The sequence below is a fragment of the Nelumbo lutea genome, chromosome 3 (genome assembly GCF_056320005.1).
Source record: "Nelumbo lutea isolate HS-2025 chromosome 3, American lotus-T2T, whole genome shotgun sequence".
NCBI lineage: Eukaryota > Viridiplantae > Streptophyta > Magnoliopsida > Proteales > Nelumbonaceae > Nelumbo > Nelumbo lutea.
In genome coordinates this window covers 20,812,876-20,957,054 of record NC_142686.1, presented here as the reverse complement: position 1 = coordinate 20,957,054, position 144,179 = coordinate 20,812,876, and the positions used below count along the sequence as shown (strand labels likewise).

The window sequence follows — 144,179 nt, the reverse complement described above, 5'->3', positions numbered from 1 at the left end:
AGATATTGTTGCATCATATATAATTGCCACGTCATTCCCACTTTAGCTAGGGTTTTAACTGTTGACTGTCTTCAATTCAATAGTTCACTCCCTATGATTCGTATGAAACATAAATTTCACATTTCCTTAGACAGCCCCTGCATGTTTTTTATCTCACTACTTGAAAGTTGAAACCAAAATGGCCTTCATTAAACACACTAAGCACTTAAGCTTTTCTGTTCAAGTCACGACAATCCGGATTTTTGTTTGCAATGTGGAGTGAGGAAAATTCCAATTTAAGTCGCAATGACTAGTCATGGGGAAAATGTTTCCAATGTTCTAACACATTTCAACATGATCTGTATTCATACATAATATCTCATTCCTCGGAATCTATTACTCACAAGTAGGAGACTGAATCATCCCCCCACAACATCCTACAGCACATCCTTGTTGTGTATTAGGAACATCTCTCGATGATAACATCATTATTCCTGATATTATCATTAGGAGACGTTCCCATAAGGCCAGGGACATTGTGGGGAGCTGATTTGACTCCACAATTAGTTCCTACATACAGTCTTGGTGGCGCCTTTACCCGTAAAATTGAGCGTATGAGCCTAGAAAATTCATGAATTTGATTTTGCGGCAGCTTTTGATATGGTTGAACTTTTAGTATTCCAAACGGCAAACGTGGTCATTGACTCATTACCCTTTGGGAATTGGGAATTTGGGGGGCTCTTCCTTCTCCCAAAACCAAATTACATTACACATAGATATCACATGCCATCATAAAATTTATGGTAGAGTTTATCAATTACCGATTCGCATCTTTTTGTTATGGTAGAGTTTTTGTATCAGAAAATTTAATTTGCCATTTTCGTTTATATTTACGATTTTGTCAGAATTTTCGATTGTTCAAATCAGATGGTTACATAATACCGAAAAAAGAAAAATTATTTCAATCAGCAGACATGCATTAATTTACTCAATCGAAGTAGAATTGTAATTAATTAATTAGGTCCATTTACTTTGTCACCATTCAAAGTTGGTGGCGCCTTTACGTATGCTGATTGAAAGTGTTCACCAATCACCATCACTGATCATGAGGTCTTAATTCTTTGGCAGCAGCTGCGCATATCACATTGATATCGCGCCTCTGTTAAACAATAAGGCAAACAACTAACGTCTAATCGTTGGTGTGTTAAGCTGTTTTGTTCTAGTACCTTAGGGAAAATGTTGATTGATAACGATGCTGCATGGCACTTACACACCTATTCACGGGCCGTGCCGGGTTTTGCATTTAAATTAATAGAAAATGTATTAGGCCTAGGTTTTGAGTCCGAGCCTAGCTCAATCCCAGGTCTGAATTCGAGTCCAATTAAAAATTTGGAAAAGATAAAGATTTTTTTTAATTCAATTAAAAGGTGTCTTATTTCTACTAAAAATCTCAAAACATTAAAAAAAATAATGAAAAGTCTTATTATTATTTGAAAAAAGAGAAGAAAATATTATATATATATATATGTTTTTTATTATATATAATATATTTTTATTAATATAATACATTATTAAGTTGGGCTCGGGTCGGGATTTTTTGGGAAAGCCCAAGCCCAGCCCAAATAAAAGTCAGTCCCAATATTTTAGGCCCGAGCCCAAACTCGCAGACCTGAAATCTTATCCAAGCCTAACTTAGATTGGGTGGGCCGGGCCAGCCCGTCGGGCTACCCGGCCCATGAACAGGTCTAATGGCACCAAATACCAAAAAAAATGAGAGAATGACGGTTCAGCCCAGGGTCAGAATTTTTAGGCTTAAAGTACTGTTAGGGTAGGTGCCAGTTAGGAATTGATGCCGATTCAGTGCAGGCATTGTTGTATAGATTTGGGGTATTTGACATCTTGAATGTTTATAGATCTACAATGAAATTCAAAAATCTGTAATGGGCATGTCCATACTTTTCCGGAAAAACAATTAAAAAATACGTTCTTGTGGATAGAAATTCTCCATGTTTTCGTACTTTTTTTTAATACTCATTCATAGATCTCAAATCTCCTTCCCACATCTCTACCCATAGGACACTACATATATATATTGAAAATATCTTTCTTATCATTTATGGATAGATGTTAATATTCCCAATACAAAATATGAGTACACATCTTATGGATATTAGAGACGTGGGAAGAATATTTTGTAGATAAGAGATCCAAGTGCATTAGGATTAGTTAAATGCAATAGTTGTTTAGTGGGCTATGAAACTAATGTCTTTCTAGGCCAATAATAAAATACATCTAACCCACAACCTTTTAATTTCTCATTGTGGCCCCATATGTTTTTCACTGGCGTTGACCAAAATGGACATTACCATTGATTCCACAACCCATTGAATAATTATTGCATTCAGCTAATACTCGAGGCAATGAAGCCTAGAAAAAATGCCGACTCTCGGGTAGTCTTGGTATGACAAGGAGCACTGTAATTCAAACTCAGTCTTTGATTTATGGGATAGACAACTATCAATTCTTGATTGGAGATTGGCATGGCTCCATATATTAAACTTTTATTGACAATGCTACATAAGTGCCCCATCAGCAAATGCCTCATTAATTGTATTTATGTGTATCAAAGTTTGTAAAAGCAAATTTCGGTTTCTGTGCACCTCTCCCGTTTCAAGAAGGCATTTTGATGATGTGGTGCCCTAATGGCGCCTATGTGTCATAAATGCCCTCATTAAATGTGTTTCTCGATTTTGCAATCACACAAGTACAAAACATTTATAGAATAAACGTAAACCGAACCAAACACCCTCATAATTATACCTCTTAAGTCCTAACACTTAGGCCTATGTTTGGTTTGAAGTAAAATGTAGGGAAAGAAAGGAAAAAGGAAGGGAAAGGTAGAGAAACCTTTACAAACCTTGTATTGGTTTTCCTTCCTTTCCCTACCTTTTCCTTCAAACCAAACATAGTCACAGTACTTTAATAAATTTTTATATGGAAAACTCCAAACCACCCCCTACCCCCTACTATGTGGGGTGTCACTTTACCACCTAAACTATCAAAAGTTGTAAATGGATCAAATTTTGACAAGTTAAACGGCATTAATGGCCTAATTTAAACTGTTTATTTTACATGTGTGGCATATGGTGATTGCCAACCCTAACAAAACAAAATAACCTTGGGTTTCTTTCGAACAAAAACCTCGCACTGCCAAACCTACAGTAGAGTAGAAAATAAAATAGGCCCATGTCTCCTCTTGAAATGTCAAATTAAACACCAACTACGTCTAGAAAGGTAAGTTGGGCTTTTTGAAAATTTAATGCACGTATGATCATTTTCCATCCATTTTCCTAACAGAACTTTTTCAATAAATTTATAAAAAGTTCAAGGGGGTTATCTGCAGCTTTTGATTGTATATAGTAAAGTGACACTCTCCCCATAGCACTAAGGATGGTCATTCTTGGCCCACCCAGCCCAACCCGATCCATAAATATATTACATATTTAATAATATAATATAATTTTATATAGTATTTTTATATTATAAAATGTTATTCTATACATTATATATAATAAATAATATACACTTAATATTATATATACCATATGTGTTATATAAATTTTATTTTATTATAAGTTAAATATTTGATATAAAATATATAAAAAATATAAGGAATAATATACATATTCATCAATTGACACATGAATAAACTCATGTATAAGAGCTCTCCTCTTAAACATGGCCTTCCTTCTTATGACAATACTCACTATTCAACTCGTCCCAAGTAAGGCCTTTATTTCTTAGAAACGAGAATGGAGGCCTTGCCATCCTCTATAAAAAAGATAGACAAGATAAGGCAAGCCTAGAAATATAAATAGCACACATACCCTATTTTTTGTGTCATGGGCTTAAAGTCAAACCAAGCCCAGCCTAGCTTGGGCCCACATGCAAGTATTATAATTTAAAAGTTCCAATGTTTGATGCTATAGGCCCAAAGTCTGGCCTAGGCCCAACAAACCCATGCCTAGTTTATATTTTTAGGCATGGGTTCGAATCAAGGGTCAAGCCAAACCTGGGCATGGGCTATAACTAGACCTATTCACGGGTCGAATGGCCCAACGGGTCGGCCCGGCCCTTGAATGGGCTTGAACATGGTTATAGGCCTGTGGGCTTAAACTCGGGCCAAAAAGCCCAGCCCGCAATAAATTCAAGCTGGGCTCGGGTTTTGTCAAAATAGCCCCAGCCCGACCTGACCTAAAAAACCCTAATCGAATAGCCCCATCTTTTTATTATCTCTTTGCCTTTCCCTCTTCTTTTTCTAGTCGAACCCTTCTTCTCCAACCTCCACACTCCACAGTGAGGCGGCGAACGTTCACCAATTCATTAACTCTGGCAACGATGGTGAGTTTTCTCTCTCTCTCTCTCTCTCTCTCTCTCTCTCTCTCTCTCTCTCTCTCTCTCTCTGCGAAATTTATTAGGTCGGACTTCAGGCTTTTTATCAGGCCCGTAGGTCGGGCCGGGCTCGGACCCCGGCCTAATATATTTTCATTAATAGGGACTAAAAGCCCGGCCCGAACCCAGCCCATGAATAAGTCTAGATATAACCATCATCACCTCTTGATAGCCTCTGGTGCTAAACCTTCTTTTCTACTTGAGCAACTAAGTTGTGATTAAAGGATAAGATCAGTATACGAGTGTGTTACGTCTGTTGCAGATGAGAGTGCAAATTTTGATTCAGTTTTGTTTTAGGCTCAGTTTGGAAGGAATATAAATTTAAATATGTACAGTACAACTACATATAAAATAATATGTACAGGAATGTCTTTTCAAATGAACCTTTAGGTTTTAGGAATCCTTAGTTGTTGTAAAGATAAAATCCCATTTTGCCAAACAGTGAATCAGATCTTTTGGTAGGGACATACTTTCTGTATGGGCCCCACCATGATGTCACTTTGGTAGGGCCACGCAGCAGTAACATGGAAAGGCCTTACACTTCTCATTTTCCTCCTTCCTATGCTATTCGTATATAAATTAGTTGCAAACCTCTCTGCAAGACATATACAAAGCAAAAGAAAAAAAGAAGAAAAACATTTTCTTGGTACTCACTCCAAGGAAGAAGCATGGATATCCAGACTTCGTCTCTCCTCCTGCTTCTTCCTTTCCTTCCACTTCTCATTCCATGCATGTTCATCTACTTCCTTCCAATATTCAGTTACAGATCTGCGGCAAGAACCCATTTTAGCTTGTTATTGGGCTTCTTCCACATCAACTCTTCTAATGGCGATGCCTCCGACGACGTTGGCGGAGATCCCGGCGTGAGGCGCTACTTCACTTTAAATCAGCCTGCCGCAGAGTCTGAGACGAAACAAGCAGAGTGCGCCATATGCTTGTGTAAGATAGAAGAAGGAGAAGAGATCCGAGAGCTGAGATGTGAGCATCTCTTTCACAGAGTTTGCTTGGATAGATGGATTGGATATAGGCACTGCAGTTGTTCCCCTTTGTCGGGGTTCTATAATCCCAGCGAGCAGGATGACAGCCAGGCTTGCCGGAGGGAATGAGGAGGTGGTGGAGGAGATAGTCTTCATGTTCTCTTCCTTCCAACGTTCCGACGCTCGGGAAAGATGGTGGCTAAGGTGAACCAAACTAACCATGATAGGTTGCAGTACTAGAGTACTACTATAGCTACTCCGTCAGGATCAGGATGTCAGAGACCATGCGCGTCGAACCTTCTCTCCACTGAATCGATCGAAACGAATACTTGCAGCTGGTTGCTGCTAAGAGTGAAAAAGTTGTTGGAGATTCATGGGGCTGAGTTGTCATTTTACAATGTCAATAGCTATATTATCTTCTTCACTGTTTCTGCCAGAAAGAAAAAGGTCTTACCTTCTGCTTTTGATCCTGGTGGTGGTTGGATGCAGGAACAGAAGTTTATCAATCCAAGTATATAATATTATTAACTTTAATTATAATTGGTGGTTTGAATGGATTTGGGACAGCAGGAACAGGAACAGGAACCAGTCCCAATCCAATTACTAATTAACGGGGACAAAATCTCATAACTAGAACTGACATAATCAATTCTGTCAGTTTGGATCCGCTGCTGGGTAGACCCGACCCATTGAATGTTGTGTTGCTCCCCGCTGTGGAGTGGGTTGGGGAGTTCGAATCTCCTGCCCACGTTTATCGCAGCCATACATGAGAACATGTCATCTATGCAGAGAGGGAGATCTTCTCAATTCACGGGGTTGTATGTTATGGCCTTGTGGGTAGACGTGGGCAGAATTCTTATAGGTAGGAGATCCTGGACTGAGTACGATTTTAACGTTTGGCATTTTTTCAGGTACGAAGTGGGCCCCTCATATTCAAACCAACATTTTCACGCTTGGCAGCTTGAAAAGATTAGACTAAAGACTTGAAAAAAATATATTTATTTTTTCGTCTGGAAAAAAGGTTCGAGGTTCAAACTTTATCAATATCAGTTAGAATTTAGAAACAAGGTTTTTAAAACCGATCCGGTGATTGAACCGGTCAGGAGTCCGGTTACTGGTTCAAACGGTCTGCACCAAATGTTCGGCCCGTTCTGATAAGAAAATAAAAAATTCAAAAAAAATAAAAAACAGTCAAAACCGTTCAAATGGTTAACTATTCGGTTCAACGGTTTGTTAACCAAAATCCGATTTTTGGAGAAAATGGAACTGGTCACCTGACTGATTTCTGATTTTTTCAATCCGATATCATCCCATCCGGTCCGGTTACTAAGAATTGTATTTACACAATTTTATTTTCCACGTTGAAGTATAATTTGACAAAGGTGCCCATAAATTAGAATCTGAATCCGGTAAGCAGAGCATTGTAAGCACAGTGAATAAACATGCAATAAAATTAATTTTATACGTGTATCAAAAGTTGGCCGGTTTGGATGGCAGCCACCAAATCGATTAGGGTTAATTTTCATGGAAGAGATGCAAGGGAGAAGAGTTAAAAAAAAAAAGACATTGCCTCAGCTTGACCCCGATCACTAGTGATGGTTGTTTGTCGCTGCTAAAGGTGTAAATCGAGTTGTGCCACCCGTGGTCCGCCATAGCCCGGCTTGACTTTGGACTGGCCTGGTATGGCCCAGCATGATGACACACAGGCTGTACCAGGACCAACACGATTATGTGGGCCATGTTGGGCCTGGGGTTTTAGGTCTATGGCCCAGAACAACCCATAATTATATAGTAATATATATTATATAATATATTAATAAAATAAATAATTATTTTCAATTTTATTATACTAATTTATTTAATTATTGTATATATAAGCAATTGTATACATCAAAGTTTATATTAAATTAAAATTAAGTTTTTTTTCAAATTTTTTAAATAAATAACTTTGGCCCGACCTGACCCATGGCCAATCCGTGAATTTTATTTGCAAGCAACACTCGAGCGAGGGGAGGATTCAAAAAAATAGATTTTATTTACAAACTAACGCCGCATGCTTCAAACATTTTAAAGTAAGTGGTGGAGGCGTGGCACGTCCTCGTTTAGCGCGGCCTGGACTGAAGCCGGACTCTCCGATTTGTGTATAAGCATTTCGTTTATGACTAACATGTGTGTTAGGTCTTGAAGCATTCAGATTCGAGTTTTAGGAGTTTTTTTTCATTTGATTTGAAATTAAATTAGGCTTGGTTTTTAATTAGATGTCACACTTTATCAAGAAAATTGGGGAAACAACATCATCATCACGTCTTGATAGCCTCTGATGCTAAACCTTCTTTTCTATTTCATCAACTAAGTTGTGACTTAAGGATAACATCAGTATATATCTGTGTGTACGTCTGTTGCAGATGAGAGTGCAAATTTTGATTCATTTTTTGTTTTAGGCTCAGTTTGGAAGGAATATAAATATAAATATGTACAATTTAAATACATATAAAATAATATAAAATGCATAGTTCTGTGCTCTATATATTTCTATTTATACTGTTTTCAAATGGGACCTTTAGGTTTTAGGAATCATTAGTTGGTGTAAAGATAAAATCTCATATTGCCAAACAAGACTGAGAGTAGCCATTTTGAATATATGCAGTCTACCTCTCTCCAGACCCCGAATGGCTAGGACCAAGTGACCAACATTGGAGAATGTATGACTCCTGTTTTTTCTTTAGCTTTAGTACTATTTAGAAAACTCAACTGGCCCATCCGATCAGACCAGCTTAATTGTGACCCGGGCCCCTATCCAATTCGACCATACCTCCAGAACTGTTTCTGGAAGTCCTAAAAAATCAGGCAAATTTGTCAACCCGACCGGTCCAATCGGAAACCAGTAAACTGGTCCCAGTTTTAGAAAAATCAACCAGTTTTTTAAAATCTTATTTAAAACTTATATCCAAACTTTTGAAGGCCATAAATTTGTGTTCAAATGTTCAATTGGAATGATCTTTTTTATTATTTTGCAAAAAAAAAGCCTTTCAGCCTTCAATCTTAATTTTTAATACAAAATTTGAAATAAGAATTAAAAAAATTAATATTATTACATGTACTCATGGCTTGACCCTAATTAAACATCTGACCCATAAAGCTCTCTCTTTTCTAGGCCGGGTCAATAGTCTGTGCCGAGTCAGGTTCAAACCAAATTTACATTTATACATGATGATAAATATGCATATCGCACTCTTAACAAACACAACAAAATAAAATAAGTACATATATTCATGATCTGTATGAGCAAATACATGAAAATCAAGGTTCTATAAATGTTAATGGCAATGTATCACCTTGGTTTGAAGACCACGTTTTTGTAACTAGCCAAGAGAAAACGTTGCAATTTGGCTATTTACATTAAAATCAAGAACCTTCTTTCTTATAATTATGAAAATCAACAACTTGATTGCAGGCAAACAATCAAAAACATATCTGCTTTCAAACTTCAACATTAAATTATTCATAAGTACTAAGAGTCCGTTTGGTTTGAGGGAATAGGTGTTTGAAATCGGAATTGAAATAATTCATTTCCATTCTGTATGTTTGGTTAAATGGAATGGGAATCCCATTCCCATTCTAGGCCGAATGGGTTCCTCATATGGGGAAATGCCCATTCCCCCACCCCACCCAAGGAATGCCATTCCCATTCCGGTTTATGCTTTTTGATTATCGTGAGTCTTGATGGCTTTGTATTATATTTGAATCATTGAATGTTGACGGCATTTGTAGTTGCAAAGACCTGGTGGTATTGGACCCTGTACAGCCAACAGCTCCTCTCCCCATTTAGAGTTTATACTTACCACATGGTACTTACTACGAAACAAGATGGACCCCACTTATTAGACACTTCTTAATAGAATTTCTCTGTATTTTTTTCTGCAAATGGTGGTTTTGCATTTTTTTTCCTGCAAAATTTCTACATTTTTTTTTTTGCAATTTCTGTAAATTTTGAGTATTTTCATGCATTTTTTCGAGTTTCTATAAAATTATTGTAATTTCTGCATTTTTTGGTATTTTCATGAATTTTCTGCTTTTTTTATTTTTATTAGGGGTAAAATTGGAAATCATGGCTGATTCCGATTCCAGCCTCTTAATGAAACAAACAGCATAAATCAGAATCCAATTCCTATTCCGGCCTGAACCAAACAACCAAGCTAAATAGGCCATTCCAATTCCGATTTTAATTGTGCACCAAATGGGCCCTAAGTATATGACCCACCGTAAACTTTATGCTACTCTAACCACACAATCCCCTTGTATTATTATGTGTGCCACTTTATGACCTAGGGTCTATGCCCTATGATTCTCACAAGTTGGCATAATTCTTTTTTTTTTTTTCAAACACATCAATTGTATCTGATTCCTAATACGAATCCATCTCCAATTCTAAATATATACCTAAGCCTAAACTTAAATGGACACCCAAAAAAAATTCTTAAATTTATCAATCAAAACCTATATTGTGCCCAATTCTAAATATGGACCTTAGCCTAAATCAAATTAACACAAAAATCTTATTTTTACAACCAGAATCTAACATGTGCCTAGCTTTAAAAATGGACATTGGTCTTAACTCAAATTAATGACAAAAACCCAAATTTGTCAATCAAAAACTAACTTCTGCCCAACTCTAAATATGAATCTTACCTTAAATCCAAATTAATGCCAAAAATCAAAATTTTCCAATCAAAATCCAACTCCTACCCAACTCTAAATATGGATCTTACCCTAAACCCAAATTGATGCCAAAAATCAAAATCCAGCTCCTACCTAACTCTAAATATGAATCTTGACTTAAACCAAAATTAATACTAAAAATCAAAATTTTCCAACTACAACCTAATTTTTGTTCAAATGTCTAAATATGAACCTTAGCATAAATCCAATTTTAACATAAACCCAAACCTAACTTAAGCCCTATCATTGCATGGATTTAGTTTCTAGTTAATACACACTGTAATCTTATGGCAGTATTACTATTACCGTTGAAATCACAATGCTTATGTGACGTGATGTGTCATTGTTTCAACTTTTTTTTTTTCTTGAAAGTAGTCAGTATTTCAAGTTGAAACGACATCATATTTTACATAGAAACAATATTCTTGAAATATCGTCAACTAACATGTGGATTTGAAATCACTTGACTGACTTAAGCGGATTGTTATTTAGTCCGAGCAGTCCAACTATCTGGTCTAATACTGTGATCCCAATGGACCACCAATATATGACAGTGGCATGTGTAGGATGATTTGAATAAAATAAATAAATAGAAGAACCGATGAAAGTGGAGAGAAATAAAAATCACATTTCATTGGTGGCGAAAAGGAAAAGGGAAATTTATGGAATTTGATCCCTCATTGTTTTTTGAATCTATTGTTCCATATGTCCACTTATCCCTAGGGTGAGTAAAAAAATTCAAAAACTGAATTGACCAAAAAAATTGACCAAAATGGAATTAAAAATTGATTAATTAAATCGGTTTAGTTCCGTATTTTTAAAAAATCGAAGGTATTGATTTGGCTTCGCTTAACTAATCTAGAAAATTGACAGTTAATTGAATCAACGTATACATATATTTCTATATTTTTATATATTTATGTATATTATATATTTTATATTTTTAATTGAATCAGAAATTAATCGATTCGGTTTCGCTGCAAGTTGCAGCGGTGGTGGCGGGAAGCGGGAAGACATGGAGAGAGAGAGAGAGTCGCCGCTGCTGAGAGTTGCAGTGGCGGTGATACAAGAGAGAGATACAGGGGTAGCGCAAGAGAGAGAGAGAGAGTTGCAAACCCCATCTCCAGCCTCCCTATCTTTTTCTTTTCCTTCTTCCTTCCTCTCTATTATTTTTTATTTTCTCTTTCTTCTTCATCTTCTCAGGTTCACCGGAATACATTGTTCGACATTGTGCACTCACCCCTTCCTCTCGACAGCGGCGGCAAACCAGTAGTAGGTCTCCGTCCGTTCTCTATCTCTTTCCCTCTCTTTCCTCTTCTTCTTCCTCATGGCATTTTCCTCTTATTCTCCTATTTTTCATCACCGCCACTACAAGTGTTGCAGCAGCAGTTCTCTGCTGCAATTTCAGGCAGCGGTAGTTCTCCTCCTCCTCCTCTTCTCCTTCTCTTCCTTATCTTCTCCTCCTCTTTCTTCATTAAAAGTTCGCCCTCTCCTATCTTGCCGCTGCAATTTCAGGCAGCAGCAGTTCTCCGCTCGTCCCTCTCTTCCACTCACTCCCTCTTCCGTTTGCCCATCAGCTCTCTCTCCTTTCTACCTCTCTTTTTGTCCTTGTTTTCGTTCGCCCGTTAGATTCTGCAGTAGAGAGAGAGGCATTCTTCGTCCCTAAGCGAGAGAGGCATTCTTCTTCCCAGAGAAATGATTAGGTTTTTTGGATTTAGGATAATCAAGGGTAGCGCGCATCATTTCTAAAAAATTAGAAGGGTAGATTCACCCTTGCACCAGCTCTGAAACGCATTTCAGCACGTTAAGAATCGGCCCAAGGTCTATTAATTTTATATTGAAAATAAAATTCAGACCATATTTAAGAGCTAAAATCAAACAAGTGGTGAAGTCTGAAAAACAACATTTTCAGATTCAGACCTCTGAAAAGTACAATCAAATGATACGTAAGTGAGTTGTATAAATATCGTTGCTATTTATGGAACCATATCAGCTGCTAAAAAGTCTTATATGAATTTGAATGAATTTATTGATTGATTGATTTATCAGTTTGTTAGGTATTATGTATTTTTTGGACCGTAGCACAATAGCAGGGCTCCCTATCTACAGTAACTTTGTTTTTGTTTTTTTTTTTATTTCAGGCTCAATGTTCAAAATATCGATACAGGTCAATATGCCGTAGGGCATATCAACCTGTATCAGAACCATTTTCTTATGTATTTTTTTTTTTTAATTAGTTCAGAGGAACCGATTTAAGGCTGGTCCATCTTCTGAACCATTTGCCGACCTGAAATATCCCCTTATAGGAGCGTATCAAAAAGACTTCGATACAATACAGATTTGCTGATACGGGCTAATACGTGATGCAATTTTGATCCTTGTTCGGGCTACAATAATATTGTTCGGCTATTCCAACTCCCCATAAAAAACTGAGCACGATTTCTTCATGACCTAGAGTCATAGCTGGTGAGACTTAAAGATTTTTTACTGCATCATGTAGCCGACTTCGGATGATGATTTTTCACTGCATCAGGCCCAAGCCTTAATCTTGAGAAGTATTCAACCTCAACCTAGTGTTTGGCAAGAGAGAGATCCTAACGAATTTTACAAAATTTGTTAAGAATTCTCTCTTATTTCTGTCAAACCAAGCATAGCATCAAGGTTGAAGACAAACCTAATTGATTCCCTGAATGTACTGCTGCTTCAAAAGTAAAACACTTTAATTGGTTGATGCGAGTCTGGGTCTGGCTTACCTACACAAGCTTCCAACATGATTTACAGCTGCACATCGCAAACATGTTTCATACTGTTTATTTGGAGACTGCAATCATGTTTGAATCGGATTTGCTCCTCACAGTCACAAAGCGTGCCTCACTCACCAACCTCACAGTCGCACTTGGATCTGCATATCAGAAACATCTCCATACTTGTAAATTGTCAAGCAAATCTGGACTCATCGTGTTTGAGATGTGCACATTTAGGTTATGTTGGAAGCCGTGTAGGTAGCAGATCCGGCCTCAGCTTAGGCAGCATCTCTGGGGCATTTTGGTAATCAACGTCCGTAGGAAAATTGATCCAAATGCCAAAGGTGCTCTCTAATTCAACCATGGTGCTTCAGTGCTTTTTTGGTTAATTGCCTTTAAATTTTTACCAACCCCGGTATTAAACCATTAATACGAGTATATGACATTATTTTAAAGCATATTAATAATTGGAAGTTACAAAAATATATGGCATTCATCATAGAATGGTAGAAGACCCATAAATGACAAATCTCAGATAAATTATATGCAGGTGCAACTAATAATTTTTAATTAAAGAATTCAATATTTTGCATCTTACTTGTTTTTATTTCTATTAACTACAAAAAAATAAAAATAAGAAGTTCAATTTTATTTTGTATATAAGTTGTTGATGGATTCATGAAAATTAACTTTTGTTTGTAACTTTTAGGTTTTCCTAATTTTTTTCCTGTCATTAAGCACACTAGAATACCATAAATTTACATAAGCACATGCTTCATAAAGAAACGGGTAGTGCACCATCCAGGGAAACAGTATGTATAACACATAAATATTGCAAATTGAATGAGCTGAGATACTGGAGAAATCACAAATATTCGGACAAAATTGATATAGACCCGGGACATCCTAACAGTTGGAACCAAATAACATCAATGTGAAGGATAGAACTAGCGGATGCTATGATACAACATTCGAAGGCCCCTGCAGTGATCACATGTCCATGGAACCAAAGGAGGGTCCAGGCAATAGGAATGTACACATCTACTCTGGCAAAGATGGCAGGTTATTAGCAGATCTTCAGGTTCTCGAAAGCGACATTTGAAACAGACAGACGGTACCAAGGGCTACTCAATCCAAAAAAATATATATAAAAAGTTAGTTATAACAACCAAAGCACAAGTATTAACACAATAACATGTCAAAGAAAAAGGTAAATTTGTAGGATTTGCATTAATGTTATATAACCATAAAGACGGCTTGCGCCTAATCTTAACCATTGCATGATCATCCCTTTAGCATTGTGGAAAAATGGAACATATGGATAGTAATCTAAAACAAGAATTATAAGGAAAACAGAAGGAATAAAGGAGTAATGATGCACATTTAGGAACATCTGACATGGACAATTTTATGCACAAGATCTTCAAGGTATCACCAATATTGCATGGCAATTGGCATGGACGCAAATTGTGCATTGCATACAGGGAATATATATATAATAACAGCAATAAGCCAATAACCCTTCATGAATTACGTGGAGTTGCAGGCTTTATACAAAGTTAAGGTGTAGAAGAAAATACACACTAAAAGGATAATGTATGAAGCGCATATGGACAATTACACATGGTTAACCAAGGTTTTCTAGTATATATTAACTATATGCACAATCTTCTTCCCTTTAGAATGTAGCCACACTGTTAGAATAATTCTAGCCAAAGAATCCAACAAATGGTACCAAAAAATATCTTAAATGAAATCCTGGCAATTCCCCTGGCCGCAGGAGAAGCTCAAGATGAAATAACTAAATATGATAGGAAGAAGATCCAGGAGGTATGTTCTCAGTTAAAATTGTTAAACAAGCAAATAGCTCTATAAACAATAAGGTATGGAAATTTAAATGAAGCCCAAAAATCAAGGTCTTCGCATTGCTACTTCTCAACAATAAACTGCCAACCAAGAATAGACTGGTTAGTTGAGGAATTACAAGGGATTTGGACTGCCCTTTCGTGAAGAGACAGCAAATCACCTCTTAGAAATTGCCCTCGGACAAACAAATTCAGATGACTGTGGATGATGTAACTGATAAGCCAACAAGTGAAGACAATGATCTCTTTACATGGTCAGAGAAGATAATCCATAATAAATAAGAGAAAAGAATCAACTTCTACTGGAAAAAGTGTTAGTACCTATTATAGGCATATGGAAAAGTAGAAACAAAAGAATCTTTAGGAATAGATCAAGAGTTTTGAATCAAATGACAAGTAGAAATCAGGGAAAGAGCAATGGCTTTAGAACAAGATGGGATCGTGAGAGACTCCAAGATATTTATTGGGAACCTTCGGAACGAGATCAGTGCCCCATGGAGAGTCAAAGTTATCACATTACATGCATGAAGACAGTGGGGGCATGGAGATTCAGATCTAATATATTCATACTTGCAGGAAAGGCAATAACGCATTTGATTGGTTAGCCAACTTAGGTCACAATGGAGTATTCAGCTTTGATAGGGAGTTTCCTTGGGATCTCACTGTCTCAGTTATTTATGTAATTTGGATTATTGAAGAAGAAGTACCCTATGGTAGTATGCCATCACTGTCTGAGGAATACTGTGTGGGGCCCAGGTATTTGGTAACTCCCTCTGAACGTTGATGGAACTGTACCCATATTATCATGTGCCATATGGTTAGCACTGCTCTCATTATTGTGCATGAACTGTTTTACAGTAACATTCCCATCCCTTGCTAGCTCCCTGGATAGGGATTGAGAAATTGAATCAGCTTTGCAAAAAGATTAATAAGATCAAAGATGGAAGGGTCTCAAAAGGTTAGTATGATAAAAGGGCATGGTGTTATTTATTTGTTTATTAATTTCAAAAATGCTAAATAGATCCAATAATTAACTTGTTATACGGTTGAATAGGTCTTCACCTGGGCTCCAAAATTTGACATTCCTCGCTCTGGATACAGAAAAACATCAGTTGCTCCTGAAGCATATGGAATAGTCTGGGAGTATATTTTCTGGTCAGAAGAGGCAGCATCATCCACTTTTGTGATACTCACAAATGTAGCCTTGCACAGAGGGCACGTTGAAACTTTTCTTCTTGAAACCTGCATAGATCATCACTTTTATGTAAGCCTGTATGAAGGACCTAGGTCCAAAGCACAATGTAAGTTCTATACAAAATGGCCAATGTAGAAAAGTCATAAACCATTAACTCTCTCATCCTTACCATCAAAAAGTTTAACCAATTGATAGCCCAGGCGCAGAAAAAAACTGAAGTGAACAAGGTAAGCTTTTGATAGTCATTAAATTTGAATGATCCTGAGTTATATAAATGTACTCCAAGCCCAGTCAGTAGTTGAGATGGTCACTCGGCGTCCCTCCAAAAATAGAGACACAGATTAAAGGGGACAGAGAAGAAAGCCTGCTACATGATGTGGAGGGATGCGGAGTGACCATATCAACTACTGCATCCCCCTGTGATGTATATTATGTAATACCAAAAAAATGCACTACAAGAAAATTATGACTGGTAGCCAAAAAATCATGAAAAAATAACCTCTGCAAAGCATTTTCCAAGTCTAAGTTCCAAACCAAATTGTAGAATTTCACAAATTTCTTAAAATCAGTGTTATGGTCATTCCCAGAGAATTGAGTGCATGTGACAAATTTCAAGACTAATAGATCAATATGCTCACTTTAAAGGACCAAATGGCCAACACTACATTGTTTCATCTTTTAGAAAGCCATAGAGTATTTAATATGTGTAGAAACTTCAGGAGTATTTATGGTTTAGAGTAAAGAACAGAATAAGGATCAAGACCATTGCTATTTATTCAAAAGATAAAGCCATCAAGAACACAGGAGTGAATCAGGAAAATTAGCATAGCATGATCAGAATGCATACCATATGATCAGCCCAGCTTTGGATGCATGAATAACAAAACCGGTGTCCACATGGCAATACACCCCTCGTTGAACTAAAATCTGTCCAACATATGACACATGATAGATCTGTTGAAGTAGGTAATTCACCTGTTTCTCCAGATAAAACATCTTCAAATTCCTCATTCAAATTCTTCTCAATATCAGGAAAAACATTTTCTGATGTCCTTTCATGAGTGGGAAGTACAAGCTCTCTCACTCTATCCAAACTATTTGAAACATCCATGTCATTCAACTCTGAAATGTCTTCAAGGTTCTCCAGTTCACCATTCCCATGTTCTCTTTTGTTATTTGCTTCTTGGGCTGCCAATGAGTTCTCATTCCTTGAAGCATTTGAATCATTAGATGCATGATTGATGTTGTAAGAAGTTTCAGTCAAGTAAAATTCCTTTTCAAAATTCAAATCTGCAGTCTTCACAATGCCTCCTGAAGCATTCTTTTTCACAAGTCGTCTGCTTTTTCTAGTGGTTCCAGCTGCACTGGTGCTTTCAACAGCACTGACAACATTTGTTTTATGTCTTTTTGAAAATATAGATGGATGGGGACTAGATTCTTGCTGTTTACAAAACAAATTCAATTACATAAAACATAAGCTCAGAGAAATCTAAATCACCTCCAAGCGTAAATTTATTCAACAAAACAAACTGAGTAAACAATGGTCACAGAGGAGAAAGAAATTATATCCAGAAGGCTAATAAAAATACAAAGAAATGAACAGCTTACTCGCATTCCAACCATGCCAGATAAAAGCGGCTCAAAAGAACAATCTTCAGTACCCAACCTGTACTGCTTTGAAGTCTTTTGACCTTTGCTTTTCTGAGTTACAAGAGAGCTTCCTTTTCTTTCTTCCAACCGAGGTAATAATTTCTGCAACCACGTTTATGTCATATATACCACATTAAAGACTATCTATTTAATGGATGGTTATGCCTCAAAAAGCATCCTTAGTTTAAGTAAAAACCATGGGAAAATTTTCCAGAAAGCAAGAGTTCCAAAATTATACTCAAATAGCATGACTAGAAAAGTTGGTTCTCATAATAAGTGATAAAATCAGTCACACATGAAATATTGAGAAGATTCATTCTTTAACTTTTTTTTCTTCATATATAATAAATAGGATATAACTAGGTCTTAAGAGCTTTTGTTCCAATTGGGAATCATATATCATTTAGGATATCTTTATTTAGAAATTTGTAGTCACTGCTTGATACAATGGAAAAATCTCAGGCTGACAAGCATTAGAAATGGGTTCAAGTCTGAGAATGACCACTTTGTGCAAAAAATACTAGAGATTAGGTCTGTACCTGGTCCCTCCCAAGGCCCTGGGTGGGATCAACATTGGATATTGCCCCCTTTCTTTATTTAGACATTCTTAGATAATAAGCTTATAATTCCAAATAATTAAAAAGTTATGTTGTTATGTTTTATTAGTAATGCAGAGTCTTTTCATGTTTAGTTATGTCACCCTAATAAAATAAGAGAGTGGTCGCCACCAGGCCTACTTTGACTTCTTCCAATTCTGTTCACATGCTTCTTCTTCAATCCTTTTTCTCTTCCTTTCTCTTTTCCTCTCAATCTACATCAGATTTCAACTTAAGACTGTTTTTGCCTCAATACACATCAAAACTCCTTTTTTATTTTTGCAGATCCACTAATTCAAGGATAGATATTAGGGCTGTAATCAGAGCGGATTCATCTCCATCTAAGTCCAATTCGATTAGATATATGAGACATCCGGATTCTATCTGAAATCAAATCGGATCTACAAACTGTATGTTTGAATTCAAATCCATCGGATATCGTGGATTATCAGATTTAATCCAACTCCAGTTGATGGTTGAATCCTGCATTTGTAACCATGTTTCATGCCTCACTCAACAAATCTCAGAACTTGGAACTTGGACTACAATATTATAGATCAGATTACAAAACAGAAAAAGGTTGTTACTTGAATTCGAATCACCTTCTCTACCATGAAATCAATCTTAAAATCTCAATAGCATGAGTGTACAAACAAAAACAGGAAGAAACCTGAAACGTGGATTGTCTAATGTCTACGTAGAGGGAGATCGGGAGGAGAACTTAAAAGTTTCAATATGATTTCAAAGAGTACCTTTGCTAGGGAACAGGGATCTCTTCACTGAGTTCTCTCAGTTTCAGCAACTTTGCACTATGTAGGGGTGAGCATAATTCAGTTAAAACCAAAAAACCAAACTGAAAATTCTGGTTTTGGTTTTTTCAGTTTGGCTTTTCTGGTTTTGGTTAATTTGGTTCAGTTAGTTCAGTTTTTTAATATTTCAGCTTCACTTTCGGTTTTTAGAATTAGAAATTTGGTTAACCAAATTAGCCAAACTTTGTTATATAATATGTAATATAGAATACATATAACATATAATATATAATATAATGAAATTTGATTTCATAATATATATACATATATATTATAATATATAATATACATTACATGTTATAATATATAATATAGTATATATATTATTAAAAATTGATTTTAACCGAAATAACCAAAAACTGAACCAAAAATTTCAGTTTCAGTTACTTCAATTATTCTGTAATTCAGTTTCCATTTTTCAAGTTTGGTTTTAAAATTTTGGTTTATTTGGTTTGGTTTTTAACCAATTAAACTGAATGCTCACCCCTAGCCACTAAGGTCTTGGTATCTTGCTAACAACGGCAACCACAGCAGAGCTTGGGTTTAATGGTGGTGAAGCTTGAATTTCATATAAGTGGCAGAACCTAGGATTACACTGCAGCAACAGACTTGGGTTTCATTGCAATGGCGGAGCTTAGGGTATCATGGCAGCGGCAGAACCTAGGATTTCACCACAGTAGCAGACTTTGGGTTTCATGTCAGCGGCGGAGCTTAGGGCTTCATGGCAGGGCAGCAGCAATAAAGCTTGGGTCTCACGACAGTATAGTTTGGAAGGATTTCACAGCAGTGGGGTTTGGAAGGATCACAGCAGCAACAGATTCACAAAAACAACAGAGTTCATTTTTCGTGGCAAACAACAGGTTGAGGAGAATGGATTGCAGAACCAACTGAGGTTAGCTTTATGAATAGACAAACAATTTTGTTCTACCAAAAGTGGTAGTGGGGACTTACCTAAGTTATAAATAATAACAATATATAAAAGGTAATATCGGCCAGTAAAAATAATAACACATATAAAAGTTATAACAAGATATTTTTTAATGTGTCAGCCGATACATTCAAAATATCAGCCTATGTTGATTCTGTATTGGTCAATACAGACCCAAAACAACCCGATGCGGGTCCATATCAATCTGATACAGATGAAAAGGAACAAAGTTACTTGATTTGTAGTGTCCCATGTAACAGAATGTCACCAGAATGATACGTATCGACCGATACATTGTGGTTTTTTAAACCTTGAGTACAAGTATTCAAATTTCTAATTGTCTTAAAAGTAGTAATTTTGTTTTTAAGTTTTAGCAAAAGTAGAAGGATAGCTTGGTGTGATGGTAATATTCAAGTTAACAAGCATGAGAATATTCAATAGCAAACTTATATTGCAGGCATTTGACAACTGCATATCAGTTAAGGCTACTTTGTGTGAAAAATGCTAAGGTTTAGGTTAGTATACAGTCCATCCCTCCCAAGAGGCCAAGGCCCCATATAGCCAGGATCAACATTGGGTAATGGCCTTTTAAGCATAAGTAGGAAACAATCCATCTGCTTTATCCCTATATTCTACAAGTATGGGTGTGTCCATGTAACAATGAAATGACAAGCTATTTGAATTGAACCTATGCTTTATGCATATTCACATATCTTGTATGTGTCATTCTTAAGAGCTCTGAAATAAAAGCTTTAGTTATATTCTAGATCAAAAATCAAAGCTGGATTATTCTAGTTTCCTTTTGGTTTATTTCGTCATTTTTCTTGAATCTTAAATTCTTAATATTGATTTTTAGGAGCTTCAGCTTCCCTAATCTCTTTCTACTTTTGACTTTGACAGTAATTAATTAATTTGGACTTTTGACCTTTAAAGGTTACTTGCTTGATTTTCTTCCCTACACCTAAACCTTCTTTTAGATCTATTTTTATTGGTAATTTTTTACTACTTTATTAATTTTGATTGTGAATAATACGCAAAAGGATATATGACTTGCACCCCTTATAGAATTAGGCCAACCTCTGCTGCCCTCTCATTGATCTGGTCCTTTTACATTCCTTTCCACCTAACAGTCCAATCCCCCTAGGATGTTCCCTGAATACAATTGTTGCCTTTTTTATCAATAGTACAATTGTTCCCTTTTATTTAAGGGTAACTGAAAACCTTCTAATACTTCATTTTAAAAGAACCAAAGGAACAAAAGGGATAGGACATTCAAAGTCTATGTAATGGAAGTTCTTTTTTTTCTCTCAAGTACTTTTATTATTATAAGTTTTTCTGGTCTGATTCATACTATTTCATTTTGGCTAATGATAAATTTCGTGCACTTCTTGACAAAAAGAAACATTTCTACCATTCACAGCTTTACAGTATTAATACAATCAATACAACGCACAGGGTTGATAGTACAATAAGCCAAGTTCATAGGCAAAACCTGAGAGATAAGAATATTGGAAAGGGAGGTGGATGCATGACTTAACTGGGTACAGAGATCAGCGAGTGGCATAGCTGACTCTCTAGATAGAAGAGGAGTGAACAGGGATCATATGTACCAAGTAACAATATAAAGGGATGTAATGTAAAAATAGGTTGCTATTCTGTAGCTTTAGGAAACCACTCTTCATCTATTTTCTTTTTAAATGAAGTAATAGAAGGTTTTCAGTTACCCATAAATAAAAGGGAACAATTGTATTCGGGGAACATCCTAGGGGGATTGAACTGTTAGGTGGAAAAGAATGTAAAAGGACCAGGTCTATGAGAGGGCAGCAGAGGTTGGCCTAATTCTATAAGGGGTGCAAGTCATAAAAGTACTTGAGAGGGAAAAAAAAAGACTTAATGACTTATAATCATAAAAGTACTTCTGTACTTGAGAGAAAGAAAAATAAGAATTTCCATTGCAAATGCATTTAAAAAATGTTCAGGTTGAGGTTAAAGCCTAAAATCCAGTAGAATCAATAACACAGTCATCACTGAAAATTATGAAAGTCAAGGACTTTTCTATTATCAAACAGTTTACAACCATACAATTTTTAAGTAAGAAAGTCTATTGTCATCAACAATACAACAATAATTTCACTATTATGGAACTACCTGAGTTGACAGATGAGAATTGGTCCAAGCCATTTCCACAAGTTCATCAGTGTCCTCACAAACATTGGTCAGATCCTTGAAAGCTTTACCTCTTTTACTAGTGAATAGAGTCTCCTTACCAGCAAATACCGGTGTTTTCCACATCAAGGGCCCTACTTTCTGCCCACTGTAAATGAAAGCACTACAAATATGAGTAATGCAGAAAAAGGATTCATATTGGTTACAACAAAAAAAGCCTGAGTAGCCTTGATAAGTTTAAAGGACTAGAATGGACAGATCAATGATCTATGCTTTGTTTTAAATCCATGTATAAAGCTTATTAAAAGGCCATCACCCAATGTTGGTCCAGCTAACTGGGATCTTGAGAGGGGTCCGCGTATGAAGCTTATTAAATTGCACACAAAAAAAACAATGTGGAGTAAAGCATAAAAGTTTCCATGGATGAAGTTTTAGCTGAAACAGAACATGCAATTTCTGGTATTGAATTTCATAGGCAATACCATTGGCATCTTATTATGTTTGTGCTATAATATCCAATAGCAACTTTTATTTCAGGCATTTAGTAACCTTGCATCAGTTAAGACCTGCACATGAATCAATCGCCATTACATTACTAACCTAATATCAGTGATGCTGGAAATTTAACACAACCCAACTACCTATGTCCAATGCTCTCAGAAGCAATTAAAGTTAAGACTTTCAAACTCCTTAAAAGATAACAAGAAATAAGTGCCATTCATATAGTTCATTACCACAGGTCCACACCTGATACACCACCTATGCCCTCAAAAATGCCAGTCGGTCCACCCTTTCCAAAAGAACCAAAGGAACAAGAGGGATAGGATATTCCAAAGTCTATGTCATTTATGCTATGACCTTCAACTAGCCATGTTTCAGATTTACAGAAGAGAGTCAGGAGACTAACGATCAGAGACAAAGGATAACCACAAGCATGAGGAGATTCAATCAGGTTATAAATTCCCATAAACTCAAGGACTTGTCTCTTCTCCACCATAGATTCACCTGGTCAAATCTTCAAAGTAACCCTTTTTGTTCCAGATTAGATAGATTTTTATTCTCAATGGACTAGGAGAATCATTGGCGTGGGATCATTAGCCAATAACTTTTTATAAGGAATTGAGAGGTGTGGGTCCTGCCCCATTTAGGTTTGAGAATATATGGTTGAATCATCCAGGATTTACTCAAAAAGTGAAGGTTTGGTGGGAAGGAGAGAGACCTAGAATGAGATGGAAAGGAATTTTTTTCATGGGAAGTTGAAGGCTCTAAAGGCTAGGATTAAAGATTGGAACTTAGAGCATTTTGGGAGATTAGAATAAAGAAAACAAGAGGCTGTGGATCAAATTGAAGAGGTGGATGTCAGAGAGTCTCATAGTCTATTGGAGGAGAGAGAGAGGGTATTAAGGTGGTTGCTTAAGAGACAACTGGAGGACATTTTGTTGAAGGAGGAGATTAGTTGGAGACAAAAATAGAGGGTTCAATGGATTCAAGAGGGGGATAGGAATACAAAGTATTTTCATGCTATGGCCGATGCAAGAAGAAGAAAGAATTTTGTAGAGAGACTGGGCCGAATGGGCCCTAGCCCATTAGTGTGTTTCTTATCAGTTCTTTCTTGGTATGTTTTCTTATTGGGCCTTTAGCTCTTATTTATGTTTTCTAAGTATAGTGCTGATATGGACGCCTACTTAAGGGCAATCTTGTAAATTATGTAACCTAAGTAAGATAATTATTAGATTAGTGGGGGAAAGAGGAGATTATCAAACTCCTCCTTTCTTTCTCCTTTCTCCTCCAACCTTCCTTCTTCTTCTTCTTGTCTTCTTCTTCTTCCTTACTTTCTTTTTAATCTAAATTATTTTGCTAATTTTATTAGTTGAATCACATCTCGGTATCAGAGCAGGTCTCCCTTCTGCTTTTCCCTTTTTTTCCCATACACCTTTTTTTCTAATCGAAAGGTGTATGGAGAGATAAATTGCTGATTATTCAGAGATCTTGTTTTCCTAGTTGGTAGAGGGTTTGGAGAGTCAGAGCTGCTACTGTTTGGACGATTTGGGAGGAGTGGAACTCAAGAATCTTCATGGATAAAGCAACAAGTAAAGAAGCTTTTGAAGCAATTGAAATAAAAGTGGTGCACTGGTTGAAGTCCTTAAAAGACTTCTCTTGTGTTTCAGCAGATGATTTATTGAGGAACTGGAGGGCTGTGGTGGATTCATCTGCTCTTAAGGCTGTCACGGTTCATCAATGGAGCCCAACAGACAGAGGATTTATTAAATTAAATTTTGATGGTAGCAGCATAGGCAATCGAAGACCTTCCAGCATCAGAGGTGCATTTACAGATGAAAAGGGCTAAATTATTGCCCTATATTCTGAGCCGGCTGGGGAAGGAGACTCATTGAGAGCAGAAGTCATGCCTGTAATGGAAGGCATACAAAGGGAAAAAACTCTACGTATCAGTAAACTAAGTGTTGAGGGGGATTCTAAACTGGTGATTAACTAGTTACAGGATGAGGGAATAAAAATGTGGATGTACAATAATAATAGGAAGAAATTCAGGTGGTTAACTAGAGATAATGGAGGTAAGGACAGGGTGGGTTAAGTGGAGTGCAAATGCCTTAGCTGATACATTAGCTAGGCAAGGGGTGGAGAGAGACTCATTGTTTTGGGCACAATTGTAAGGGAATTGGGGCTTTTTGGGGGAGAGACAAGTGGTTTTATCTCTCTTGGACTTTCTGTACTTGCCACATTCTACTAAGATTAATAAAATTTGATGTTATTGATCAAAAAAAAAAAAAAAACTAGCCATGTTCCAGTGAATCTTAAACAGCTCTACAAGGTATGGATCCTCAGTCAAAATTTTGCAAGTAGAATCACAACTCAGCAAAATCTGCTATCAATAGATAGAGTATTGATTCCTTGTAGCATGAGGTGCACATATTTCTCATGCCACACTTTCCAAGAGATACGTGCTTCATCATCAGAATTGTATTGAACACCACTGCCCATATGAAACAGGAAACATCAAATAGGATGTTGGGGGATCAAATCCATCTTCAAGAGTTGGGATTCTCCTCACTCTTTTCTTGAGGGCACCATTGCCTAAATGAAACCCCTTAAGGATTGATTCTTCATTTCATTTAATCAGCAAAATCTTTGTCTTTGAAGCTTTGTCCGTTTCAAAAAAGCTAGCTATCATTCCAATTGTATATGAATTAACTTAAAGCACACAGTTGCAATAAACAATACTACCCAACCACCAATAAACACCTCATATTTATCCAATTCAGTAGTAAGAAGGGTCACAGAATGCTGGATTTGAGGGCATCAAAATATAAAACCCAGAAATACCTCCTTTTGGGATTCAGCGATAAAGTTAGAACCATGGAGTCCACGTGACAAAGTTTACAATATACATAAACAGAGAATATACCATGCTTATTTACCAAAAGCAGGATGATGACTACTATAACTAGTAAAACCGATTCACTTCATATGTCAAATCATATTAAAAAATTTAATAACACTTAGTACCATTGCATGATATAGGGCCGCTCTGGAAGACGTTTCCCTTCCTTCAAACAATCCTCAAACCAACTGTGGCTGACTATTAATGTTCCAAAGCTCCTAGCCATATCATATTTCCTTCCTTCAAATTTCCAACAAACCTAATCACCCACAAGAAAAAAGAAGAAAAATCTGAATCCAGTATCATATAACTTCCACCGTTCGGCAGTAAAACACAAGAAGGAACCCCCCCCCCAAAAAAAAAAAAAATATGAAAACTATTGTGACATCAATTGTCCATGATTTCCAACCATAACTCACCAAATGAGTCGTCGATCTAGTCATTGCCCCTACATAGTTTGCACCAGTTTGGTTAATAAGCTTGATGAGTTTGAACCTCTCCGAACCGTGGTAGCCACTAACCGTAGCAACAACAGATCCCATGCCTCGAATGGTAGAATCTTCACATATGCCAAAAAAAGAAAAAAAAAACTCAAAAAATTATAGCGAAATTTGCATAGAAACCTAACCAGATGAAGCACCTGAACTGATTAAAAGTTCTCAAGATCTCTGATCACCAAGACTATAAGTAAACAGTATCAGAAGTGAACATTATAGAAACGGAAAACCGAAATCTGATGTATCAACCTTCGCTTTTCAACTTTGATTAGAAAGAAATGGTAACCAAAACCCTAGAAAGGTTGGCACGTATGAACAAGGGAGAGAAAAAGGTCGTATGTTTAAACCTTTGGATCGACAATCCAAAATTGATAGAGAAACTCAAACTGAAGAGATGTCGTCTCGAGAGCTTACCTCCATGCAAGTTGCTTCGACGGGTAATTTCACCTTCCAGCGATTCGGCTTCCATGTCTTCGGTTTGCCGGGAAAGTGCAAATTTTGAATTTTTGAGTGTTGAGGGAGGAAGAAGCGTCTCTTGCTTGCTTTGCGAGTTGCGTGTGCGATTTGCGGATCGCAGCAAGTTATATGGAATTGGATAAACTCCACATACACCCCTGTAATTTGGGGAATCTATTATTTTGACTCCTTAGTTTTTGAGTCATTTACTTAAATAACCTAATTTCACATGTTTAACTAAAACAACCTTCTTCTTTTTCTCGTGTAGTACTGTAAACCCCTGTATAGTTTGCAACCGCCTGATAGGGTGTTTGGTTCGGTCGGTGTTTATTCACCAAATTCTGCCACATGGGCACCACTTCAGCAGTTCACCTTTCTTGCTATTCCGTAAACATCAAGAATGGCCAAAGTGAACTTTGGTTTTGTACACACCTACCGATTGAGGAAATTATTTTTTAAAGCTTTCAAAATGGTTAAGCATTTTTTCACTATTTTTGTGCATATCTACAGGATGTTTGGTTCCATTTACATTTATTCAATAAATGTTTTGTATTTGTGTTATTGTAAAATCGAGAAACACATTTAATGAGGGTGTTTATGAGACATAGGCACCATTAGGCACCACATCAGCAAAATGCCAATAAAATGCCTACCCGTTTCAAGAAGCTTCAAAATGAACCTTCTCAAATGTAATTAATGAGGCATTTACCTATGTGGCACCGTTAATAAATGTTTACTCAATAAACGTAAACGGATGTAATTATTATCTTTCTCAGTTTTGCAAGCAAATAAAGTACAAACGTTGAATAAAAAAAACATAAATGGGACCAAACACATAATTAAACAACCTTCCCATAAGGAAAGTTTTAGGGGTGTTTTTTAGTGTAGATGAGAAATTGATAGGTGTGGACCGGTCCACACCACACTTGTGACAATGACCAATCTACACTACACCACAATCCATAGTTATTTTGAACTGTGGATTGGACCAGTCCACATCCACGTGTTGTTCTATAGGTGTGGTATGGACCAGTCCACACCACACTTTTTGACTCAATGTATCTCATATACAGTTTATGAATGATCTACATAATCGATCATAAAATGTCTAATTTTTGCATTTTATATGATATATATATTGAAAAGGCATTGATAAATTAATATTAACCAATAAATATTAAATTTAACAAAAATGATAGTAAAATAATAAATAAATAAATTATTTTAAATATTAAAATATTATTTTATTGATAAAACATTAAAAAAAGTAATATTTAAATAAATAAATAAAGAGTGGAGAAGGAGTATTGTTAGGTTGTGCTATAATTAAAATTATAAAATCTTTTTTTTGATAAATTAAAAAAACATTGTTTTAAAATATAAAAATTAAAAAGAAAAAAAAATGTAGAAGAGATGTATTGATTAAAATAGAGTGTGAGAATGTTGTGGATTAGACACATCCACGAGATGTGTGGCCGAGATTTTGGGGTGTGGACGAGGACAGTCCACAATATAGTGTGGATTGATCCCATCTACGACGAACCGAACGGGGAATTCATCCTGTGGCATAGACCGAAATGTTCCATCTATAATATGAACATGTTATTGAACACCACCTTAATTTCCATCTAAAATGGCCACAAACCCATACAAAAAATGTAAAAGAGCATCCATACAATGTCTTTTATTCCAAAATTACACCTAATAAGGGAAGGGGTGGGATGGGATGGGATGGGATGAGAAAGTGTGAACTTTTCACTTTTCATCGTTTGGTTATGTAAGGGAAAATTACTTTTCCCATGTTTGTTTTGTGGGAAAATCATTAGATCTAAACTAAATTTCTTGCACCCCTTCATATTTCTTCCTCTTAATTTGTAGAAATATCAATTTGTTGTTGGAATGATGAGAAACTTGGGTTGGATAAACACCCTTCTCCCTCTTTGGCCACTTTTTTTTTTAAATAATCCTGCCCTTAAACTAACTACCAATCTACTTTATTTGCAAAAGAAACTTAGCCTTTTTTTTTTTTTAATTCAATGCACTATCACTCAAATGCCATAGAAGAACAAAGTAATAAGAACTCTAATAAAAATGATCTGACTAACAAATAAAACGCAATATTCAAGAGGGTTAGATCTAGTTTTTTTGCTAATAGATGCAATCGAAATAACCAAGTCGTTGGGTTAGAAATGACCAAGTGATCTCAAAATAAATAAATAAATAAAATATAGATCTAATGGTAAACAAATACATGCAAGATTTTGAGAGAATAAAGTAGCGATAGATGCAATGAGGATTTCCATCGTTAGGTTAGAATATGAACACAGGAAAAAGAAAACAAAATGCAAGTCTTGACTGCACAAAAAGAATGGAGTTTTTCTCTGTAGGAACTAGTGAAGAACAGGTTCAGTCATTGCAGAGATTGCCACATAGTGAAAATGGTTGATGGCTTGCATTGCAAGAGATAAATCAGGTCTCACCTTTGCTCGAGATCATCAGAGAAACCGTCAAAGATATGACCGTTGGGACGCTGGGTGGAAGGGACAAGAGACTATCTTGTTTCTGGTCTGACAAAGCCAGATAATTTTTCTTAGACACATCTCACTTTTTTCCTTTCGCACCAAGGTCGCACTATTTTGATGGGATCTCACTCACTTGTTTTCGGGATCCTGTATCTCACTCTTTTCTCATCTCAATCCATTGTATCCCAACAATCAAATATGAGGGAAAAAAAAAACATTTAGGAATATTTCTCTTTTCCCATCCTTTCTTGCAAACCAAATGGAGCCAAATCATGGAATAAAACCCTTTCCCTGCCATTTGGGAGGGGATAAAATGCAACATCATCTAGTCTTCAAGGTGGGCCCTCACATAAAGTTCAAATCTCCTACATCCTACCCACGCCTCATTACATTTGCACATTGAGAACATCTCCCCTATTTGCATGTCATGGGAAATATTCTCGATGTACAGCTGTAAATATCATATGGGTAGGTGTGGGTAGGAAATCTGAATTCTTCATGAACAGGCTATAATTATAAGCTATATTTTGTGGGAAAATGTATAGAGCCCAAATCTGCTGCTTATCATTCATTCGAAGGATCATCCACTTCGGCCTCTTTGAATAATTTATCTAGAGTGCTCTAAGTCAAATGAGCCAATTTAGCTAAATTTTCAATTAATTTAAGTTCAAAATATCAATACAGTTCTATTGTATCGGTGTTCTGGATTAGTAATAAGATGAATACTTAGAATTCAATGATTTAGGTCGTTTCACTTAATAACTTATGATATGTCATGTCTCCTAACAAGAGGTCAGAATAAAAAAAAAGTTTCATTTAATCTACTCTCTCAATATATCATTTTGACCATGAATTCTGCATTCCGAACACAAGCTCTGGAGAATACATGTAGAGATGTAATCAGATTGAATTCAAATTGAATCAGACTATTCAAATTCGAATCCAATTAGAAAATTCACTATCTAAATTTAACTCAATATATACAAATTTAATTAAATATTTGAATATTTGATTCGATTCAAATTCGACCAATTAATTATTTTAGGCAGTTAATAAATATATAAAATAAATATTTTATTTATATTAAGTATAAAAATATATAATTTAATTATTATACATATAAACCATATAAAATATATATATATATTATAAGAATTAAATAATCAATCGAATCTAATCTGATTAACTATTCGATATGAATAAATTATCCGAATTTTATTCAATTATGTCAAACCTCAAATTCAAAATCAGATTTTTGAATACCACCTACGTATGACATGAAATTTGTAGGCCGAGTTCAAAGCATACAAACATATCAGTGTGTACTGTATGATAGTATCATTTTGGGACATGTGGCCACTTTTGGAGGGCATACCTTAAGAGAGCATGCTTTACAAATACAAATATGTATAGAGCAAAATCTTATATTTTGTACGAAATTGTATTGTACATATTTGTATTTGTACTCCTTCCAAATTAAGCCTAATTAATTAAACAAATTCCATAGTCATATAATCTTTATACTACAAAAATTGTTTTTATTTTAATAACCACTACTTTTTATGGTTTAAAAAATGTGTTGTTTCTTTGAAATAAAACCAAACTTGTTATTTGTTACATTTGAAGATATATTTTTTGTTTTTTTTTTCTGACGTAGAAATTAAAAAACAAATAAAAACCAACAAGATTCATGTGGCAGTTGTTTTTTGTTTATTAGCAAACAACTGCTATAATAATAAGCGTTCAACCACGCCTTATCACACCTATAAGGGCTTACGTCTTACCAATCCATTTTATCACAAAAAGACAAATCAGGATCCATTCACCTGCTATAGTAAGAAAAAGAGGGTTGTTCAGAACAAGAAAAATGCATAGCAGGAATGAAAAGAACCACCCCCCCTGAGGAACTCCCCAATTTCATTAATATCATGCTCCTCCAGACAAGCATGCCTACACTCAGTTCACAGATTGCCCTGTAAATGTGGAGTTTCCAATCATCAACAACACATGTCTTGAGTTAAAAGGAAATGAAGTACGAGACCAAAAAAAAAAAAAAACATCATGTAAACAGAATCTCTCCAATAGCCCACTTAGTAAAGCAGTTTTTAAGAGCACCGGACTATAAATGATGACAGCACAAACTCATCGCCTAACAGGATTCCCACCACGAGGGGCATCATATCCCCCGCCACCAGCACGAGCAGGAGGGGTTGCTGAGCCATAAGGTAGATTATTTGCAGATTGTACCTGTCCCTGGGATCCAGCTGCACCTCTGGGTTGTGCTTCATAACCAGCGTTTCTTGTTGCATCGTATCCTGAACCTCCTCTTGGTGCATCATACCCTGAACCTCCTCTTGGTGCATCATATCCGGGACCTCTCGGTGCATCGTACCCTGAACCTCCTCTTGGTGCATCGTATCCAGGGCCTCTATTTGAATCATAACCAGGCCCTCTATTGGCATCATAGCTAGGCCCTCTGGATGCCTCATATCCAGCACGTGCAGTAGGACCAGGTGGGCCTCCACCATATGCAGCAGCAGCAGCAGAACCAGGAGGGGGTCCACGTCCCTGTTTGGTTAAAAAAAAATGGAATGAATTTTTGTCAACCTAACTGCCTGAGAAATAAACATGAAATGGCAGTGAAGAATCTTTAACAACTTGGTTGACAATTTGTAATGCTCAATTGTGGCCAAATCCACTCAATTAACCACTAATTGAATGGCCAGTCCTGCTGCTATTTTGGTATTATATTTAGTTAAAAAATTATATGAGCAAATTTCCCAGTTTTGCTTCCATACCACTTTGTGCGACAGCATTTGAAACTCGTAGCTAAACTGTTTCAATCCGTGATTCCTTATTGTTTAGGTCTCTGCACAACGAGACTAACAGTTCAGTTTTCAGTGATATTATTGTTTATTTCCTGTGTTTTATGATCAAAGGGTTACAGTCTGCTGTCTGCTGCTAGGACATGCTGCACAGTGATGTAAGAATATTAATTTGATTACTTACGAGTTCATTACATTGTGATTGCAATGAAGACCACTAAATAGGTCAGGAACTTAAGAACAAGTATATCGTATTTGTGGTCAAATTTCAATCAGGATTGGCAGAATTAGAGTTATGTTCTTTCTCATTTCTGGAGGCATATAGGGAGCTGACCTTTGAAAGACCCAAAAAAAGAATGTAACATATAACATGTGACATGTGGATCGCTTTCATGCCTCAAATTAAAAGCATAAACCTTACGAGTATGTAGCATTTTAAAAGAATGGCCTATAAATAGGCTATCTCAATCCAGCAGGGCAGTTCCTCAGGGTAAGTTGGGTCCTAGAAACTTGCTCTAATATTAATTGGGGGTGAACCCAGAATATAGAAAAGGTCCGGTAACAGGGGATAAGAGCAGGAAATTTGACGATAAGCTTGGGTCATCAAACTTCCTACCAAAGTTTCACTGAAGGAATAACAAGAACGAATAAAGAAGAGGAGAAGGCTATCTATTGAAACAAAAATAAAGAAGAGAAGGCTTTCTGGCCACTAGTTGTGAACCCTCCTATCAGTAAAGGGAGTTCTATCCTTATTCTTCATTTACATTTTGGCCCCAAATTCATACATTGCCACTTTGACTGCAAGCTTAAAACTGTACTGCATAATTGTCAAAATTTCACAAATTACAATACAATTCACAATCCAAACCAGGGTTTCAGTCAGACCATTACATATTAATCCTTTTCTTTTAAAAGAGTTTTAATTTGCTGTTTAAATCTTTTAAATCAATTATGGATATTTCGAATTATATTATTCACAAGATTCAAATTAGCTTAATGAGGATATAGTTTTTTTATCGGTATTCAATCAAAATATAGCTCTCTACTTTATCATTCCCTTGCTTCTTCTTTTATTCATCAAAAATAAAAAATAAAAAAAAAATCCCTTGCTTCTTTTTAATTTTTCTTTTCAAGGGACAACTGTTTTAAAACCCTTGTGAGAATAAAATTTATTTAGAGATGGAAATACAAACTTCCAGCTCTTTTCTTAATGAAATCTTAAATTATTTATTGAAAAAAAAATTATTTAGGTTACTTAATACCTACTCAGAAAACTTGCGAGTTTATTTTCTATCATATGTAGGTTAAGGGGCCATTATATAAGAGTTAATTGACTTTCTAGTCAAAATTAAATATATAATCTTGCAGTTCTGATATACAAGTTGTATACACTATATACTGGACAAGGATGCCTCTGTTAGGAATTCTTATGAAATCTTGGGGAACAGGCCAGAATGGTCACCAATGCTGTGTAGGAATTTCAGGATCGGGAGTCTGCTGGTCTGCTCCAAATGCTTAGAACTATTGTCTAATCACTCTCCTAATCCAGCACTAAGTGACAAATGGTGATGGGAAGCTGATGGATCAGGCATCTTTTCTGCCAAGACCTATAAAATCTCTTTTTAATTTAGGAGGCAGAAACAGTTCTATGGAAATGGATTTGGACTTCTAGGGCCGAGTCAAGATGATTTTCTGTTTTTGGACAGCCAATATTGGGGAGGATCCCCACTAGGGAATTGCTGGTTGAGTGAGGATTGCAGATGGATGCAGCTTGTGGCATTTGTTATAATGATTCTAAACTCATTCAGCCCTGCTATTGGTGTGCCCAGTATCCAACAGGGTATGGACCCACTTTGTGAACCAGTTTAATAGGTGTTGAGTGCTTCCTGGTAGTATTCAATGTTTGGCATTTGCTTGGGCAAGTCAAGGTTTCATCTCTAGAGGCAAAATCTCGTTTGGAAATTAATGTCCCTTGAAGTCTATTGGTGTCTTTAAAAGTACAATAGCAGGGTTTTAAAAACTTGGCACAGCCTGTGGAGGCAGCCTTTGGAAGGATTGAGAAGACTATATCAGGTGGCCTGTTGCCATAAGAGTTTTCTCCATTTTTAATGTCAGCATTTTTGTTCATACTGGGGGAGATTATTTTTTGATAATAGTTTTGATGTTGTGATATTAGTTAATTCTTTATCTTCCATCCATCCTTTTGCTTCACACACTTGTAAATGTTCTGTTGAGGGAACCTAAACCCTCTTTTATAATCCTTTATTTATCAAAAAAAAGTCACGTACACTGCATATATGGTAAATGTGGATTAAAAATGGGGTAAATTCGCTTTTTATATTTTAATTTTTTAGTATATATGTTTTTGACTTTGTGGAGGAAAGAGGTAGTGGAGCCAATGGAAGAGCTAATAGGTCGGTTTACGATTTCTTTGAAATTTAAGGGTGTGGGAGAAGAGTTTACCTGGGTAATGACGAATGTCTATGGCCCGAATAGATATGGAGAGAGAGGCGAAATGTCGGAAGAGCTCTATGATATAAGGGGTTTGTGGGAGGGTCCGTGGTGTTCAGGTGGGGATTTTAATGCGATTAGGTTTACAAATGAGACCAATAACCCCAATCAAGCGATCACAATTAGCATGAGGAAATTCAATGAGTTTATTAATGAGTGTGGTTTGTTAGAAACCCCCCTCCAACAAGCTGTCTTCACTTGGTCCAACCTACAATCTAACCCGAGATGCTCTAAGTTGGATAGGTTCATCTTTAGTTCAGATTGGGGAGAGCATTGGTTAGGTCTATCAGCTAGGGCCTTGCCAAGAGTCACTTCAGACCATTGGCCGATAAGCATTGGAACTAGGAATTTCCTAGGTGGGCCTAAACCTTTCAGATTTGAAAATATGTGGTTAACACATCCAGACTTTACTCAAAGGTCAAAGAGTGGTGGAGTGAAGAAGTGGTGGGTACCCTTGGGAGGGGTGTCAAATTTCATAGGAAAATTCAAAGGCTAAAATGTAAAATTAAAAAGTGGAATAGGGAGCATTTCGGGAGAGTGAAGGAGAAGAAATTAAGTGTTATTTCCCAGATTGAACTTTTGGATGAAAAAGAAGGACACAACTCTCTCTCAGAAGAAGGAATTGGAAGAGATAGTGCCAAGGGGAGAGATGTGTTGGAGACAAAAATCGAGGCATCAATGGATTAAGGAAGGGAATGGTAATACTAAATTTTTCCACGCAATCGCTAATGGAAGAAGGAGAAAAAACTTCGTGGAAAAGTTAGAGATTAATGGCGAAGTAGTGGATGATCAAGAGGAGATTGCTAATGTTTTCACGAATCATTTCAAGGCAATTTACAAAAGACAGGGGGATGTGAGGCTTAGAGTGGATGGGTTAGAGTGGCCTAGATTGGACTTACAGGTGGCAAATCAGTTGGAAAAGGAGTTTGAATTGGAAGAAATAAAGGGAGTCGTGTTTTCAATGGATAGATCTAAAACTCCTGGACCTGACGGTTTCACTATAGCTTTCATTCAGTATTGTTGGGATATCATCAAGTTAGATCTGTTGGCAGTATTTGAAGAGTTTGCGGAGACTCACTTTATAAGTCCAGGGATCAACTCCACCTTCCTAGCTTTGATCCCTAAAAAGGGAGAGGTTGTTCAACCAAAAGACTTTAGACCCATCAGTCTAGTGACTAGCATTTATAAAATTTTGGCCAAAGTGTTGTCGTTAAGGTTAAAATCAGCCCTGCCAACTTTAATAAGCCAATCACAAGGGGCCTTTATTCAAAGTAGACAGATCATAGATCAAATCTTGATAGCAAATGAATGTGTGAAGGACTTCAAGAGAAGGGAGAAGAAAGGTTTTGTATGTAAACTGGACTTGGAAAAAGCATATGACATGGTCAATAGGTCTTTTTTGTTGGAAGCCCTGAGGAATTTTGGGTTTGGAGAGAAATGGTGTGGTTGGATTGGGGCTTGTTTAAAAACTTGCCATTTTTCAGTTTTAGTTAACAGAGTGGATAGAGACTTCTTTCCAGCCTCTAGAGGGTTGAGACAAGGGGATCCTCTTTCTCCTTTCCTTTTCACCTTGGTATCCGATGTATTTAGTAGGCTCATTTTGAGAGCTGATGGGTTGATATGTTTAGAGGATGGAGGGTAGGAAGAGAGGGTATTGTGGTGTCACACTTGCAATTTGCGATGACACAATCATTTTTTGTGAGACTGGAGATCCCTCAAAGGCTAGAAACTTGAAAGGAGTAATAAAGTTGTTTGAATGCGTGTCAAAGATGAAGGTCAATTTTGAAAAGAGTTGTGTAGTGGGGGTAAATTTGGAGATGGAGGAATTGAGTAAGGTAGCAAAGTCCTTAGGTTGCCTTACATCTAGTTGGCCCTTGAAGTACTTGGGTATGCCTCTAGGAGATAATCCGAGAGAAGGAAGATTTCGGAATTCGATCGTAGAAAAATGCACAAAGAAGTTGGCAGTTTGGAAGAGAAACTACATTTCCCTTGGAGGTCAGATCACTTTAAGTAGAGCTACTCTTGCGAACTTGCCAACTTACCTTCTATCTGTCTTTTAGAATGCCACAAAAGGTGATTTTGAAGGTAGAGAAAGTCATAAGGGATTTCTTGTGGGGGTCAGGGGAAGGGAGGAAGGATCATGTGGTTAGGTGGGAAATAGTGTGTAGGAGGAAAGAGCAGGGGGGATTGGGATTAGGCAATCTAAGGAAGAAAAATACAACATTATTAGGTAAATGACTATGGAGGTGGCCTCTAGAAAGGGAGAGACTTTGGCATAAAGTAGTAAGGAGTGTGCATGGTGTTGCAGACAATGGATGGGATGCTAGTGTATCTCGGCGTGCTACGCTGAAATCCCCATGGGAGGCTATTCATAGTATTCTTCCCGTTTTCCTAAACCTGACCAGGTACGATGTTAGTATTGGAGATAGGGTTTTGTTTTGGGAGGATGTTTGGATTGGTGATTGTGCCCTCAAGGACCTCTTTCCCTCCTTGTATTCCATCTCGTGTTTTAAAAATGGGCCAATTCAAAGGTTTGTATCATCATCCTTTTCTTCTGGCATAAACTGGAATCTGGGTTTTAGAAGAGGTTTGAGAGATTATGAGCTTGACCAGGCTGCTTTGCTCCTCAAAACTATTGATTTTGTTTGCTTGGACCCTCCTTCTGTAGACTCCCATATGTGGAAGCCATTACCTTCAGGTTCCTTTTCTTGTGCCTCCTTCTTTGCTTCCTTGTGCTCCTCTCCATTGCCTCAACCTTTTCATAACAAGGAAGTTTGGTCCAAACCTGTCCCTCCTAAAGTTGGAGCCCTTTGTTGGGAAGTCTCCCTCGGGAAAATCAACACTTTGGATGTTTTGCAAAAAAGAAGACCTAATCTTTGTATCTCTCCTAACTGGTGCACCCTATGCAAAGCTAACAAGGAAAGTTGCTACCATATACTAATCACTTGCCCTTTTGACGTAGGCCTCTGGGAAAAGCTTTTTGATCTTTTCGGGTGCAGGTGGACAGAATCAGTGCAGATTTGCAATCTTTTTAATCCTACAACTTTCAGGTGGCCAAAGAGAAGAGGAAGAGTTTTGTGGAGGTGTGTTAGAGCTACTTTGGTGTGGACTGTGTGGGAGGAACGAAATGCTAGAATCTTTAATCACAAGGAGAGGGATCAAACATGTGTGTGAGAAAGTATCCTGTGTAGGGCCATAAGTTGGGTAAAATCCGTGGATCTGTTTTCCACCTACACTTTCGATGACATAAGGAGAAAATGGGAACAACTAGCTAAAAGTTCTGCAATCAGAAGCAAGCCGGTGGTGGATTGGAAGCCTCCTAATGCAGGTGTCATTAAACTAAATTTTGATGGCAGTAGTTTGTGCAACCCAGGGCCATTTGGAATAGGGGAAGTCTTCAGAAATGATGAGGGCCAGATTGTAGCTCTAGTTTCTGGTCCTATAGGGTGGGGAGACTCTGTATATGCAGAACTCCAAGCTGTGTTACAAGGAGCAGAATATGCAAGAGAGTTGGCAGTGGAGCATTTAATGATTGAAGGTGATTCCAAATTGGTTATTAGATGGCTAAAAGAACCAGAGACAGCAGCCTAGCCGTACGGGGGGGCTTTGAGAAGATTTAAGTGGCTGGCTTCAAATATTTCAGTCACAGTTCAATGGGAAAGAAGATCGGCAAATGGGCTGGCAGACCTCGCGCCTCTTTGTGGGGAATTGTATGATGAATACTTAGTTCTTTATTTAATAAAATTTTCATTATCATTATCTATCAAAAATGTATATATGTTTTTAATTGTTTGACAGAAGTTTTAAAATAACAAAAAATAATCTTATGGCTTATGATATGAAGCATGATTTGATTCAATTCAGCCTTCCGTTCAAATTACAATACGGTTATATTTCCAGAATATTAGGTACTCCAGCCGTAAATACAAGCTCATTAAAACTTCACCTTCTTTCTTATTCTTTTTTAGAAAAAAGGGCAACAGCATTGCGTTGTATATTAAAAAGCAAAACACATAATGAAAGGACCAATTAGAGCTATGGACAGGCACTCCACAACCCTAAAGAAAGGGAAGAGATTATTGAGTAGTTGTTGTTATTAAAACTTTACTTTATTCCAAAGACCAGCACTATTTAAGATTTTATTGGAGTTTTAAACACAGAGCTTGGAGATGGGATAATATTTTGCAAAGGGCATAGCCCTTGATAATGCAGAAAGGGAAAAAAGAATGATTTGTTTAATTGACCCTAAATAGATGGGATAATGCTTTACAGAATTTAGTTTAGTTTCTTCACTTATCACAAAAGATGTAACAAGTACCCCCATTTTGACATGTAGTGCAAACACACAGACAAACTTAGATGTCACCAAACTTAACTATACCATTTTCACAAGTAGAAGATTATAACCATCTTTAAGGAGGAGCTTCTATGATGCTGAAAATTTTAGACATCAGAATAATGTAATAAGTACCCCCCCCCCCATTTTGGCATGTAGTGAAAGCACACTGATAAACTTAGATCAGACAAAACTTTACCATTTTCACAAGTAGAAGATTATAAATATATATATCTTTAAGGAGCTTCTATGATGCTGAAAATCTTAGACATCAAAATAAATAGTTTAAAGATAACAGCCATTTAATATTGCAAGAAAATCCTTAAATCAACAATCTCAGCAGTGATTCATGATATTTTTATCCAAGTCAGTTAAAAAATCTTTTCAACATGGCACAAAGGAAGGTGGTTGGGAGGGAGTATCTTTCTCCCAAGTCCCCCAATATGACATAAACAGTTGAGACTGATATGATCAAAATCAGCAAAATCCAGTATAAGGAAGACATGATACCTGAGGAACACTATATCCATCCTCATAAGCATTTTGTCCAACAGTATGGTTTCCTGTTGCCTCGTTTTCCATGTATCCAGACATGCCACTATATGGTGTGCCACTATATGGCCCACCTGCATTCTGATTGGCTGCACATACCACATTCATGAAAGTTAGGATGTGAGAATCAGAAAATTCAAAGTAGGTATGAGACTTGATGGACAATTACCAGTTCTTCTCTCAAGGTTAGTGGTGTTAGCCAGTTCTGCTCGAAGTTTTTCTACCTCCCTGGCCATGGAAACATAGTTTTTCTCCATCACCTGTAGCGACTCAAGGTGATCATTGTATAGTTTCTTTTCATAATCATAAGTAGCCCTGCAAGATCAGCATGCAAGCAGCCATCTGCATCTTCAAAACCAAACTAAGAACAAGGAAGAAGAAACAGATAAATGATGAAATAACCAATACCTGCAGTGTTGATATTCCTGCCTGAGGCTGTCAAGTTCTGATATTAGAGAAGGAACCTGTTGAACATCTGAGTGTGTCCTCTGGAGATCCTGAGTGAGTTGTTGCACCTTTGAAATGAGCTCCTGTCTTGCTGCAATTAAGGTCTGGGCTTCAGTTCTTGCCTGCTGCAACTCCATTTTAACAGGTTCTGCAGCCTGCAGGTCCACTTCCATTTTGGCTATCTTATCCATGAGGCCGCTCATTTGCTGTTCTTTATCTGTCTTCATGACGCTTATATGGGCCTGCAATCTCTGCAATTCCTGCTGTGCTGCAGCAAGTTCTTGCCTCAAAGTTGCGTGAGTAGCTGCAAGCCTTTGGTTCTCTGTTGCAAGTCTCTGCATCTCCACATGCTGTCCAGCAAGCTTCTGTTCCATGATTTCTGGAGGGGGCATCATATCAAAAGGAGGAAAGCCACCAGGTGGAGGGCGGATGCCGGGACCAAATGGATCAGGATGCATCATGCCAGGGCCAGGAAGAGATCTCCTCAGATGAGGAGGTGGGATACGACCTTTGCTTCCCATTTCAAATCGACTACTATGGCCTGGATGTTATTAGTACAATGAGTATGATGAATAACTCTTTACTATGGCCTGGATGAATAACAGGACATATCTATTACTACAATCAACTACCCCATTTTAGTTAGTAAATCATTACTTGATGAACAGATGAGATGATACAAAAAACATCAAAACCAAATCATGCCAATTAAAGAGTAAGAAACTAAGAAAATTCTAACATAGAGATTAGAAGAAGTTTCCTTCTACAGGCCCTATGGATTCTTTTAATTTAGTTTCTGAATTGCAGATAGTCATCTAGATTGATATTTGATAGTAATCTTGTCAATGTAGTGAGGCAGTGACTAGATGTTTTGACCTCCAGCCTCCTTAAACCCTAGTTGGTGCCTAGTCACAGGGGCAGAGCCATGGGGGACCCAGGGGAGCCATGGCCCCCCCAATGGTCCAGAATTCTTCACTTGGAAATAGAGCTTTCCATGTAAATCCCCCCCCAAACTCTCCACCCCAATGGTTGCCCCCCCTATGGGCCCATCCATACTTATTCCCCCCTCCCCCATTTCACTTCAGGTTTTGGCCCCCCTCACAAAAAAATTTCTGGCTCCGCCCATGCCTAGTCATGAATAGTAAACAGCAAAAGGAAACATTCTGAGCTTAAGATATTGAAGCAATCACATATATAAGTTAATATATAGAAATATGCAATAAAAAGTGATATAGAACAACCAAAAAATGGCAATGAACACGTAGCTTATAATTGTTCTTTTGCAAACATGGAAAAAGAATGCTAGATAGGCTGTGATAGAGGTAGTCATTTAATTTTTAAGGAAAGAGTGGAACCTTGACTATTTGGTGTTGCCCCCTTGTTTGTGGAAATCCACACCAGTACATATCTGATTGAAAGAGTGCTGAAAAGAACTCATCTTCCACCACTCTTCTTTTATTTTTATTCCATATTTACATTGTATATACTAATCACTAGACCAGTGTGCCACCACAAATGAATAAAACAACTAGTATGCGTACAATAAACTAGAAGGCATATACAGTATTATTTTAGAACTAGAGACATAAATAAACAAATAAAGCTTAACACAATTTTTTGGTTGACTAGATGTAAGGTGCGTGGAGAAGGTTGAGGTGGTCAGAACTCCTAAGATCTGAGGAAAAGGGGTTGGGGAAGATGGAAAATGGCCAGCCTATGGAGAGGCTGTGCTATGTACCCTCTGGTGAGGGATCAGGCCACCTGTAGTTCACTGTTGAACGTCAGTGATCTGAGAGAAACTCAGACAGAGCAGAGGAAAATCTATGAGAAATTCAGAGAGAGAGAGAGAGGGGAAGATGAGGATTCAGGTTCTGGATCTCCCCCCTTTGGGGCATGGGCCTTCATATATATATAATTTCTCCCTCCAAGGGATTATTCTTGAATATTATAATAATTTCCTCGGTTAATTATTAGACCAGATTGACTGGACAGACTTAGCCGGGTCTATGGCAATTTGCAACTCTATACTCTTAAAGTAGTTAGATAGTTATTAATCAATCTAGTCAACCTAGCCGATAGTTAGCAGCCCCATGCAATCACATCATGGATATTGACTGGCTAGTTGATGTAGTTGGTATGGCCCTTAACTAGCTAACTCATGCTTTGGTAACACAAATTGATAGAATACTCACATTTTTTTTACTAAGGGCCTGTTTGTTTCCTCTTAACTCTTATCTCTTAAGAGGAATCTTTGAACATTAAGAGAAAAATGGTTGTTTGTTTCATCTTATCTCTTACCTCTTAAAGTGCAAGCACACAACTTTTTGTTTTCCAATGATACCCCAAAAAAGACAAACAAAAATTCTCATATATGGGGTCAAAATGGATGTTTGATAATTTTAATAATTTAAAATTCAGAACAACATTCTATGCATTCAGAGTTCAGAGGAAAAAAAAAAGTTCACCAATACCAATATACCTCTTAATGTAATTATTGCACTTTTAGATGTAAGACTTCAAAGCAAACGAACAGGCCCTAAAGTAAACACCAAGTGGTGTTACTAAATATGCCCTTAATCCAAATTACTAAAACAGAAAGTTACCCAAATAACATAGGCTCCCATCACCATCAACTGAACCACTCGAAAAATGTGGAGGCAAAAACAAAACAAAGATAAGGAACACTATTTGTTCCCCCTATTATTTGGATAAAGATAACAGAAGAAAAGGTAATTACCTACTAATTATTTGTTCCCTCTATTACATCTTCTGCAAAAATCATTAATCATGTCCAATGTTTACATTAAGCACTAATTAAAATTGAGTTCAGGTAAATGTATTAAGAAATAGAGTCAATTCCACACTCAACACCTATGTAACTGATTCAAGAAAGCAATAACCCTCATCTAAGTAAGCTTCCAACATTAAGAAGATGGTTTCCTAATTAAGTCTAAAGACAGGCTCCCGAAGCAGATACTATCCCCCCATCCACACGATTCCAGAACGAGACAGATTTTTGCACGCTGTGGTTTTGTAAATCAGCTTCTCTTGGTTTACAAAATTCCAGAGGACTCTTCCCTTGAAATCTACGGTTCAATAGCCAAGCTGGTTTTCCAGTTCACGGAGTCATTTCTCCAACACGATGCAAACAACGGAAACTCATTATGCATTCACCAGAAAACCCAACAAACTAATTAATCCTAAAACTAACGCCAAGTTACAATCTAAAAGTGATTACTTGTACATAATGGGGCTGCTCAACGAATCCATCGGAACAAACTAAGAGAAGCAAAAAACATATATTGGCACAAAACAAATTCTGCAACTGCAAAAACGCTCATAATCAAGAAAGTTCCTCTCATTCGATTTGCAAACAAAAGCTGCAGGATAGTGCAAAAACATCGAAGTCTGACTTACAAAACAATTTTTTTCTAAAATATCCGAATGGAATAAAAGCCCAAACAACCCTAACCCTTAACAAGATTAAAAAAAAAAAAAAAGCGCTTTTCGTTTCTGAACCATGGAATCGCTTGACAGAGAACGAGATGGATAGAGAGAGAAACTCACGAGTCACGACGATTACCAGAAGAGAGATATCGGCCTCTGCAAACAGACTGAAATTGAGCGAAAGATGTTACTCACGGAAACATCTTTCGAACTTAAACCCTGGGGTGGCAAGTGAAAGGCTGGGTCTGAGAATGCACCTCCAGCGGGGAATGGATCGGGTTAAGACCAACCTTAGCCCAACCGTATTTGCTTACGTCGAACCGGACACCTCAACCCTAGTCCCAGCTCCCAACCCAAACCGATTTTCAACCTTGAAAGTCAAAAGTCATATCTTCAATCTTAAGGGTCCGTTTGGTTTCTTGAAATAGGTGCTAAAATCGAAATCGGAGTGGTCCAACTATTTATTTGGCAGGAACGAGATTCCGATTCTCATTCTTAGGAGATGGGATCCCCCCAACCCCCGTATGGGAGAATGGCCATTTCAGGCACCCCTACGGAATGGGGTTCCTATTCTGGAGTCAAAAAATAAAGAAGTCATGCAAAAACCCCCTAAATCCTAATATTAATAAAAAATAAAATATTATTAGTTGAATATAAGATGATAATAATAATATATTAATAATAAAATCATAAAATGTTAATAAACTATTAACAAAAATGTTGTAAATTATTAATAAAATGATAGTATTATAATAACATAATACTATTAACAATAATAGTACTATAATGATAATATAACATATTAATTAAAGTAATAGTAAAGGAAAATAGAAAATCCTACTTTAATACCCTGAACTTTGGGGGTAGTGTCAAGTTAGTATTCGAATTTTCATATGTATCATTACAGTACCTAAACTTTCAAAAAGTATCAAATTGATCCCTGCTATTAACCAATCTCATGGTTTTTAAAACCAGACCGGACCGGACAGTCGGATCAAAAAAATCGGTAATCGTTCAGCCCCCGAGTCTGGTTATATTGTAAACCATTAAAAAAGTCAAAAAATCGCTGACTCAGGCGGTCAAACTGCTAAATGTTCGACCCAGGTAGCGGTACACGAGTAGGCGAAATGTATTTTCATCCGATTAAAAAAAAGATCATTCATATCCCAAATTCTCCCTTACGAGTTAGGCTTAGAATGAAATTTCATTTTCGTTCTAACTTCTAACCCTTCCAAGTTCCAGCCTTCCTTTCTCATACTCCATTGGTGCGACCGACGACCTATGGCAGCCGCAACTGACGTCGATCAAAGGTGAATCACAACGACTAGTGACTGTCGTCTAGATTTCCTTCCTCAAAAGGGCTTCATCTACGGTGGTGAGCAACAAGGAGCAGCGGCGGATTTCCTTCTTCTTATCATCAGCAGTAAGAAGAAACAAGAGCAACTGCAGCTGACGATTTTGCAGCGGTGGATTTCCATCTTCTTGTCATTAGCAACGAGGAGAAACAAAAGCAGCGACGGTCGGCGATTTTACATAAGTTCTCTCAAAATTATTGCTTTTGTTTTCGAAGGAGCACATCTACTCTGCTTCGTGAGCAACGAGAACAGTGTCGTTGCTCCTCCTCCCCTTTCCATCTCTCCATTTATTTTCCCTAACTCTTGTTCTCATTCTCATTCCCTCTCATACTCTTGCTTTTATTTTATTAATTTTATTGTTTTTTTTTTAACTTTCTCCATCTTTAGAATAGAGATCATTGGCTCTACTCTTTATCGTAGTGAAGAAGAAGAAGGGAGAACATAGAGGATAATTATGTACTTTTTTTCTATTTGTTATATATTTTGTTATTTTTGCATTTAGATAATTTTATTTACACTATTTTTTATTTTAATTTATTTATGACATCACGAGTCAAACCATTTGACCCGAATGGTTGAACGCTTAACCGAAAACCCGTCCCCTGACCTATGCTGTTTTCGATTTGTTTTTAAAAACCTTGACCAATCGTCACTTATCTATTGAAAATATCAAAACTACCCTTCAAAAGAAGACATTGTTCATTGTCTTCTACCTTAAGACTGAACAGGTTGAGGTGTTTGAAATTCTAGACTAATGAAGTCACTATATTCTACTTTAAGATCTAAAACACATTATTGCCTAGTTATTTATTTTCTTTTAGTTATTGTTTCCCTCTATCATATTTCATGTTTTTTCTCTCTTTTTCTTTGAAAATAGCTGTTCAATCTCAAGGTAGAAGATAATGAACAATATATTCTCTTGAATGGTAGTTTTGACATTTTCAGCAGATAACTGATGGTTGGTTAATGGTAGGGACCAGCTTGACACCTTTTGAAAGTTTAGGTATTGTAGTGACACGTTTGAAAGTTCGGGTACTAACTTGACACTACCCCCATAGTGCAGGGTACTAAAGTGGAAATTTCCTTAATAATAATAGCAATACAATTTTAATAAACAACTCATTAACTAATAATAAAACATTAATAGTTAAATAATAAAACATTGTGAAAGTAATAATACAATAATAATTAAAATAATAATAACCTATTAGCAAAATAATAGAACTATGATAAAATATTAATAAAAAAGCAATGGTGTTATTTATTAAATAATAAACATAATAATTGAGTAAAAATAAAATTTCAATATAATATAATTAAAATAATATTAAAGTATTAACATAATAATTATTAGATAATAATAAATTAATTTTAAAATAATAAACAAAAATAAATATAAGAAATATATGGAAGAAGCACTTAAATAAACATGGGTAAAAAAAAAGAGTACAAATGAAAAAACAAGTGGGGAAAAAATAAGTTATTAGTTTCTCTTGGATATATCAAGTGAGATTTTTTTTCTTGTTATTTGAAATCTAACATTCTAAGTTTGTTATTTTCCTCGTTTCATGTCTAATGGATTTATTTTATTTTTATTGATCTTTTTGCATAGATCAAACTAACTAGGTTTTTTCTTTATTCTAAACTATTGAATGACCATAAATCTAATATCCAATCACATGGATTATTTTTCATATGTTTCCTTGCTTCTAAATTAGCCATTTGAATTATTTGAGAACTTTGCATTTTTGAAACATGGAAATGTAGAATGCTTATAATTGCTACTTGATTAGTTAATATTTTATTTAGTACTTAAATGCTGAAACTTATTGCTTATAAGCTTTTATTTTATGAATATTTATACCCATATGATTCTAATTTCTTATATTATATGTTGTTTTGCCGATTTAAATCAATTTTTAATTATTTTACTCTTAAGCTTTGAGGCTTACGCGCCCTGTAATTTCAAAAATCAACACTCAAGTCCAATTCGATAGCATTCTATCAATTATCAGCCTTATTAGGAGCACACAATGTCATGTGCACCTTAATGATATACATTTTTGTTGAGTCTTTAAAACCCTGGTTCTTAACACTTTATTTTACATTTTATTTCTCAAATTTGGATGAATAGGACATTGAAGCAATACAGTGATTTGCACATTAGGCTTAGTTTGGAAGGAGTACAAATACAAATTTGTAGAGAAGGCTATAAATACAAATTTGTAGAGTGCAAAACCTTGTATTTTGTATTATTTTGTATATATTTGTGCTGTACATATTTATATTTGTACTCTTTCCAAATGGAACTTTAATGATATACATTTTTGTCATTTAACAATTTTATTCTCTTAATTATGCAAACCATTAATGGGCATTTTGGTAAAATTACCATTCAGCATAATTAGGGGTGTCAATTGGACTAGATTTGGTCCAATCCGATCCACTCCAATGTGAGTCCATTATAAATGGACCATGTCCAATATAATCCAATGAATGTTTTGGACCAATTTAGACCAGTCCAATTCAATGTATGGACTGTCCAATTTGTTCAAATTCATTTTGATTTAGATTGGTTTCAACCTAAACCAGGTCCATTGAAACAAATCAATGGGCCAGATAGTGGCTTAATCCAACCTAATCCAATATAAATTTGTTCAATCCAATCTAATAAATATTTTGGACTAGATGGATCCAACCCAAAACCGGTCCATTGACACCCTCAAGCATAACGTAAGTTAATTGACTTGGACCTGAATGTTGATTTCTAAAAGTATAGGGTACCTCATTGTTTGCAAGTGAAAGGTGAGGCCCTCAAGTGTCGCTACTCGTTTTTTTTTTTTTTTTAATGAAGTGTCACTACTCTGTCTACCTCCCCTGTAAATTTCCCCAAAATGTACCAATTTTACCTTTGCCGTGCCACAACTAATTTTGTTAAAAAAACATATTCCATAACACCCTGAGTACCAACTATTAGTTTTCAATGGAATATAGATGTATTTGATGTTATCGTTGTTTCTACCTCAAATATTTTAGGTTAATCAATATAAATTAGCGTATAAATATTATTTGAGGCTATTTATAGTTGAAATAATCATACCTTAAAATACGTTTTTAGAAGGTTGCTTGTATTTTGTAGAAGCCAAATATCAAATGTTACATATTGATTTTAGAGGTTCAATGCCAAAGACTGCCCATATTTGACAAAACTCAGTTTCTGGGTTGTGGTGTAATCCCTCAAGGAGTTACATTCTCGAAAGGAAGAGACTGGTAGAAAGCATATAAAAAGAACATCATTTAAAAAAAAAAACTTATGGGTACATGGGTTCTCTTGGAAAAGGAAAAGATTTGGTTGTATATGTTCTACAGCGTATATTATCTACAGGGTTCTCCCTCCAATAATTTGAATATTTAATCAGTCGAATTCGGATATCTTATGTTTACTAAATACTTAATCGGATTCAAATTCGGATATAACATGATTCGATTCAATAAATAAATTCGATCGATTATTTAATTCTTATATATAATATATAAAATATTTTATATAATTTATATATAATAATTAAGTTATATAAATGATTTATATATTTATATACTTTATATCAATAAAATATTTATTTTATATATTTATTAATTATCTAAAATAATTAATTAATCGAATTCGAATCGAATATTCGAATATTTAATCGGATTTGGATATTGCCTTCTGATCCGATTCGAATTCGATCCGTTTACACCCTTACCCTCCATAACATGTTAGTCAATACTTTTAATATAAATTTCATGTTTCAACAATAACGATAAGAAAAAAACTTTGGCTGTCTGTAACAGACAGCCTAGGCTTTTTTTGTTTTTTAAGTTCTTTCAACTAAAGTTCTAAATATTGATACACCCGGTATGCCGGTAGGGGCGTATCAGACAGTATGTACTGTTTATTTATTTATTTTTTTTAACTTTTCTTTTTCAATTCTGATTCAGGGAACCAGTTTAAAATTCCTCCACCCCCTGAACCGGTCAAAACCCCAATACATAGGTACGATATATAACAAGTTTTTGAACCTTGCTTTCAACATGATACCTTAACTCATTAAGTCCCATGTTTGTCTTCTTTTTTTTACTAGAGAAATATTGGTTAAATTACTCTTATACCACATCAGAAGCACTCAAACAGCCAAGCCTTTCCCCTCCACCAAAAGAAGCATAATTAGGTTGCATTTATTTTCACTCCTCAAATCTCAAATTAAGAATGAAAGTTTTTTCAAATTATAGCATTGTACTAAGATTTGCCAAAAAATAAGATTATTATTATTTTTTTCATTTACAGATATAGGCATCTATTCTCAAACGCTCTTTTCTTATCGGCAATTCAAAGAACACTAATGTTAAAGATAATCTTGTCCAAAAAATAAGATCTTTCTTCATTTAGATATTTAGACATCGCTTTTTTTTTTTTTTTCCCTCCAAACATAGCTTTTTTGTTAACATTGGGTGATTTGCTCTTGGATTGGTTCGAGGCTTTTTGTTTGCGGTGCAATTTCATTTGCACTGGTGCAGAAGTATGGGAATGCAAATGAATAGAGTCAAAACTTTAGTTTGTTTTGTTTACTTGCAGGGCAGATGGAGGAAAATGAAACTTAAAGCAAACTAAAATAAAATCTAAAGTAAGATGAACTAAACATTGTAATTTCACGCTTCTACTCCCATCCATTTGTATTAATGCAAATTAAATTCTCACTACAAAAAAAAAAACATAATGTTCGTATACGGTTGGACAAGAAAAATGATATGATGGTTAGAGCAGATGCACTATGTTTTTCATGTTATTTGTTCCCTTAACTGCAACTCTTACCGCCCCCACATAACCACCATCTTCTTGAAACCCGTCACTGCTACTCTCGGACTCTCAGCAGTCAGCCACTGAGCCTTGAAATGACTACCTATCATTGAAGGGGGAGGGAAGGTGCTAAGAGTTTCCTGAGAGATTTACAGTGGGTGGTTTGTTAAAACAACAACAACAACAACATAAGGTAACATTTATGTTACCCTGCCTCTTAGGACAGATCTCTCCTATCTGTTGCTCCACAGTAGAAGATTATTACATCTATACTTGTTCCCACTCAAAAAAGGACATGAATGAACTAGTAAAAGAGGATCTTCTGGGGTAAGTCTTGGATGATGATGATGATACCAGTTCCCATCCCAAGTCATGAGGCTTCAGTTTAGGCAATTTGAGGAACTTTGGCCAGCGATGCATGCATCTTTTCATCTTCAAATGACAAATCAACCATTTTTCCTTGCAAATACTTCTCATAAGCTGGCAGATCAAAGTGACCATGGCCACACATAGCCATCAGAATAACTTTTTCTTCTCCAGTCTCTCTACAGTGGCAAGCTTCCCTGATGGTGGCAGCTATAGCATGAGCTGGTTCTGGTGCTGGTATCAGTCCTGACCGAGCAAATTTTATGGCTCCTAAGACAGCAAGAAGTTTAATTAGTACAACAGATTCTTTTCAATACTTGATTTATATAGACTCATATTTATGGGTATAACAAGTCTTGCTTATTTTCTATTATTGGCGCAACATAAAACACACACATCCCAACCAGTCAAATCCCATTAACCAGCTTCTCAAGTAGGGCTATCAATGGGTTGGGTCTACCCAACAGAGCTGAACCAACTGAACTAATTATGTCAGTTCTGGTTCTGGGATTTTGTCCCGACTAATAAGTGGGTCAGTTCTGGTTCTCGCTTGCTCCAAACCGATTATTTTTTAACAATGTATAAATCTTTTCTAGCTTTCTTATAATTTTAATTATATTTTATGTCTAAAAGGGCAAATTTGATAGATAATATATAAAATACTTTTAGTTAAAAACACTTGATAGGTAATACTATCATATCAGTATAATTGGGTCTATAGGGTCAGACTTGATTATCTTGATCATTAATTGGGATATTTCTGGGTCTATGATTTTGTCCCAATTAATAATCAGTTAGGGACAAGACACCCTGTCCCGACCCATTGACAGCCCTATCCTCAATCTTGGATTTGGATTTCCCTGAAGGTTAGAGTGGCTAGAAAACCCAGCTGGTTATGTAGACCAAAATGAGTATGGATCCACAGTGCTGAGACTTCAGCACACACAAACACATAAAAAGAAGGTGCTGAAGGATTTCATTGGCTCAAGCAATATCCGCAGGTCATTTTAGTCATTACACTTGTAGATACTTTATTACTGAAATATCCTCTATATGTAATATGTCATGTTGAATGACCAACATACCCTGGGGATGCTACCACAGCAGAAAACCTGCACTCAATCAAAATGATGAGACATGTTGGTTATACCTAAAACTGGAAAAACTGGGGTGGGGGAGAAGATCTGCTTAGAGTACCACTTGGACCCTTTCATATTCAATTCTAATGATTATGGGGAGAATTACCATCCACTGCCTTATTTTCGAGGTGTGCAGGCTCCATTAATCAAATATTTGGAAATTACTTTTATTTGTCTCACTTAAACACCTCTTGACAGCAAAATATTGAAGCGCTCTCATTGAACAAGACCAGAACTGCACTACGAAAATATGAAACTACACATCATTACAGTATATATTAGTCTCATCTCGGTTATTGCCTGTACTAGCCAAGAAGGTGATAGGAGTTTAACATTGCTTCCTAATTATCAAACATCCCTTTCCAACACCAAGTTCTCACTCTTAAAGACAATTCTTTTAACCCCAATTTTCCTGTACTTTGTCACTTATAACAAGACCCAAGACAAGGCAGTGATAACTGGAGGGCATTAAGATAAGAAAAGAATTGGTTGCTTTTAGAATTTATTTTTTAAATCAAAACCTTCTTAAATTACACATAATGTTTTTTTTTTTTTTTTATGAATGAATGGTATTTTATTAAATAGAGATAGAAATAGTACACGCATGAAGCACCCTAAGAGGAGGCACAAGGTGTTACCTCCCCTTAAAGGTGGTTCCAAACCCAACTCTTTTCAGATTGCAGCTACAAATTAGCCAAAAACAGAGAATCCCTTGAAGCACCTAGTTTAGCTAAAGAATCTGCCAAAACATTTGCCGATCTACTAATCCATTGAAAGCTAACTGACATGGTTCTTGTAAACCATTTGGCTTTTTTGATGATGTCCCTATATCCCCAAACAACAGTTTCTGGGTCCGACATCCACCCCACTATGACCATAGAGTCTCCTTCAACTACCAAATTAGTCACTCCAAGTTGGCTGGAAATCTGTAGTCCTTGTACCATAGCTAATATCTCAACCCTTGTAGAGTCTCCATAGCTCACTGGACTTGAGAATAAGGCCAGGATGTTGCTATCATTTTTCCTCAAGATACCTCCTATACCGAAGGTCCTAGGTTGCCTTGACTGCTCCCATCGAAGTTCAACTTTACAACTCCTTCCGGAGAGGGTAATCTACTTGCTTGTGTTCTATTTTTCTTGGATGATGTGAAGGCCACTGCTGCCCAACTCCTTCGAAGGTCATCACTAGAGTAATCCACAAAGAGATTAGTAGTTTTTAGCCAAAGGATTGCCCTTGTTAGTATACAATCCTTTATTTCAGCAATGCTTCTCTCCTTCTCCTAGAAAATTCTGGCATTTCTTTCCTCCCAAATGGTCCATAAGAGGGCTGCCCTAATACATTTCCACATTACTTTCCCTCTCTTTGTTGGCCAACAAAAAAAAAAAATGATCAAAAAGCAGATTTACTTCAGAAGGCAGGTTCCACCTGTACCCAAACAACATATAAACCCAATTTCAAATATTTACTGTAAAAGAGCAAGAAATCAGTAGGTGATAACAGTCCTCATTTTGCACTTAAAATAAAATGCACCAATTGAGGGACAAGCATGAATAAGGTCTCTTTTTTTGAACATTGTCCACAGTATTAATTTTACCATAATACACTTCTCAACAAAAACCAGCAATTTTAGGTGGAATTGGCCTTGACTAGACTCCTTTAACTTGGAACAACAAAGGGGGAGGAGTAGAGCATAGGGACTTAAAGAATGAAGAACAAGAGAAGGAGCCACTCGAGGTCAAAGACCAAATTCTTCTATCTGGTTTAGGAGGGTCCAAACAAACAAAATCAAGTAAAAGTAAGAGCTTAGAGGCAGAAACTGATTCCTCATCCCTCAACCCTCTATAGAACCCAAAATCCCAATTAAGAGACAATGGGAGGATGGGGGGAGAAAGAAGCCTCGAAATAGACTCCTTTTTATAGAGGGAAATAGAAAAAAAGGAATGGATAGAGGTCTTTTAATGGTTGGTTGCCCACCCAAACATCTTCCCAAAAAAAGCACAAAATTACCATTGTAGACATCATACCTTACGAACTTGAGAAATTTTGGGAGGATGCCAAAGATCGCCTTCCAAGGTGTAGTGAATGTGACTCGTTGCGATGCTCTGGCATCCCAACCAGATTTAGAACAGCCATGGATACTAGCCACCACCTCGTGCCACAATCTCTCTCTTTCTAGAGGCCACCTCCATAACCACTTGCCCAAAAGAGCTTCATTCTTATTTACTAACCCGAAGCCCCCTTGTTCCTTGCTTCGACTCATCACCTCCCATCTAATCAAATGATCATTTTTCTCTGCACCTGGCTCCCACAAAAAATCCCTCATCAACTTTTCTATCTTCTTGACTTTCCTAATAGGTATCCTAAAAACAAACAAAATGTAGATGGGTAAATTTACAAGTGTAGCCCTAATCAAAGTTATTCTACCCCCTAGGATCCAAAACCTAGGTCACTAGCCTTTTTTCAAACTTCTCTACCACTAGGATCCAAAACCTACTTTCCTTTGGATTTGCACCTAGGGGAAGTCCTAGATAGGTCAAGGGCCAACCAGAAATAGGGCATTCTAAGCAGGCAACAATAGACTCCAAATCCCTTCCCTCCACATTTATCCCCACCACACATGTTTTTTTTTAAAAGCACATAATGTTGTTTTAAGAACAGTTATCTACGCACATTGGCATTATAAGTTATATAAAACCTTTGCTAGCAATTATATATCCTCTATTCTCTAATTATGAAACAAGGGAATCATCCTGGGAAAAGAACCAAGTACCTTCAAAGCATTCAGTCTGAGGAATAGATAGTGCTTCCATGAAGCCTAGTTCATAGACATGTGAGATAAGTGGTGCCATACCATGGTAACGCAAGCCTCCTGCAAGAAGAACCAAAACTTAGGATGAGATACTAATGGAAAATGTAGAGACAAAAAGCTTCCCGTACCCAAATAATTATTACCAGCATGAATGGGGTCCGGAATGAAGTCATGTCCAAGAGTATGCATCTTCATTAATGGTGTCATCCCAGCTGTATCTCCATAGTCATATGTGTAGACACCTTTTGTTAGCGAAGGGCATGCTGCAGGCTCAACTGCTCTTATAACAGGGTTAATTTTCCCATTGAGCTTCTCCCGAATAAAAGGAAATGCAAGTCCTGCAAAATTGGATCCTCCACCTGTACAGCCAATGATCACATCTGGTGTCTCTCCTATTGCTTCCATCTGCTTTATACATTCCTCACCAATGACAGTCTGGTGTAGTAGGACATGATTCAGAACACTCCCCAGACAATACTTGGTATCAGCATTTGTAACTGCAACCTCAACAGCCTCTGAAATAGCTATTCCTAAACTACCAGGGCTAGATGGGTCCATCTGTAGGATTTTTCTGCCAGCTTCAGTTATACTAGATGGAGAAGGGTGAACCTTGGCACCCCAGGTTTGCATCATTAATTTACGATAAGGTTTCTGATCATAAGAAGCACGAACTTGCCACACCTACACATAATATCACACTCAAAAGTCATTGACTAATAGACAAGATAAAGGTCATTCAATTTTCATATGCATGAGTATCTGTTCATACTTCACAATTAAGACCAAATAGGCTGCATGCAAAGGCCAGTGAACTTCCCCATTGTCCAGCACCAGTTTCTGTCACAACATTCTTGATGCCTTGCTGAGCATTATACCAGACCTGTGGGACTGCAGTATTGGGTTTATGTGATCCAGCTGGGCTAACACCTTCATATTTGTAGTAGATCTTGGCAGGTGTATCAAGAAGCTTTTCGAATCTCTTAGCCCTGTTTTACATTGCAAAATATATATGCTGTTTGTTTTCTGATAAAGGTAGTAAATTTTTTAACTATAAGTATAAACAGAAGACGCTACTATAGCAGACCTTATCAATGGGGTTGGGCGCCAAAGCCGGTAAATGTCAATAACTTCAGGTGGGATGTCGATGAACTGGTCATTACTTAATTCTTGCATGATCAATTCATCAGGGAACAAAGGAGACAGATCCTCATGTTTAATTGGCTGAAGAGTCTTTGGATGCAAAGCTGGCGGAGGTTTAATTGGGAGGTCTGCAACAAGGTTATACCATTGACGAGGAATTTCCACTGCTCTAACATCAGCTGTGGAAGAAATTGCCCTTGCTCTCACTCCATACCCAGAAGGGAGTTTCAAATGTATCAGCTTTGTCTTTTGTGAAAACTTGCCGAACCATTGCTCCTCACCTGCAGCTATCATTGAGGAAGAAAGTATCAGATTCAATACCCCAAGAGAAAAAATTAACCTATTTCAAAGAAATACGTTTTTTTTTTCTTCTTTTGGGAATGTAACGTGAATGATCACTAGCACAGCTACCAAGCTCCCATACACTTATTCCAACAGACCACTATCAGCAGAAGCAGCAAGAAAAGCAAGCGGGTAGCAGTTATAAAGGTAATGATACAGTAACAATCACAATTTCTTCTTCAAAATTCTAAAGCAACTAAACAAAACATATATTATCAGAGAGAGAGAGAGAGAGAGAGAGAGAGAGAGAGAGAGAAAGAGAGAGATTAAGATTTAATTGAACAAAAACAGAGAGAAGGATAAATTAGTACTCCTTTTATGAGTTCCTAATCGTGAAACTAGAGGTGAAAATGCAGACGGAATTGATTTCGCCATCAGAACATTTAAGCTTTCACCTTCAATCAACGCCGCAGCAGCTCCGCAAGTAAATTGAAAATGCGAGTGGGATGAGGATGACAACGAGATTTTAGGGTTGGTTTCTTCTACTTCTACTCTCCCCTTCGTGAATATGTCTGGTCAAAACAGAGACCAAGAGAAAAAATTATACATCAATGTTTGTTCGTGAATTAGCATCAAAGCCTAAAAATTTTGACTCTCGGCTGAACCGTCATTCAAATTGTCAGTACGAAAACGATGTCCGTATGACGCCTTTCCCTCTATCAGAAGGGTGGGTACGGGTTGACCGTTGGCCCGACTACCATTAGACCCGACCCAATTACGATCCCGGATAAACTTGGATTGATTATCTTGAGTGCACGTGTACATTTGAAGGGACCAGATCAATCGAACGGTGGACAGTAGATTACATCATAGACTAGCGTCACAAGCAATACATACGTAGACCACATAACTTCGCTCCACGCTCCTTCTTCTTCCGCAGAGGAGGTTTGCCTTTAGGGAGACGGAGAGGTTTCGTTATCGAGTTGGTTTAGCAGCAGAAGGAAGGTAGAAGGGATGATGAATCAGAACCAGCCACCGAGCGATGGAAGGCACGACGATGATTCGGCTCTCGCTGACTTCCTCGCTTCTCTAATGGACTATACCCCCACTGTAATTCGGATTAAAAGAAAGAAGAATTGTTCTTTTGTTCTTTTTGTCAAATTAATGAATGAATATCAATTATTTATGGGTTTAGATAATGGGTTCTCCTGATTTTACTGGGGTGTTTGCAGATACCTGATGAACTTGTGGAGCACTATGTCGCCAAGAGCGGATTTCAGTGTCCCGACGTGCGATTGTAGGTACTTCTCCCCAAGACTCAATTTGATCCGTTTATGCTTTTATGGTCGTTAGGGTTGATTATTTGGTGAGTTTTGTTTGTTGTTTTGTATTCGAGAGAGAAGAGATTACGAGGAGACAAGTTGTATAATTTACTTAGAGTTTAGGGCTTTTGGCTTGTCATCCCAACAATATAATTCAGATAGTGTTTGGGGATTTATTATTCGTCTTCTTGGATAGACCAGTAGCTTAAAACAGTTGTTGCTATTATGTGCCAATTATGGATTTTTCATGTTTTAGTCCTATATCTTTCTTCTAAGTAGTCAGTAGCATTATCATACTGTAATGCAATCATGAGGTTGAGTACTATCATAGTCCGGCTTACCCGCAAAAGGAGATATCCATTTCCTTGGTACGGGGCAAGGGCCTAGATCAAGAAAGAAGCAACTCATTAAAGCCCAAATAGGAAAAAAAGCAAGAAACTATGATCCCAGGATTCATTTTTTTTATGAGCAATTAAAAAATTTATTATTAGTATATGCAAAAGTGAATAGAAACAGAAGACCAACAGCACCCAAAGCAGCCACCCGGTTGAAAACTAAGGCTAGGTTAAATCTCCTGTTCGAGACATCTTGATGCCAATTAAGAAAAATCCTGATGAGAAAGTGGTCAGGCTTCAACTCACCTAAATATGAATGGAAGAAAGTCCCATAAAGCTGAAACTTCAGGGCAACCAAGAAGCACATGATTAATTATTTCCTCCACCACAGATCTACAATTCATTAGAAAATGCAACACAAGGAGCCCTAGTTTCATATGGATAAGGATGTAATGAAATTAGTTTGGGATTATAAAAGGAAACAGCAAGTTTTGGGAATGCTTCCGGAAACCATGCTTTAACCAGTATTTTTTTTTTTTGCTTTTTAATTTCACCTTGTATTTTTGATAAATGATAGAAAAATTTTACCTTGTATTTATATAATCTTATTTATACTTTCCCTACTGTTACGATCCCCATCATCCTATTTCTATTATAGATGCCGCTTCATTATTTCCTCTATTCAAATAAACTCGGGGCCCAAATAACTCTGGCAGCATATGTACTATGCTTTACCAGCATTTTTTCTTACTTCATAAATCTCCTTTTATTTCCATCTTCCTTTTGTTTTCTGTTTATTAAGTTGTTTCCTAACCTCCCCTAATCCCTACTGTTTTGGTCCCCATCATCTTATTATCTGTTAATAGATGTTACCTTCATTCATTTCCTTACCATTTCATCATGTTGCCTCCTATTTTGTCACAAAAAAATGCCCCTTGCAACATGATAAGATTTCAGTGAACTAATTTTACCATCAGATACACTATTCAAAATTCTTTTACCATGTGGGTGTATGCCTCTGCAGATAGATGCTCATCTCTTGGTAAAGAAGGGATTATTTGTTCAGTTGGATGTAAGTGTAACTTCCAAATTCCCAATTTGGAATTGCTACTTTGTATTGAAAAAATGTAGTGTTTTTTTTGTTAGGACATTCCATTTGGTTTGTCCTTTTGAAATTTTACAAGCAGTCTAGAAATTAATTTACATAGTACAATCTTTCAAAAGTTCAATAAAAAGATTCTGAACTACACTTGGATCATTGTAAAAATCTTCAGAAGAAAAGGTTGCAATTCTTAAGATTATTTTAATTTTTAAGCCAATATTAGATCCCAAACCAATAATTCGTAACATGGGAGAGATTGAGGGGGATGTTGCCCATAGAATTAGAGCAGGATGTGCAAAATGGAGGGGTGCATCCTGAGTCTAATGTGATAGGCAAATACCACTTGTGGTAAAAAGAAAATTCTATAAAACAATTGTGAGGCCACCTATGTTATATGGACCTATGTGTTGGGCAATTAAGAAACAGCATGTCTAAAAAATGATTGTGACAAAATGTAAATGCTTAGATGGATGAGTGGTAAAAATAAAATTAGAAAGGATAGGATAGGAAATGAAGTCATACGCAGGAACCTAGAAGTAGCTCCAATAGGTGACAGAATGAGACAAAGTAGATTGAAAATTTGAGATGGTTTGGTCACGTGCATAGAAGACCATTTGCAGCACCTGTCAGGAAAAGTGATCTGTTACAAGTTCAAGGGGCTAGAAAGCCCCCAGCTCAAAACATCCTAAAGCTCAACTTTGATGGAAGCTATTATTGGTAATCTTCGATTTATATTCAGGAACTCAGGAGTGGTAATGGCTTTATGTTCAGGACCTTTGGAACATGGAGATGCTTTGACAGCTGAATTGGTTAGTTTACTGCATGGCTTAAAATTAGCAAAACAATTTGGCTTCCACTATCTAGAAGTGGAAGGGGATTCCCAGGTGGTAATTTCTTGGACAAGAGAAAATGCCCAAATCCCTTGGGCTTTCTGGCAAACATATAGGGAGATTGCACATTTAAAAAGGGAGCTGAATGTCTCTTTCAAATGGGTGAGAAGAACAGCAAACGGAACGGAAGACACTCTAGCGAAACAAGGGGCATCAAGACAGCAGTTGTTCTGGCCACTCCTGTGAAATCTTGTACTTATGGGATGGATCTTAATCAAATTTGATTGTAATCTTCGATTTTCATTAAAAAATCTACTGATCAGAAAGAAATGTTCAAGGGGCTAGAAGAGATAGGGGAAGTCCAAAAAAGACTTGGGTGGAAGTGATAAGAAATTACTTAAGCACCTCTGTACCTATAATTCAACAATAAATATGGCACTTAACAGAGCGGAATAACAAAACATGATTCGTGTAATCAACCTGTATGGTTGGGACAAGGCTTAGATGATGATTAGATCCTAAACCAGTTAATAAAAAAAATCATAAACCAACATTTATATGTGACTTGGGACTAGGTTCTATGATCAATATTACATTCTCGGATGCTAATGTTTTTATCATGTAAAGCACTTTCAAATTCTTCTTAGGTAGTATCTCGTTTCTTGTTTATCAGCTTTCTAGTTTGTAGCCAACCAGCATATTCTTTTCTGTTGGCAGAATCAGGCTAGTAGCTGTTGCTACTCAAAAGTTCATTTCCGAGGTCGCCACTGATGCTCTGCAGTATGCTCATATCTTATTCTACTTCTGAGTTTCATTTGTTTACAAATACAGATAAATCTACCTTTTCTAAGAGAATTTTCAGCCATATAGTTTCTATAATGTATCTCTTATAAGAATGGCTGCACTAGGGTCAGATTCTGTCAATTTGTCTTCAAATCGTTGGTGTAGTTTTCTGGTGTTCTTTTACTATGCTCTGACCTGCCTGAAACTATTTTTCTCTCTATGCATCCTGAGCTAGGCAGTGCAAGGCAAGGCAATCGGCAGCAGTTAAGGATAAGAGAGATAAGCAGCAAAAGGTGTATTTGATTCCCCCTTTTTGTTTAAATTTTTGCATATTTTATGCAATCAAACAGCTATACATAACCCTTATACTTTCTGTTGCAGCAGGATAAGCGCCTGATCTTGACAATGGAGGATTTATCCAAGGCACTGCGAGAGGTAAGCAGATAGAGAGCCTTAAATTCCATTTCTTTTTTCCAATAAGTTAAAGGTCCTTCTATGTTTTAACACTCAATTGCTTCTGCATAAAAATGCTGGTTAAGTGGCTGGCAGTAATTCAGTTTTAATTTTGTCTAATGTACAAGAAGCCCAACAATAATGGTTTCCTTTTGCTTGGAGTCCAATGGAAAATTTCAAGTTTCTCATTCATGTGCAACTCTACCGCTTGTAATAGTGCATGTATCAGTTTCTTGTGATTATTCATGGATTCTTTGCAGTAATTGGGGCATCCATCATTAAAGCAACCTTTTTTTCCGAAGGTTGCCCTTATCTCAGATTTGAGGGTTTTGTTCCTGTAACCAAGGATAAATACCCTTGGTTATCAACAAAGTCCTCTCGGCTCTTTCTGTATCTGTTGCATACTCCATATATGGCTCAATTACACAGTGAATTACTGATGATTTTTTTTTCCTTTTTAATCGAAAACAGTACGGTGTTAATGTGAAGCGTCAAGAATATTTTGCTGATAGCCCTTCAGCTGGAATTGATCCTGCATCAAGGGAAGAATGAGCCAGGTCACACGAAAGTATTACTGGGAGGATCTAGTCATTGTTTTCTTCCCTTCGGGCTTTAATTGCTAATTATATTCTTCTGTTAAAAATGTATTGGTTACAGAGTTTGTATCTTTTATGCCATGTTACAGACTTGCAGGGAGGCGTAGATTTTTTTACCCCCATGTTTCTCTTTCCTAATATCCCTAGAGGATTTATTTCTTACTTTGGTTGTGTTCTTGTGTGCATGTATTTTTCTCCTTTCTGGTATGCTTTCTACTTTTTCTCGTGCTTGTGCACAGGGAATAGGGGAAGATGATCATAATAATGGTTGATGGCAATGTTTTGCATATTAGACAACAGAAACTGTAGAAAATTTGTGCTTTGGGGTCTCCATAAGGCTATGTTTGGTTTGAACTTTGAAGGAAAAGGTAGGAAAGGAAGGGAAACATAAGGATACAAGGGTTGTAAAGGTTTTCCTACATTTCCTTTCCTTTCCAAACCAAACACAGCCTAAACCCTATCCCGTTTCCCGTCGACTCTTCCAAATGATCATGAATGGTTTTCTGTATATGACACGCATTGGTTCCGGTCGAGGTCAAGGGAGACCTGGTCCCGAACAAATAAGAAAACCTTTCATTACCCCATTTCGGGAGCAGATGGCAATTGGCAGCAGACCCTGTAGGATTTATAATATAATTAATCATCCAGAATTAGCTCTATAGACATAGTTGTACGGTTGTACCACAAAAGCTAAAAAAACAAAAATAACCAACCCGGGCGTTTCGAGTCTTTAGCTGTTAATCGGGTTGGCGCTTGGAACTGGTAAAATCAGTCACAAACTCACAATCTGATTCGCCAACCGGCAAGTGGCAACTCCCAGTGCTCCCACATTAAAATCCTTCTTGATCCGTTTGTATAGAATATAATAAAACTTTATATAGTTGACGAGGTTTAATTAAACAAATCACCCATCAGCATGACAAATCACTGGACCATATTACAACAATATAATATTATTTTAACATTTTAGGCATCTTGTATGGAAAAAATGAATGTGGCATAAACAACTCTTAGGTGATAAAATGAGATAAACTATATTAATATGATCTGGTTATATGCATAGATCATCAACTTGTTGCAACTTACAAGTTGAAGGGGCCAGAAGGGCAAAGAGACAGACAAAAAATGACATGGATAATAGTAATAAATGATTTCAAACTGTCAATAATTTTACAATGGATATGATATTGAAAGCTAGAATGGCGAATAGTATCAATAATTTAACAATGGATATTGAGCAAAACTGAATGGCATGATTCATGCAGTAAACTCCATATAGTTGGATAAGACTTGGAAGTTGATTATGATGATGAAGGTACCTTAATTCTTATACCACTCTGCAATGCTTAAAAGTATTTTCCGGTAGCCTAGACTACATAAATTATTAAAATATGTATTTTCTTATATTTATACTTGCATTTACTTGAGCTTTGGATTTGAACCTTCAATGAAATTACTATTGAAACTTCGAACACATCTAGAAATAATGATGCACGGGACCTTCCGGGTGGAGTTCTGTACGTTATGACCTTACGGAGCTTATCAACTTGTGGCCAGTAATGCAGGTCCTAAGCACCGAATTCCATTTACACATTTTATGTTCTTGTTTCATGATCACATCTTGTGCATATTTTATAACACACTTAATGTGTAGGTGCAAATTGAGCCAAGCCAGGTCGGGGTGCATGCGTGGGTGTGTGTGTGCGTTGACCAAATCTTTTTGGTCTAATCGAATTATACTTTTTCTTTTTTAAATTGAGTCTTTTCAATTTTGAATTTAATTTCAAATTACAACATTTTTTTCTTGTGTCTCTTCTTCCTCGTGTTTCTTCGAACAGGTGCACTGTTCTGAAGAGTCTCTTGTCTGAAAGGACACATCTGTGTCCAATCGGGTCTAAGAGCCCTCAATAAGATGAGTGTTGGTGGTTCACGGAGGTCTGTAAGCGAGTGCACGCCTACCAGTGGCCTGTGGGCTGTTTTATCTTGGCAATCGGTTTGTGATCACCCAACTGCACCATAGGAGGCAAATACGGTTTTAAGAAGAGTGACCAAGTGGTACGACTTAGCCCTCCATCTTCTTGCAATTCCTAGTTTCGAGTTCTTGCAACAACTTCACACCACTGCAACTTCGGTTTGGAAAGTGATTACTGATAAATTCCATATGCTCTCTTTAATATTATTACAACAACCAATCAAAAAGCGAACACATCATTGTTTATCTTTTCTGCTTTTAATGGTAAGTTAATCGATGGTAAATGTTAAAAATACTTCTCTCCTGTGTCCCCAATCAGCCCATGTCTTCTCTTCCCCACCTCTCCCCTTCTCCAAGATACAAACCCCATCCCTATTCTCTATTTCGTCGATCACACCAACGCCTGCAAGACTGTTTGAGAATCTCAAAGGATAAGCGTAAGAGATTTTTAATGGATTCTACATAGAAAAGGTCCATGAAGATTTGTAAGGGATAAGTAATTACTATACTGGTTTATAGAACACTTTGTCTCTCTAGATTCTGTCATTCTCTACTTAATATGATCAAAATATGTTGAAAACAAGATCACCATCATCTTATTCATACAATCCTCAGAATTAGTCTCAGAAATACAACTGGTTTGCAACAGGTTGTCCCTGTCAAATCCCATCGCTGAATAACACTAAGTGTAATGTTTACAGAAGTGTCGACCATTCGAAAGCTGCAATGAAGCAAATTCATTAATGGGTAACAAGGTTCAAAATATTTATATGCGGTAGGGGCGTATCAAGCAAATCGATACTCTTTTTTTTATTTTTATTTTCTGAAACCGGTTCAGGGGGCCGGTTTAGGGCTCCTCCAACCCCTGAACCGGTTAGACTCCCGATACACCCACTATAGGGGCATATCAAAGGAGTCCCAGAATGATACTTATCGGCTGATATATGTCAATATTTTGAACCTTGATGTGTAATAGTTGTTTGAAGGGTTTCAGACCAAAATCTACGGAAGAGTGGATATAGGAAATTGTTCCGGTTGGTGTCACTGCAACAGATCGATAATGAAGAAGATAAAGAAGACAAACGGGGTGGGCCTACGCAATCTATAGTGACCACTGCAACATACACCATTGTTGGCGTTGTAGTATTTTTTGGTAGTTGGCGTTTGTGTAGTTGGCAGAGTGGGTAATGGGAATGGGGTTTGTAGCTCAAATACACGCTAAAGTGTTATAACATTTATATGGGTTCCACCTGTTAACTTACCATTAAACGTGAAAAAGATAAGCACTGACATGTTCGCTTTTGATTGGCAGTTGCCAAAGTTGCAAAAACGGTGCAGATGTGAGTTCCAACTACCAAAAGACTAATTACCCTCTTTTCGATCTCTTTATTTTTCTGATATAAATTGGGGAAGATCACGGAAAAGATATGATATAAAAAGAGACCAATCAAAACCCACTCATGAATTGATAAATAACACCTGAATCATTATCACATAGACATGAAATCCATCGGCCCGGCTATTTGCTTATTTTGCTTGTGAAGGCCAAGTTTCTATTAGCTATAATTCTAAAACTCATAGTTCTCTAGTATATTTTAATTTTCTTTGGTTAAAAGAGTCCCAACTCCCACAAGACATGGCCAAGGAAAAATACCATGGTTTTCAAAACCAGACCGGATCAAATGATTGGACCAGAAAAATTGGGAATCAGTCAAGTGACCGGTTCCATTTTCCCTAAAAAATAGATTTCCCCCAAAACCATTGATTTTAGTTAACAAACCACTGAACCGAATGGTTAATCATTTGAACGGTTTTAACCTTTTTTTTTTTTTTGGTCACAACGGGCCAAGCATTCAGTTCAAACAGTCAGACTGTTCAACCCAGTTACAACAGTGACCGGTTGGTTCTAAAAACCATGAAAAAAACAAAATGAATTGACACAGCTAACTAAGATTGATTTAAGGCAACGGACTGGGTTTAGTCGAAACTTGGACTAACCGTCATGACATCAACCAATGAGTTTTCTCCCCTTGAAAGATATTGCTGGTTTCGATCCTGGCGGCATCAGGCTGCATTTGATTCGCATCCAGCCTTACCAACCACGCCTATCAAGTATAATATATCAAAGTGGCGATACCCAAGAAAAACACAGCTATTATGCAGACTTGCCGAGTCAAAAGAACCTACTCCGACAAACCAAAGGTTTTAAAAACCAGACTGGATACAGAACCGTTCTGGGAATCGGTTCCCAGGTCAAACAGTTTGACCATTTGGTTCAAACAGATGATCCATTCTGATTTAAAAAAAATAAATTAAAAAAATAAAATAAGTAGCCAAAAACCAATCCAGGTTGACAGTTTGACCACCCAGGTCAGCAAGTCACTGATCAAATCAACAGTTTTTGGCTAAAGAGCAGCTTTAGCGTGAAATGGAACCGGTTACCTGACTGATTCCCAGGTCAACCGGTCCATCCATCCGGTCCAGTCAGGTTTTCAAAACCATGCGACAAGCCCTCATTCAATACAAAAGCTGGCACTAATTTTTAATCCTTCCTGCGTTTTTGTTAATAGAAAATGAAGCGTTATATTCTGCTTCTACAAACAAATAGGATCTCCAAATAAATTTAGGGAGTTGATGGTAAATCTAACTTATTGCTACCATTTTTTTGGAGGCATTGAGATCTGGGGAAATAAAGGGACGGACACCGTACATCCATAGCTGCTCTAAGCATTTTCCTTGCTTGGCAGTAGTTGGCACTTGGCACCATTCATGTTAACAATTCATTATATAGACATCACTTGTCTCTTCAGTGTACATAGAAGAAAAAATATGAGAATGAAGAATGGATGCAGAATACAAATAAATAAATAAATAAATAAATAAATAAATAATAAAGATTAAAGACATTTTAAATGCATCTAAACAAGAGTTATTTCCAAAAAAATCCGTAAAGAATAGAATGCAAACCGTACAAAGATAAAATAAGATGGACCCACACATGGTGGACACTCAACTGAAAGGCAAACCAAAATCTGGAACCAGAGGGAGAACAACTTCAACTTTACAAACTCAACCATACCGACCTAAGGTTGGTGCTGCAAGAATATGATAAATTAACTAATGGTCAATCAAACATTAAGTTACAATCACTAATTATTACAAACTTATAATATACAAACAGGAATTAAGCTGTGTTATCGATTCAGGACCGTCTGTATTGCGCTCTGCTGAGCCTGTGTCAAATTCTGCAGTTCCAACGAAAAACAAGATATGCCATTTGTACTTCAGAAACCAGAAAATGTTCCAACGAATAATATCCCTCCTAGTTTACAGAAAGAAAAAAATCTCTCCCATACATATGCTTTGATTGTTGAGTGACAAACCTGGAAAAGATGATCGAATACCATTCTGTCACCGTTGGAGAACTTTATTACGAAATCCACAATAAAATTAGCCAGGTTAATCTGCAATACGGAAAATGCAAGAATTGAAGGGGGCAAACTTCAAATACTACATAATACCAAAATGAATGGTTAAAATTGGCTTGGCACATACCTCATTAATAGGGTCTGACCCACTTAGAAGGTCATCTTCATCATTGTCGTCTTGGCTCTTACGAACAAAAACAAGCTTGATTAGCAACAAAATTGCAGAATGTAGGAGACTAAATGAAGTCACTCACAGCTTACCTCATTAAAAATTTTTGCCATCCTGTCAAGATGTTCAATTTTGGGCTTGTTGAATGTTGTACTGGATGAATATAGCAAGTCTTGGATAGTGTCACCATTTGCATCTGTATCTTCTTCCCAGTCACTATCCTGCCATGATGTTTTGTTCCATGTTTCAAGTGCCATTCCTGAACGAGAAGCTCTATATAACAGAAATACTAAATGCACATTAACTACCTCATCATCACTAACAGAAACTTGCTCTTGGATCTCTATCAATACATCTGCCAACAAGGCAAGTATCTGTATTGCCAAAAAAGAACACATTGTAAGTATAACTGTTCCATATTGGTCTATTGACTCAGAACTTAAACAGACGAAGTCCAATAACTGATACGAGTAAGGAAATAAAGAAAACCTAAAAACCCACATTACCCCCAATTAGAGCATTGCCCACAGGAGTTGAATAAACAATCTCAACTAAAAATTGAAGCATCTAACGCAAAATGACACCTCATGTGGAGGAATTGAGGTATCATGGCTGAAGTCAGTTTTTGACTTGTATTAGTGCTCAGGTAATAGGTAGGAACTCCAATGGATACCCAAAACATCATAACAGTATGAGAAAAACAGTATTCAGATATCTTCTTAGATACCATTTAAATTAATGATAGGGAAAAAGATAAGCATTAAAAAGCACGGCAAGCTTGACAGTAACACTATGCTGGTACTTGTATCTCCTAGATGGGTCAACCGTCAACTCAATCCAACCTTTTGGAATGTTAAGGTCTGAGAAATGCAGCATAACCTTTCTTAAAGCAGTGATTTCTATTTCTAAGCACAAAAATAAATAAAATAAAACACACCATGCCCAGAACAATTGAAGAGAACCAGAATATACCTTTGCGGGAAGTGTCATCATAGTCCATTGATCTGGAGCTACTTTGGCTTTTGACCGAGTAACTATGCCTGCAGTTGACTGTACATGAAACGAAGCTAAGCTTCCTAGGGATTGTGTCCATCAGTAACTATGCAGATGAAGCCTTGAAAAAATTATCCATAGTGATGCAGATGGAGCTTATACAAACCTTAACAAGATGACCTTGGACAGAAATTTTTGACAGTTCAACATGCCTTGTGGAGAGCAGTAGGGCCAAAGCTGTTGTTGTCACTTTAATTTGATAGGCCCCTTGAATTTCCCCTGAATTCAATTAACATCTGGTTAGGTTAGAATTCAGTTTTATAAAAGCCGTTAGTTATGAGCATCTAACTTCTTTACTTACAAATAAAAAAACCAAGAGCATCTAATTTTGATAAATTCAGAAACAACTATGATAAGTTCATTAAGTTGCATGTGCAATAATGATTATTTCATGAGAAGCCATTACCTATGCTGGTCCCTGCTACTTATGGGCGTGGGTGGGGAGGATTTGGACTGGATATGGATCTAACCTTGGCATTTTTTGCGGGTGCAAAGTGGCTGTTCCCAGACTAAAATGTGTCTTTCACACTTGTCAGCCCAAGATTTTTCCATTGAACCAAATTATGGAATTGAATGAATTAGTGCAAACAAAAAACTCCGAAAGGAGAAATTGGAGATATACCTGTTCATGGGCCAGCTTGGGCTTGGCTTTTGCCAAAATTTAAATGGGCCCGGCCCGAAGCCCAAGCCCGACATACTGTAAAGTCAGGCCCGAAGCCCGGCCCATGAACAGGTCTAATTGGAGAACAAAGAAACAATTGTCTGAAGCATGGGTTTTAGCCCGTCATTCACCCAGTTGGTCAGACAGGTCAATCCATGTCCATTTTGCCCCTGAACCCCTGGCTTTTTTGCATGCAAAAAGAATGTTGCTGTTGAATTATTGAAACTTTAGACCCAATCAGTGGGTCACAAATTAGACAATTAACCACCCCCCTTATTGAAGAGCTTTCATCCAAATCCTAATATCCAATGTTTTAAAACTGATATCCATGTAAGTTTTTTTTTTTCTTTTTTTTTTTTTTTACATTTTCTTGTATTGTTAGCCATTTCCATCATTAAGTAAAAAAATTCTAATTTTAAAACTTATTTTTGTTAAATATGATGATGCCTGATTTTATTTTTAAAATTTTTACTGTATAATTAGTTAATGACATCATGGGCTGATCCATTTGACCCAGAAAATTGAACCACTGACCTGCCACCCAAAGGGAAAAGCAATACCATTTCAAGCTCAGCTTTTAAAATGGAGGTCTAAAGTGGCAATCCAATAGAAAACATGACTTTTGATAGAGCAGAATTGCAGGATATGATTCATTTAGCTGACCCCAAATATTTTTTATTAAAGTCACGTTTTGTGTGATGTGGTTAAAATATTAATTGTTCAAGACAAAATCTGTATGAATGATGCTCACCTTGTTGCTTTGTCCATTCTGACATTACATACACAAGAGCATTTTCATGACCTTTAGCCGGCAGAGTGATCAGCAAGTCAATGAACTGCTCAACATTTGGGCAACTTAGATGCACCTAGAGAAACAAATAGGCAACAAAAGATGGAAAATTTATCCAATCAAAAGAAAATATGAGAAGACCAATAACACTAATATAAGCAGTATACATGCCACCTTCATCATGGTAGAAAGGAAACTTTAATGTCTGACAGAAGGGGGGGGGTTGGAGTATTCAGATTCTACTCATGGACAAGTGGATAATTGTTCTAGTTAAGGTATTCGACTTTTTGAACCAATCACACACTGAAATTTTGCATGAGTTGGATTGGTTTTTGGTCAATGGGCTACCCCAATGCTTTGTGCTTGCTTAGGCCATGGGTACCGAAGCTTGCCTGAACACCGCTTATGAAACATATATAATACAGCACATGCATTTACATATAGATGACAGATGACACACTAGATACATATACTTCATGAATTTATGCGCTACATATGAAGTGTTAAACTTATATGTTTTATATAATGTTATTGTATTAGAAAAGAACTGTTAACATTATTTACTTTTCACACAGTTCACACTAAAAGCCCAGAAACCAACCAAGTTTAGCATTTAGGTTCGGTCTCTTGCAATGGAACATATTTCAGACCGAGGGCCAACCCTTAGTTTGCCTGAATTGAAGAGACACAACCAGCCCAAGCTGTATTCCTAGTTAGAGAGAAAGAATTGGATAGGGCTGCAGCTTGGGTGGGTTGAGCCATGTTCAGGGCCAACCCAAGCCAATCTATAAAAGCGAACCCTTGGGGCTTGGCCCAAGTTGAAGACCACCCTAACCAAAACCAAAACATTTTTTTACCTGTGTTAGCCATGCCTGGGTTGGGAATAATATATATATATATATATATATATATATATATTGTTACTAAAGGTTGATTGAACTTGGCTAAATGGTTGAAGGGTTGTTTTTTATATATAAGATTTAGGGTTCAAATCCTCTTACAAAAGCATTTTGACACCATATTTGTAAATTGCATCATTACATCACATTTTTTAATATGTCAATGAAGTCAATCCATACTTTTTTTAAGATTGAATAAAAATTTACTAAACAAAAAGAAGATACAAGAAAGGTGATAAACAATCACCTGAGGGAAAACAACAAGCACGGGAACACCACGCAAGAAAACCTCAAACCCCAACAAAACCAACCCAAACTACACCCAAGGACTTTTACAAACCAGAAAAAACATCGAGAATCAACATGGGAGTACTAAAGCAAAAACCCAACCCTAACACCACAGCTAACACTCACAGAAAACCCATCCCACAAAGGAATCCCAAGTCCCAAATACAAACTCTTCTTATCAACTTTTGAGAAACCTTCTTCTAGTTGTCTTCTATCTGCTCTTTTGGTTTTTTTGACGAGCTTTTTAGGCCCAATAGCCTCCTTTTAGTTGTGCAAAAAACTTAAGCTGGATCCATACTTTTTTTTAGGTATTACATATTATACATTACACGGGGATTAAGGGATAAGAACAGAGCAGTGTGCATGTGACGTCATCGGCAAGTCAAGCCATACTTGGGCTGGACCAAACTTGGCCTACATTCAATAGGCTTTGGGTCAAGCTCAGGGCTACCAAGGTGTCAACCTAAACCTAACCCAAGATTTTACAAGGCCCAGGCCAAATCTGAAGCCTGAAAATTTAATTTCAGGTCCTAAAAAAGCTCAGTTTGGGTTAGGCCTAGCTTAAGTTGCGCCTACAGTTTACCTAAGTTGCAGCTCTAGAATTGGGATATGACCCAGGTTACTACTGAAGACCTTGAAAGACGGCCAAATTACCAAATAGCAGAGTTCTACATTAAACATATAAATATATATACATTCATATGAAACCCTGGATTCAGTACCAGTATTGATCATTGCTAGTCCAGCCTGTCCAGTGCACAAATTCCTAGGCCTAGACCAAGATTTTCTGTGCAAGCGCGGCTTGCCTGGACCCTAAACTTCCATCAGGCCTCGTATAATATGAAATACAGCTTTTAGGACCAGAAAGTCTGGTTGCAACTGGGGCCCAACATGCAGGCCAGGCTGGGTCCAAGCAACAAAACTCCTTACCAGGTGTGTGGCCCAGGCTCCCAGACCTTTGGGCCCCAATGAAGCCAAAAGCCCTGTCAACCTAGCACAAGACCTCAGTTTTCTAGTGAATTCTTGGCAATCTAAGATTTGGCCTTTTTCTTCTCTTCTTCATGTCCTGCATCATTTTCACTTAGAGGCATATATGTCATAGAAGGTAATATGAGAAACTCAAGCAAATGCAAAGCAGTACAAGATTGCAAATGAAGAACTCAAGCCTCTCAGACAAAATGAAGACACGTAGAAACAAATTACCAATCTTGCAAAAATAACCAGCAACGAACTTTTCAAAGCTGCAATTTGACAAGATTGCATGCGCCTAACAAGAGCTGTAATGAGATCCCGGATATGTTGTGCCATTTGCAAAGGCAAATGCAAAATAAGTTGTAGAATGTAGCTACCAACAAATAGTGATCCAGAACTTTCCAAATCTGGGTCAAGAAGCCTGCTTGAAGATCACTCAACATTAGGAATGCAAACCCCAAGAATGAATGAGAAGCAAGCATAACCAAACAAATAAAATAAAATAGTTTTGCCAACACAAGTTAAGCTCCGGGTGCTTCGTTCAAGAAAAAACAATCCACCCATACTACCAAATCAAAACTTTCAGGTTATAATACTGATGTAAAGAAGAACAAATTACAAGATGACTCAACCAATTAATTAAGCACATCATAAACAATCATTAAAATATTTTTATGCCTATTGGTAAGTCAGTTACAGGATTCATACCTTTGAGAGGCATGGTACAGGTATATCTGGGAAATGGATACAAAATTTACAGTCTTTCTCCATACCATTAACAAAAAAAACTCTATTAATTAACAGCATAAGAAAGTATATGCAAGTCTATTGCTCCAAAGACAGGAAAAGTGGCAAAGTGAGCCATCATCAGTTCACCCTCCTAAAAAAAAGCAATAGCACTGTACAATTGATCCCTAACGCAAGTCAATCTCCATTCTTCAAGCCCTTCTAGCAACTATTTTTCATTGAGTTGCTATGGCCACAAACAGTATCCATTGGTCCAAATTCAGATTCAATCCAATTATGGTGATTCAAAATTCAATCAGTTTATAGTTGGATCATATATGGATCCACACACACAAACAAGTATAATTCAAAGTTGGATTGAATATTGTCTTTTTACTTAAGAGCCGCAGATTTTATTCTCATAAAAGTCATTTTCAAATTCATTTTATTAATATCAATGCCACTTCTAGTTTGCTTTATTAGTAATATATAAAATTTTGATAATATTTTACCTTAATTTATTAATGGTAGGCTGGATATGGCACTGAACAGAACGAAGTGGCAAAACAGGATTCATGTAGCTGCTCCCAAAACGCCCTGAGGTGTATGCCAGAGGCATTAACACCTTTAAGGTATGTATGATTTTAATTCAATCCATTTACAGCCCTAACAGTTACCCAACCTTTAAATGAATCCATCTAAACATATTCAGTCTAGAAGCTAAGGCCCTAGCCTCATTAATAAAGTCTCTCAACTCAAGGTCCATCACCCTCAAAGTCATCTAATTTCCGAACTATCACCACCCTAGAAAACCCCGACAACCTTACATATGTTAATGAATCAACTTTGGATAGAGGCATATATGATTCTAATTCTATCCATTTACAGCCCTAAGAGTTACCCAACCTTAAATGATTGAATCCATTTAAACATATTCAGCCTATAAGCTAAGGCCCTATCCTCATTAATAAGGTCTCTCAGCTCAAGGTCCATCACCCTCAAAGTCTTCTAATTTCTGAACTATCACCACCCTAGAAAATCCCCACAACCTCAATCTCTCAAGGACCAAGTAGAATATTAACCTAATTCCCTGCAACAATGCCATGATCTCTACTCTCAAGGAGTCACATATGCTAGGGTACCTTCAAAATTTTCTAAACGTATCTAGTTATTCTTGAAAACCTGGCACCAATCCCCTTTCAAACACACAGTTTAGAGTATTTGTTTTGACATTGAAGGTGAGGAATCTGGTTTTGTAAAGGGATTTTTTTATTGTGCCTCCAAGAATTTAAAATCAACATATTACAATTCTTGGGTAGCCTCAGCTGCCCCCATATTGTCCCTTCAAGGCTTCCTTCTCTTCTAAAAATTCTAAGATTTCTTTCCTCCCATATTGTCCAGATCACTGCTCCCCTCATACATCTCCAAAGTAACCTCCCTCTTCTCTTTGGCTATCTGAATGTAGAAGAGCCAAATAACCTGTCCATTCTATTTCGAGTGTTCCATCTGCAACCAAAAAATGACAAAAACCAATCCCAAATACAACAAGCAAAGGGGGTAGGAGATTAGAAGATGATAAACAGTTTCACCTTAGATTCACACAAGATACACCAATTTGGGGAAGGCACCAGCCTGGTCTCTTCCTTTGGAGCAAGTCACAAGTATTAATAGCACCATGGATCACATCCCAACCTAAAGCACCCACTTTTGGAGGGCGGGGGGGATAGGCCGACACCAAACTTCTTTAACTAGAAAAAGCAATGGAGATTGGGCAGAAGACCTAGAAGGATGACTAGCCCACAAATGAGTGCCTCCTTTACTATTATCAAGGAAAGCCTCCTCAAGGATTTGTAAAAGGTTTGAAACAAGGCCCAATTCTGTGTCTCTCACATTCCTACGATACCCAAATTCCACCCACACCCAAAAAGTCAGGGAGGGAATTAAAAACTCAAAAATTGGTCTTCCCCTGAAATATGAAAGGGAAAACAAATAAGGGAACAAATCCATTAAAGGAATTTCACCCACACATAAATCTTCTCAAAACCTAATTTTATTACCTGAATTGAGATCAAACCTGATGCGACCGAGAAAAAGTGGAAGAACCTTATGAACAACTTTCCACTTGGAAGCAACTAGATGCCCTACTAGAGACTCCAACATCCTAACCATTCTCAGAGAGCCCATGAATGTTGACCACCACCTTATACCACAGCTTGTTTGTTTCCCACAAGAATCTCCATAGTCATTTACCTAGTAGAGCCAAATTCTTTTCCTTCATTCTTCCTAATTCCAGGCCACCAAATTCCTTTCTTCTACTCACCACTTCCCACCTTACTAATTGGTCCTTTTCCACCCCAGGTTCCCACAAAAAAAAAAAAAAAAAACTCATAATTTTCTCAATCCCTTTCACAAAGGCTAAAGTGGACTTAATGAGTGTTATTGTGCCTCCCAAAGAAACATAGTTCTTTTTCCACACTGCCAATTTCTTTTCAAACCTCTCAACTACCAAATTCCAAAAAGTCAAACTCCTAGAGTTGGCACCAAGAGGAGTCCATAAATATTTAAGGGTTTACACCATTTTAGAATCCCTTTCTATTATAAGTTTGCTAATGTTCATTACCTATCACACCCCAATGCTTAAGGGCCCTGGATTTCAACCACTGCTTTGTCAAAGTTCAGCTTGAAAAAACCATTGAGAGGAGGGTTCCAAGATAGGACCGGGGCCTCCCTAATCAGGGCTGAGATGGCAATTGTTTTCCAACTTCTTTGCAAATCATCCAAACCTTGAAAGAGTTCCAAAGACTTCAGCTAGTGTACCACTTTGGTAAAAACCAACCCCATAAGAGCTTCCTTCTCTCTAAAAAGAATTCCTGAATTCCTTCCTCCCAAATAGTCTAGCTAATGGCAGCCCTTACAAACCTCCACCTCCCTCTTCTTTGGCCAACTGGAAAAGATTAAGGCAAACAAGCTTTGCACATTGGGGGGTGGGGAGGGGGGAGTCCACCTGCACCCAAACAAAGAAGAAAACCATTCTCAAATACCTTTAACAAGTAGCAGAAGATTAATAAGTGGTAGCAATTCTCACCATCAGCCTTACAAAGAATATACTGATGAGGGGATGAACACCTTTTAGATCTTTTCTTTGAAGAAAATCACAAGTGTTGATTCTTTCCAGGAAAGCCTCCCAACAAAAGCTCTCAACCCTTCATGGAATAGGTTTACCATTTACCCCAAACCTCTTTTGTAAGAAAAACCAAACCCCCAATACATTTCGTTGGGTCAAGCCTTTGAAAAAGGAAGCACAAGTGAATGAACCAGAGGGAGAAAAGGTCCAAATCCTTTTGTCAAGCTTAGTAGGATCCAGAAAATCCCCCATCAAGAATACCAACTAAAGTCAAAGTACTACTTAACTTTGTGTCCCTAATAGCCCTTCTGAATCCCAAAACCCATTCAAACCCAGTACTATAATTGGAAGGCATAAAAAAATGCATATATAAGCTCATTCTTATAGTTGGAAATAGCAAATAAGGATGGAAATTGATCCCTCAAAGGAAAATTCCCAAACCAGACTTGTTCCCAACTTAATTCGGTTATCAAAATGCAAATCATACCTGAACCAAGGCAAGAACAATGAAAGAATAGCTTGGATGGCTTTTCATAGGGAAGCTTTAGTAGTCTAGCCTGAATTGCAACATCCCATTCATTAGCCACAAGCCCATGATTGCTCAACACTACCTTCACCCACAACTTTTCATAGCTTCAACTAAAATATTTTAATCTACAAAATCATAGGCCTTTTCTAGATCCGATTTGCACAACACACATTCATTGGCAATAAGTACTTGATTCAAAATTTGTCCCTCTTGTATGAAAGCCCGTTGGAATTGTGAGATGATTGAAGTGAAGACCTTTTTTAGTCTAAGGAAAAGAACCTTGGCTAGAATCTTGTACGGACTGGTCACCAAACTAATCGGTTTAAAATCCTTTGGATGGAAAGTACTTGACTTTTTAGGGATCAAAGCAATGAAAGTTGCATTAACACCCTTGCTGATAATCTCCCTACGAAAAAACTCCTCATACAAAGTCCCCTTTTAACCACTCCCAATAGTCTTGGTAAAAAGCTTAAAGGCATAATAAAACCATTAAGGCTTGGTTCCTTAGAACAATCATAGAGAAAATTGCATTCTTTACCTCTTCTTCACCAAACCGTCCACCCAAAATTCTACTCAAATTACTATCCAATGTTGGCCATTCCAATCCTTCTAGCTTCTATCTCCCTGTCACCGGCTTCCTAAAGACTGATTTGAAATGATCCACAAAGGGCATTGCAATATCATTTTGTTGGGTAACTATTCCACCCTCCAAGTCTAACACCGAAATAAAATTTTTCCTTCTCCTACCATTTGCAAAGGCCTTTTAGACCATTACATTGAAATAAAATTTTTCCTTCTTCCATTTGCTATCCTATGGAAACATTTTGTATTTCCATCTCCTTTGATCCACCTCACACTTGATTTTTGCTTCCAAGATATCTCCTCTCTCAAGAGGGTAACCTCCAACTCTATTTTCTCCTTTACCATTGCTTCCTCCACATGTCTACTTGCATCATTGCATGTTTACTCAACTCTTCTATTTCTCCTTCACGTGTTATCCAACCAGCCATGTCAACAACAACTTCCACCTTCGACTTCCCCAACCAGAATGACATTTCCACTTCTAAGGCTACCCAATGCTTTAGAGCCCTTTGGCAGACAGGTAGAAAGACTGTGGAATGGCTTCAGGCTTAACCCTATTAAAATCTAATATGCTCTTGAATTCTGTTAGAATAAGGACTGTAGAAGTAAGAGAAAGATGAGAAGAAAAAGAAGGAGAAGAGAAGAAAATAGAGAAGGAGAAGAATTCTGGTTCGAACAAGAGAGAGTTATATTCTCTATAGTCGGCCAGGTTTAATTTATATGTTTTTATTCAAGAACAAAAACACTCCTTTGTCCCTACTTAAGTAAGGAACACAACTACTAATAGAACATTACACATCAGCAACTAACACATAAATATAAAGACTAAAGTACCCCTACACAGTAGACATTAACACTCCCCCTCAAGCTAGTGAGTATATATTATATAGTCCCAGCTTGTTACATATGTAGCCCACTCTCCCCCGACTCAACCCTTTGGTGAACAGATCTGCCCATTGGTTTCCTACGTTAACATACGCAGTATCTATCATTACACTCAGCACCTTCTCTCTCACAAAGTGACAGTCAACTTCTATATGCTTGGTTCTCTCATGAAACAACTTCTATATGCTTGGTTCTATATTCATTGGAGTGTCAATAGAATATCCCATCTCCTGTAGAAGATTTCTCAGCCACACTAATTCACAAGTAGTATGTGCTATAGCTCTATATTCTGTCTTTGCACTGCTTCTTGCTACAATTGTCTGTTTCTTACTTTTCCGTGTCACCAGATTATCCACAAGGAAAGTACAATAGCCTGTAGTGGATTTCCTGTCAGATATAGAGCCAGCTCAATTAGCATCAATATATCCCTCTATTTCAAGTTTTCCTCCACTTCTATATATCAAGCCACGACCAAGAGCCCCCTTTAAATAACTTATAATCTTTAAAACTGCATCCCAATGTGGAACCCGAGGTTTCTACATGAACTAACTTACCACACTAACCGCAAATGAGATATATGGCCGAGTAATAGTTAGATAATTTAGTTTACCCACCAGCCACCTGTACGGTCCAGGATCTTCAAACTCTTCACCCATATCACTGCTCAGCTTAATATTTGATTCCATAGGTGTTTCAGCTGGTTTGACACCTAACAATCTTGTTTCTTCCAACAAATCAAGAACATATTCCTTTGACACAAATTAATACCATGCTTAGACCTTGCTACTTTTACCCCGAGAAATACTTTAGTTTACCAAGGCCCCTTGTTTGAAAGTGTTCCTGCAAAAAGATCAACCTGGCACTGTTTCATACCAAACTTCTTTACCACCTCACTAAACCTACCAAACCACACATGGGGAGACTGTTTAAGTCCATAAATGGCCTTCTTTAATCTGCACGCCTTACCATCCTCCCCCTGAATAACAAAGTTCGGTGGTTGCTCCATATAGATTTCCTCAAGTAGATCACCATGTAAGAAAGCATTCTTGACGTCGAGCTGAAAGAGAGGCCAATCATACATAGCAGCTAGAGATATCACAACACGAATTGAACCAATCTTAGCAACCGGAGAGGTCTCTATGTAGTCAATACCATATGTTTGGGAGTACCCTTTGGCAATCAGTCTAGCCTTTAACCACTCTACACTACCATCAGGTAAATACTTAACAGTGTATACCCACTTACAACTGACAACCTACTTACTAGGAGGAAGTGTGGTGAGGTCTCATGTATGATTATGAGTTAGAGTAGAGAGTTCTTCCATTGCATGGCGCCGCCCTAAAGAGGCAAGAGCTTCCTAGACATCTGTAGGAACAACAATAGAGAATAACAATGAGATAAACTGGCAATGGGAAGCAGAAAGTTTAGTGAGAGAAACATAATTAGAAATAGGATAAATGGTGCAACTCGTTTACCTTTCCGCAAGGCAATGGGAAGATCAAGTTCAAAAACTGGGGTTGGGGCTGGTGTGGGAACAACTGTCAAGTCTGTCGACAATGATGGAGTTGTAAGAAGAGCCAATACATGATGGCGATGTGTATACACATGACGAATAGCTGGCCGTTCAACAAGAGGTGGCACCGGAGGCAAAGGCTTGGTTACAACTGGAACAAGTAGAATGGGATCCGCAAATGGAACTGGAAGAGGAAGCGGTGGTAAGGAAAAAAAAAACATCAACTGATCCCAAGAAAAACAGAGTGGACTCAAAGAAAATATCATCAACACACACAAAGGAACGTCGAGAACTAGGATTATAACACTTATACCCTTTCTGGGTCTGAGAATAGCCAAGGAAGATACACTTAATGGATTGTGCATCTAACTTGTCCCTTCCCGGTCCTAGATTATGAACAAAATAGACACACCCAAAAACCCGAAGAGAAAGGGGAAACGAAGACAAGGTAGGAAACAAAGTGGTGAAAGGAGAATGACCATCAAGGATGGACGTGGGCATCCGGTTAATCAGAAAGCAAAATGTAAGCACAACATAGTTGTCAAGGCTATGCCTAGGCGGGCGCCCTTGGAGGCTCGCCTCGCCCAATCACCTAGCAACTTTGTATAGTGTCTTATAAAATACTTTTATATTGTTACTTTTTTGAGATTATAATTATAAAATTAACATTATTAAACAAAATATTCGTTTTTTGTGTTTATAAATTATTATTTTTTTATTATTTTCTTATTTGTTAAGGCTTAATCAACACAAACATTGCTAACTACTGTATTGAACCCTCAAAGACTTCAGAATTTGAACCAATAAGTAAGGGAAAAACATAAAGTTGTCTAATCAGCACATTTCTTCCTCCATATCTTCTTCTTCTTCTTCTTCTTCTTCTTCTTCTTCTTCTTCCACCTTTTCTCTTCTTCTTTTCCTATAACAAAAATAGGAGTTCAATCCCCACATTTTTTGAATTTTCTTTTCTTTTTTCTTTTTCTTCTCATAAATATGTTTATTTTCTAGACATAAGCATGAAGTTTATAATTTTCTTATGAAAATTATGGATCGAGCAGTTTGGGTACATTCATCTGGTGCATAAGGGATCGAGCAGTTTCCAAAAGGTTTGAGTACATTCATCTGGTGCATAAGTTTATAATTTTCTAATCAGCCTCACCTTGGCGCCTTGAAAGCTATAAAGCACAACATCACTCCAAAAAAGTTTGGGTACATTCATCTGGTGCATAAGGGATCGAGCAGTTTCCAAAAGGTGACGATTCTTTCTCTCAACTACCCCATTTTGTTGTGGGGTGTAGGTACAGAAAGTCTGATGGATAATGTCATGTTGTTCCAAATACTCCTAAAATGGTGTATAAAATATTCACGGCCATTATCGGAACAAAGAATTTTAATGTGTACACCAAATTGGTTACAAATTTCAGCATAAAATTTTTGGAAAATGGTAAACAATTCACTCCTTACTTTCATTAGGTAAAGCCACATCATCCTTGAATAATCATCAACAAAAATAACAAAGTATCTATAACCATTGTATGACATTACTTTATTGGGACCCCAAACATCTGAATGAACTAAAGAAAAAGGACTCGACATACGATTATCAACCCTAGGACTAAAGGGAACACGATGATGTTTCCCCAACTGACATGACCAAATCGATAGTGCCACTAGGGAGGAGAGAGAGATGTCTGCTGAAAAGTTGTTAACGTACTTCCACCACCATTAAGATCATACAGTCCACCATCTTCATGCCCTCCACCAATCTTCATCCCGTCTTGAGATCCTGAAAAACACACAAATAAGGGTAAAAAGTGATAGAGCAATTAAGAGACTTGGTCAACTTACTAACAGACATAAGGTCAAAAGGAAATTTGGAGACATACAAAATTGAGGATAAAGATAAAGGATCCATGTTAACATTACCAACACCACAAATGGAGGATGTGGAACCATTAGCAAGGGTAACAGACTGTGATGTTGAGCATTGAGAGAGAGAGAACACACCTGGAGTCCTAGTCATGTAATCGGAGGCTCTAGAGTCAATAATCCAAGGATTGGGTTTGGATGCCAGACAAGCCATACCAGAGTGTGCAAGAGTGGTTGTATTCTGTTGAGATGTGGCCTGAACAAACCTCTCATACTCATCACAGGGAACACTCATCATCTCCTTCCCGGGAACATCTGTGGATATAGGGGGCATCTGATCAGCTGAATGGCTCTCCTATCTAGAGCCACTGTCACTAGTCACGGCATGATTGGCCCAAGTTGAAGGTGGACCATGCAAATCATAACAATAATTGATGGTATGTCCATCCATACCACAGTGTGTACATCTTCTCAGGCCAGAACTGCATCCTCTACCACGGACTCCCCCTAAATCTTAACCTCCAATACGGAAACCACCACGACTATACATAGGTCCACCACCACCACTACAACCATACACCGGTCCACTACTACCACTATAGCCAGATTGAGCTCTAGCTCCCTGAGCTCCACCTCTAACACCACGACCCCTTGATACTGCAAAGGCTGACCTATCAAAGACTAGAATTCTCGGTAGATCTAATAGAAATCCTACTAAGCTGAGCAAACACCTCTTCTAAGGAAGGAAGAGCCGATCCTCCTATTATCTGTGCCCACACTAGTTCATATTCAGACTTCAGCCCCACAAAAAATCTAGTCACATCTAGTTGTCTCTCTGCTATTGTTGAATTTTAACATCAAGAGGTGAGGGGGTGATACACATTCAGCTCATTGAGAAGGTTTCACATGCTAGCATAGTATTCCTCAAGACTCTGATTACCCTTTGGAATTCCTTTTCCGCTCTGCTACATACTCCTCCAAGTATAATTATCTTTCCAAACTGCCTGCTGACTTACATGCACTGCTCCGTCAAAAAACATTGAAACCAAAATGCTGCATCACCCACCAGCAGGACTTTCCCAAATCATCACCATAAGCTCCCGATAATACATCTCGTCCAACAGCAAAATTTTCATCTCCTCCTTGATAACACTCTATTTCCTTGCTTGAGAGAAACTGTCGTCCTCCATCTGACACCCCTTCTCTTTCTGCTGTATATTCTCAAAACTCTTTCTAGGGCAGTTTTTATAATAGTAGTACATATCAGTTACCTTTTCTCAGCAAAAAACTGAAACAAACAAACAAGGGTACTCATGTTGAAAAGTGAGGTATTTTTTTTACAGGAAGATGTGTGTGTTGTAGTTTCTAGGCAAAGCATAAGATTATTAACAGGCACATATATAACAAGGAAATTAAAGGGGCATGAATTAGTTTAGCAGGATGTTTTGAAAAAGTTAACAAAACAATCGATCCACAAAAGTACCTGGAAGCTGCCTCAAGTAGACTTCTCATTGTAGACCCTGGATCAACACCCCAGGAAAGCACTTCTTGTTTTGCTCCAGATACAAAAGTGGCCAAACATTCAGTAGCATTCTGTACTTGGGGTATGGTAGATGCCAAAATAAAATATAGAAAGGACATTAAAAAATCTAATTTAATTTTGATGAAAATTACTTAGCCAAAAGCAACAAAGAAATCTGTATATTTTAGTTTACCAAGAGGTACCTGCAACTCACTATGATCATCACTTTGAAGGACTATCCAGATAACTGAATTGAAGCAAACATCAAACACAGCTTTCACAATGTCAATAGGAGCATTCTGCAACATACCATCAGAAACCATTTAGTAAAATATATAATATGATGCTGCATAGTTATCAAATCATTTAAAAAGGTGCCCACCTAGGCCACAAGCTGACATCCTGGGCAACAAAAATTATAAGGAGAGCGCCTTATTGTAAATTTGTAATAATACCACTATGTGCGCATCTTAATACTTTATTAGAATATGTCTTGAAACACCCTATCATATATTATAAATGTTTATGTTTTCTTTTACAGTTTTACCATTGGAACATAAAGAAGGGCTTCAAAATGAGAGAAACAAAGAAGGGGAAACAAGAGGCCCCTTTTTTGATAGACAACAGAAATATTTTATTAAAATGATAAAGACAATATTACATCTGAAGCAGAAAACCCCTAAAGTGGGTAGTTAACTGTGGCCGACCACCAGACAACATACAAATACTAGCCCCTTTAACTTCCTTGATCACAAAACATTTGACCCCAATACATAAATAAACATCCCTATCCATTTCAAATTTACTATTGGGCCCAAAACATTTGTCCCCTACGTATCCCCAGTTTGGCTAGAGCATCAGACAATGAAGAAGAGGTCCCTTTTGTTCTTTCCCTTCTTGGCCACTTTTTTCCTTTACATTATTCATCTTTCTCTCCCGCTCACTAGTATTAGGGCTGTTCATAAAAAGGCCCAACCCGACCAAACCGACTAACCCGGACCGACCCAACCTGAGTTGGCCGGGTTTTCATCAGCACCGGTCAGTTTCGGGTTGGGCAAATTTATAAACCAAAATATCGGGTCGGTTTCGGTTTCCTTGTGTAAAAACCAAAACCAACCCGAAACCGAACCGAACTAATCTTCCTACTTAACTAGTCTTCTACTAGTTCGGTAGTTTCTAGTTTCCTACTTAACTAGTCTTCTACTAGAACTAGAACAGCCCTATCTTCTAGTTCCTACTTAACTAAATTGTATCTATCCTAGTTTCTATAGTCTTTTACACCAAATAGGCAACCCATTAGGCAATTACAATTAGAATTAGGTGTCCTCTTTTACCTAGATTAGAATTTAGAAAGTTTCTTTAAATATAAATGTTTCAGCCTTCTTTCTATAAAACAACTTGACTTTCTATTTTATCGTCTTATTGAATATTGATAACTTTTGTCTTTTGTCTTCTATCTTTTGTCTTATTGAATGTTGAATATTGATAAATTTTGTCTTCTATAAAACAGTTCTGTTTTTTGTCTTATTGAATACAAAAGTTTTTTGAGTGGAACAGGGGTTAGTAAGGTTGACACTGGACCAAAGGTGAGACAAGTTTCAGAAATAAGGTTTGACTACAGGAGCAAAACTGAAACCGACCGAAACCGACCCAACCCGAAACCGACCAGGTCGGATTTGCCTATCAGTGGGTCAATTTCGGTTTCCACCTCAGGTAACCCGACCAGGTCGGGTCGGTTGGGAAAACCCCAGTAAACCGACCCAACCCGACCCGTGTACAGCCCTAACTAGTATAAGAATATAGCCATCCTTAGTTGATAATATTCTTTTAATTGCTCTATTAAATGCTCTTCTATAATATTGTTTTTGAACTTAGGTTTGTCAAAATCTGTCCCCAAACAAAAAATTTACCTTCAGCAGCATAGTAACAAGATCCAAGGAGCCAGCTACTAATCCATTGGGTTGCTTCTGTGGCTTATTGATACAATAAAGGTGTGTAAGAGATCAAATTTTCTAAAACCAAGAATGTTCATACAAACTTTTCTATTTTAGGAAGTACTAAATGTACCTTATCTAGTATGGGTCCAATAGAAGGTAAAATCCGAGAAACAAGAGGATGAATACATCCAGGAGAATTCTTAATTGCCTGAACAGACACAGAAAGAAATCAGGATTACATTACCATAATGAACAAATAATACTTGAACAACGATAGCCTCATTATAGATATGAGTTTCATCTTGCTCATTTATTTCAGCTCAGTTTTCAGAAATTCAATTGAAAACATTGCATTTTTAGAATAACAAAATGTACGTCAGAATATGCTATAATAGATTCCACTATTGCACTTTGCAGTGTTACTTGAATGTAACAATGTGCATTTGTGCAGTTTTACAGCCTTTATAAAGGCAGCAGAAGAAGAGAGTTCCAACTGGTAGAATGAAATTGCTTTTACAGTCGATGCATTGGTTCAAACAGACTTTGTCAACATATAAGTCAAAGACCAGGGGAATAACAGACAACAGGACATCAAAATATGTTCAATATCCTGCATCTCAACCCAAGGTTAAACCATGTCTCCAAAGTTTCATGTCAATAGAGAGGAGGATTGTTCCTTACAAAGATTTTCCTCCTTATTTTTAAAATTCATTCAATGAACAAGCAGTCAAATGTTGAACAGGACCTTCAGGTATTGAGGAACAATACTGAGCACTTTCTTGCTGTTTACTCAGGACCAATAGAGGAAAGGGACTCTACAAGAGCAGAATTGTTGTTTTCCTCCAAGGATTAAAGTTGTGTAAGATGTTGAACCTGCATAATGTTGAGATAGGGAAGGTGACTCCAAAACAGTGATGGTATGGCTAAAAATGATTCTCTAGTAGGGACTTGGTTGTACCAGCATACCTTAAGACAAACAAAAGAACTTACAAGAGAGGTTGGAATTGCATGGTCTTGGACTAAGAGAGCTGCAAATGTGGTGCAGACACAGTGACAAGACAAGGGTCAACAGGGATCAACCATTTGTGGGGGTTTTGATGGAATACTCTTCATGTAAAAAAAGAAAAAAGGAAATATATGTCAAAAACGGGTTAAGTAAAATAAATTAGCCCAAATGTTGGAAACTTAGACACATATAAGTATCATTTTTTACCTGTACCACAATCTAATAAAAGTTTACAGTTACTGTTCGAAAAAGAAAAAGTTAAATGTTGAATAGTTGGCAAGAAATTTGGTAGAAGATAAAATAGAGCAAGAGGATCTGTGGTTTAAGCTGTTTTTTACTTGATCAGAAGGGGCAGGTGTACACAGCCTTACCCATGCAGATACATAAAGAATCTGTTTCCAGGATTTGAACCCTGGACACCTAGGTCGCAACAAGTAACCCAACTTATGCACCAAGGGTAAGAGTGGCAATATATCTAAGTGAAATTTTTGCACCTCTCATTTTATTGCACATATTATATAGAATGGAACAAAAGCGGGCAAACGTGTAATAAAGAAGGTTGATGCTTTTTTTTGGCATCAGTAAAGTTTTATGAATGATCCAAAGAAATTTAGATGGAAAAGGATCATTTCAGTCAGAATAGGAAACTTTGTATAATTCTTTTAGTAAAGATAACTATTTTTCTGCATTATGTACAGCCATGCTACAAGGCAATCTTCTTAAACATGTGACATTCTCATCCCCTTTTCTCTCTAAAATATCTCAGCAAGGTTTCTCTTCCTTAACAATGAAATTGTAATGCACAAGATTTTAAATTTCATCAAAATCCTTGAAACTCCAACTTTTAATTCCAATTTCAGAGGGAACCAGAACAAAATAGATGGGGAATATCATATCCTTTGATGTTGATCCTAGATGGAAATTGAACAAGAGAATTTTAAGAAAGCCGATGGGATTAGGAAAGTAAAGAGGTCAAATAAGTATGATACAGAAAAAATAGGAAAAAGAAGAAGAAATAGACTATACAAGATTCACCATTTAAGTTGTTATTTTCCTTGACACTTACTCTCCAAAATTGCACTGAAATTTCAGAGAATTTCAGCCTGAATCCAGGTTGAAACCCAGTTTTAAACTAAGATTCAAAACCTTCATTATGCAGCACAAGGAAAACTGGACAAAATCAAGTATACCATGAATCCAGATCAACATAAGAACATTCAAATATTACCTCCAGAACTTCAACAGCATCTATACTAATGAATGGATCTGAGATATGTTGTGCCCACATATTAAGAACGATAGGAGAAATAATGGATTCTATTGATATTGATGCCTCATGACCTACTGTAAAACCAAACAAGCAAATAATATTTAGAAACAACTACAAAAGAAATACTCATTTATTTGATATACTGAATGTGTAATATACATGCTGGCAAACAAAAAGAAAATTTCTGCAAATACTACACAGACCTGCCTTAACCGCTGCTTGAAGTGTCTCCAACACAAGGTGTAGGGTTTCATCAGATGCCTAAAAAGCCACAAATTCTTCAACCATTGAAGCTTACTTCAACCAACATTAACAAAAGAAGGCTTTACAGAGATACATTACATGCTTAAGAAGATCTGTTAGTGATGAAAGTAAACCCATTATATGGGGCTGCAACATTTCTTTGTTAGCTTCTGGTAAGAGCTGAGAAACAGCCCGACAAGCACCTACTTTTACAGGTGGAGGGCTGTCCAAAAAAGTAGCAATTTTACCATAAGTAGAGTGCATTCTTCTCTTCTAGATGGAGAAATACATAAGAATAAAACTTCTTACATGTCCAGACCAATTGCCTTAATAGCAGCAAAGAGGAATTGCTCAAGAACTCCCTGGCTAACCTGCATAATTCTAGGAAATATTAATTTGCTTGCAAATGATTGCACCCTAGCAAAGAAGGATAGAAAAATAGTCTAATATATACCATGGAAGTGAACTTGGCAACAGCTGAAAATACCCGTGCATGAAGAAAGGGATATTCATTTATACCTGCAAAGTGGATCAAACCACCCAATCAATTAAAGGAGATCATAAAGGCAATTGTGCACCAGCTAAAAAACAACAGCTACCTGTTCCAATATCTTCAGTTAAAATTTTCTCTAGTAGATTTCCTACAGCAAGCTCTTTTGATAAAGAATCCTGTGGTTTATTTTTAATCAGTACTCAATCCTACAAAGTTGATGGATAACAACAAATTTTATTATTTATGAGTATAATAAGGATGTAAAGATGAGGAGAATAGGAGACATGCTTCAAATACATTTTTGTAAGTTCATAGCAGTAAAGAACAAAATACAAGAACAAGTGAAAGTGAACAAAGTGAGCTGCAAGTGCCTCACTAGCCCCTCCTACATGGGACCAATTTTCTGGATATCATAATGCTGTCATAAATTGCAGAGAATCTTGAATCTATAAACTGGACAAAAAAGTAGAAACAGATATACTAAAAAATAGAGAAGTAAATAGATAGCTAATAATTTAGTGTCAGAATTAAATGGAAAAAATGTAACTACCACAGCTTAAAAATAAGCTAAAGTGGAAGGGAAATTGAGTTTAGATTTATAAAAAAACTAACAATGCAACCTTGAAATGGTTAACAATATAGAAGAAACTAACAAAGAGAGGTTTTAAGAGAATCTAAAGGAAAATAGCAAGGCCTTAAGATATTTGGCGGTGCAAAAAAAAGGTTCAGAATAATAATCAAGGCAAAACAAACATGTTATAAAGATTGGCAAAAGACTAAATCTGTATAAAATTTAAAATAAAAAAATATAAAGACACAAAAAAAAATAATTTAACTGAATCTAAATTCAAGGAATATGATGATTTCTATCAACAAACCAGGCACTAGAGGGGAAGAAAAAGGAATTCATAAACTTGCAAACAAGAGAGAAAGAAAAAGCAAAAAAAACTTTCAATGCATCAAAGTGAAGGATCAAAGAATGTTGATAAAAAGATTAGGAAATCAAGGAAAGATAGAAAAGCTATTTTGAAAATTTACTAATAAAAAGACTTAAAGATGATGCTACTGAGGGAAAAATTAATAACCCTAAAGTGTTTTCAACTCATCGTTAACCCGGATGGTCAAACTATTTGAACAATCAGCCTACCCTATTTCTAGGTCTGATTATCCTAAAACCTGGGATTTGACCAAAAACCACTGACTTGGTCAAAAACTCATTCGACCTACGTGGTTGAACCATTGACCAATTCGACCCAACCAGCAGGTTATGGGTTACACACTACATGTGAATGCAAATTTCTAGCGTCCATAACTTTGCGATCGGTTGTCCAATTAGGATGATCTTTATATTGATTTTGGGTATCTTTCCGAAATCTACGCGTTCAAAGTAGGTGCCTTGCCCCGCTATTTTTGCCAAAAAAACACTTTTTTGGCTTCAGATCCCAATTTTAGCTTTTTTATTTATAAAAAATTAAAAACTGAAATAAAAATATAAATTAGACCTAATATAAACCTATATATATATATATATATATATATATATATATATATATATATATATATATATATATTGCAAGTTGATACATTATTTAATTGATAAAATACATGTTTATACATATGTACACATATATTTATACATATATGCCTGCTTATATTTTATTTTAACTCGATGGATGTTACGGCCTAACCCAGACCCGAAGGCAAAAACAGTTTAACCTCCGGGTCAATTTTTTAAAATATTGACCTTGACATTACTAAAAGAAATAGGTACATTTTCTTATGTAATATATATATATATATATGATGTAAAAAATATATAAGGCTTGAGGGAACAGATTTGACAGCTGGCCCACTTCGCATAAACTTAACTTTTTAAATTATTCTGGTTATTGGGGGAGTTAAGCAACCACCCCACATATGAAGAGTGGGGAGGTTGCTCTAACATCCCTGCCCATAACTACATCCTCTATAAAAGGGAGAGAGGAGAGGAAAAAAGGGGCGGCAGATAGAGAAAAGAGAGAAGATAGAGAGAGAAAGGAGAGAAGAGAGAAAATAGAAGAGGGAACTGTAATTCTGCTGATTGAATAGGATAAATACACAGGTACAGATTTTATTTTCTTTTTTGATCTCTTATCTTCTATCCCTTTAAACTTTATCTACTCTCAATCCTTCTCTCTCTCTCTCTCTCTCTCTCTCTCTCTCTCTCTCTCTAGAGTTCTGTTGAACTCCAAGTCTTATCTCAATTGTTTTCTTATATATCCAGTGGATTCTATCCACTATCAAATCAACATAGTGGGGCCCACTATTAAAATATTCAAGTTTAAAATGTCAAAGTGGGCTATGCCCACTATAAAATCAACGTATTGGTCCCACTTGTCAATGGGGCCACTATTAAAATATTCAAGTTTAAAATGTCAAAGTGGGTTATGCCCACTATCAAATCAACATAGTTGATCCCACTTCTCAGCGGGGCCCACTGTTAAAATGTTCAAGTTTAAAATGTCAAAGTGGGTCATGCCCACTATCAAATCAACATAGTGGGTCCCAATGTTAAAATATTAAAGTGGGCCATGCCCACTACAAAATCAGTATAGTGGGCCCTACTTGTCAGCAAGGCCCAATGTTAAATTTAAGTGGGCCATGCCCACCATTAAATCAGCATAGTGGGTCCCATTTTTTACCAAAAATGCCAAAGAAAACGAAACAAAGATAACAAAGAAAATAAACAAAAATGCCATTGAACATGATGCAACATGGCACTAAACAGAATGGAACGGCAAAACAGGATTCGTGTAGCCAACACCATATAGTTGGGATGAGGCTTAGATGATGATGAACATGATATGACAGCCTTTTATAGGTAACCTGGTATCATAGTTGGCTTTACACTAGGGAGATCGACCACAAAAACTATTTTTTTTACTGAGAAAATTGATAGAAAAGTTTAGAGGGAAGAAGAAAGGCCCAAATTATATTCATTAGTCTAGAGAACCATATGGTAAAGTTCCTAGATAGATAATATGGTAGGTTTTGGGAAAAAAATGAGCAGAAAATGGACAAGTATGAAGCTTCAACAATCAATGTCAGAATACATGTGGGAGAGACAACAGAGTTTCCAATCACTATAGAACTTCACCAAGGCTTGGTACTTAGCTGTTATTTATTTGCACTATCATGGATGAATTGACTAAGAGGAGGTGCACCAAGAGCCTTATATGATAGAAGAATACTAGTTAGCCTAAAAGAAAAACTTTATAAACAGTTACAAAGCCAATAATGTTGTATAGGGCAAGTTTTGGACAGTAAAGAAATATCACATCCAAAAGATGATTTTGGCAAAACATGCAAATGTTGAGATGGATGAATGGGAAAACTAGATTGGATGGCATCCGAAACAAACTTATTGCAAGGGACCTAGGTGATATGGCCCCAATAGGTGATAAAACGAGAGTAGACTAAGATGGTTTGGTCACATGTAAAGAATATCATCTACACCACTAGCAAGAAGAAGGGATCTCTTAACATGCTTAAGGGGCTAGAAGAGCTAGAGGCAGACGAAAAAGGTAATGGGATCATGAGAAACAATTTAGCGGCTCATTGTTTAATATTGGATATGGGACTGAAAATAACAGAGTGGTATAACAGGATTCATGTAGCCAACCCACCCAATATTGTTGGTACAAGACATGAATGATATATGAGAAGTGATTTTACCCTATTCTTAATCCATACCTACCAATATATATGCTTACTACAATAAAGTTTACCAAATAAACACTAGAAGTTCCAGATGATATAATCAAAGATTCACTTGCAACTTGCAAGTCAGCTCATCCACATACTTGATAGTACAGTGCCTTTTTTTATCAATAACAATCAAATTTTATTAACATGATATGAAGAAGTTCATACATGTACAAAATCTCTTTTAGAGATAAGGAGTCTTATCTCTACCCTTTAAATTTCCTTTTACTTCTTTTCATAATTGTACCCAAAACATCTGTTCCCTTCACATACTATAGAGCTTTAACCAACATGGGATGGATAATGAACTCTAAGGTTTGTAAATTGGTCTAAAGTAACCTAAATAAATTGTGTTTGTCTATAGGATTTAAAAGAACAGCCCACTAAAAAAAAATAGAAGAAAAGGAATAATGAAGTAGAAAACAACATCTCGATTGGATTGATTCAAGTCATACGAATCATCTAAATCATAAGCTTCATGAATGAATTTGTAAAACAATAATAAGATATTTGCAGAAAATGATCAGGACATAAGATATGAACCAAAACCCTTGGGATTCACAGTTCTGTAGTGTTGTAATGCTTGGGTCTGAAACCAATCATGTTTGTATCCTTAAAGTTCTTTTCGAACAATGCAAGGTCCATGATTAGAGAACTGATGTACTTGCATATCCACTGAATTTTCACATTTGAATTCCACATGGAAAATGAGAACACAATATAATCTAAATTGTAACCGATCAAAAAAACCAAATTGCTGGAATTCTCAACAGCTACAAATACTGAAACAGTGGTACTAGTATAATGAACAAATCAGAGGATTAAGACGAGCAAGAAGATAACCACAATACCAGTAATAATGACAAAGAACAGACCTGTGCTTCGACCAATGGCTCTGAAATTGAAGACAAAGCAAAAATGGTGGCCTCCCTTATCTGCCAAAATGATTAGCTTTAATTTAAAACCGATTTCTTAAATTTAAATCAAGGCATACACCTTCATTTAAAACAAGTTCCTTCAAAAATTAGGATGCAACAGATATTCCTCATTTTAGAATAGCAATTCACTAACAATCCCTCAGAAGCAGGGGCAGAGCCAGGATGTTTAGGGGGCCAAAAGCTAATAAACATGCACTGGAGGAGCAAAAATATAAATGGGATATCAATGGGGCTGTGGGAAGTTTCAAGGCAGGGGGGGTTGGCTCCCATTCACCACCCCTTGGCTCCACCCCTGCTTGGAAAGAAGTAATGTTTGAACACTTCACTTAAGTTTTTATATATCACCACCACCACCAAACTAGTTATCTGACCAAACCGAAATCCAAATATCATTCACAGCCTTCAGATATTAATCACTTTTCTTGCAACATTCCGTTATCCTTCCAAGACATCAACCCTATACAAGTAGGAATTCAGAATATCCCTTGTTCTAAGGTTGGATACCAGTCTTAAAATCAAACATCAAACAAGAAAAGAGCTTTTCTTAGACATATCGATGCAAGTGGAAAAAATCAAACCCTTTCAGAATTTTTTTTTCCTTTCAGTAACAGTGCACAAAGGTTCCACATCAGAAAACAGCAAAGGCAGGTTGATTGGAACATTGGACAGAACCAGCTACAGGAAGGCTGAAATTACACATTGATGGGTGCAGCCTAGGCAACCCATCATCCAGGGCTTTTTATAATAAATAAAAATTTCATTAAGATAAAGCATTACAAAAGATTAGAGTGATGAGGTATCATCCAATACAACAAAAGACATATAAAAAGAAAATACAACCAACTTATCAACCTGAACCTCAATATTCTAACTCTAAAATAGACCAAAAATCAGATCCAAAACACTTTTATAAATTCTGGTAGGACCAAAATCCAATCCAGTAGCTTCGACTAAATGCCCATGTCAGGCTTCTCCTTGCATTTCGGTTTTCCTTCAAAGACTCTTCTGTTCATTCCCTTCCACACCTCCCAACACATTGCAAGGTACACCACTCAATAGAATCTTTGTCATCCTCTTCCCATTGAGAAACGGCCAAAGAGCAAAAATGTCTTTAGGAAACCAAGGTGGCCATAACTCCATATTCAAAAGCCAAAATAGGAATCCCCAAATAAAGTGCCCAACACGTTCTCCCATTCGGCTTCACAGAGCAAGCACCTATTAGCCATTTGATATCCTTTTTCTCTTCAATAATCTTAAGTATATTGTCAATTGCCACCAGCTAGACAAATGCTTCCACTTAGGGATATTGGATTACCCCAAACACCTTTGACTGAAGATCTATTCACCTGATTTCTTGCCATCATATCCACTGTATATGGGGTCAGCTACATGAATCCTGTTCCACCACTCTGATATATTTAAAACCATCATTGTTAAATTATTGATGCCTAAATCATTTCTTACTACTTCCACCCATGTCCTTTTTGGTCTACCCCTAGCTCTTTTAGCCCCTTCCACTTGTAAAAAATCACTTCGTCTAATTGGAGATGTCGGTGGTCATCTATGCACGTGACCGAACCATCTTAGCTTATTCTCTCCTAGGTCTCTTCCAACCTTAAAACCATACATTAACCCAGCCTCCACACTTGTATTTATTAATCTACTCAAAACCTCTACCACCAGCAAAAAAAAGCATAGGAGAAAGGGGGTCTCCTTGTCTTAAATGCCTGTATGAACTAAAGAATTTGTAGAGATTGTGTACTAATACTGAAAAAAATATTAATAAGATGCAAGTAAACATCCAACTTCTCAATTTCTCCATAGGGATATGCAAATGGATCAGATCGGATTCGAATCAGGGCATATCCAAATCCGATCCAATAAATTGTAGGTCTGATTCAACTGGATCACAGAAATATTGATTTGATCTCGAATCCGATAAGGATGTCAGATATCCAAATCTGATCGGATCCAGTCCGATTTATTTTTAAAAATTAATAATTTATTAAAAGAAAAAAATAAAACAATTTGAATACAGAAATAACAAAAAAATGCAAATATTTTTTCAACTATTTTCATCATACTAGTAAACATGTGCGTGCATTTGCACATGACAATATCTCCAAGACAACTATTTACAATTCATGGACAGTTTTTGAACAGTATAAATGGGCAATTTCTTAACTGTTATAAGTGGACAGTTTTTGAACAGTTATAAGTGGGCAGTTTCTTAACTGTCATAAATGGGCAGTTTTTTGAGTGAGAGTAAAGAACATATATGCCCTTTTTTATGCCCGTTGTATGTTGCTTAGATAAGGGGTAAAAATGACTAATGAAAAGTCCAGAAAATGGGGCTATTCGCTCTTTTTTTTTATGAATGATAATAAATTTATTAATTCAGAAAGAGATTTAGAGTGAGCTCATACAACATCCCAGGGAGAGGCGCAAGCTGCAGCCCCTCCTTGAATCTTACAAGTAAACTAGGAAAGAAAAGCAAGAATCACAACTGAGCCCAAAAAAATTCTTCCCTATTTACCCCTTGCTTAGCTAACACATCTGACAAAAGTATTTGTTGATCTCCCCATCCATTGCATAGCGACCAACATATTCCTTGTCAACCAACTAAATTTCTTCATTTCATTCTTGTAATGCCACATAGCCTCTTCAGGATTTTTCGACCAACCCACCACCACTTTGGAATCCCCCTTGATTGTTAGGTGTTGTACCCCAACTGGCTTGCAAATTGCACCCCTTGTACAGCAGCTAAAAGTTCTGCCCTAATGGAGTCCCCAATTCCCAAGGGATGTGAGTAGAGCAACAAAATCTCTCCCTTCTCAATTCTCAAAGCACCCCCCGTTCCAGATAATCCCGAATTACCCATGCTACTTCCATCAAGGTTCAACTTCAGTGAGCCTTTGGATGGAGGAGACCAGCTTGTAATTGATTTGTCCTTTAGGGATGAACACCTCGCTACTGCTGACCAATTTCTCCAAAGGTCATTAAAGGAGAATTGATGAAAGATTTCCAAGGTCTTCAGCCAAGGTATTGCCCTATTTAACACATAGTCTTTCGATTCCTGACTGCTCCTTTCCTTTTCTTGAAAAATTCTAATAATCCTTTCTTCCCAAAGAGTCCAAATCAAGGCAACACGAGCACATCTCCACATAATTCTCCCTATTTTTGTACGCCAATAAAAGGTAGAATGGTTGAAGAGCATGTGAACTTTTGCTGGTAGACCCAAACTACTCCCAAACAACAAAAGTAGCCAAGCCCAAAGGTATGCAGAAATGGTACAAGATATTAATAAGTGGTAACAATCCTCACCGTGAGCTTTACAAAGGATACACCAATTAGGAGAAATACAAAGGAAAGGTCTTCTCTTTTGTAGGTTATCTAGAGTGTTTACTTTCCCATGGAATGCTTCCCAACAAAACGCCATAATTTTTTAAGGAACTGGCCTACACCAAATTTCTTTTGACGGAAAGGGTTGGTGAGTAGAAAGTTGAGAGATGGACTTGAAGAAAAAAGCACAAGTGAAGGTTCCATTGGGTGTAGGAGTCCATACCCTCTTATCTGGCTTGGAGGAATCCAAACAAACCTGATTAAGACAGCCAAGCAAGACAGAAAGAAATTCAATTTCATCATCCCTAAGTCCTCTACGAAACCCAAAATCCCAAGTAGGATCCAAGGGTATTCCCAAAGGTGAGACAAATTTTGAGACCACCTCTTTTTTGTACAAAGAAACAGAAAATAGCGAAGGGAACAAATCCTTTAAAGGTGTGCCTCCTACCCAAATATCCTCCCAAAAATGAACAGTGCTGCCAGAACAAACTTCATACCTGATAAAATTGAGGAATTGAGGAAGGGTGTTGTGAATGGCCTTCCAAGGTCCTGCTAGGTTAGCTTGCCTTGATACACCAGCATCCCATCCATTCTCTGACCTCCCATGAATGCTTCCCACCACCTCATGCCACAATCTCTCTCTTTCCAATGGCCCTCGTCAATACCATTTCCCTAACAGAGCTTGATTTTTTCTAGTTACCCTCCCAAGTCCCAAACTCCCCTCTTCTTTACTTCTACACACAATTTCCCAATTAACCAAGTGATCCTTTTTTCTTGTCCCGACTCCCATAAGAAATCTCTCATCAACTTCACCAGTTTCCTAGCTTCCCTAACTGGTATCCTAAATACAGACAAAATAGGTAGGTAAGTTAGCCAAGGTAGCTCTTATTAGGGTAATTCTCCCTCCTAAAGAGACATAATTCCTCTTCCATGAGGCTAATCTCTTCTCAAACTTTTCTATCATTGGGGTCCAAAATCTACTCTCCCTACGATTTGCCCCTAAAGGAAGCCCTAAATATGACATAAGCCAAACAAAGGTGTAACACCCAAGACATTCCGCAATAGCCTCGTCCTCCCCTACCTCCAAATTTATACCCGCTATCCAGCTCTTTTCCAAATTTATTCTCAAAATAGAAATATTTTCAAATCCTTTGATTAGCTCCTTTAGGTTTGCTACCTTTTCGCTAAAACCTCCTTCATAAAAGATCATTAGATCATCTGCAAACTGAAGGTGGGTGACAGGGATTTGGTGTCTCCCTATTCTCCAACCCCTAAAGGCATCTTCACTGTCATCCTTAGTAATGGTCCTACTAATCACATCATCTACTAAGGTAAAAAGGAAGGGTGAGAATGGATCCCCTTGCCTGACACCCTTGCAAGCTGGAAAAAAGTCTCTCACCATACCATACCAGAATAGAGTAGTGACAAGTATTGATACACCCAAAAATCCAACTACACCACTTGTCCCTGAATCCACAGTTTCGCATAACCTCTAATAGAAACTCCTAGTCCACCAAATCATAGGCCTTTTCAAGATCCAATTTACAAATGAAACCTCTCTTCCTAGACCTTTTCATTTCCTCCACGCACTCATTCGCAATTAAGATCTGATATGTTATTTGTCGCCCTTGAATGAAAGCCCCCTGGGTTTAACTAATGATAGAAGGGAGGACTGTTTTGATCCTCAACAAGAGCACTTTAGCCAGAATTTTATAGATGCTTGTCACCAAACTAATAGACCTATAATCTTTTGGGTGGTTGGCATCATTCTTCTTAGGTATCAAGGCCAAAAGGGTGGCATTAATTCTAGGGCTTATAATGTGATTGTCTGCAAATTCCTTAAAGACTTCAACTAAATCCTCTTTTAACGCCTCCCAATAGTCTTGATAAAAACCCATTGTAAAGCCATCTGGACCTGGAGCCTTGGATCTATCCATTAGAAAGATAGCTTTCTTAATCTCTTCTTACTCGAAATCCCATTGCAGCCACCTTGCCACTCCGTCATCAATTCTTGGCCATTCCACCCCTTCCACAACTGCTCTCTCACTCAAAGGTCTTCTATAAATCGATTTGAAGTGGTCCACAAATTTTCTAGCTATGTCATCCTGGTTGGTAATCACCTCCTCTCCTATCTCTAGTTTGGTCACAAGATTCTTTCTTCGTCTCCTATTTGCCAAATCGTGGAAAAATCTATTGTTCTCATCGCCTTCCTTAATCCAATTGTGTTTAGATTTTAGTCTCCAATTGATTTCTTCCCTCTGTAAAACCTCTTCCAAATCCTTTTTCAATTGTCTCCTTAACACTCTGTCCTCCTCGATCAATCCATTTTGAGATTCCTTTACATCCAAGTTTTCTACTCGAGAGATTAGGCACAAATTTTGCTCCTCAATTCTACCAAAATGATTTCTATTCCACTCTTTTATTTTGGCTCTCAACCTTTTTAATTTCTTATGAAACTTGATCCCCTTCCATCTTACCCCCCTCTCCTCCTCACCCCACCATTCCTTCACTTTTTTCACAAAATCTAGATGGGTAAGCCACATATTTTCGAATCTAGAAGGTTTGGATCCCGTAGGAAAAAACTCAATACCTATCTGGATAAGACAGTGATCGGAGGTGACCCTGGGTAACGCTCTAGCAACCAAGTTTTCCAAACTATTCTCTCAGGCAAGGTTAAATAAGAACTTGTCCAACTTCGGACACAAAGGGGTTTCCTAAAGGTTGGACTAAGTGTAACTGGCTTGCAGCAAAGGTATTTCCTTCAATTCACATTCTTCAATAAAACCATTAAATTTCCACATGCTTGTTGTAATTACCTGTTGGGGGTTACTGGTTTCATCAGAAAATCTAATGACATTAAAATCCCCGCCCAGACACCAAGGGCCATCCCATAGCCCCTTGATTGCATATAGTTCCTCCCACATCTCATTCCTCTCTCTATAGGAATTAGTGCCATAAACATTGGTTAAGACCCATACACACCCATCCTCTACATTCTTACACTGAAACTGAGAATCTGCCTATCAATTCTTCCACTACTTCCACCACATCCTCCCTCCATAGTGTTACAAAATGGCCCCCGAGGCTCCCCAAGAAGGAGACGAGCTCCAACTTAAACCTCTAGACCTCCAAAAACTCCTCACCCATCTCCCATCTAATTCCATCATTTTGGATTCTTGTAACAGCACAATATCGGGTTTTTCCCTTCGGAGTAGGTCTTTGATCACCCTTCTCTTTCTTGCACTCACTAACCCTCTTACATTCCAGCTAATAATTTTCATCGAGACAAAATAGTAAAAAACCTATAAAAAGGCCATAATCTCCTCATTTTAGGCCCTTCCTCCTATCCCCTCTACCACTATATTCTAAATCTCCCTCAATGTCTGAGATTAGCCTTTCCACTTCAGATCTTTTTTTCTTCTTTGTTCCTTCCCCCCCCCCCCTTCCTAATACAACAATCATCCTCTTTCTTTTCTCCATCCTTTCCAGCCAATATCTGAGGAAGAATTTTACCCTGCTCACACTTATTTTGGCTACAGCATCTCTCCAAGAATCCTTCCTTTTTTTAGTTCCTCCATCATTGTACAGATCAACTCCCAAATTCTGTCTGCCTCCCCCTTACTACTTCCTTCCATCACCCTCTCTCCTCCTTCCACTATCACCCTCTCTCTTGCATCAGAACCTCCTGGATGGGAAGCTAGAATATCTGTTATAGGCATAGCAGACAAGTCAATACCTAAAATAGAATTGACACCCATACCTGGTAGGACAAGGGTAGGACTAGAATCACTAGAATTGAGTTGTTGACTGGCGACAAATGGTTTCAAGGCCTTTCCCCTTTTTGGACAAAGTTGTGAAGTAGACATAGTGAAAGAATCACTTCCTGACGACCTACCCACTTGGAAATCCTTTCTCTGTGTTTCTGACACTGGAATACCCACATCCATCCTCACGGCCGATTCTTGTCCCTCTCCACCAACATTCTGTAATTCATTAGACTCAGGGTCAGCTCCCTCGACGAAGGGAAAAGGAATTTTCACAGCTTTACGACCATTTTCTTTGCCATTTCTAGTCTTCCCACCACCTGCCTCAATCTCTTCCTCTAAAAACAATAGCTCTGTATGCAAACTTTCTATCAGAATCGTCACTTCAAGTATCTCAGGTTGTGCCTATCTGGTGAGAGACGGTTCGCCAAGTTGGATGGAACCCATTATAGAGAGCCTCAACACTAAGAGTCTTGAGATTTTGCGCCTGAATTGTTCGACTGAAAGGAGAGATTCGGGGTAGAAGAAGATAGACGTTTAATCTCGTCTATCAGCTCATCCCTCCTCCCAGTCACGTGCTTACTTAAAGGGTCCCTTGGCCCATCTGTCTTGTAATGGGCCTTGGGCTCAAAACTTGTAATATAAGAACCCAGCTTTAAAGCCTTTACTTGAGTTGCCTTCTCCGGCCCACCAGAAAAGGGATCCACTCGACTAGGCCCATTTTCTAAGTCTTTTCCTCCGACGTGACCTCTTAACAAACCATGCCCCGCTGTTTTAATGGTCGAACCAGCAACCCTCCTTGTTTGAGGTTGCTGGGTCAGCCCTCTCCCTTTAGACACTGGTATATTTTTGTCTATTTCCCCTAACACCACCTACGCAAAAGATCTGCCATTTATCATAGCCTTTTCTTGCTTTCTACAGGTTTTACCTTTCATCTGCCCCAAAGCTTTTTGGCTTCCCAGAATTTGTTGGCCCTTTTTAGTGAAACATTCCTTCCCATTTGAATTAACCAATCTCACAAGTCCACATAATGCTTCTTCCTCCTCCCCTCTCACCATACGAGCCTCCTTCCGCAACCCTTCTTCAATGGAGGATGCTAGCCACACAGAGACAAAACTCCCCTCTGTTCGTACCTCTACCTTTCATGGAATGTCTTCTGGCTTCACACCACTTAGCAAGATTGCTACTGAATAAAGATCACCCCAGAAAGTTCCTTTCAAGACTCCTCCACACAATACTGCCATAGACTCTGCTACTTCTTGTTTCCACAGATGAAATGGCAAGCCTATTACACGCACCACCATACCATCTTCGACAAATAAATCCTTGGAGTTGGATGTTGGTTTCCATTTAAAGACTGTGAATGATCCGAAATCAGCCTGAACATTGATAGCTGATATTTCCAATTCATTCTCTACTAGATCTAGGAGGGCTTTACAGTTGTCGAAGGGGTTACCATGAAGACACTCTTAAGCTTCAACCTAGTTGCCAGTAAGTCAGCTACCCTCCTCCTATCATTAACCTTTTCCTTGGCTTGTATCACAAACTTATTATCCCACTCTTCTCTCTCTAGACCTCCCACCATTCTGCATTGGCCTTTTGTTTTTGCCATGACCACTGGCCCTTGTTCTACCCTGTTGTTGCTGAGATATGCCTTCTCCTCCCTTATGGAGGCTTTTTTATCATTTGCTACTCTTTGAGCTAAAAACTCTTTGAGCAACCAGTCAACTTCCCCCCATCCTTGGTTCTGTTTTCCTGTTGGTAGACACACCAATTGCCTTCGTCCCTTACCAAAAAATTCAGCCAAAGCTATGAAGAAGCCTTTTCTATTCCTCTTACATTCAACAACATATCTTCTCCCTTCTAATGTACTAAAATCCTGCCAGTTTATCTGCTTACCTTTTGAACAAGCTCCAGCTATGAACTCTCGTAGCCACTCGATCACTTCTAATCCTTCCAGCAATATTGTACCCTTTTTCGCTTCCCTTACCTTCAGGCTTACCATCCCCTTGATTCTCATCTCTTCGAACAGGAAATTTTTTGCTCCTATCTTTAAGGATCTCCTCCACTGACCTGCCTGCACGAACTCCATTTCTCTAATCTCTTATGTTTGATGAGAGTTTCAATTTGTATAGAGTAAAATTACTTTATTCTTTTCAATCTAACCTGGAGATCTTTTTTATCCAGGTGGGTTTGTCCTCCATCAGTTGGCAAGAAACTTGGAAGACATACCTGCATCTAGAATCTGGAATCCTTCCTCCCCCTCAAAAGTTAATGCCCTGGTGTGGGCAGCAGCTTTAGACAGATGTTTGACCAAAGCTCACCTTCACAGCAGGCTTCCAACTCCATGATCAGAGGTATGTACTGTGTGGGCAAGGTGTTGAGGATAATGTAGAGAAACTGATGTGGGCCCCACAGCTGTGGGGCCACTCTGTCCATAGGGTAGAATGTACCTAGTCTATTTATTATGTTTTTCTGTTATTCTAGTTGTTATTTACTTTTCAATTTTATATTGTCAAGTGTTATGATGTAACACCAAGGGCAGATGTGTCCTTTCCTATAACTAGCATAACATATAAATATTAAGTTGAAGTGGCGGCGGCAGATGAGTTAGAATTTGTCCCTCCTTTCAGCAACTTGTGTTCTCTTGCTTCACTTCTATTCTCTCCTTTTCTCTCATCTTCTCTTCTGTTTTACAAACCTAAAACCTTTTAGGATTCAAGACTGATTACAGTCTTGATCTTCTACATGGTATCAAAGCCTATCTAGGGCTTCTCATGTGTATCTAGTCCAACCGACCACATGAGAACTAGCTAAGGCTGGAAGTCTTGAAGAAGTTTTTTGGTGGCTGAATCTTGGAGATTACCAGGAGAGGTTCGCAGCAGTTGAAGACTTGTCGCAGCCTGCAGAGAGTTGGTAATCAGGAAGAGGAAGCGAAGGTTAGGGTTCAGGTAACCCTAGAAGACAGCACACCGAAGGCAGGTAATCAGTAAGTAAGTTTGTTTCTTTACTGATTTTTAGAGATTGCAATCAGCCGAGATAGGTTGGACCTATCTAGAAAGAGGGGCCGAACTGTGTTCAAATTTGCTCTAGGGTTTGGCTTGCCGAACTGTGATTAAGTTTGTGTCTAGGGTTTGATTGTTGGGCCGAACCCTCCTCTTCAAAGGGAATTAGTTTTTAGGGTTTCACAGTGCCCTACGACAAGTCCCACTGGTGCGGACTGCTTGGAGAGTGCAGCTGAGCGCTTTAGTGGTTTCAGATCCTCAAACCTACAGTTGAAACCCTATTTTTGCTCTCACAGTAGTGGGCTCCACAGTAGTGATTTCAGATAACAGCATCTCAGATTGATAGGCGATTGATTTCAGATCAGTTTTGTGTTGGTATTCTTGATCGGATCAGACCAGTTTCAGATCACATCGGTTTTGTGTTGGTATTTCTGATCGGATTAGATCAGTTTCGGATCAGCTTTCAAACTTACTTCCTCGACTCTGTTTGAAAAGTAATTGTCTTTTCAGATCAGATCAGTTTCGGATCAGCTTTCAGCTTTCAGATCAATTCTTTTCTTGTAAGTCATTTACTCTTCTAAGAAAAGATAGGTTGAAGTGATCTTGCGGCAAGCCCTAGTGCTGGACTGAACCTTGTGATCTACCTAGAGCTGTCCTCAGGTCTATTGTTGGCATTGATCAGATTCTAGGGTTTCACATTAACCCTACTGCAAGTCTATCTATACAGTACTGATTAGATTATGCAACTGAATTGATCACTTTAAGGACTGATTAAAACCCTAATTCTGCAAAGGCATATCAAACCTCCTTCTAAGTTGTTTTTCAGAGTTTTTTGGGGTTCTCGAACTCCCTTAAAGGGGTTAGAGCTCTACGGACAGCCACTGTTGTGTTTGTTTGTTGGTTTCATATCAGAGTTATCCCAGTTGTGCACATACACTGTGAATACAAATCAGGCCTATACTGTTTTTTGGTTGTGATTGGTAGTCCAAGTGTAGTTTTAAGACTTGACCGAGATGGAGTTTAAAAATCAGGCAGAAGGCAGCTTTGGGAGCATCAGTTATGGTGTTGTTTCTAAGATGGGTTGTCAGCTTACAACCGTAAATTCAGGTACTCTAGCTTCAGCTCCAGGTACTACTGAACCTTGTTGGGTAATAGATTCAGGTGCATCCGACCACATGACTAGCTTGCATTCATTGTTTACCTCTTAGCATTTGTTATCTGGTAGGGATAGAGTATCTATTGCTGATGGCTCTCTGGTTCCTATTTCTGGGAAGGGGGACATTAAGTTATCAGATACGATCTCCTTGTCTTTTGTCTTACATGTTCTTAAGCTTGATACTAACCTCATTTCAGTCAGTAGTATTACCAAACACATGAACTGCTCAGTAACTTTCTTCCCTGACCGGTGTGTTTTTCAGGACCTAGAGATGAAAAAGGTGATTGGGATTGGCCGTGAGACGAATGGGATCTATCTGCTCGGGGAGAGTTCTCGTCAAGAATAGTCAGTGGGTAAGAGGTCACTTGTTTCCCAGAGTATGAGTTCGGTTATGCTTTGGCATAACCGATTGGGTCATTTGTCTTTTCGATCCTTAAAAAGTTTGTTTCCTACTTTGTTTGAGTCTGTTGAGTTGTCCCAGTTGCAATGTGAAAGCTGTGAGTTTGCTAAACATTGTAGAAACTCTTATTCATTGAGCAATAAAAGGAGTAACCGTCCTTTTGATCTCGTGCATACGGATGTTTGGGGGCCATATCACATTCCTTTTATGGGTGGGTACAGATATTTTTTGTTATTTGTTGATGAACATACCCGGTTTTCTTGGGTTTATCTTATGCGTTCACGAGATGAGGTTCTTGCCCTGACCCAAAACTTTCACCAAATGATCCTAACCCAGTTTGATGCCAAAATTAAAGTTCTTAGATCTGATAATGCAAAGGAGTACTTTGCCAAGTCATTGGCATCTTACCTTCTTACTCATGGGGTTATCCATCAGAGCTCTTGCCCTCATACACCTCAGCAAAATGGGGTTGTAGAAAGGAAGAATAGGCACATCTTGGAGGTGGCTAGAAGTCTTATGTTTACCTCCAATGTCCCTATTCGCTTCTGGGGTGATGCTATCCTCACGGCGGTCTATCTTATTAATCGGATTCCTTCCCGAGTTTTTGATTTGCGATCTCTTTTTTCCCTTCTATACCCACATGAGGAGTTGTTTTCTATTCCCCTTAAGACTTTCGGTTGTACATGCTTTGTTCAGCTTCTCGGACCCCATCACTCCAAGTTTGAACCCAAGGCCTCCAAATGCATTTTCCTTGGTTATGCACGAACTCAAAAGGGGTTTTGCTGCTATGATCCTGTCTCAGGGAGGAGGTTCGTCTCCATGGATGTCACTTTCTTTGAGGAGACACCCTATTATCCTCGGGTTTCTCCTCAGGGGGAGAGCAAGGAGAGTAGGGGTTTAGGTCCATGTCTTCAGGGGGAGAGCAGTGAGAGTGGGGTAGTTCCTTTACCTATTCCATTAGGTGATGGGAGCTGCAATGGTGAGGGTGGCAAGAGGGATCAGGAGTTGAGGGGGAGCTGCAATGGTGAGGGTGGTCAGAGGGATCAGGAGTTGAGGGTCTATCACAGGCGGTGCAAGTAGGTTGATCCCAATCATCAGCAGTCCTGGCCAGCTCCAATCTCATATGCGGCTCCAGGTCCAGGCATTAGTCCCAGGACCCACAGAGACTTCTTCTACTGTTGCCATTTCACCTCCTACATATGACCTTGATCTTCCGATTGCAGTCCGTAAAGAGAAACGACATTGTACCACATCTACAGCCCACTGTATTTCCCATTTTTTATCCTATGAGCGCCTATCACCTACCTACAGGTCCTACCTTAGTTCCATTTCCAATGTCCCTATTCCAAGAACAATGCAAGAGGCTCTATCAGTCCCGGAGTGGAGAGGTGCAATGCAAGTTGAAATGGATGCCCTGCTGAAAAATAATACCTGTGAGCTAGTTGACTTACCCAAAGGAAAGAAACCAGTTGGATGCAGATGGGTATTTACTGTAAAACACAATGCATATGGTTCCATTGAGAGGTACAAAGCTCGGCTAGTTGCAAAAGGGTTCACTCACACTTATGGTATAGATTACTTGGAGACGTTTGCCCCGGTAGCCAAGATGACCACCAATCGGGTTTTATTATCTCTTGCAACAAGACACATTTGGCCCTTATACCAAATGGATGTTAAAAATGTCTTCCTGAATGGGGACTTGCATGAAGAGATTTACATGCAGTTGCCCCCTGGATACTATGATATAGAGACAGGTAAGAAGGTCTGCCGACTCAATAAGGCATTGTATGGTTTGAAGCAGTCACCTAGAGCTTGGTTCGACAGATTCAGACTAGCTCTTGGGAAGTTCGGTTATGTATAGGCCGAGTCAGATCATACACTGTTCATCAAGAGGGTGGAGTCTTCACTGACACTACTTGCAGTATATGTTGATGATATTGTGGTGACAGGAAATGACAGCCATGAGATTAAGTCCCTCAAACAGCTCCTTCATCAAGAGTTTGAGGTGAAAGATCTGGGTCCACTATGGTATTTTTTGGGTATTGAGGTTGCTAGATCTAAACAAGGGATCTTTCTCTCACAGAGGAAATATGTTTTAGATCTGTTGGCTGAAACTGGAAAGCTGGGTGTCAAACCTGCAGATACACCCATTGAACAGAACCACAGGATTAGTGCAGAGAGTGGAAAGCTGCTTGAAGACAAAGTTATGTTCCAACGGTTAGTGGGAAAGCTCCTATATTTGTGCCTCACTCAGCCAGATATCAGTTATGCAGTTAGTGTTGTTAGTCAGTACATGCATTCTCCTAAAACCACGCACCTTCTAACAGCAGAAAGAATACTAGCATACTTGAACCGGGTAGAGGTATATTGTTCAAGAACAGTAACCACATGAAGGTGGAGGTCTATACGGATGTCGATTGGGCTGGGAGTTTTGATGACAGACGGTCTACCTCGGGATATTGTGCCCTTGTGGGAGGAAACCTTGTCTCCTGGAGAAGTAAGAGGCAGAGTGTTGTCTCTCGGTCGAGTGCTGAAGCAGAATACAGGTCCATGGCCAACGGAGTGGCTGAAATCCTATGGCTAAGATCTCTACTTGAGGAGTTGGGTATTGACTATGAGAAGCCTCTGATGCTGTATTGTGATAATCAAGCAGCTATTAATATAGCACATAATCCAGTACAGCATGACAAAACCAAACACATTGAAGTTGGCCGGCATTTTGTACGAGAGAGGGTCTCATCTCAAGAAGTATGCCTCCCTTACATCACTTCCAGTATGCAACTAGCAGATATCCTCACTAAAGCCATATCAAGAAAGAAGCTAGAAGCGGATCTATCCAAGTTGGGAATGATAAACATTTACTCCCAACTTGAGGGGGAGTGTAGAGAAACTGATGTGGGCCCCACACTCTGTCCGTAGGGTAGAATGTACCTAGTCTATTTGTTATGTTTTTATGTTATTCTAGTTGTTATTTACTTTTCAGTTTTATATTGTTAAGTGTTATGATGTAAACACCAAGGGCAGCTGTGTCCTTTCCTGTAACTAGCATAACATATAAATATTAAGTTGAAGTGGCGGCGGCAGATGAGTTAGAATCTGCCCCTCCTTTCAGCAACTTGTGTTCTCTTGCTTCACTTCTATTCTCTCATCTTCTCTTCTGTTTTACAAACCTAAAACCTTTTAGGATTCAAGACTGATTACAGTCTTGATCTTCTACAGATAACTGTCACCTGTTTCTTCACTGCCCTGTTTCGGTTAAAGTTTGGAACCATTATTTCTCTGCACTAGGCCTTGCATGGGTGATGCCTGGTTCGGTAGAGGAGTTGCTCTGGAGCTGGGGCTTAAAAGGGCTGCCAAAACTTGCTGCTGCTATTTGGAGATCCATTCCAGCTGCTGTGATCAGCACCACTTGGACTGAAAGGAACAAAAGGATATTTTACAATATTGCTAGAACTCAAGAGGATCTAATTTCGATTTCAGTTGGAAAATCAATCTCTTGGGTGTTGGCAACTAAAGGGATTCAGGCCTCACAGTAGTATAGATATATACATGTTTTTTATAAAAATAATAAATATAAAAATGCAATATAAATACTATATTTATAAATAAATAGCATATATATTATATTGGATCGGAATTCGGATTGGATAGGGGTGACCCAAATTCGATCTGATTGTTAATCTGGTCCTATTATCTGACCCGATCCAATCCGAAAATTTGAAATGGGGATATCTGAATCCGACAAAATAGGATCAGATTTTGCACCCCTATCTCTCCGCAACACCCATCCTAAACATCACATCTTTCAATAGCCCCCAATCTAAATGATCATAGGCCTTTTTCATATCAATTTCACATACCACTCCAACCACACCACTCATAATCCTTGCATCCACACACACACACACACACTTCCAATCAACACTCCATCTAATATTTGTCTTCTACAAAGGCCATTTGAATTGGACCCAAAATCAAATGCAACACCCTCTTCAATCTTGATGATAATACCTTTGCAATTATTTTAAATGGGCTAGAGATTAAGCCGATAGCTCTGAAATCCTTTATCCTACATGTCCCATCCACCTTGGCAATTAGATAAATAAATGTTCCATTAGCATTTTTCAATCTTCTGTTCTTCCCATACTTCCTTAAACATCTCCATCATTTTCCTCTTAATGACACCCCAATAGGCTTTAAAAAAAGATAAGTTGAACCCATCCAAGCTCAGCACCTTATCCCCCTTCACTGTTTTGACCACAGGCCCCGAATGTCTTGCTGACTTCCACCTCCATCTCTACCAGTCTCCACATCAATCTTTCTCCGAACTGTATGTGTCTCATCTACTTCCACTTCTTCAAGTTGGTCAATCTTCATCCAAGGTTTCAAAGTTGGTTTACATACAAGGATGGATGGATGGATATTAAAGTAGAAAAAGGTTGTAAAACATTAATATTGTGGATGAGAGCTTATCACAAGATTCCTTGTGTTTATGAACCATTAGTAAGGCAAGTGCAAGCTCTAGGGAACAATTTAAAAAGCTCACCAACTGGATGCCTTAGTAAAAGGTTTTAAAAGGCTAAAGGTGAAGTTAAGGAGAATGGATTTCAAAACAGAAAGACAGGTGTAAACCTCAAGGTGGTTTATGGCATAAGCCTCAAAGTATAAATATTACACTATTTATATTATGTATGCAGACACATATATACATATACGTATATAATTATTTCACTTTCATGTATATATAAATAGATTACATAATATATTATAACTTTTATGTATGTTAGTACAATTTATTTCTTTTTTAACCAATTTGCAAATTTTATTTTTGTAACACATAATCTTTTAATCTAAACCCCACATATTTGGTTTTTTATTTTGCACTTTGTTTTATGTTTAAATCTTCTCTACCTAAACTAAATGGTATACAAATAGATATAGAAATGGATATAAATACAGATATAGATACACAAACTGAATGTATTTGTAATTTCAAGAAGCAATTTTTTCTTTCATACCAAATTTATGCATTTACTTATTCATTACATATATATTTGGTTTAATATGAATCCCATGTTTTTTGAAATTTTGTCCTTTATTTTGCTTCATGCTTGCAGCATTTTTTACATAATTAAAATAATATATTTACTTAATTTGCATAAATTCCTGGTTTATCCATATCTCGAACTGAATTTATTTACAATTTTTTATCATTTTTGACACAATTTATCATTTCATAGTCAAATCATACCTTTACTTTTAATTACATGGATATCATTTTTAATATGATATTTTGAAAATATATTTTATATCTTTTTACATTTATAACCTTTTCAATCTAAAGAAAATAACACTTTTACTTATTAGATTTAATTTAGTCTATTTTTAAATATAAATTTCATTTTTAAATTTTTAAATAAATAATTTTCATCACACTCAACTTCCTTACTGAAACTAAATGGCTTCTAAGTTAGAGTGGGAAATGTGTTTGAAATATTTGTTCGATTTTTATTTTGTATCAATAATTTCTGTTTTATTTATTTTTATTTTATTCAAAGAAAAATTACAATTATCATTTTTAGTTTGTAGATTGGTGGATCCTGTTCTCACATGTCTTGGATAAATATATGAATGGAGATGCCATTCTTACATTTGGTACATTAACTCATTAAGACATAAAGTAACGAACTACTATTGCTATATTAAGTAATTGAAGAGCCAAGAAAATTTTTCTAGGAGTTGAGAGTAGACCTGTTCATGGGCCGGGTGGCCCAACGGGCCAGCCCCCGGACGGGCTTGAACATGTTTATAGGCCAGCAGGCTTAAACTCGGGCCAAAAAGCCCGACCCGCAATAAATTCGAGCCGGGCTCGGGTAATGTCAAAATAGCCCAGCCTGGCCCGACCTAAAATTAGACTTAAAATGAGTTATGTGATTATGTCCATTTGAATAAATCTTTTGATTTAAGAATGTAAAACTATGTTTTAAAACATAAAAGAAAAGGAAAAAAACCATCTTGTAGGCCTATTGTTCATGTAAATAGGAAAAAAAAAACATCTGAATTTTTTATTCTAATTTAAATAGGGAAAATTGTAATTTTTTTATTAGGTCAGGCTTCGGGATCGAACTCGAGCTTCGAGCTTTTTATCAGGGCCGGGCTCGAGCCCAAGTTATAGGCCCCGTTGGTCGGGCAAAGCTCGGGCTCGGGCCTAGTGTATTTCCATTAATGATGAGTAAAAGCCCGGACCGAGCCCGGCCTGGCCTAGCCCATGAACAGGTCTAGTTGAGAGAGATACCATAAAAGATCATTGAGTCGAGCCAAATAAACATTCTCTAAAGTTCAATATTATTTTGATCAGCAACACAGAAAAGATTTTTTTATTAAAAGGAAGAAAATTAAAAAAAGTTGTGCAGGTGACAACCCATTACAATAGAAAATCCCACTCTATTACAGGTGAGCCCAATACATTTGTTGTTTATGAACTCCTTGCTTAGTTAAGCCATCCGCCAATCCATTAGCTGATCTTCTTACCCAACTTACTATGATATTTAAATCCCTTGACAGCCTTTTGAATCGCTTGAGTTCATTCCTATATTGCCAAACCACCCCCCTCCTTTCTTCAACCACCCAATAACTATCTTTGAATCCCCTTCATCATCAACCTTGAAAATCCCATTCCCGAAATACTGCAGCCAAGAGTTCTGCCGACTGTGTCTCTTTGTTCAACCGGACCCAAATATAATCCACATGTGTTACCAGCCTCATCCCTTAGCACACCCAAGCTACTGCCATCAAAGTTCAACTTTATCCAGCCACCAATAGGGGGTACCCAATCCTCGAAGATTTTTTGTTTACTCAAGAGGGTATCCAATTCTCTAAAGTTCAGTATTTTAAAATAAAGTAATATACTTTTAATATTTTATCATAAATTAATATACGTTTTTTGAATTTTAATGTTATATGGATGAGATGCACTCCTTACCATTTTGAGGTGTGATGTGGTGAAGCAGGGTGTTGTGGATGGTAGGCAGATTACTCTCACTTTATGGAATGAAAATAGTTACTGTTATTTATTTATTAAATAAATTAACAGCGCACAATAGCAATTTTATCGTCCACTTGCCAAAAGAGTTTCCTCTCCCTCTCGAGTTCCCCAATAATGAGTCTCGTCTTCAAACTAGATAGTAGAAAAACACTGCCATGAAGCACCAATATTAGATCTAAAATTGAGAAGTGATAAATTTTCCACTTACTCTCCACCAGCCAGAAGAACCAGCCGCTTTTTCTTGTTGTGACTCACTAAACCGCTTTTGAGCAGCTCCTATTACAGCAGTAATTCCTTCTCCACCACAAGTGCCAACAACTTCTTCTAGTAACAGAGATCCTGAAAGTAACATTACATATGAAGGATGAGAAAGGTGATAAGATTGCATAGCCTTCTAAGAATCAAGAGTTGGAAATAATCAACACAAACTCTAAAAGATGGAAGATGCAGTTTAACAAACTAACTCTGTACTAAAAGATGAAATAACAAGCAAATTCAGCTAATTATGCAAGAAAATTCAAGCATGCCCAAGGTTAAGCAGAATATGCCATGCAATATTTTGAAAAAAAAAAAAAAGGATCCAAAATGAACCAGGAAGAGCCGTGGACCAATCACGACATCAACAACAAAAATAAGTTGACTGAAAAAATAGAAATTAAAAGATATAGAAAAGTATGTGAACCACTTGACAGTTCCCTTTTAGAACAATGTTTTAACCACAGTCCTACCACAATCCAGGCAATTCATATTTAGGAGCCAGCCACACTGGTCCAGTTAAACATCAATACAACATACCAAAAAAAAACTCATTTTTTGAATAATCACACACTCAAAATAAAGTTCGGATCCACTCCTCACAGAGCGCTCCTCACACCGACCTCACAGCACACCCCAGACATACATCAGGAACATCTCCCATACCTGTATGTTGTTATTCATGGGGAGATGTTCCCAATACACGGCTGATTTGTTCTATGAGGTCAGTGTGAGGAGCAGATCCGAACTCCTAAAAATACATTCATTCGCTTATGCTTTCAGATGCATCAATAGAAAAGGTATTATCTCAAACTCCCCTTAACTTCCCCACCTTTCTCTTAAATTTATCCCGACTTTTCCATGCATCCATAGGGTTTGTTCATTTGCTTTGAAGTCTGACATCTGAAAGTGTAATAATTACATTAAGAGGTACATTGGTATTGGTAAACTTTTCTTTCCTCTGAACTCTGAATGCAGAGAATGTTATTCTGAATTCTGAAAAAGTATCAAATATCCATTTTGACACCATATATGAGAGTTTTTATTTACCTTTTTGGGGTATAATTGGAAAACAAAAGGTTGTATGATTGCACTTTAAGAGATAAGAGATAATAGATAAGAGGAAACAAACAACAAATTTTCTCTTAGAGTTAAAAGATTCCTCTTAAGAGATAAGAGTTAAAAGGAAACGAATAGGCCCATAGACTCCCTTGTTAGACATTTTTCATTAGAACATAAACAGCATATGCAATATTATAATGATGCCCCTCTATTCAACTCTGTCCATTGAACCAAAATTTCAAAAATAGAATCATCCATTCACTCAAACTGAATCATTGGTGAGTTGTTAAATGAGTGAATATGAAACAAGGGGTAGAATTGAATTATAGAAATAAAATAGGGAAAATTTTTATAATATATAATTAATTAAGGGTAGAGCAATTGATTACCATTGATTAAATGAAACATGTATATGTTAAATTTAAAAAATGTCTGAGAGAGGGATCTCTAGATATATCAAACAGTTAGGTTAACTTTAAGAGAACGTTACAAGGGTGGAAGGAAGTTTTAGATAATAACCAATATATATATATTGCAAATACAATGACCAAAATAATCCAGAAATTGGATTGCAATTGCAATTGCAATGTTGGGTTAATACCTAAGGAAAGAAGTATTGAAATTCCTTCACCATTAAGCAATTTGCCATTATGAAATAGTGTCAGCAAATCAGCTATTCATTCATTATCCATTTATGTTAAAGATTTAGGGCCAACCCCGGTTGATGTTCCCCTTGTTCCACCAGTGACACACCATCCAAATGGCATATTAAAGGATTAAACAGCAAAAGTAAATTAGTTTGGATGTCTATTCCTTTGGCTGTTATGTGCTCCATATGGAAGGAACGAAGTAACAGAATCGTTGAGTATTGATCAAAAAGGAATCCCAAGTTAAGGAAGTTACCAGGAAGGCTATGGCATCAGGTCTATCTTAGGTATAGGTATCAAAGGAATTCAAAAATGTTCCCCCATCCCTCGTACTGTCCTTGCAAGCTAAGTTCTGATTCTTCCCGTCTTTTTGTTTGGTTTTTTGGTACTTATTGCTGATTGTAGAGTCTCTCACTATAACAGGAACTTTCTTGAAGTATAATGCATCTGATATTTCTATAATTATCAATAATATTTTGTTCAATAACTGAATTGGATTCATTAAATTTAAACCAAAGAAATACAAGAAAGAAGAAGGAAGAGATAAACTCTCTTATCTCTCCCAAAGCATCACAAATTTACAACAAACCATGATTGCATCAGGGTTTTCAATTATTTCTTGCATTGGGTGAAAAGAGAATAAGAAATGCCAATTGCTTTGCTGGTGTGTTGGCCAAACAAGGTGAAAGGAGATGCTAATCACAGAAGTACAAGTAGTCTCGGCCTCAGCTGACTAGCCAATACTTTGATAACCCTGGTAAGAACCAGGCAACATCTGATGACTAAAAAACTGCTTACCAGAAACACGACAACTATAAGTAACTTCATCCTCATCGGCAAGATACTGGTTAGCATCCAATGACCAAGTATGAGCCTACAAAATAATAACGTATGAACAAAATAAGACCGAAAAAAGAAAAACACAGCTAGAGAAAACTCAAGGTTGGGGAATATGAAAGGAAATAATATTTAAAAATCTTGTAAACTAGTAGAACACTTCATCTGACAGATGAGCAATTGCAGAGGTAAGCATCAAATTCATTTGCAGTTCTTGCAACAATGGTTATCAACTATGGGAATGTCCATGTCTATAAATTATGGGAGAAAATTAAAATAACCATCTACAATTGGATGGTCATGGATGCATATTGCAAACACAAGCACTACACATGTTTCTCCAATTATTTGCCATTTTTGTCCTAACTGCCTTAGTAAAATTGGAACAACTTATGAAACCAACTTGTCATGCTCCCTTTCTTTCTTTTCTTTTTCTTTTGCCTTTCAGAAAGGACTGTAGTTCTGGATCACTATTAGCACTCAGTAGCAGACATTCAAAGAAGTTTCTGTAGTTTCTATAGTCCTCTTTTGATTCATGGGGCATTAAGTCAGAAGGTAGTATTTTCTGTACAGTTACTAAATATGGATCTATTGTAACTGTTTTTGAACACTCCTTGACAGACAAAGGCTCTGTTTGTTTGCTCTTAAGCTTTAATGATGAAGAGCAACCATACATTTTAAGAGCAATTAAGAGCATTCAGTTGCATTTTTCATTCAGCCTTAAATGTATTAGTCCATACGGGACGGTACCATAATTACTCTTTTTGTTTTCCAAAAATACTCTCACATCCTCCTTTCACACTTAAAGGCCCCACATGGAACAATTTTATTATCAAAATATCTCCTTTATTATCAAAAAAAGTATAATAATAGTAGAAATAACAAAATATCATAAACAATAATAAAACAATAGATAACTTTTAATTAACATTTAACTATTTATTAAATGCTTAATTATTCAATTATTTTTTAATAGTTAATCGCTAATAACTATTACTTTATTAAGTATTTGTTTAATTACAATTGCTATATAATTATAATTACTTTTACTTAGTTTTATTAACTATCTAATTATGACTTCTAAATATGTATTTATTTCAATATTCTTTTTTTTTTGGAATGGGTAAAGTAATATTTATTGAGAAGAAATTACACACAGGAGGCTGAGATGAGTCCCAGAAAAGGCTGGCTGACTGATCAAATCAGCAATTACACATTCCACCAGGAACTAGAAAGAAAAACAGCTGGCACATTACAATTTCTGAAATCCTCAGACACAGACACCCAAGACATCAGTTTGCCCACTGTTTTCTGAATTAACTCTTCCGGACTTAAAGCCTTGTTACAGAAAATCCTTTTATTCCTCTCAGACTAGATGGACCACAACAAAGCAATTGGAATTGTCTTCCAAACAGTCTTCTTTTTCTTGCTCAAATCCATGAGCTTCCAACAACACAACAGCTCCTTAACTGACCTCGGCATAACCCAACTTAAATTCATGGAGCTGAGGAAATGGCTACACAGCTGAGCAGAAAACGGGCAGTGGATGCACAAATGGTCAGTGGATTCAGCACTACTCCCACACATACTGCAAGACAGGTCCAAAATATGAATGCCCCTTCTCACTAGGTTAGCTCTAGTAAGACATTTATTAAGAGATATAGTCCAAACTAGGAAGTTCGATTTAGTTGGACTGGTGGGATTCCACACTTGACGGTCAGGGAAATCAGGAATACCCCTACTACAGAGGTTAGAAACCAGAAACTTGACAGAGAACACACCATCTGAGTGCCACTTCCACTGCCACTTATCCTCTGAACTGTAATCCAGCTCTTGGTTCTGAAGACAGGTCAACAGACTCAAAACCTCATCCACCTCCCAATCAAAAAGGTTCCTTCTAAATGAAGGAGACCAAAGAGCTGAAGCGCCAGATACACTATAGCACTTTGCAACTAAAGCCTCTTGATCCGAAGCACATTGGAAGAGGAGAGGGAAGGAACCAGAAAGGGGTTCATCTGAGCACCAAGAGTCCTTCCAGAATTTGGTCCTGATAGCATTGCCAACTTTAATTGAGACCCCAGCAACCAGAGCTGAAAAATTCATCATTATCCCTTTCCACAAAGAGTTACCCCAGTTGGGAGGAGGGTCCCTCGTTCTCCAATTACCCCAATCCACACCATATTTGCTAGCAATGAAAAATCTCCACCAGGCATCATTTTCTGTTGCAAATCTCCAAATCCACTTGCAGAGGAGAGCAGAATTAAAAGATTTCAACTTCCTTATGCCTAACCCCCCTTCATCTCCGGGGATGCAAACTTGCTCCCAACTCACCAAATGCACTTCTTTCTCCTCTCAACTTCTCCAAAGAAAACTCCTTTGAAGTTTTTCAAGCTGATTTGCAACATTGTTTGGAATAAAGAAAAGAGACAGGAAATAGGTGGGTAAATTGGAGAGAGTACTCTTAATCAGAGTCACCCTACCCCCAAAAGAAAGGTATTTTGCCTTCCAAGAAGCTAGCTTTCTTTCCATTCTCTCAATTATTGAGTCCCAAATTGCAAAAGAACCACCACACACCCCACAAGGAGCCCCAAATATTTGACTGGAAGGGACTCAATCTGACAAGCTAATATACCAACACAATCTGCTAAGTTGGAAACCTAGCCCACTAGGATAATTTGGCTCTTGTTCCAATTAACTTTTAGACCAATAATCACTTCAAACCAAGATAAGATCCCAAGGATTAATTACACCTATGAAGGGGAGGCATCCACAAAGCATAATGTATCATCTGCAAATTGGAGACTATTCACCTTCTCTCCCCCTGGAGCAATTGCAAAACCTTCCCACTCACCGGAAACTACAGCCTTCTTACAAAATAAGGTGAGGATCTCCATTACACATATAAAGAGTAGAGGAGACAGGGGATTACCCTGTCTAAGACCCCTGGAACTATCAAAGAAGCCTATGGATTGTCCATTAACCAAAGCTGAGAACTTTGGAGAGGTGGTACAAACTTTAACCCAATTCCTCCATTTCTACCCAAAATTCATCTGTTGTAACACAAGATCAACACATCTCCAATTGACATGATCATAGGCCTTTTTAATATCAAGTTTGCAAATCAGCCCTTGGGAACCTTCTTTTTTCCTATAATGAATGAGCTCATTGGCAATGAGTACAGAGTCCAGCATCTACCTACCAGGAACAAAAGCACTTTGGTTATTTGAGATGACACTACCAAGAACCCCTTTCATTCTCTCAGCAAGAACTTTAGCTAAGACTTTGTAGAAGCTATGCAAAAGACCAATCGGCCTGAAATCCTTAATATTCACTGCACCTTCAATCTTTGGAATGAGGGTTATAAAGGTAGTATTCAAACTCCTCTACAAAGAACCCCTCTCATAGAAGTCCTGGAAAACATTCAAAATGTCTTGTCTCACCACATCCCAAGATTTAATATAGAAAAGGTTTGTAAGACCATCAGGCCCTGGAGACTTCTCATCAGCCAACAACTTGATTGTTGCTTTTATTTCCTCCTCTGTGAAGGGTCTTTCACTAAGAGATGATTGCACATCACTCAACTGATTAAAAGGAAGGGACCTAGGAAAAGGTCTGAAGAACCAAGACTCCTTGTACAACTTTTTATAAAAAATGGTAGCCACCGACTTCATATCTGCCTTAGAGACACCCACCCTGCCCTCTCCCTCCAACCTGATAATTACAGAGGCTCTAGCTCTTGCATTTGCCATTTTGTAAAAAAAGTGTATATTCCTATCCCCCTCTTTCAACCATGCCACTTTAACTCTTTGCCTCCATTTGATTTCTTCCAACACTGCCAATTTATCAAACTTCATCTTTGCCTGAGATCTTTTTAGTCTATGCTCCTCAGAAATAGGACCCAACTCCTCTACTGAACCAATTTCCTTTATGGTACTCAGAAGAGCATTCTTTTTAGTAATATAAACTCATTTTTCTCCAATTTCCAAATCTTTAATCTTGCTTTGATGGCCCCCAATTTTTTTGCCAGAATAAAAGAACTGGTACCCAATATCTGCAGATCATCCCCATATAGACTTCAACATATTAATTAATTGTTTCTTTTAAAAGTTTAATACCAATTATTTAATTATCTAATTATATAAGTATTTTTTAAGTATTATTTAATTATAATTATTTTTGTTTTCTTATATTATTAATATACTTATTATTTAATTACCTATTTAATTATTTTATTATCTGGTAATGATTATTTTATTATTTATTCAAAATTTAATAACTAATGTTTACTTACTTTTATTAATTTTTCTTAAATAACTATTTACTTAAAATTACTATTAATGCATTTATTAAAATAATTATGTCATTATTTATTTTAAATATCCAATAATGATTATTTAACTATAAAACCATTATTTAATATTTATCTAATAATATCATTAATTAATTAATTGTTTCTAAATAATTAAAATATTTATTATTTCAGTTAATAAAATCCTTATTAAAAGAAGCAATTAATTGAAATACCTATTTTAATTAATTAATTATTAAATGCTCTGTAATTTAAAACTTATTTAAATATTTATCAATTCCATATTTATTAATCATTTTGTACTCATTTAATTAACTGTTAATTGATTTATTAATTAATTAAACAAACTTCTCCATATTCAATGTTTATTAACCACTACTTGAATCTATTTGGAGTAAGTACCTTCCAGCCAAGGTCATCAGCTGAGTTGTTCTCTTCCTGATCAAAGATCAATGGAAGAAGAAAAGCAAGAATAGTAGGGAGTTGTACTCCTTTCGCTGTGCTGGGTTATTTGGAATGAGTGGAACAGGAGTTTGTTTGAAGACAAGTCCAAAAGTATTGAGGTGCTAGTGGCTTTAGTTGGGCATTATGTCTCGTATTGGGCTCTGGTGCTCCTTGAGTTTGAACAGATTGGCATATCAGATTTGGGGGAGAACTTTTGGAATGTGCTTGAATTTCAGATTTAACGGTCACTAGTTTGTATTTTTTTTATCATTAGATGCTTTGTATTGATGAGGTGCCATCTTGTCACCTCTTACTTTGTAGCCTTTTTCCTTATTAATAAATTTTATTTTATTACTCTTCAAAAAAAAAGCTTTATTAGATAATGAGAAAACCATATGTGCAAAATGTTCAGCACCCCCTTTCAATTTTCCGTATATACAATTGTTGCCACTTTTTTGCCCAAAAGAAATGATCCCTTGTTGCCACTTTGCTTGGTCAAAGTGTCTACCAAGCTGTTAGCCTACCTGTTAATCCAAATGCATGTGGCCTTCAGCTCCCATGTCAAAAACCTGATATCTTTCATTATATAACAATGCTACCACATACATTGAATGTTGCTTCTAATCCACCACATACCACCTTAGACTCCCTTTCCTCTTTTATGTCGCAAAGACATACTTCTCCCTATCCTTAAGCCTTGTAGTACAGTCATTAGTTCTGCCTTCAATGAATTGCCTACACCAATCAACACAGAAAATTGCAATGGTATTCCCTCTAACATCTCTAAAAGCCCCTCCTATTCCTGACAGTCCAGGATTTTTGAAGCTGCACCCATCAAAGTTCAATTTCAGCTGCCTTGTCCTTGGTGGCTTCTCCTATCGGTTGATCACCCAATTTCATCCTCTAATGTCACCTATTGAAAATGGAGCAAACAATTCCTTGGATTTTGCCCAGCATCCAACCATCACTGTTATACTTTCAACAACAACCTCTTTAATTGTTGATCCCTCTTTGAAGATCCTTTTGTTTCTTTCCTCCCATGTTGACGATAAAATAACCTCCCTACTGCATCTCTAAAAGTCTTTTCCCTCTTGGCATGATTTGATTACTTGAAAATTAGTATCAAACAGCCCAGCTACATTTGAGGAATCCATCTGCATCCAAAAAGAGAAATAAACCATACCAAAATGCTATTCACAAAAAGCACATGAGATCACTGTTTTGAAAACTGGACCAGACTGGATGGTCAGACCATTCAACCCGGGAACCGGTCATGGCTCCAGGTTCAGTTTTGGACTGGACCACTTTTTTACAAAAAAAAAAAAAAAGTATTGAATTAGTCAAACAACCACCAACCCGGGCAGTCGAACCACTAAACTATTCAACCCCACGGCAGTTCGCGGGTCATATTTTGTGGTATATAGGGCATCAAACAGGTTTCCAAAACCCAGATCCGACCTGATGTGCCTCATTACCTTGTATTTATTTAATTCTGATGGTATTTCTCATTATTTAAAAATATTTTATGGTACATTTACAGAATTTATAAATATTTTATGTTTTTATTTTATTTATGACATCACAGGTCAAACCACTCGACCTGGATGGTTGAACCACTGACCCAAAAAATGGTGGCCAAAGAGGTTCTATTTCCAGGTCAGTTTTCAAAACCTTGCATGAGATACGTAAATGGTGAGTGGACTCTCCACAAGCAAAACAAAACAAAAATGGGAGGAGATGAACCAACCTGGTCTCTTTTGAAGACTTTCACGTTAGTGTTAATTTTCAAGTGGAAGACACTCCCAGCAAAAACCCCTATCTTAGGGAGAACTAGCCAACTCTAAATCTCTTTCACTAGAAAGGCTATGAAGAAGAAGAAGAAAAGACTTGAAGAAGAAACAAAAAAGAACGCACAAGAAAAGAAAATAAAAGAGGGGTCAACAGTTCAAATACTGGCATCCAATCTAGAAGGCTCAAGCCTCAAGGAAAACATAATCCAATGACTTGAGTAGTGCTATGACATCAGGAGTTTCAAAATTCCTATTCCCCAAAGTCCTAGATTATCCCACTAGGAGAGAAAAGGAATTTGATTAAGATTCATGATGATGATGATGATGATGACGCATCATACATGAATTAACTAAACATATTCAGGAATCAGGAAGAGGTACCATGGTGCTTATTGTTTGCTGATCACAGTGTATTAATTGATGAAACTAATGAAGAATTAAATGCAAAATTTGGTCTATGGACAAATACCTTAAAGACAAGAGGTTTTAAAATAATAAGATTAAAATAGCAATCATCCTAATGCTATGTAAAATTAATAAGAATAGGAGGCAAATCAGAATACACTTAGGATTAGAGACCAACAGATAACTCAATATGACCTCTTCCGTTACCTTGGTTCGATAATTCATAACAAGGGGGAGATTGAGGAGGATGCTGCCCAAAGAATTAGAGTAGGATGAGCAAAGTGGAGTTAAAATGAAATTTTTATTAATGGTTTTAAGGCCAGAAATGTTGTATGGAGCAGAATGTTGAGCAGTCAAGAAACAGCACATCCAAAAACTTTAGTGTGGCAGAAATGTGTATGTTGAGAAGGATATGTGGAAAAGCTAGAAAGGATAGGATTAAAAATGAAGTCATCTGAAGGAACCTAGGAATAGCTCCAATGCGTAATAAAATGAGAAAAATTAGACTAAGATGGTTTAGTCATGTGCATAGAAGATCATCTACAGTCCTAGTGATACACCTCCTTCCCGATTGACTTTTGAATTGGCTAGCTCCTTAAAAAAGCTTTTTAAAAGGCCCAAGTTTCTCACCCTCTCCTTCACCCCCATCCTCACAAAAAAAAGAAGGAATGATCTCATCTGACTTGTTGAATAATTCAGCCACAATCAATTAAAGAATAAATGGCATCTACTGTTAAAAGAAGAAAAATGGTACCATCACTCTTTCACTCCCTACCCTCCAAGCCCAAAATTAACCCACATTGTTTACCCTTGAAATTAGGTAATCATCTATAAGGGTGAAAAAAAGGGGATAGGGGTCCCCTTGCCTCAGCAGTTGGTTCAGAGTGGCTATATGCAATATGCCAAGGCTGATAGTCTCCAATTTTGTGGCATAGAATGGTTCACTAACATAGGCATCCTTAGAAAGACAAACTTTCGCACACATTATGCAAAGTTAAAATGGTTTACAAACTAGAAGTTAGAAATACCTGTTGCTCTGTTATCTGCAAAAATGGAATAGTATAATATACCAACTCTTTGACATTCCTCATGATGACCTTCAAAATTTCAAGACAACATTACATACAGTAAAAAAGTAACCATGAGAACTGAAAAATGTGGGGGAAAACAGGAGACTGAAATATATTGATTGAAGGATAAACCAGAGCTTACCTTCACCAATTTAGAGCTACCCACAATGGTCAACAAAAACTCAAATAACTGCAAATTAATGAAATAATGGAAAGCATAAGAAAGTAGAAATAGAAAATAAAAGATTGCTGGAATCTACAGAATTGATATTGAATCAAGATATTAGAATAAGCACCAATAACTTAAAAGGGAAAATTACCAACTTGTAGTGCATATGTTATATTACAATTAAAATGATAAATAAATAGAAATGAAGAATGAGCAAGGTATGATGTGAACATGAAGTAGGCAACAGTTGCTGAGTGCATTTTGTGTAATAATTGCCAAATGTTGGAATATCCCTCCTAGGTTCCAACCACCTAGTGCAGTCTAAGCTAGGAGGCTGCCTACCAAGCAAAATGGTAATTGTTTTCCTTGTGCAAACGAAGAAAACAATTTACCCATCAGATTTTTCAGAAACAACAACACTTGGGATCAGGAGAACAATAACCCATTAAGACCTTAAATTCATCCAAAGAGATATACTTATCAACAGAGGATAAATAGCAAGACCAACTTATTCAACAAATAATAAGTTGGTTGCATTTGGTAGCATGGAGCAAACTTCTAACTGCTAAAATTTTGCTTTCTAGTGGCTGGGGGTTCATTTGGTGGCACGTCCAAATCCACCATCTGACTTCCAATAATCCATCAAAATAATCTATGACAGAAGCACCCCCAAACATGGTAGGAGGTTGTTAAACATCTTTAAGACAGATGCCCCACAACAATTTTCTAATTGTATCTTGTGTGCCACATATTATGACCATAGAATTTTTCTTATTCTATCTCTAGTTGTTTCCAAAATATATTCTATTTTCAATAATGGTTATCAAATTATAACTACAATGTTTTTCCTTTGTTTTCTTACTTCATCAGAGAATCCCTCCGGTGTTTTAAAAGGACAAGGGCCATTTTGTGCCCGAGGTGCAAGGCAAGGTGTACACCTTTCTGAACCAAGGCACAAAAATGCAAAAAAAAAAACAAAAAAAAAGCTAACATTTTCAAAAAAAAAACGCAAAATATTAAAAATATTAAATGCATTATTAACTAATGATATAAACTTAAATTTTAAAATTAAATGTTTAAAAACAACTATTATCACAAATTAAAATACATAAACATAACATGTAAAGCATATTTAAAATGAAAATTAAAAAAAAAAATCAAGCATAACATATAAAACATATCCAAGCATGTAACCTCTTAACCTATTATTTTTTTCCCAATTGCATTACTTTAAATAGCTAATGTGATGTTAAACATTATGCATTCATGATTCTATGAATTGCCTTGATACCAAACCCCTCAAGGCAAGCCCAAACAAGTCCATATCAGGGTCTTAAATTCTTAATCCCTATAAAAAAAAGGTTTCATACTTTTAAGTGTCTTAAAAATATCTTTTATTATGATGAATGAATGAACAACATTAACAAATATGGGAATATTTTTGAAGCTTCAGCTTGATCAGGGACCGGGGATGGAGCCCCTGGCCTAGCTTCTAAGCACAAAAAAACAGAAAAAAAGTGCACAGATTTTCAAAAGGTGTGCACCTGAGCTTAAGCGCAAGGCAGACCAAGTTGTGCCTTTTGAAAGTGTTGCACCTGGGACCTAGCTGAGGTGCATACCCTAAAATGTGCCTCACCTGTGCACCTAGGCATGCCTTAGGCACGCCTTTTAAATCACGGAATCCTTCAACTTATTTTCCATTCTATTTTTTAGTTGAAAGACAGAAATTTTTGTAGATGTTTCTTGAATGTTATTATAGATGTTTCTTGGATGTATTATCCAGTATAGATCCATTAACATGGAACACCCATTTTTATGTACTTTAATAAGGAAATTTTTCATTAAAAAGAAAAAGAAATACAAAAGAAAAGTGATAAGATATCACCCGACAGAAAGGCACAACCAAAAACCCCTACAAAGATAAAAACAAACCCAGAACACAACCAAAGCCACATATAGACAAAAGCCAAACTCTACCAGAGTTTGGATTTGCATAAATTGTTAAAATGTGTTAACATTTTCTTATGTACTTGAATTTGCATAAATCATGGTTTTGAAAACCAGACCGGAAACGGAACCGCTTTGGCCACTGGTTCCTGGGTCAAAAGGTCCAACCATCTAGTTCAAACCGAGGTTGGACGGTTTTGGGGTCCAAAACCAGGCCCAGACCTATGGTCGTTCCCAGGTCAACCAGTCCGGTCCGGTTTTCACAACCATGGCATAAATTGTTAAAATGTGTTAACATTTTCTTATGCACTTGGATCCTATTTTTCATCCTTGATCACCTAAAGCCCCTCTTTCAACCCACAAAGCCCAGTTCAATTATCAGAAACACACACACACAAACAAAGCCAACCACCAGATCTTAAATTGATAGGACCCACACCCCATCTTACATATATAACTATTGCCTCAAGACACAACCAAGCAATCATTAGACAACTACCTTAAGTGCATCACTATGAAAGTCAACATCAAAATTTTGCAAAATAAATTATTAAAATTGTTGCAAATGACACACTGAATTGGAAATTAAAAACTTAAGTTCTGTATATGTCCATGCAATACTGTCAGGATCTATATGTTGGCATGCCAATCAAGGTGCCCAAGGTGATAAGTATCAGGCCCTTCACACTTTGGTTTGGCAATGGTGCATGATGACATATCCAGTTAAAATAGCATGTGATACAAAAATCAATACCTGGATGACAAAGGACTCAAGGCTTTTTTCTGAACCGTCTGAATCATATCTTCCCAAATAGGGATCATCCAAACCTTGAATTGATGATTGCTCGTAGACTTTTAGAGATGACACAAATGTCTGCCACAGAGGTGTCACTATAACTGCAACAAAATGGATTTGCACTGGGTCTGTATATGACAACCTAAAAATCCCAACAAGCAGATAAAGTAAAACATGGGCTTTTTTTCTTTTTGGCATACCAGAAAACTCTGATTCTGTAAGGCTCGGGAAATTCTGAACAAACTGATTCAAACATTTCAACACCTGGAAGTTGAAATTTCATGATATCAGACTTTCATCAGCAGAGTGTTTATACTCTTTAGCAAAATAATAATATTAAGTTTCTACAGACCAAAAAAAAAACGATTTACCTCCATCCTGATGCTCCAATCATCAGGATCCTCAGACTGTACAGGAGGTTGTAGTATAATGGCGAATTGTTCCATCCATGATCTAAGCATCGGCAGCATCAATGCACTGGTTTCACTCTGAACAAATAGATCCTACCTCAGATATTTCATTAAAGAATAACCAAATCAAACCAAATACCAGAATTCACATGATACCTTATACATGCCACTCATCACCCCCAGCATGGAAGTACATGAGTGAACTATTGAAAGTGCCTTCATGCGCAAAGGCTTGTCATATACCTAGAAACAAAGTATACATAAGTTAAGAAAATAAACAAGGTAAAATAAGCCAAAATACAGATTGGTATCTTCTAATGTTTGAGGAAAAAACATCTTGTACGATAGGAAAGCAAATCATAGATTAACATGGACTGAGGTGGCTCTCATGCAAAGGAAATTCCTAAAGAGATGCAAGAGGCTTGATGTTATCACAATTCAGTTCAAGGTTCAAAATATTGTTACGTATCGGCCGATACATATAGTATCGTGTCATGGCCTTCCCAATACGCCCCCTACAGGGGGTGTTTCGGGTCAGACCATGGTTCAGAGGGTAGCCGGGCCTTAAACTGACCCCTCAAAACAATATTTGAAAAAAAATAAAAAAAATGCACCGATACAGGCCGATATGCCAGTAAGGTGTATCGGCCTGTATTGATACTTTGAACCTTGGTTCAGTTCATGAAATTCTCAATGAACTTTTAACATAAAAAAGGGAAAAATAATAACATATAAATTAAAATCAATAACAATTAATAGAATTTGTTTAACTCAGCATTCACCCAAAAAGAATCCATCATATTTCTTTTTAACAGAAGATAGAAAAAATATCAGTATCTTGCAACAGTTTTTTAATACAATCTAAAGTTTCTGCCTCTTTTGTTACTAGGGGAAAAATAGATGAACAAAAAGAAAGAATATTATATACCCAACAAAAAAATCAAAACCAAGTATAGTTATTATAGCCCCAATATACACAACACAGTCCCTTATGCTTCTTTTTACTATGTTAGTATATATAGGCTATAGCATCCTTCATTGGATTAATCTACCTCTTGGATCCAAATTGGGCTTCTAGCTTCATTTGATTGGTAGAAGTAGAATTAACTTCTAATCTAGTGAGAATAAATGTTTCCTTAGCCTCTGGTCTGTAGGCTTGTTGGCTTCGCTTCCTCTGCTTTAGAATATGCCTATGCCTATGTTTTTGGGCCTATGGAAGCTTAGCAATGTTTCCATTCCCTTGCCCCCTGTAAAACCACTAACTAAATAATATTCATAATGCCCTTTTGCTAATAGCCTAATAGGAACTCCCTTATGCTGCTCAGATAGGACCCTATCAAATGAGCCCCTTCAATCTTTGGAAAAGCACTTTCACTTATGATCTAAGTTCCTAAGGTCTGGTTTGTTTGCAGTGCAATTTCATTTGCACTGATGCAAAAGTATGGAAAATTAGGAATGCAAATTCTGATTTACTTTTGTTTTAGTTTTTGCCTTATTTTATTTGTTGGGAATGCAGATGCAATAAAACAAAACCTGAAGCAAAGTAAGGTAAGACCCATAGCAAAAGGGAACCAGACATTGCACTCTTATGCATTTGTACTAGTGCAAATGAAAATGCTCTGCAAATAAATGAAACCTAAATCTTAGGTTATATGTGTCTATGTATAGAGAGAGGGAGGGAGGGAGGGTGGAAGAAGGAGAGGGAAATAACCTGGGGAGATGATACAATCGAATGCAAGCATGGGAACAGAACAGGCACTAATGTTGGTACTACAGTATCATCCAAATCACCAGAGAGAAGAGCCAAGCACCTTAGACCTCCATTCACTGTAAAAAAAAATAATAATAATAATGACTCAATAAGCAAAAAAAAAAATGAAATTGCTCTAAAACAATTTTAAAAAGATAAAACCAAATAGCACAATTTCTTCAAGAAATAACCAATTGGAATTTTGAGCCAAGTTATTTTCAGATAAACTGGCGATGAATTTTCAGTCCCTGCAAATGCCATGCACGGTTCTAAACTTTTTGAATATGACATACAATTAATAGAACCCTAGCCAAGAATTTACCTCCATGCATTTTGGTCTGGTCACCAATCAACTTCAAGAGGAATGGCAATAAGTCAGGCCAATCCTCCGGCCAATCATAGTGAGCAATGGATGCTACAGCCATTCCAACTGCTGTACAGATTTTTCCATGAGGATCATCCAACGACAAGATAAGAAGCTGGCGTATAACTGCCTGGCATTGTTATGTTGACTGAATAAGTTATGGCACAACAGAAACAATAATGAAGAAATGAAAGTAGCAACTGGAAAAGAATCAGTGATCTATAACATTTGCATCTAGTTACCAAGAAACAATCTCGTAGTCTAAATGATAGTGTTGAAAAGTGATTAATGAAGAAAAACATGGGCATTAATCAGAGAGGGAAACAAACAAGCAGAGGCATACTTACAAACCTTGCATAAAGGAAAAGGCTCTCAGTAGAAGGTTATAATATAAAAATCTAATGTAAGTATAGAATGACAAAAATCATAGGTCGATAGATTTCAAACATATTAATTAGAGATGAATCCTAAAATATCTGGTGGACCTTTTCTTCCCTTGAGACAACCGGATGCTCAAAGGTCTCTTCACCTTCCTGCCAATGTTTTTTTATGAATTGCTTCAGAAGGACTGCAGCTAGGTGAAAATATGTTAAGCGTAAAACAACATATGTTGTTCATGTCCTCATATGAACTCTTGCAATTTCTAATATAATAGGGAAATTTAAAACACACACACACACAATAAAAATATGATTAAGATGTGGCAAAAGGATATCTGGCGTAATCCCAACGGAAGCTCCTTGTTTACAGCTACCTTGGATAAAGCACCTCCAAAACCTGCAGAAAACAATTAGCAACTCACCAATTAGTACTAGTATTAGTTACCATGCCACCCTACCGCATCTTTTGAGAAGGAAATTGCAACCATAAATAACGAATACAGCATATGTAAGAATCATAGTTCTCCCAATAACGGCATCTGCATGTGCTTGGATATGTGGAAGTGGCTTCCGAAGGGTGAGTGGCAGTCGGTGTGCCTAAGAAGCAGTAAGAGAGACTCTTACTCCCTACCAACATACTCAGGAATGGAAGAAATAAACGTCTAATTTCTCAGTTGTAACCGACCGCTACAGTACACTTCGTCTCAGGCTCAATTTAAACACAATTAACTCCCAAATTGCATAACTTTCACGAGAAAAAAGAAGTTCATATAGCCGAGAAAACGATGCAACGAAGAATAAACACCTAACAGTCCAATAAAAGCAAATGAACATCGCATCCAAAAGATAACACGTCCTCGGATTTATAAAAAGAAGAAGAAGAAGCGAACAAACAAAACAAACATGTGAAGTTCATGAAATGAACCTGGTTGCAGGGACGCTTGATTGAGCGATGCTTCAGCAAAGGATCTGACCTCTTGGTTTGTATCCAGTGTCGCAGTCAAGCAGTTGAGCAGCCATTGCTGATCTTGATCAATTGCATTCGCCATTGAAAAAATAAAAAATAAAAAACAAGGTTTTTTAGAATGTTTGTTTTAGTGTTCTCTTTCTTCTTTGTCTGTGTTCCCGCTGTTAGTCGAGTGTCTTACGGGGGAAACCAGATGGACTTGACTGCTTTGAATTTGGTCTATATATAACGCTTTGGGGAGAGAGCGGCACAGGTGAGGCGCATTCCTGCTCCCAGACAGAAGATGCATAGGGTTTTATGTTGCCAAAGATCGATGCTTTTATTTTGCGCGTGGAGTGCGTAGTTGATTAACCTGCGCCTCCGATTGACACTTTTGGCGCGCAATTATTTAGCTTTTTTTTTAATTCCTTTTGCACAACGAACACAGTTAGCACTACGACTTGAGCCGGGTAGGCCCAGGCTCGAGCAACGAGGCTGGATGAGTAACTTTCCACAATAAAATCACAATTTTAATCATTCCCACATCCACATCGGGTTACAATTTTGTAGTTGAGATGCTACCAATATACGGTTAGGATGTGCTGTGTGGCGCATGTGAAAATTCAATTTTAGACTTCAAAACCATGTTACGGAAGTTGGGATCTCCTAACAATAAAATGCGTTTGAACCCCCTACTAATATGATCTGACACCGACATCTCAGCATGAGACCGGGATCACAAAAAAAATGGAGGTATGAGATGTGCAATGTCAGATTATGTGGGTAAAATACTTAATTTGTTGGCAGGTCATCCAAATTCAAAGTTACGAGCGACTCAGGTCTATTATTTTCTCTCAAAACATGATTCAATTTAATAAATGGTAAAATACTTAAACTATCCCTCACATGTGATGCCATATGATCTATATAATTTATTTTAAATTTTAAAATTATCCTTTTGCAATTGAAAACATCATTTAGGTTGGCTGAAATATTGATTTTTCCTTCATTATTCTTCAGTTTTTTAAATAAAACCCACTGATTTATACCAATTATCAAGATATGGGCTTGAACAAAAATACAAATGGTGATAATTAGAAGTGGAGCCTATAATGGTATGGTAGAAACTTAGAATTTAACTCTGATCTCAAGCCTTGACTTATTTGGAGATTGTTATTTTTGGATTTCATGTCAAATCTAAAAAAAAAAACCATTTGTTATTGGGATTCACGTATGAGCATGGTTATTAAAAACAACCCATAAATGGAATTGCGATGGCCACCACTTTTCAAGTCAATAATTTGATCATCCAGTTCGAACGAATGGGCCATTCTGACGATAAAAATTAAAAATACAAAACGGCCAAAAAATGTTGAACGGTTCGATGGTTCGACCACTCAGGTCAATGAGTTGTTAATTGATTCAACGATTTTTTGTCAATGACCGATTTAGGGTAAAACGAAATCGGTTGCCTAAATGGTTCCCAGGCCAAACGGTCTGACCATCTGGGTCAATGGCGGTTAAAAAACCATGTGTATGAACAATTAAAGATAATCCACATCAGAAATGAATGAGAGGTGCATGAGACTTATATACAAACGTGACTCATAACCCAATAGCTTAAGCTTTTGGGTTTTACGTGGTGTTTCTCTTCTCTATACAAGTATTACATGCAATCTTTTAATTTTTTTCATTGTTTAGGTCTAGATGATGCTAGCTTAGCATGAACAGTAAATACAAGTCATTAAGGCTCCATTTGGTTTGTGGGATAAGGATGAGAAAACGGGAATATTCCCTTTTCTCATATTTGTTTTGAGGGAAAGAGGGGGATGGGATGAGAAAAAAGTGGGATGCAAGATTCCAAAATCACGAATTCGGGGTCGCACCAAAACAGTGCAACCCATGTGAGAAAAGTCGAGTTTCCATCTCCCTCCTCCCTCCCTCCTCCCATAATAGTGAAGGAATCCACTGGTACACGCATTAACAGAGAAGGAATCCATTGATACGTCGCCGCCACTCCTGTAAAATGACCATGCCGAAGTTGACGTTGATCCATTGGTACGTCGCCGCCGCTCTCGTGATTCCTGGTTCAGTGATGATAGAGTGGTGGAGACGAAAAACGAAAAAGAAAAAATAAGAAGAAGAAGAAGAAGAAAAAAAAAAAGAGTGAGAGAGTAGAGATGGAATGTGCAGATCTACTGCCGCTGCAACTTGCAGTAGTGGTGACGAAATGGAGCGAGAGAGAAAATGGGGGAAGAGGGGAAGAAGAATGAGAAGATATAAGAACATAAGAGAGAGAGAGAGGGAGAGGGAAGTCGGAGATGTGTTCAGATCCGTCGCTTCTCTTCCTAATCACCACTCTATTCAGTCAAGAGGAGGACGAGGGAGAACAGTGCTCCTTTGTAAACTTCTCCCCCTTTTTACATTTTCCCATCCCAATAAAATCAAACAATGGAAACTTAATTTTTTACACTTCTCCATCCCATCCCATATTTTCTCATCCCACCCAAATCTTCCCACAAACCAAACAGAGTCTTATGGGAAAAGCGTAGATGATGATTACACTAATGTTTAAGTGGCATTGGTGCAAAGAGAAGATCAAACACGTATTGTTTCAAGAAAAACATAGATGATGATTATGCCACTAGTTATTTTTTCCCTTATACTTATTTTTAGAGAAGATGCTTAGGCATAAAAAGACCAACGCCTGCAAGACTAAGGGTGAAGCAAAAGACGAAACTCTCCTAACTCTCAAAAGGCCCTTTTGGCTTGGTTGGTTGAAAACCAGAGATGTGTGATCCTTCCATTGTGAAAAAAAAAAAGCCAATTACTTCCTCGAATCCACTATTGCTTCTTAGGTCCCGTTCCCTTTTTTGTAAGCTATTTAAAAACATAAAATTACGATCTTATATAACTTGCTTGATATGTTAGACATGGGTTCATGGTTCAAATTGTCAGTGTACCCTAATATGTTGAAAGGGGTGTATCAAGCATTGAACCATACACATTTTCTTTTATTTTGTTTTCAAATTTTCAAACAAGGTACAAGTTTATGTTATTTAATCACTAAAAATATAGTTTTTTAACACCTTAAAAGGAGTGACAATACCCTGAAGATACAATACGATATGCTTGATATATACAGGGGCATATAGTATCAATGTTTTGAACCTTGCATGGGTTAGAATCATATCAAAGTGGTTTTTCTTTTTCCTTAAAATCTAAACACTATAATAATAAAACCATATAAGTCAAACTTTTAAAATTTAGGGATATGAACCAACCATGTTATAACAAGATATTCATATTTCGTTCATTGCACTTGTATGCATTGGTGAATAGTGACCATCTATTTGATGTGTGTGCTTTAGAATAAATAGATCGTCAAGTATGGGTAAAAGTAAATGGGCAAAGTGGGCAGGAATAAAGAATAAATAACAAAGCAAATTTTTTACACGTTTATATGCATTTATTTGTTATTTGTATGCTTATTTATTTGTTCCATACCCCAATATATACAAAACAAGACATTCTTTTTTCATCTTAAATTTATGTTTTAAACATTCATATTCAAACTATCATGCCAAATAATTAAGGCCCAAGCCTTGGGTTTTTGAGGCCAAAGGTCCAAAGGCATAAGCCTCAAATAACTTTTAATGCCTAAGCCTTGCCAGTGAGGTCTAAAGTTATCGAGGCCAAGCCTTTTTTTCCTAGCCTCACCTTGAGGGCCTTTTAAAACAGTGTGCGTCGGTGGCTTACCCAATTTTACTCAAATTCAATCAACTTGTGCTCTTTGGATTTGTTGCTTAATAACTTCTCTAATCGCATCCTCCTTACGTTATTTATTCAAATGTTACCATTTGACGTTTTGAATAAAAGTATTGGTAAAATAATATTTTTCCATATCCCCGTTAAAGGTTGTTAACAATTGTGGATTATCAAAAATCCTAAGATTACTTTAAGGGAAATTTCAAACAATAAGTAAGTTACAATCCATTCTGACACTTAAGGGTAGTTAAAGTATTTTACCCTTTAACAAAATCAAACAAAACACAAATTAGCCAATTAGTATCCAATGTCAATGATTAAAGTATTAGTATTGTATATTGTATCAAACAGCTTGGATAGGGATTCATATAGGTTTTAGAAATGCACCAATATAAACAAAATGATATGAAAATGTTTGGGTACATTAGGGAAGTACATATAGAACCCATAAATACATTAATAATACCAAATTTAAGGTTAAGAAAATAATAAATAATATATAAACATATAAAAAAATGTATATTTTAATGATATATATGAAAAAATACATTACAATTAATATAATGAGATACACAGATATCATACATTTAATTGATAATGCATCAATAAGTGTCCAAAACACAAAACATAAAAAAATACACATTACAAAACACATAACATAAAAAAATACACATTATTAGTTTTTTAGAAATTAATACATGCACAAAGCTATTATTATGCCATTTTTCTACCTAATTCTAAAACACAAAACATATGCAACTATTATTGGGGGTATTTGGTACAACGATGCTTCATTGATTTATGTTTTGGGTTGATGAATTCAAATTTATGAGAAAATATGATTAATCTACCAGAAAAAGTTATGAAGAGCTTTTTAAGTTGGTCTATAAAAAGTTCTGTTTATATCTAAAAATGTCAGATTTGATGTTTATCACATATATGCATTCTATAGTTGAAATCACACACCAATATACAATGCAACGACATGTATTCCCCACGGATTTGTATCGATCAACCCAAAATACGACAATAAAACAAAACACATTAACTATATTTTGACTATTCTACCACTTATTTTTTATATTTTACTATTTTTACCTGTCAACATTAACAAGAAAAGTCAAATGGGCGAGGCCAAGGTGGAAGGACGAAGCCACACGCCGAGATCTACAACCAAGAGAAGGGTCAGAGACCCAAGGAGTTGCTCATTGGGTAGGTACTCTGACGCTCAAGTCAGTAGGATAAAGAAGGATGTGGTCAGGACTAGCAAGTTGAAATAGCGTTGGTTTGAGTCGAAGATATAGTGTCAAGAGGTATTCAAAGAGTGCAGTTCCAAGAGTCCCTTACCTCGAGCGGGGAATACCTATTTATAGTTGTGCATTTGTGTCCCAAATGGATAGGGCTTTTGGGGTTATCGAGATGAGGGCACTCGCTGAGGTTTTTGGGAGGTTTCCTCTTCCTCGGCAAAGTTTGCTTCCATGTTCATGCAGGACACTCCCTAGTTGTGTTGCTTTGCTGCATGTGGTGTTAACGTGGCCTGAGAGGGGCGGCCGTTGGAATAGCCACATGGCATAATTGGCCAACTCAACCATCACCCGAACACCACTCCCCCAGTTCCGAAGTCGATGAGTGTAGTGCTTGGCCACGACTGTGCATGGAAGAGTTATGTGATCCTCAGCTGAGGAACTTTAGTTTCTTTGAGTTGACTGGCCTAGGGTAAGACCGACTCGCTAGGAGGACCAACGGACGCGTCGTTTCATCTTCCCGAGGTCACATGCATGCGAAGTGCAGCGTCAAACCGGACCCATTGATTTGAGCTGATTTGAACTGTTGGCCGCCCCAATAAAAGGGGAGGTGGCGAGCCACCAACAAGGCTGAAGTAAATATTGTGTCAGAAGAGGGGCTCAGGCTCGGTGCTCTTACGCAGTTTGGCAGCCACTTTGTAGGTTAACACTTGGAGATTTAGCTCGAATTACAACCCTTTACTGCATCCCCGAGGAGTATGAGCTGAGGTGCCTCAACATCGATGAGAGGGCCACTTCAACTCGGCTAGGAGAGCTCTACATTTATGAGCACTGCCTGATAGACAAGCTAAGGCTTCCTCTAAGCGAGGGTATCGTGATGGTGTTGAGGTGGTACCGCGTCCAGCTGATGCCCAATTCCTTCAGATACTTGGTTAGCCTGATATGCTACTACTCGGTTCACAACGTGGACATCACCTTGCCGATGTTCACATACTTCCAATACCTGAAGAAGCACTAGCATTACTATTATTACTTATCGGCTTGGTGACACAATAAGGTGCTCATCGAAGTCCCCTCCTCAATGAAACACTACAAGGAAGGGTTGTTCTTCGTGCGCTGCCCAGGGGGCTGGTCATTCCCCGCTAAGCTGTCAATCTCGAGGACCAAGGTGAAGGCGCCAACCGAGGCCAATCTGTTTAGGGAGGAGTTAGCGACCATCAGGTGGATAGAGAGGGTAGACATGTAGGAGTACACGTCGTTCTCCTTGTTAATCCATGCTAGGTGGTTGGAGCCCCTGGTTTGTCATTGCTTTTGCAAGTGTCTTTCTTCTTATTTCATTTCTTCGGCTTTAACTGTATTGTTCTCTCTAGTAGATGTGGCAATTGTTGAGAGCGAGGCACATGTAGGCTACTGTATAGAGGAGAGCAGCGCCCCAGGCTGGGGTGGCTTAGCAGCAACACCGCCTAGAGGTCGTGAACCTTCGGTTGCACAAGAGGTCAAGAGGTCTTGGCCAGTTTAGGGAAGCTGGTGGATGTTGGCTTTAACGGTTCTCCACTGCACACTGGGTTGCGATCTACGCTGCAATGAAGTCTTGAAGTCCCCCCTTTAGGTTTGGTGGAGTAAGGAGCCGAAGTGTACAGGACGAGCTGGAGTGTTTGGCCGGAGGACACTGGAAACTGAGGGCGTGCCCGAGCAGCTAGCTTGGGTATTCTGCTGCTCAACATCTGGAGGGAGACCAGCAACTACACGAGTGAGGTGTTGGAGAGCGATGCCAACAAAGAATTTGTTGCAGTAATGTTCTTTACATTGTCTTCTCTATTCTTTGTTGTGCTTTGCAAAGCTTGTTAACTTAAGTTTTCTTTTTGTAGGCTATATGCGCGGTGACGACACTGGTTGACCGGATGCATGCCCTTCATTAAATGGTCGAGGCTTGGGAGGGTGAGTTTTCCCGTTTACAGGTGGAGATGGCTAAGCTGAGGCAAGTAGTGACAGCTGCTAAGGACGAGAAGCTACAACGTTTGAAGAGCTGCTAAGGACGAGAAGCTGAGGCAAGTAGTGACAGCTGCTAGTCAATGAGTGTCGTGACAAGGCACAAAAGGTGGCTGAGGAGGCGGTGGTGAGGTACAAGGAATCCAAGGAGTTCCAGATTGCCCCCAATGACTATGCTATGGATTCATGACGGTTTCGTTTTGCTTGCTGCCAGAGGAGAGTGATGCATGAACACCCTAAGATCGCCGTGGTGGTGGAGCAGTATAGTCCTTTTGATACTGAGGAGCCGTCAACTAAGCAACCTGCCCTGAATGACAACACGATGACTCCCGATGAGGTGATCCCTGCAGATAGCATGGCCTGTAGTGACATTCCCCCCACCCTTTTCATTTTTTGTTGTTGTATGCAACTCGATATGTTGGGCTTATGACTATAATGCCTTTTTGTTAACGAAGAATTTCTTTATCGAGTAGATTTATTGTTGTGTACTATTCACTCCCCCCTTTTTTAAGTTACCATACTTCAAGGTTCGGTGGCGCTTGGTATTACGCTGGCTGAGGTATTTGGCCTTGTGACCTCAATCTTGGGCTGGCTGAGGTCTTTGGCTTGATGCTTGATGGCCTCGGTCTTTGGCTTGAAACTCGCTGGCCATGGTCTTCGGCTTCATGGCCTCGGTCTTGCGGTAGCCAAGGTATTTGGCCTAGTGGCCTCGATCTTAGGTTAGCTAAAGTGCTTCCAAGCTCTCAACATTATCGAGGAGTTCGGGGCTTGGAAAGCTTCACGCTCTTTGACTGCGTTAGCCATGGTCTTCGATTAGCTCTGCTCCAACAACAAGTTAGGAAGGTGCACGGAGTTCGATGGTCATCCTCTTGCCATTCTGTGGCAGGGACGTCATTCTTGCCATCGATGGCTTGTCCAAGCCTCGACCTTCTATGGTCGATTGGGTCTCGTTGTTGTTATCAAGCCCCGACCATTATAGGTTGGCTAAGTCCTTAATGAGGTTGGCATCGTGTTGCGATCATTGGTCGATGTGGAGTTTAGCCATCGAAGTTTGGTTGGACTTTATGCAGGTGTTTGGTCGTTTGTGCTTGAAGGAAATTTCTTTGTTCATTGAGTTTGCACAGCCTAGTCGCCATTAATGCTTCGATCTGATTGTCGTCACTACATTTAGATTCCTGGCACTCTATCTCTTTGGTCTGGGTCTTCCGTGCTTAGATGTTCTCCTCTCTAATGGCCTTCCCGCCCAAGATGACGGCGATGACCCCAATGGGTGGAGTTTGGGCTAGGGGTTCTTCTCTGGGTTTAAGCTCTTTGATGTTGATGAATTGATGAAGCCACATAGGTATTCATGTCAAATATGGTCTTCCAGGTGGTGGTGGAGGTCATGGTAGTTTTTGGTCTCGTGCCATGGTAGTAGTGGAAACCACAATACTTGTCTCGATTTTTTCTTGTTGCCATGGGTTTTCATCTTCTCAGGCCACTTGACGAAGTTACGGTCATGGATTTGCATCGGTATCTTGACCTACGGAGCATGGAGTGGAGTGAAATTATGATACGTCGGTGATCGGGCTCTTGGTTTGTGGCCAAGTCGATGATCGTGCCTATTGGTGTATTGGTCCGATCTTTGGCCATCGTGGTCTCTATGCTTCCGATTGTGCTGGTCTTCCTCCTCCTTACGCAACGCTTGGGCCTCTTCGGCGTTCATATAATTCTACGTGTGCTTCATAAGCATGGTCAGGTTGGGTGGAGGGTTCTTTTGCAAAAATAAGTTGAACATGGAGGAGTGCATCCTAGTCAGGATGGCGGTCATGGCCACCGACTAGTCTAGAGCTTGAACCTGGAGGGCCTCTGTGTTGAACCTTGCTATGTATCCCATCAGGGTTTCTCTTTCCTCTGATGCACTTGCATGAGGCTGGCTGAGGTCTTCTAATGCCTTTGGCTGGTGGTGAATTATGCCATAAACTATGTCTCCAACTTCTCCCAGGAGGAATTGGACCATCATGGAAAAGAGGCATACAAAGTCTTGGTGACTCCGTGGAGAGTTGCGATGAAGGCCTTGCATACAAGACCCTCGGAGGAGCCATGCAACAACATTATCACCTTGAACCCCTCTATGTAATCGTTGGTGTCAAAGGCTCCATCGTACTTCTCAAACTGAGGGGGTCTCCAGCCGGCTGAGGGAAGTTCATTAACGATCTCATGGACAAAGATGGGTTCCTTTGTGGTCTAGCTGTGGTGCTGCTTTGAGGCTGAATTGTCAGAGGAGTTATGCTTCTATTTGCTTGGCTGCGCTTCAGTTTGGCCAATCGCTCTCTTAGTTCTCTGATTTCGGCATCTTTGTTGGTTGGGACCATGTTTGTGGACTTCCCCTTTTGGGATCGTGGGTTGTTCTACCGAGCTTGATTCGATTATCAATATTGGCGATTGCTGCAAATGTTGGCCAAGCCATTCTTTCGCCAGTACTCGAGCGAAGGAGTGATGGGATCTATTGCAGGTTTCGTGTGCATGAAGCCGGGCTAGGGAGCCAAATCTTCTATATGGTTGTGATAGTCCACAGTCGGATTGGGCCATATGCATGCTTGCATGGAGCCTTTTGGGGTCCTTAGTGCGAGGATTGGCTATAGAAGGTGCATGCACAGCAGGGCAAATAGCTTGGGGGGCGTGCATCGGTTGCCCCAGTGTCTGTATCATGCCTATAATACAATCAACCTTCTACTGCATGGCTTGGAACTGCATGGGTTGACTATTGCCTGATGTTGGGGCTCTCGAGGCAGGGAGCTACGGAGTTAGCAAGATCCCTGAGATGGGGAACGGGCTCCTAGAGCGGTCGGATATGTTCATTGGCATGGTTGCTTTTAGTGCACGGAGAGAGGTTTGGGAAATGACTATTTCCCACAGACGGCACCAATATAATGTTGTCTAATTTGAGGTGTTCCAAATTGAGGACACGATTAGATAGTCATACCAACTGGGTGAGGCTAAGGTGGAAGAATGAAGTTGCACATTGAGATCTGCAACCGGTAGAAGGGCCAGAGGCCTGAGGAGGTGCCCTTCGAGTGGGTACTCTATCGCCCAAGTCAGTAGGATAGAGAAGGATTTGGCTGAGACTAGCAAGTTGAAATAGCGTTGGTCTGAGCTGAAGAGATACTATCAAGAAGTATTCAAAGAGTGCAGTTCCAAAAGTCCCTTACCTCGGGTGGGAATACCTATTTATAATTGGGCATTTGCGTCCGCTGAGGTTTTCGGGAGGTTTCCTATTCCCCAACAGAGTTCGTTTTCTTGTCCATGCGGGGCACTCCTTAGTCGTGCTCTTCCATTGTGCGTGGGTTAACGTGGCCTAAAAGGGGGGGTGGCCTTGGTATAGCTACATGGCATCCTCAGCCAGCTCAACCATCACCTGAAAACTGATAATGTATTGGGCTTAACATTTATGGTCAAGGTTCAAAATTTCGATACAATATCATATCATTAGCTTTTTGAAGCATCAACATACCCAATTTACCTCTTCATATCAAGCATATCAGTACTCTAAACCATGCATATGATAAAGGTTATAGCCCAGGCTTGGGCCAGGGTGGGCATTAGGCTTATAGCATAAAATAATATAAAAAAATTATAAACTTTTAATTTGAATGATGTATAATATAATAAATAAAAATGGTATGGGCCCAAACTAGGAGAAGTTTAGCTCCAGGCCTTTCACAAAATGTAGGGTTTCTTATGATTCCTAGGCATGGTTGATTTATCCTTTTATAAAATAAATATAAATCCATGTTTAGGATGACATTTGTATAGATGAGTTGGCTCATAGTGGTTCGTGAGTGTAACATTTTGAGTTATGGGTTGATACATGTACATGTATATTATAAATTAATTTTTATACAAAACAAAATATATTTGAATATATATAATAATAATAATAAATATATATATATATATATATATATATATATATATATATATATATATATATATATATATATATATATATATATATATATATATATATATGTATGTATGTATGTATGTATATATATATACACAATTTATTACATATAATATATATAATATTTGATAGTATAATCTAGGGAGAATGACCGATAACCCTAGGGTCAGAATTTATAGGCCCAAAGTATATTTGGGATAGGTGCTAGTTCGGAATTGATGCCAATTCACGGGTGGGTATGGGTGCATAGAGTGTGATTTTTGGACCTTCTGAATGTTTCTAGCTTTGCAGTGGGAATAAAAAATCTGCATTAGGCCTGCCCATACTTTTTTGTATAATCTAAGTATATATAATACATAATTAAATATATTATGTATATTACATACTCGGCCTGGCCTGGTCTCGGCTTGAAGTGTTGGGCCCAAGCTCGGCTTGATGCTGGATTGGAATTTGGAACTGCACATAAAATCCTTGGCTCGGGCTTGGAAATTTGTGGGCTACCCCTAACCGAGCCAAAAAATGATCAACTATGTAGTGAATAATCCATAATTTTTTTTCAAAAAAATGTGGTTTTAAAATGGGAGATTTGTCAATTTTTTTTTTTTACTCGGCAAACCAAAAAACTTTCATTGCTTGCTTAGAGAGGTTACAAAGCTCCTCTAGGTAGGGATGTCAATCGACCGGTTCTAGTTTGGATCCAATCCGTTCCAAACCTTATCAAATTGGATTTGGACGGTCCATTTTAATTATTGGATTAGCCCCATCCAAAATAAATTGTTCCATATTCTTATTGGTTTGAATTAGACCTAAACCAAATTTTCAATAATCCGATCATGAGGCCAAACCCTTGTCCAATTTGAAATCAATCAAAAATGAAAACAATATAAAATCACTTTTATGAAAATACTTTTACGAAAACATTTTTATAAAAGCACTATTGTAAAAGTACTTTTATGAAAAGTATTTTTACGAAAGCACTTTTGAAAAAATACTTTTGCAAAAACATTTTTACAAAAGTATTTTTATAAAAACACATTTACAAAAGCACTTTTATAAAAGCACTTTTACAAAAGTACTTTTATGAAAGCACTTTTACAAAAGTACTTTTACACGAAAGCATTTTTATGAAATTACTCTTTTATGAAAACACTTTTATGAAAGAACTTTTACAAAAGCACTTTTATGAATGTAATTTGATAAAAGTACTTTTTATAAAAGCACTTTTATCGAAGTACTTTTGAAAATACTTTTATAAAAACACGTCTACGAAAAAAAGTACTTTTACACAAGTAATTTTATAAAAGCACTTCTACAAGAGTACTTTTATAAAAGTCTATGAAAGTACTTTTCGAAAAGTGCTTTTATAACAGTACTTTTACAAAATCACTTTTCTGAAGTACTTTCAATAAAGTGTTTTTGTAAAAGCATTTTTATCAAAATACTTTTACAAAAGTGTTTTTTCAATGCTAAAAGTGCTTTTATATACTTTTTGATATTTCATTCGGTTTGGATTGGATCCAATCCAATAATCCAGTTACATTTTAATGGATTTGATTGGATTTGCACTGGATTGGGTCCAACCCATTTATAAGTGGACTCACATTGGACTGGATTGGGTTGGACCAAATCCATCCAATTTACACCTCTACCTCTAGGGAAGGACGAGTGCAAAATTATTTTTTCGTCCAATATGGAGGTTCATCATTAAATTTTAGCTCACTGTGCTCAGACAATCTAGCCCTACGAGTTAACTCATGTGCCATATTATTTTTATCTTTAGGAAAGAAAGATACACTTAGCAAAAAAAGGATTTAAAAAAGTAAAGGGTAAATTTCTTAAATTACCCTTATAGTTTAATTAATTGATTAAGTGTGCCCTTAATGTTTGAGAATTCACTAACACTACCCCTATTGTTTATGACAATTGATTAAATATACCCTTACACGAGACCCAATACACTTAGAAAAAAAATGATTTAAAAAAGATTCATCATTATTATTCCGTCAAAACCCTATACACGAGACCACGTGGTGTTTAAAATCCAATATTACCCCTCCCTCGTCCAAAATTCATTTTTTAGAGAATAAAAAAAAGCACTGTTCATCGTCTCTTCCAACTCTTGGCACAACGGCGACGAACCGACATTACCCTATAAATAACAATGCCATTGCTAATCTGCCATGCCACCTCTTTATAAATATATATTGTATGTGTCTCTTTCATTTCCGGTTGCTGGTCTTTCTCTTGCATTTGTAATTTGTACCTACCCTCTCTGTCTACCTCCTTAGACAGGGAGAAAGACTAAACCCAAGATTTCTTCTGTCCACCACGAGTGTTCCGACTTGCTGAGATTCTCTTAATTTCTCATTCGGTATCCAAGATTGCGGAATCAATGGCCCTCTCTTCGTACAAAATTATCGTCTTTTTTCTTGGTTTTTTTAAAATTCGTCAAATGGCCGTTAATCTCCTGTCCATAACAGAGGCAACCTTGAGCCATTGGAGCTCTATTAAGCACAACCGTTCTATATCCTCTCCATACCTGTTGATGATGCGTGATCCGGCCGGCCTTAGCTGTCAACGACCTTGCTTATGAACTGAGTAGCAGGGAACCTGAAACGGAGGAGATGAGGAAGCTCCGGGGGGAACCCGGTGTAAAGGCTCCGAAGCTTAAGTTAGAATCCTTCAAAGGCAAGATAAAACTAGATAGCACAAAGTTTTGCATACCTCCTCTTTGGGGGAGTGGAAAGCCTTTTATAACCACCTCGTGCACTCACTCCTAGGCTCTTGTCAGGTCAGGAATGAGTATTGCCGTGCTTCAGCCACTTCGGGCATCATCGCCTCTGCTGGGGCAGAACCGTCACTGCTCTTTTTGTCGGAGCCGTCTCTGTAACTGGAGGTAGCGGTGACAGGTGACGGTGGCAGGTGGCCGTTTGCAGTGCGGCCGTCAAGCGTCAGATCCCAAGTCGGTCAGGTGCGCCGCCCCTGGATACGGACTCCTTCGGTATCAGGTACGGTGTGGTTCGTCCGGTTCAATGCTCTGGAAGCGAAGTGCCTGGAGCGGTGCGTGAGGCGAAGTCTTGAGTTCGGATAAGGGGGGGTTCCGAACTGTCATAAGACGGGCCAGTTCGGGTCTTTGCTTTGTGTGACGGAGCCAAAGGTAGAGTTCGGGCTCCTCGTAGGGAGTTCGAACTCTAAGTAGGGAGTTCGGGCACCTTGCAGGGAGTTCGGGCTCATCGTAGGGAGTTCGAACTAAGTTGGGAATTCGGGCACCTTGCAGGGAGTTCAGGCTGGGAGTTCGGACCGCTGGTCTCTTCCCTTTGGTGTTTGTACCCTTGGTACGCTGTTTTAAGTGCCGAGCTACTTATTTTTTGCCATGTGGCATGATTTGCAAGGTCGGGCCAAATCTTCCTTCATCAATTGCCCCCCACTCCTCGTGCTAAGTGTCTTGCCCTGGCGCGGGGAATTCGCAAGGTGTCAGGTAGATTTGTACTGCACTTTGAATCTTGGTTCTGCCAGTGCGAGATGCGTTGTCAGGGTTTCTTGAGCTTCTTCGAGCGTCCATTTAGGCGGGAAGCGCGCCGGCCTGTCTAAACGCTGATAGATGTGGCGGCGAGCGCGTTATTTCGAAATTTCAAAAAAGCGCACCACTTGGGGGCGCGATAGCAGGCGTCTTTTCAAATTTGAAAAAAGACGTGCCACTACCGTTTTTTCTGAGGAGACGTGCGCTGGCGTTCCATCAGTTTCAAAAAGATGTGTGCCGGCGTTGTCAGTTTCAGAAAGACGTGCGTCAATCACGTCTTGGTCTCGGGGGACGTGTGGTCAATGCAGCTGTAGGCCGTTGGATTTGGCTTTGATTTAAGCCGTTGCCTTTCGGTCACTGTGAGCATAAATAGCGGGGGGGGGGACCCCAGTTGTCACTTCTCTCTCGAGCTCGCATCTGAGTTTCAGCTCGCATCCAGTTCGCGTCCAGGTTTTTTCAATTCGCGCTCAAGGTCTTCCGCTCGTCTGAGCTTCTGTGGTCTACAGCTTCGGCCCGGGTGAGTACTTTCCTGGATCTCATCACTCCCGATGTCAAGCTTGGATGGCTCAGATAGTCTTTTCAGCGGGTCTGGTGCAAGTTCTACGAACCAAGTTGCATCCCCCGATAGCCCTAGCGAGCCGGAGGTAGAGCTCGAGGAAGAGTTCGAGCTCGTAGGCCGTGGCGCTTCGGGTAGTTTGGCGTCCACCTCTCGTCGGGGTCGGATGTTAGACAAGTTCGGCCCTTCGACCATGACGCCCGAAGGGGCTCCAATCCCTCATTACTTACTATAACTTGCCCGGGGAGTATGCTTATTTCATACCTTTGGGTAGCTTTCCTTGGGAACACAGTCCTGATGAGATCGTGATATTCCGGGAGCAGCTCACCGCGGGGCTGCGATTGCCTTTCCATCCCCTCTTTGTCAAAGTCTTGAACCACTTCGGCGTGATAGTCGGCCAGCTTCACCCGAATTCCATTCGAAACTTGGTGGGGACAATCTCCTTATTCTGCGACGAGAGCTTTCCGTTGGACTTTGAGATTTTATTTTCAATCTTGATGCTTAAGAAGCAAGCGGGTCCCCTCCCCGGGCGCAGTCGGGCTTACTACCTGTCTCCTCGCCCGGGCTTTAAGCTTTTACACGAGCTCCCCAACAAGGTCCTAGCACAGAAGCGGGACTATTTCGGGGTGCGAAGTGTGCTGGGGTGGCCTTTTCGGACCGGGTGGGGGATGGCCGCTCCTGACTCCGGGGTCACGCTTGACAAGGAGATGGCGAAGGGCCTCCGGCAATGGGCGCGGATTGGGCTGAAGTGTCAACAGTATCTGACGGAGGCCAAGCTCATTGCGGCCGGCCTGAGCTCGGGTAGGTTCCTCACTTAGAGACTCTTATCTTGTTGTCTTTCTTGCTTTTTACTGATGGCGAACTTCTTTTTGCAGGTGTGATGGATTTGCAAGGGACCCGGGGTGGGCACTTGTTTCAGGGTATGAAGAGGAGAAAGCGGGTTGCCAAGCGAACTCGCGCCGAGATGCCTCGGGATGCGGAGCCCGAGGTGCCGGGCTATCAGCCAGAAGATCCGCCCAGGGTGCCCGAGATGGCCCCTCCGATGCAAGAGCCGGCAGGGGCCCCTTATGCTGAGACTACATACATAGGGGCTCCTACATACTCCGGGGCTCCTGCTTACTCCGGGTATGCTCCTACGCGAGCTGGGCCCTCGGGCTCGGGGGCCCCGAAGGATTTTAGGAGTGTATTGACGCCGACCCATGCTCTTCAAAAGAGTAAAGAGGCTATCTTCCCCGAGGAGGTCGCGACGTGGACTGATCTCCCTCTACATCAAGTGGCCTGCCGTGCCGTTACCCATGCCATGGTGGTAGGTGTTTTCCTTTTTTTTTAGAGCTCTTTGGCTTTTGTTTTGTTCGTTCTTTTGATCATTCAGTCTCTTTTGGTAGGTGAATTCTTCTATTCACGCCTTGTCGGCTCAGGTGGAGAGGAGCTCGAGGCAGGCATGAGCTGCCGAAGAGGCTCGTCACGTTGCCGAGGAGGCTGCTAGTGTTGCCGAAGAGATTGCTCGTTTTTCACGGATCAGGCAGGCGAGGTCTCAGAGAGATGCCGAGGCCATGGGAGTGGTGGTGAAGCACATGGCGGACTTGAGGCTGGATCTGCAGCATCAGGTCGAGTATCTTCACGAGGACATCAGGGAGAGGACGCATATCTTTTATCAAGGTATCGAAGATGCCAAGAAAAAGGCCGTCGATGAGTACATTGCTTCGTCGGGCTTTGATGATCTGATGGTGGATTCATATAGGAGGGGTTTTAAACTACGCCGGTGGATGATCCGGAATACGTACCCCGAGCTCGATGTTAGCGCCATATCCACTTCGCGCATAACTCA

The 144,179-nt window shown here is 37.9% G+C and overlaps 5 protein-coding genes and 1 pseudogene across 9 annotated transcripts; 2 read left to right on the top strand and 4 right to left on the bottom strand.

Moving 5' to 3' along the window:
• Positions 1-5,058: 5,058 nt before the first annotated feature.
• LOC148863466 (E3 ubiquitin-protein ligase At1g12760-like) lies at positions 5,059-5,878 on the top strand (annotated as a pseudogene).
• A 7,750-nt stretch (positions 5,879-13,628) lies between these two features.
• Positions 13,629-26,545, bottom strand: LOC148863465 (zinc finger (C3HC4-type RING finger) family protein / BRCT domain-containing protein). Of its 2 annotated transcripts, XR_016108936.1 has the most exons (9): positions 26,392-26,545; positions 25,900-26,039; positions 25,606-25,739; positions 22,063-22,228; positions 17,540-17,683; positions 16,779-17,372; positions 15,799-15,978; positions 15,444-15,620; positions 13,629-13,995 (listed from the first exon to the last, which is right to left on the bottom strand). XR_016108936.1 is itself a non-coding variant. In XM_088974376.1 (8 exons), exons 1-8 carry the CDS (start codon positions 26,444-26,446, stop codon positions 13,819-13,821), a joined length of 1,590 nt encoding a protein of 529 aa, XP_088830502.1. In that variant the 5' UTR covers positions 26,447-26,545; the 3' UTR covers positions 13,629-13,818. The 2 variants fall into 2 exon arrangements, 1 of the variants encoding a protein (XP_088830502.1); XM_088974376.1 differs by lacking the exon at positions 15,444-15,620.
• Positions 26,546-30,836: 4,291 nt separating this feature from the next.
• On the bottom strand, positions 30,837-43,462 carry LOC148863464 (sarcolemmal membrane-associated protein). 2 transcript variants are annotated; one of them, XM_088980302.1, is made up of 5 exons: positions 43,210-43,462; positions 39,588-40,167; positions 39,349-39,494; positions 39,138-39,268; positions 30,837-31,523 (listed from the first exon to the last, which is right to left on the bottom strand). In XM_088980302.1, the coding sequence occupies exons 2-5, from the start codon at positions 40,145-40,147 to the stop codon at positions 31,098-31,100; spliced, it is 1,263 nt and encodes a 420-aa protein (XP_088836428.1). In that variant the 5' UTR covers positions 40,148-40,167; positions 43,210-43,462; the 3' UTR covers positions 30,837-31,097. The 2 variants fall into 2 exon arrangements, with proteins under 2 accessions (XP_088836428.1, XP_088836426.1); XM_088980300.1 differs by having other exon boundaries at positions 43,194-43,410.
• Positions 43,463-49,115: 5,653 nt separating this feature from the next.
• Positions 49,116-55,693, bottom strand: TSBTYPE2 (tryptophan synthase beta type 2). 2 transcript variants are annotated; one of them, XM_088980298.1, is made up of 6 exons: positions 55,373-55,693; positions 54,664-55,006; positions 54,349-54,565; positions 53,723-54,260; positions 53,541-53,639; positions 49,116-49,901 (listed from the first exon to the last, which is right to left on the bottom strand). In XM_088980298.1, the coding sequence occupies exons 1-6, from the start codon at positions 55,434-55,436 to the stop codon at positions 49,651-49,653; spliced, it is 1,512 nt and encodes a 503-aa protein (XP_088836424.1). In that variant the 5' UTR covers positions 55,437-55,693; the 3' UTR covers positions 49,116-49,650. The 2 variants fall into 2 exon arrangements, with proteins under 2 accessions (XP_088836424.1, XP_088836425.1); XM_088980299.1 differs by having other exon boundaries at positions 54,664-55,000; positions 55,373-55,682.
• Positions 55,694-55,894: 201 nt separating this feature from the next.
• TAFII15 (TBP-associated factor II 15) lies at positions 55,895-60,584 on the top strand. Of its 2 annotated transcripts, none has more exons than XM_088980297.1 (6): positions 55,895-56,111; positions 56,234-56,298; positions 59,308-59,370; positions 59,609-59,666; positions 59,758-59,808; positions 60,298-60,584. In XM_088980297.1, the coding sequence occupies exons 1-6, from the start codon at positions 56,016-56,018 to the stop codon at positions 60,376-60,378; spliced, it is 414 nt and encodes a 137-aa protein (XP_088836423.1). In that variant the 5' UTR covers positions 55,895-56,015; the 3' UTR covers positions 60,379-60,584. The 2 variants fall into 2 exon arrangements, with proteins under 2 accessions (XP_088836423.1, XP_088836422.1); XM_088980296.1 differs by having other exon boundaries at positions 59,755-59,808.
• Positions 60,585-65,266: 4,682 nt separating this feature from the next.
• LOC148863461 (ARM repeat superfamily protein) lies at positions 65,267-127,638 on the bottom strand. Its single transcript, XM_088980365.1, has 33 exons — positions 127,308-127,638; positions 126,718-126,779; positions 126,488-126,580; positions 125,961-126,132; positions 125,600-125,715; positions 124,045-124,131; positions 123,850-123,966; positions 123,679-123,742; positions 123,437-123,579; positions 120,709-120,756; positions 120,525-120,593; positions 112,510-112,585; positions 109,956-110,086; positions 90,973-91,032; positions 86,460-86,529; positions 86,315-86,379; positions 86,170-86,231; positions 85,960-86,083; positions 85,821-85,878; positions 85,576-85,691; positions 83,472-83,549; positions 83,315-83,377; positions 81,608-81,703; positions 81,366-81,475; positions 70,886-71,075; positions 68,457-68,571; positions 67,151-67,263; positions 66,964-67,041; positions 66,300-66,365; positions 66,084-66,212; positions 65,950-66,006; positions 65,778-65,858; positions 65,267-65,639 (listed from the first exon to the last, which is right to left on the bottom strand). The coding sequence occupies exons 1-33, from the start codon at positions 127,429-127,431 to the stop codon at positions 65,589-65,591; spliced, it is 3,084 nt and encodes a 1,027-aa protein (XP_088836491.1). The 5' UTR covers positions 127,432-127,638; the 3' UTR covers positions 65,267-65,588.
• Positions 127,639-144,179: the final 16,541 nt, after the last annotated feature.

Bases quoted from the DNA above. Each gene is read 5' to 3' on its own strand.
- LOC148863465 (XM_088974376.1), bottom strand. From the start codon at position 26,446: ATGGAAGCCGAATCGCTGGAAGGTGAAATTACCCGTCGAAGCAACTTG. The intron at 17,684-22,062 runs GTAGTTCCATAA...ACGTGGTTGCAG, and splicing joins ATTCTCATCTGTCAACTCAG to AAATTATTACCTCGGTTGGA. The intron at 13,996-15,798 runs GTGAAGACCTAT...TGGATTGAGTAG, and splicing joins TGTCAAATTTTGGAGCCCAG to CCCTTGGTACCGTCTGTCTG.
- LOC148863464 (XM_088980302.1), bottom strand. From the start codon at position 40,147: ATGGGAAGCAAAGGTCGTATCCCACCTCCTCATCTGAGGAGATCTCTT. The intron at 39,269-39,348 runs GTAATTGTCCAT...TGGTATGTGCAG, and splicing joins TAACCTTGAGAGAAGAACTG to CCAATCAGAATGCAGGTGGG. The intron at 31,524-39,137 runs GTATCATGTCTT...TTAACCAAACAG, and splicing joins ATGGATATAGTGTTCCTCAG to GGACGTGGACCCCCTCCTGG.
- TSBTYPE2 (XM_088980298.1), bottom strand. From the start codon at position 55,436: ATGGCGAAATCAATTCCGTCTGCATTTTCACCTCTAGTTTCACGATTA. The intron at 54,566-54,663 runs GTCTGCTATAGT...AATGTAAAACAG, and splicing joins CGCCCAACCCCATTGATAAG to GGCTAAGAGATTCGAAAAGC. The intron at 49,902-53,540 runs GTACTTGGTTCT...TTGCTGTCTTAG, and splicing joins TCAGACTGAATGCTTTGAAG to GAGCCATAAAATTTGCTCGG.
- TAFII15 (XM_088980296.1), top strand. From the start codon at position 56,016: ATGATGAATCAGAACCAGCCACCGAGCGATGGAAGGCACGACGATGAT. The intron at 56,112-56,233 runs GTAATTCGGATT...GGGTGTTTGCAG, and splicing joins TAATGGACTATACCCCCACT to ATACCTGATGAACTTGTGGA. The intron at 56,299-59,307 runs GTAGGTACTTCT...TTCTGTTGGCAG, and splicing joins CAGTGTCCCGACGTGCGATT to AATCAGGCTAGTAGCTGTTG.
- LOC148863461 (XM_088980365.1), bottom strand. From the start codon at position 127,431: ATGGCGAATGCAATTGATCAAGATCAGCAATGGCTGCTCAACTGCTTG. The intron at 91,033-109,955 runs GTAAGTGGAAAA...TCATTTTGGCAG, and splicing joins GTTCTTCTGGCTGGTGGAGA to ATAAGGGAGGCCACCATTTT. The intron at 66,007-66,083 runs GTAAGCTGTGAG...TTTGTTCGTAAG, and splicing joins TGGCAAAAATTTTTAATGAG to AGCCAAGACGACAATGATGA.